Raw genomic sequence first — 144,179 nt, 5'->3', positions numbered from 1 at the left:
GCTCCTTCCTTTGCTTTGAGTCTTTTCTACTGTCTTCAGCAGTACCATTCTCTTGTGCATTGTCTAATCTGCTCTTGATCCCGTCAGTTATGTGATCCATTTCTGAGAACATCTCTTTTACCTCCAAAAGCCACAGTTAAGTATTTCTGATCATTTTATTTCTCACTATCACACTCAGGTTGTCTCTGCATTCTTGAGCATTTGAAGCATATTTTAAGTTTTAAATCTTGTTGCTTATAAATACATCATTTTGTCATTTCTAGGTCATTTTGTCATTTCTAGGTTTGTTTATCTTGAGTCAATTTTCTTCCCACAGTGGTTATGTGTGTGTGTGTGTGTGTGTGTGTGTGTGTGTGTGTGTGTGTGTGTGTTCTTCTGTGTATCGTTTATGATGTTTAAAAATTTGATGCTGAGGACCAGTAAGATGGCTCTGAGAATAAAGGTGCTAATTGCCAAACCTGACGGTCTGAATTAAATCTCTGGGCCCACAGGGTGATAGAAGAGAACCAACTATCACAACTATCTGACCTCTACATGCGTGTTGTGGCACACATGACTCCCCCATCTCACACACACACACACACACACACACACACACACACACACACACACAAAATAAAATAATTTTAAAATTCTAAGCTGGATGCTAAACATTGTGACTTTTATACAAAATACAATTCAGTATAGAATGTAATTTAAATTTGTGGAGATTTACATGTGCATAAAGTAGTATCTAAGATGTGACAAATCTGAAGATCCCTCTTTAGATCTCTAAGTTTGCCCTGTGCAGTTCCCTCCTCTCCAGTATTCTGCCCTGGAAATTCTAGCTGTTTTGGTCTCTCTCAGTAAGTGGAACTACTACTATTCTTTGTACTGTGGCCTGGACGCTGCTTCCTTCTCTCAAAAATCGCACTCCCACACTGCCTGGTGGTCAGCATCTGAATGTTTTAGTTATTTTTGCTTGACTTTCTAGTTAATTTTTGCAGGGGATTATGACAGATTCTGGGATAGCCCCATCCTTATTACCATGCCAATGTATATTTTGTTCCCTTGAAAGTAGACCAAGGAATATGTTAGTGTTTGTCAAACTGGCAGAATGTAGAGTCTGGAAGATGGGCCTCTGGCCATGTCTGTGAGGGATTGTCTTGACAGTGTGGATCCATTCCTCTCTGCTTCCTGATTGTGGATGCCGTGTGGTCAGCTGCTCCAACCTCCTGCTGCTGCCTTGACCTTGGAGTTGTGAGCTGAAATAAGTCTTTTCTCCCTTAAGTTTCTTTTGTCAGAGTACTTTTCACAGCAACAGGATAAGAAAATAAATTATAATGGAATTCAGCAAAAGTTGAAACACTGTTCAAATGATGACACCCATCTTAGGAGGAGGTGCTCTCCCTTCCTGAATGACTTTGGAGAAACAATGTGTCACATGAGCTACCAGAGCAGCCAGACAACACAAGCCAAGTGTTCTCTCCTGTCCTTCTTATACATTATTTAAATGACTGGCCACTTGATATTATTCTGCCATGCACTGAATTTCTAATCAAAATTTGCAAGCAATAGAATCAAGCCAGCAGCTGGCAATAAGCCAGACTCTTCTCATAATTATGCAAGTGTAAAAATGGATTCCACCCCAAACTTCAGATGAGACCACAGGTTGGGTAATATATTGATTGTGGCTCTCCTAACTCATGGAAAATTTTAAATTAAAGGCTGGCTGAGGTGTTCCAAGACATGAGGCTATAGGACATAAGAGACCCAGTTTCAAACACTTTTACCTCTGACATTCTTTTAACCTAAGCAACCCACACTTATTCCTCTATTCATTTTTTCCATTAGGTTCCAAGTTTCTCCTGTGTACATGTCTTTAATAAAGTTACTATTTAGCTTTCTACTTTTCTGTCTATTTTAATTATTAAAAAAAAACCTAATCACGTGTCCACCTCATGGTAAAATGGATTTGCTCTCTGGTACAAAGCTTTAGTTAGAGAAGCCCCAGTGACCTGATGAGCAGTAAAACGAGCACAACCAACAATAATATAACACACATTTCAAGATTGCTGAAAGAGACTATTTTAAGCATTTCATCACAAAAGTAGTGGAAACATGATGGCTCCTGTAGTACAGAGGCACAGGTGCTGACAACTGCTTTTCCTCTGTGTGAGCCTCCAGAAAGAGGAAAAGCAGCAACTTCCGCTTATGTTGAGCCTGCTTGGTTGTAACTGTCAAACCATTACCGAAGCAAGAAAATTCTGAGTGTGAGACTGTGGCTGCCTTTTATTAATTATAGCTGTCTGCAACTGGTTGACTGTCCTTTACAAAACCCACTGCAACCAAATTCCAAGCACCCCTCCACCGCCCCACCCCCCAACACACACACAAGCAATGCACTGAAAGCTCTGGAGTCTGTTTCAGCTGTGCCAGCAACCCCACTGCATCATGCAAAATATCTCAGGTATATTCACCTACTTTCTCCATCCAGTGCTATCTGCAGCAAACCTGCAGCACCGGATCTCACTTTGGTCTGGTTCACAGGTCCTCATCCTGAGGGAGAACTTGGTTCTCTTCCTACTTGTCCAGTAACCACTGTAACCTCCAGTACCTGATTTCTGTGTTCAGGAACAAGTCTAGACCTCTTGCTGGGATTCACTTTGTTTCACACAATCCCTCCATCTTCTTAGCATGAATTCAGTAAGGCAAACAGCTTATGCGCCTGTGCTTTACCTGTAGACCCTTCATTGTGAACAGGCTTGATGTCCCAAGATGCACTGTTGCAGCCTCCATTGATGAGAACAAGGAAAGCATGGATGGTGAGGACCTTTCTAGCCTTTATCGTAGTCAGTGAAGCACTCTGTAGTTTCTGCCTACAGTGATGCAGCCTCAGGGCAGGTAAAACCAAGGCATGGTTGTTTCCTGAAGTCCCCATCAGAGGATCCTGTTACACTTTAAAAATCAAACAAACAAAAAAGTCCTTCAGTTTCCCTTAATCCATGTTTTCTGTATCCTCCTGGAAATCTACCACCAGGGAAATAAATACTCTGTTGTGTCCTGAGCAGCTTAGAGTTTCCAGAATGAATTGGGCACAGGACCCCATGGAGCCCTACAGCAGAGGCACGGGACCCCACGGAGTCTTACAGCACATCTTTACAGATACTGGGGAATCAGGGCTCCTTTTTGAGGATTCTTAGTTTTGTTAATAAAAGAATTTAAAAACAGATTTAGAAGCTTGAGGTCCAGAGAGAAAAACAACAGAGCAAACAAGTTGTAAATTTCAGCAGCTTCTGGGAGGAAGAGTCGGGTTAGAGGAAGAGAGGCAATCATGCCGCTTGCATTAAGGTCTAAGAAAGCATGCAGCTTTAGCAATGGAGGGTGGCAGGCAACTGCATTGGGGAAGGGAGGAGGGACTTCAGAGGAAGAGGAGACTGTCTAAAGCACCAAGGCTACCATGCTTGGGATGTGAGCCTGTATCCAAAGAAGAAACAGAAAGAAGGGAAATGAAAAGTTACAGTGAAAGGCCCGCTGCCTCTCTGTCTCCCCCCGCCTATGCCGATGCTGGGTGTTCTCTCTGGAGCAGCCGGGATGGGCTGGGAAGGATGGGGGCTGGAGAGTGCAGCGCGGGCGATGCTGCTTGTCCGGGAGCTGCGAGCTGCCGCGGAGCCGCCCTGCTTCCCCTTCATCCCGCTGTCCCTGCCCCCGCCGGCCTCCACTTCCCCCGCCGCCGCACGCCCCCAGCTGCCGTTTTCCCTCCCAAGCCGGTTCACCCAGGCGGGGCCAGGGCCGCAACCCAGGCCCACCCGCCTGGCGCCATGCCCCGGGGCTGGGGCCGAGCGGGGAGAGGGCGCCCCCCGCCCCCCTTCGTCCAAAGGTCAGCCACCTGGGCGCGGAGGGAGGAATCAAGTCTGTTGTACCAGACACCAGACCTTGAGAAAATGCTGATTTGATGCTTTTCACTTCTGTACTGTGCCTGTTTTCCCCTATAAAAAGGACCCCCCTTCCGGGGCTCAGGGCTGGGCAAAACAGAAGCTAAGCCCCGGATATCCGTGTTATTAATAAAGCCTCTTGCTCTTGCATCCAAAGTTCGTGGTTTCGCTGATTCCTGGGTGCGGGTCTCCTTCTACGAAAGTACCTCTTCTGAGGTCTTTCAACAGTTTTTAAGTTAGAAGTAAAAAACAACAACAACAACAAAAAACAGACAGTTTTAGCAGTGAAGATGTGTGAGCAACTGTGAAGGAATGCTTCTAGATGTTACAAGCACATTATCTCACTAAGGAGATAGATAAGTGTGCCTCCATCTTCTTAGCGTGAATTCAGATTGAAAAGCTTTCCTGCCGGGTGGTCTCCTGGCCACGAGACTGACAAGCCTAGCTGATCAAATTTTTAAGGGAGAGGACAATGGTATGTAATGTTTTAAACCATTTAGAATGTTCATGCTAATGTTCATTCACCCAGGTCAATGGCAGAACTCAGGTTCTATTGCTTTGACCAGAAGAAGGCAGCTCTCTCTTAATGGTTCTAAACAAAGCCCTCACATATGGCGTTTCAACTCTTCAGAAGGGCCAAAACTGATAATGAGGTAAGGTCTAGTCTCAATGGCATCCAATTCTGCTAAGGCCTGTCTAACATTAAAGGTGGCAAAGACTTTGATCATTCCCTAATATGGACCAAAGCCAGTACCTAAGGGACAGAGCTCAGTACTCTTTTGTGCTTGCATATTAGTAAAATTATTAAGCTGTCTTGCCTGAGAAGTTAGGTAAGACTGAGGTTTACTGGGAGAAAGCAGGATATAGAGATCTAGAGGCAGAAGATGGGAAATGAGTCCGAGCCAAGAATTCTGAGCTGATAGGCATTGAGACCCCTTATGATCATGGTGAAAAACAGGGCTCTGGCCAAGCTTCCCACAGCAGTGGGTTACCAAGCACTGTGCAGCTCACAGCTCTGTGCGGTGACAGGCAATGCAGCAGCAACAGCAGCTCTGGACAATCCTGGAATATACAGAGAGACCAATGGGTTAGTCAGCTTTCTGTTCCCAACAAATAACTGAGATAGCCAGTTAGTAAACAAGAAATTTTTATTTTGCTTAATAATTTCAAAGGGTTCAGACAAGGATTGTATGGCCTAATTGTTTTAGGCTCTATGGCAAGGCAGAACAGTGTGGAAGACAAACTATGGCAGAACAAAGCCACTCTCCTCACAACGGGGAAACAAAATGATGAAGTGAGGGGTACATGCCTTGCAGTCATCTCCAAGGACATATGGACAGTGACCTAATTAATACCTGTCACAAAGCCCCACGTCTTAGAGGCTCCACAGCTCCAACAGCAGTATCCTGAGGACTGTTCATCACATAGGCTTTTGAGGGAGCATTCTTGTAGCACCTGTTGAGAAGACACTTCACTACCTGAGGACACTGCTCCCATGATGCCTATGGTTCCACTCAGAGATGACTCATGTGACAGGAAGCATTTCTTTCTTTTTTGGTCAGTGTACCTAAATGGTACCTGTTTAGGACTTTTTCAGTGTGTCCAGTTATAAATGAACAAAAATTTCAGTATACTTTAGTGGTCAGGAAATATAGCTACAATTTTGAGGGGTTGTTTTTGTTATTAAATAGGGCTGGAAAGATGACTCCCCAGGTAAAGGCTCTTGCCTCTAAGCCTGACAACCTGAGTTTTATTCCTGGTACCCATGTGGTAGAAGAGAACAGTCCCCCAGAAGTTGTCTTCTGACTTGTACACATGCGCTGTGACTTATACAAACCTATACAAATGATAACACCTATTATAAATATGAAAATGCTTTAATAAGTTTTTTGAGATTATAACATGATTACATCATTTCTACCTTCCTTTTCCTCTCCAAACCCTCCTATGTGCCCTTCATGGTAATCCCTTACTCTCTGTCTAAAATCCACATAAGATTGAGTACATACTGTCATGACCCAGCATGTCTCAACTTTAACCCATGACAGCCATGACCGTCTACCTGAGTGGGAATGTGTGGACCTGAAAGCTCCTAGCAACCCAGCGATGATAAAGACCAAACACAGGCATCTTGTCATCTTTAGAGAGCTCTCAGTTCCATGCTGTAGAACTAGAGTCATTTCTTGATTAGCCATCTTTTCTGCTGTTTCTTAACCGTCCTGCCATGACCACGAGGGAACCATCTCTCTTTGTTCTCCTCTCTCCTCTCGTTGCTGGCCCCTAACTCTTAACCTTCTGCCCTCACCAGTTACTCACACACCTTTCACCTCCTCCCAGGTGAGGGCCTATCCAGATGCTTAGGTGCATAGAGATGCAAATAGGAGGCATATTACCCTGAGGCCATGGTAACAATAGTAACCCTACTGGCATTAACAATACAATAGTGGGCCAGAGCTTTCCAGTGCTCCATATTTAGTGAAACCAAAGGCTGGATCTCAAAATATTCCATAGCAGAAATATTTTGGTCCCCCACAACATACCATAATTGTCCTTTTGTGATTGGGTTATCTCACTCAGAATTGTTTCTTCTAGTTTCATCCATTTTCCTGAAAATTTCAATATTCCATTGGTTTTTTTCCGCTGAGTAGTACTCCATTGTGTAAATGTATCACATTTTATCTATCCATTCTTCAGTTGAGGGGCATCTAGGCTGCTTCCAGTTTCTGGATATTACAAATAGTGCTGCTATGAACATCATTGAACAGATGTCCTTGTTGTATGAGTGTGCTTCTTTTGGGAATATGGTGTGGCTAAATTCTTATTAAAAGCTGACTTCCTGAACCAGTAACTGAGATTAAAAATGAAACATATGATTCAGCCTTTGTGATTTAAATGCAAAGGCAGCACTGGAAATATTTGGGAACATTTAGAGAAGAGGGAAAGGCTAGAAGGAGAGAGTATGGGACACCACGGGACTTCAGTAGCCAGTAACAGTTTCTATGTGTCCACAATGAAGGTCAGGAACATCCAGTATATCCCATGCTTTCACAGAGAGTGGGATAGGTTAAGAGAAATTCGTTACACCAAGCTACTCCAGAAAAGTACTTAATGTGATCTCAAATAAAAGTGTCTCTGTGATGAGATAAAAAGGTACATTATCAAATCTACTTCTAAAAAGCAACGACTATTTTTTATTTTACATTAGGTTGGACTTCTGTGAATTGTATACAAATATTGTATATTGATACAAATTTGAAATTGTTTTGTTAAGACATAGTGTGCATACATTTCAAATCTTGTTCAAGGTATTGTACCTATACAGTTTATTTATCAATGTAATGCTAATTTCTAGTCCTTGAAAGTTATTATTACCACCTGTATAAGATAATAAGGAAATGTAGGTTAGTAATTAGTCACCTATTGAAATCGAACTTGTAATCACATTAGGTATGTTTTCAAAGTCAAACAGAGAGATATTTTACATAGACAGGTCATCTTCAAACCCTTCAGAGATCTACAAAATATGGCATTTAAAATGTTTTAATAGCATAGGAATTTTCTTATGACAATGAGACATATCTGCTCCTGGCAGCACCAATTTACTTCAGAGAAGATGATGGGCATTGAAGAAACTCACATGAAGTTTACTTTCCTTGTGGCAAAGGTAAGCTACTGGGCAAGAAAAGTGCCCTTGCCTTGGCTGCTGACACTATGCTGTCCAAAATGGACATACAGGTCACCAAAAAGAGTGACTGCAAACCTTGCCAAGACAAGGTGTGACAATCCTTCAAAATTCTGCTTCACAGAAAAGTGTGTCAGAGATTCTAGACCAATAGGCTGAAAATGGATGCCCCAATGTTGCAGAGGAAACTTGGGTGACTGTCCAGGCAGCCAACTGTTTTTATCACTTCTCACATTTTTTTTGGAAATGGCTTGTTCATACTTGCTGTTTACTCCGTTGATATTATTGCCTTTTTGGGTCTCTGAGGGAGTTAAAGACTAGATAATTATAGTTATAGTTTTCATTGTTTAGCAGACTCAGAAAAGAAACTCACTAAGGATGTGTAAAGTGTAAATTGTTTGAAAGATATTAAAAAATAATTTGACAATGCAAATTAGAATAGAGAATAAATTAGGTACAAGACTTTGGACTCACCAATTTAATAGATAATGAAGCATTTTTTCTGTATTTGTCAAATGAAAATGGACTGGACATTTTCTCTGAATTTGTCAAATAAAGATGGTCTAGACATTGTTGACAAACTTATTGCCTGTATATATTGTATATACTTATTGTACTTATTGTATATAGTTTTTCTTATGTCAGTTGTAGACTTCCTCTTTTTGTATTAGACAAAAAGGGGAATTGTAGTGATATATTATTTATGATTTATTAAAGCTTGACTGAGGATTCAGAAAAGCAAAGTCAGTGACAAGCCATAGAAGCCAGGCACACACCTTTAATCCCAGCAGCCAGAAGCGAGGAGGTGGTGGTACACACCTTTAATCCTAGGACTCAGGATTAAGAGATAGACGGATCTCTGTGAGTCCAAGGCCACCCAGATCTACACAAGACTGAATCAATCTAAAAGAGAATTATGGCTCACATCTTTAATCCCAACATTAGGGAAGTATATAAGAAAAAAGTAAGGTCTCAGAGAGGCATTCATTCCCCAGCCACCCTGAGGCCCCTGGTGAGAGCTTGTAGAGACAGGATCAGCTCAGTTAGCTTGATGTAGAGGTAAGAGTTAGTAGCCAGCTGCTTTGCTTTTCTGATATTCAGCTTGAAGCTTGAACCCCAATATCCATCTCTGGGTCTTTAACTAATTTGTGTTACAATAAGGCCCTATTGCCAAAGACAGTACATACTTGAGTCTTACAGCACACAGCAATCAAGACTGAATTGACCTGGAAGTTTCATCCTTACTAGTTAGTTTTCATAGTTCTGGGAGTTTCTATGTATGCTACCAAAGGAGAAAAGTAATCATTAATTTTATCTAGCTGGGTATCCAGGGAACTACTATAACAACCTGCTTGGGAAGATATACCTACTGGTAGAATAGTGACATGAATATCACAGGAGTAACCAACCACTTTCTGATTGGATTTAAGGAGGTTCCACAAGATGGCACTCATGTCTGACAGTTATCAGGGCCTATATCCTCTACCTAGAAAGATCATATCCACTGGAGGAAAAACTACTAGCATTGCTCTGCTAATGAGACACAGTATTAAGCCAAATCCTATGATGTGTTCTCATACATATGGATTTATGCTTCTCTTAACTTGCATCAGAGAAGCTTCCTTTTGCAGTAAATGGCAACTAACATAGAAACCCACAACAGGTCAAGGTACATAGAGTATGTAATTAGGAGGGAGTATGTAACTGGGGAAGTAACTCGCTGTAAGTGGGACATTTATAACATATTGTCTCCTCTCAAGGCTCAGGGAGCCTTGTGGGAAAATGTGTTGGAAAGACTTTAAGAGCCAGAAGTATCAGACCACTAAAAGGAAGCAGTATTTTTCAGACACAATAGAGCAGTTGCACATATGAAATTATGGAGATTGTGATGATATTCACAAGACCAGCATAAGCTCAAGCCAGACAAAATCCTAGCATGGAGTGAGGAGAGCAAAGAATCCCACCCTAGCTGATTTATAGCTGAGGTGGGAACTATTCAGGCCCAACTCCCCCCCATCCTCTCCTTGGAAATTCCTGGGACAACTCCTAGTGCAGTGGACCCACCCCAGAACATCATCCAAAGCTTGCCCTCCTCTCGGTCTTGGCCCTCCTATGGTCTCTGCTTGAGAACTCCAAGAGAGCTCAGACCATCCAGAGTTGCTGATATCAAAGTCTTGATGCACCTACACCTACCAGGAGACTAGAGGGGAGAGAGAGAGAGAGAGAGAGAGAGAGAGAGAGAGAGAGAGAGAGACCCCATCTGCACCCACTGGAAGAAGGGATGGGAAGATGACAGTATAAGGACAAACTCAACAATAAAAAGATCAATATGACATCACCAGAGTCTAGGGACTCTACACCATCAAGATGTGAACATCTCAACACAGATGAAGCAGAAGAGAAGACTCTTAAAAACAACTTTATAAAGATGATAGAGATCCTCAAAGAGGAAATGAGAAAATGCCTTAAAGAAATGGAAGAAAAAAATAAACAAAAATACAGGAAGTAGAGGAAAAGACAAACCAAAAAATGCAAGAAATCAACAAATCTCATAAAGAAAGCAAGGAAGGCCAAGAAAAAAACAACCAAATAAGCAAAGGAAACAATTCCAACAGTACAAGACTTAAAAGCTGAAATAGAAACAATAAAGAAAACAAAGAATGAGGGAATTCTGGAAATAGAAATAGCTAGGTAAATGATCAAGAACTACAGGTGTAAGGATAAACAATAGAATACAAGAGATGGAAAGGAGAATCTCAAGTGTTGAAGACTCACTAGAGGAAATAGAGTCATCAAACAAAGAAAATCTTAATTCCAACAAATTCCTAACACAAAATACCCAGGAAATATGGAACAATATGAAAAGACCAAACTTAAGAATAATAGGTATAGAAGAAGGTGAAGAAATACAACTCAAGGGTACAGAAAACATATTCAACAAAATCATAGAAGAAAACTTTCTCAATCTAAAGAAGGACATGCCTATAAAAGTACAAGAAGCTTACAGAACACCAAATAGACTGGACCACAAAAAAATCCCTTACCACATAATTATCAAAACCAAACTTATAAAATAAAGAAAAAGTATTAAGAGCAGCAAAGGAAAAAGGCCAAGTAACATATAAAGGCAGACCTATCAGAATTACACCCGACTTATCAATGGAAAAGCGAGAACGCCAGAAGGTCCTGGATAAATGTTCTACAAACTATAAGAGACCATGAATGCCAACACAGACTACTATACCCAGCAAAGCTTTCAATCACTACAGATGGAGAAAACAAGACTTCCATGACAAAACCAGATTTAAACAATACATATCTACAAATCCAGCTCTACAGAAGTTCTGGAAGGAAAACTCCAACTCAAAGAAGTTACCTACACTCACAAAAACATAGGCAATAGATAATCCCACTATACCAAAAGCCAAAAGAAAAAAGGAGGGGAATCCACACACAATACCAACAACAACAACAAACCACAAACAAACAAAAATTAACCCTCAATGGTCATTAATATCCCTCAATAATAATGGTCTTAATTTGCCTGTAAAAAGACACATGCTAACAGAATGGATGCAAAGACAGAATCCTTCCTTCTGCTGCATACATGAAACACACCTCAACTTCAAAGACAGACATTACCTCAGAGTTAAGGGTTAGGAAAAGATTTTCCAACCAAACGGAACCAAGAAACAAGCTGGTGTAGCAATCCTAATATCTTACAAAATAGACTTTAAACTAAAACCAATCAAAAGAGATGAAGAAGATCATTTCATATTCATCACAGGAAAAGTCCATCAAGATGAAGTCTCCATTCTGAAGATCTATGCCCCAAATACAAAGGCACCCACATTTGTAAAAGAAATATTACTAGAGCTCAAATCACACATAAAACCTCACACACTTATTGTGGAAGACTTCAACACCCTTCTCTCACCACTAGACAGGACCACCAGACAGAAACTTAACAAAAGGAACTAACAGAAGTTTTGACACAGTTGGGTTTAACAGACATCTATAGAACATTCCATCTACACACAAAAGTATATACCTTGTTCTCAGTGCCACATGGAACCTTCTCTAAGACCAACACAATATTTGGCAAAATAGCAAACCTCAACAGATGAAAAAAATTGGAATGACCCTCTGTATCTTATCACATCAGCATGGTTTAAAGTTAGAATTCAAAACAACACAAACTGCAGAAAACTGACAAAATCATGGAAATTGACACAATCGCACCATTTCTGGGTCAAGGAAGAAATTAAAAAAAAAAAAAGAAATTAAAGACTTCCTAGAATTCAATGAGAATGAATACACAATACACCCAAACTTGTGGGACACTTTGAAAGCAGTGCTAAGAGGAAAGTTCAAAGCACTAAGTGCACACATGAAGAAACTGGAGAATAGTTACACCAGAGAATTAACAGCACAACTGAAAGGGCTAGAACACAAAGAAGAAAATTCACCCTGGAGGAGTAGATGCCAGTAAATAAAAAATTGAGAGCTGAAATCAATAAAGTAGAAACTAGGAAAACAACACAATCAATGTAACAAGGACTTGATTATGCAAAAAAAAAAAATCAACAAGATACACAAACCTCTATCCAAACTAAGCAAAGGGCAGGGAGAGAGCATGCAGATTAGCAAAATCAGAAATGAAAAGAGGGACATAACAACGGACACTGAGGAAATCCAGAGAAACACCAGATCTTACTTTGAAAACCTGTATTCCATAAAAATTGAAAATTTAAAGGAAATGGACAATTTTCTGGATAGATATCACTTACCAAAATTAAATCAAGAACAGCAATTTAAGTAGACCTATAACCCCTAATGAAATAGAAGCAGTCATCAAAAGTCTCCCAACCAAAAAAAGCCCAGGGTCAGATGGTTTCACTGCAGAATTCTACCAGAAATTCAAACAAGATCTAATACCAATACTCTTCAAAGTGTTCCACACAATAGAAGCAGAAGGGTCATTGCCAAACTCTTTTTAAGAGGCTATAATTACCTTGGTACCCAAGCCACAAAAAGACACAACTAAGAAAGAGAACTACAGACCAATATCTCTCATGAACATTGATGCAAAAATACTCAATAAAATATGGACAAATCAAATCCAAGAACATCACAAAATCATACCCCATATCAAGTAGGCTTCATCCCAGGGATGCAGAGATGATTCAACATATGAAAATCCAATAATGTAATCCACCATATAAACATACTGAAAAAGAAAAATCACATCTCATGAGATAGTGAAAAAGCCTTTGACAAAACCCAGCATCACTTCATGATAAAGGTCTTAGAGAGATTAGGGAATACAGGAACATACCTTAATTTAATAAAAACAATATACAACAAACCAACAACCAAAATCAAACTAAATGGAGAGAAACTCTACGTGATTCCTCTAAAATAAGGAAAAAGACAAGGCTGTCCACTCTCTTCATATCTCTTCAATATCATACTTGAAGTTCTAGCTAGATCACTAAGACAACAAAGGAGATAGATCCAGGGGATACAAATTGGAAAGGAAGAAGTCAAACTTTCATTATTTGCAGATGATATGATAGCTTACAGAAGTGACCTGAAAAATTCTACCAGAGAACTCCTACAGCTGATAAACATCTTCAGCAAAATGGAAGGATACAAGATTAACTAAAAAAGAAATCAGTAGTCCTACTATATACAGACAATGAATGGGCAGAGAAACATCACCCTTTACAATTGCCACAAACAACATAAAACATCTTTGGGTAACACTAACCAAACAAGTGAAAGACCTGTACAACAAGAACTTTGAGACTTTAAAGAAAGAAATTAAAGAATATACCAGAAAATGGAAAGATTCCCCCTTGCTCTTGGGTAGGTAGGATCAACATAGTAAAAATGTTGCCAAAAGCAATCTACAGATTCAATGCAATCCCCATCAAAATATTGGCATAATTCTTTACAGCCTTTTAAAGAACAATACTCAACTTTATATGGAAAAAGAAAAAATTTCAGGATAGTCAAAACAACCCTGTACAATAAAGGAACTTCTGGAGACATCACTATCCCTGATTTCAAGCTCTACTATAGAGCTATAGTCCTGAAAACAACTTGGTATTGGCACAAAAATAGACAGGTATACCCGTGAAATCAAATTGAAGATCCAGATGTTAACGTACACACCCACAAACATCTGATTTTTGACAAAGAAGACAAAATTATACAATGGGAAAAAAGAAAGCATCTTCAACAAATGATGCTGGCATAACTGGATGCTAACATGTAGAAGACTGCAGATAGATCCATATCTATCACCAAATGAAATCCAAATGGGTTAAAGACCTCAACATAAATTCAGCCACACTGAACCTCTTAGAAGAGAAAGTGGGAGGTACCCTTGAACAAATTGGTAGAGGAGATCACAACATGAACATAACTCCAGTTTCACAGACACTGAGATTAACAATTAATAAATGGTACCTCCTGAAACTGGGAAGCTTTTGTAAGGAAACGGACCCAGTCAGCAATACAAAATGGCAGCCCACAGAATGGGAAAAGATCTTCATCAACCCCCTATCTGACAGAGGGCTGATTTCCAAAATTTACAAAGAACTCAAGAAGTTAGTCACCAAAACAACAAATAATCCAATTTAAAAGTGGGGTATAGAACTAAATAGAGCCAGGCTGTGGTGGCGTACACCCTTAGTCCCAGCACTCGGGAGGCAGAAGCAGGCGGATCTCTGTGAGTTCAAGACCAGCCTGGTCTACAAGAGCTAGCTCCAGGACAGCCTCCAAAGCCACAGAGAAACCCTGTCTCGAAAAAAAAAGAAAAGAAAAGAAAAAAGAACTAAAGAGAGAATTCTCAATAGAGGAATCTAAAATGGCTGAAAGATACTTAAGAAAGTGCTCAACATCCTTAGCCAGAATGGCTAAAATTATAACCACAAATGATTATGCTGGAGAGGATGTGGAGAAAAGGGAACACTCCTCCATTGCTGGTGAGAGTGAAAACTTGTAAGACCACTTTGTAAATCACTTTGGTGGTTCTCATGAAAATGGGAATTAGTCCACCTCAAGATCTAGCTATTCCACTTTAGGGCATATACCCAAAGGATGCACATACTGACAATAAGGACATATGTTTAAATATGTTCATAGCATTGTTGTTTGTAATAACCAGAACCTGGAAGCAACCTAGATGCCCCTCAACCAAAGAATGGATGGAGAAAATGTACATTTACATAATGGAGTATTACTCAGTGGGGACAAAAAAACAATGCAATCTTGAAATTCACAGGCAAATGGATGGAACTGGAAGAAATCATCTTTAGTGAGGTAACCCAGTCACAAAAAGACAAGCGTGGTATGTACTCACTCATATATGGATATTATACACAGAGCAAAGGACAACCAGCCTACAATTCATACTTCCAGCAAAAATAGAAAACGAGGAGGACTGTAAGAGAAAAATACATGGTCCCCCAAAAAAACAGAAAGAGGCAAGAACTTCTGTGCAAATTGGGAGCACAGGAGAAGAGGGGAGGGAGGAAGGAAAAAGATAAGGAGAGAAAAGGAGGGTGGAGGAGAACAAAAGGGATCAGGAAGACTGAATCAGGGGAAGAATAGCGGAGAGGAAGTGTTCCACCAAGCTGCCCAAGCCCCACAGCCATGTGGGCACCCAAAATAACACACAGAGTTTTGTATTAATTACAATGCTGCTGGTTAATGACTAGGATATCTTATCTACTATCTCTGTCTTAAGTATCAACCATAATTGTTAGTCTACATATTTTATAAAGAATTATCTGATAGAGGACGTCGACAGCATGTATCCTCTCTTGTCGGGCTCACATGGTAGCTCCCAGAGAAGAGAGGAGGAGAAAGAGAGCTATTTCCTGTTTGTCACTGCTTATATTCTGAGTCTGCCTGCTATGTCACTTCCTGCCTGGAACACAAGACTTCTCTTTACTACATTTCCCAGAATCCTCCTCAACTCGTACTCCCACCTAACTTGATTCCCTATTGGCCAACAGTACTTTATTTATCAACCAATAAGACAAACATATACACAGAAGAACCTCCCCCATCATCTCCTCTTTTCTGTCTAAATATAAAGATGGATTTTACCATTAACACAGTAAAATATATAACAAAACAGTTATCAAGTAAGAACTAGAGTTACAATACTTAGTCCATTAACATTTAGCAAGATATAAAGAAAATATTCTATCATCTATCTTATCTTTGTGAGTCTATGAAGTCTTATATGTAGCTTATCTTTTATAATAACTAAAGAAAACTATAACCATAACTGTCTTTCTTCAACTCTATCAAAGACCACAGAAGGATAATAAATAAACTCTAGAACTGACAGAGACATCTCACTACATGGACAGTCACCCAAAGTTCCTCTGTAACTTTGGGGCATCTATCTTCAGCCTATAGGCCACAGTGTGTCTGGCAGACTCTCCATGAAGCAGGAACCCTTCAGGACTGTTCATCTTGTTTTGTAAGTTCAGCAGTCACTTTCCTGTGGGTCCTGCATGTCCAGTTTATACAGCAACAAGCAGTCTAGGCAAGAGCAGTTTCCTGCCCAAATGGCTAATCTTGCCATGTTGAAGGCAAACTCCATATTGAGTTTCTCCGATGCCCATCCTCCTTTCTGACATTAATTGGTGTGCCAGGAGCAGTTGTGTCTCACTGCCATGAAAAACCCTAAACCATTTAAATGCCATATTAATTCTTTGAAAGGTTTGAAGAATATCTATCCATTTCAAATACATCTCTGTATATTTAGAAAATCTAACTAACCTAATTCTGACTATTATAGGTGACTATATAATCTGCATTTAATTATGCATTACATTTTAAAAGATCTTATAAACACAATGCCTAAACAAGAAGAGAAATATACATATCACAAAATTGACCTTAAATTGTATCAATAAATGAAAATCCATACCAATGCAAAGTATTCATGTCTATATCCTAGTCCCTCTTTTTCCTTTAAAAAGAGACTGTGATCATCACCATTCATAACCAACCCCATTTAAATGAAAACAAACATTATAAACAATATTTGGGAAATTGGGCGTCATTCATTCCAAATTGCTTTCTGCTGGTTGGGGGCGATGTCCATACTATGGGAATCATGATAAAACCCAGAAATACTGGCTGTAGTCATCTATGACTGCAACATCTCGGCTGTTTTGGATGTAGGATCAGTTGGGCCACTTCTTCAGGAGGTCTTGCTTGATCAAACCATATTAGTCTGGAAGGAATCCACAGCTTTTCATTTTCTGTAGAAACACAAATAATCTCTTTTCCAGAGTAACATAGCCTTATACATAAATTTTGAAGTCAAGGAATTTTAAAATATATAAGTTGGATTAATTTAGCAGCACCTATAATCAAATGTATTTTAGCAGCTGTAGCTCTTTACTCGGCAATCAAACAATTTAAAGACAACAATTTGGCACATAGTATCCAGACTCTCTGTATATTTCCCATCTTTACGTGGCTTTTTCATTACTCGATTTCTTTTACTTTCATGTTTTCCTTTTATGAGACAGGGTTTCTCTGTGTAACTTTGGCTGCCCTTGAATTCATTCTGTACACCAGGCTGGCCTTAAAGTCACAGAGATCTGCTTGCCTCTGTCTCCCGAGTGCTGGAATTAAAAAGAGATACCTTAATAGAGGAAGCTAGTATAGGTTTAAAGAGAAATCTGGCACTAGGGAAATGTTCAGAGATCCACAAAGATGACCTCAAGTAAGAATCTAGGCAGTAGTGGAGAGGCTGCCTCTGATGCCCTTCCCATATAATGAGATTGATGACTACCTTAATTGCCATCCTAAAGCCTTCATCAAGTAGCTTATAAAAGTAGAAGCAGATACCCACAGCTAAGCACTGAGCTGGAATACAGTTGTTGAGAGAGCGGGCAGATGAGCAAAGCAGTGAAGACCTTGCTGAAGAAACCTACAGAAACAGCTGACCTGACCTAGTGAGCACATGGACCACAGTCGTAAAGCTGGGGAACCAGCATTGGACCGAAACAAGCCTCTGAATGTGGGTGCCAGTTAGGGGGCCTGGGACCTCTAATAGTGGAACCAGTATTTATCCCTAGTGCACAAATGGACTTTGGAAGCCCATTCCCTATAGAGGAATATTATTTCAGCCCAGATGCATGGAGAAGGACCTAGGCCCTCACCCAGATGATGTGACAGACTTTGATGTTACCCCATGGAAGGCCTCACTATACTGTGAGAGTGGGTGAGGGGTGAGTTGAGGAGTTAGTGGAGGGCATAGGAGGATAGGAGGGAGAGGGATTGAGGGGGATTGATAGGTAAAATAAGATTGTTTCTAAATTAAAAAATAAAATAATAATTTATAGCTGCTAGGAGACAGTTAATTTTCTTTAAGGGTGTGTCCTCTGCTACATCTATCATGCTCCAGGGGATGGACTGATGCCAAAGAGCTTAGAGGCAGTTCCAATGGATTAAGTGTGTTCTTTTTTAAGAATGAGGACTTAATAAAAAAATTTAAGAGAAAGATAAGAAAAGTTATGCTTTTTTGTGTTGGAATTCAGAAAAAGAAGTCGGCTTGGTCATGCTTCCCGGGGCAGGTCCATCTGATAAGTAAGAATACATTATCTTTCCAAGGCAGTGATTATTCCTCCCAGCTCTTTAACTTGTCTTTGTGTGAGTCAAATTTCCTGTGTGGTGGTCTCCTGGACAGGTGGTTGTCAGGCCTGGCTAAACTCAGCCTCACAAGAGACAACAAAAATATGTATTGTTCTAATCTTTGGAGTAGATTAGAATGCCATGCCTCCAAGGGGCCAGAGGGAGAACTCAGTTTCCATTCTTATCATCAGGCTTCAGAAAAGACCTGATGGTTCCACCTTCTTATATGACATTTTAAATCCCAAAGAGCAGTAACAGCTGTTTCTCTTTCTAGTATTGCTGGAGAATATGGGATGAAGCCAAATGTGAGGAAGGGATCATCTTCAATGTCTTCCAAGGCTACTAATCCCTACCTAGCAACCTGAGAACCAAGGTTGAGAAGACAGATAAGAGAACAAGGCAAGCAAAGTAGCCAAACCCCATTCTGCAGCAGAAGGCATAGGGCTCTTATCAGCTAAGCACAGACTCATGAGAAAAGTGCCTCACTCAGAAATTACCTGCAAATTTGGATGGAATAATGCAGTATGTCAATCATACCATATGTAGTTATATGCTGAAACTTTGCTTCTCCTATATTTATGATAAAAGCAAAATAATACAAAGTCAGAATTTTGAATCCTGCTAAAAATTTCCAAATTCAGAATGACCTTATTTAAGGGACTAAATAACAGTGAGCTAGCCTTTGGAGGGTGAGAAGTGGCAAGACACAAGCCTCAAAGCTGTTGCATTGACTCAGTCCTACATGAAAGTGCTAATGGGGGAAGTGGGTTTCACTTGTGGGTATTCGGTACCTGTGTGTAGACTGAGGTGGACTGCTCACTCTGAGTCTTGTGCTATATCCTGGATACAGAGAAAAAGCTAGAAGAGTCTGTTTATGTGGGACATCCCTATCTCTCCCAACACTGCAAAGGGAAAAGGGAAGCCTGGCTGATTGCCTACCTCCTCACAAGTAAACAGCTGCCCTTTGTGTGATCCATGACAGGCCGGGTAGAGCAATTATTCCTTATGATTGGGAGTCCTAGAGACCAAATTTTGGCTGTAACTGCTGCCTCATATTTACCTCATCTATTTCTTTCTCTATCACCTAGTTGTCTGTATCCACTGTTGCCTCTCAACCCCTTCTCTTAGTTCTGTGAGAATCTGTTCTGCCCCAAACTGAATTTGACAAGGACAACCCTGGTTGGCTTTTACTCTAGTTCTGTATATCCCCGAGTCTCCTTCCTAACTGCATCAGAGAAGCCACACCACTACCCTCCTCCAATTCTAGTGTCTAAGACATCCCTGGGGAACACTGCTCAAAGCCTTAACATCCCCTTCACCAAACCATCTGGTCAACCCCAGTTCTGTAGGTCTCCTAAAAGGTGTCTAAACAGTGATTTAAATCAGCAGTTCTCAACCTGTGTATCATGATCCCTTTGGGGGTTCATGTGATCCCTTTCACAGGGGTCACATATCAGATATTTTCATTACTTTTCATAACCAGTAGCAAAATTACAGTTATGAAGTAGCAATGAAATGATTTTATGTTTGGGAGTCACCACAACATGAGGAACTGTATTAAAGGGTTGCAGCATTAGGAAGGGTGAGAACCACTGCTCCAAACCTATCTGTTTACTAAGGACATGACAGTGAACAAGTAATTTAACTGACTGCCTTTCCTGTAAAAGAGATAAAGTTTTATATGCAGGTTTACTGTGGAGAAGAGCTGAGTTACTAAGTGATGATTAATGCCAATGGGCAACTTGATGGATTTATAATCACCAAGGAAATACAGCTCCAGTTGTGTCTGTGAGACTATTTCTAGAGAGTTTTAACTGAGCAGGCAAGACCCAACCTGAATATGGGTGACCCCATCCCATGGAATGAGGTCCTGGACTGAATTAAAAATGAGAAAATGAGCAGAGCTGAGCATTCATCTCAGTGTTTCCTGGCAGTAGATGTGACCATTATCTCCATCTCCTGCCACCATTTTTCCTTCCTATTGTCCAAGGGAACTTCCTATTTAGTTCTCTTAGGAATCTCAACTGCTCTGTGAACTAGTCTTCTTTTTTCGTACAGTAAAATGTGTTTCTGATGCTAAGACCCTATTTCTAGGAATCACTGTGAATGCTGGAGCTAGCATCAAATATCAAAGCAGAGGATAGAGAAAGGGTCTAGTAAGGAGCTGTTCACTACACTCACCCACTTTACCTGTAGGTGACTGGTGTAGGAATCAACATTCCCATCTTTGCTCCAGGGCCAACACTATCTAACTCCGTGAACATACCTGAACAAATCAACTCTGGCAGGAAGCCATCTAAATGGCAGCTGGTGCTCACAAGGGATGACTTTTGTGAGCCTCCTCCTGTACTGTATGTGTGGAGGGAGAAATGACAATCCTCTTTGGCAAAAGCTATAATTTTGTCTCTCCATGAGACCTAAAGGTCATAGTTTCTTGTTTGGGTTTTACAATTCAGGCTCAGTATGGTGTTTAGCAAGTCATAAGCCTTCATTCCTCAATTCCTTGATGATTGCTGTTATTTAGCAGCAACTTGGGGGTCAGAGATAAAGAAAAGCTTAGGAACTTTATTTCTCAGTTTCAGATTGCAAATACTCAAAAAAATGTAGTTAATTGAGTAATTTGAATGTGTAGAATTATTTCAGCCATCTTCCTCTTACAAAGAACAACTTTTATTAAAACAGTATTTGATCTGAACATCTATATTCTGAGAGTATGTTAAAAGACCGTGTTTTATTCATATCATCTGATAGGAAAGGCCAGAACACCTGAAATTAAGAGGATAGAGCCACTTTTGTTCTCATCTGCTGTCCCCTCTCCACTTCTGGACTTACAGTGGCTCAAAGACATCTCAGGTATTGATGATTTCCTATCAATTCCCAGTGTTACTTGTTTTATGTTAATATTTTTCATAAATTTTAAACCAAATCCAATATAATAAACATAAATCTTAAAGTGCCGAATGTTCACATAAACCATGTCTAATTTTTGGGTTCTTCTGCTTTGCATTCTTTTTCCTGTCACAGTGCCAGGTGATTCAACTGACACAGGACATAGAGGAAACTTTTAAATATGTTTGAGTTGATAGAAGGGAGAACCAAAACCCAACTCTAGAGCCAGCTTTCCAATAAGGGAGAACAGCATAAAACAACTTTTTATGTGTCCACACACAAAAGGCATCTGAATACCTGCTAACCCAAATCCAGTGACCAGAGAGCTCAGAGAGAATTCTGAGGCCCAGCTATAAAACTAGCCATGGCAGTGGTGGTGAATGGTGCCTGGCAGCAGCATAGACAGCAAAAATATCTGACCCATTTCTGTCTCAGCTCCATGCTTGCAACATGCAAAAGTTTTGGACACACCAGAAAACACAGACAAAGAAAACTTTCCAACAAAACAGGCAGACAACTTTCTGAGGGAAACAGACAACTTTCCAACCAACCAGAACCAGGAAGGCAGGAGACCTCTTGCTATTTGCCTAGGACAGGAGAATATTGGGGTCCTGTCAGGCACCCTCCATATACCAGGTAGGGATCCTACAAAACAGAACTAGACTATGACTCACCACCAGGCCTCTGTAGATGCTTGCTGTTTTGCTCAGCATGGAAATTCACCCCAATAGTCCTCAAACCAAAGGCAGCCTCAGAACTTTGGGGCTTCTCAAGGCATATGCTTCCTGAACCAGTCCCTCAGCCCTGGAGTTCCTGACTGAAGGTCCAGTTTTAGAATCTGGATGGGGCCTCCAGAAAATGTTAATCCCACAGGTTGAGAATAAGACCACGACTACACTTTAAAACCAAATTTGAAACAAGCTTTAACTAAATGGGCTCTGACCAGGCTTCCCAGGAAATGGCCTTGAGTCATGATTTTCAGGGGCTTAAAAGGCTAACCCCACAATTCACATTTTCCATCAAGTCTACTCAGGGGAAATCATATATTCCTGACATATTTTCTGCCTGTGAACCCTGTGCCCACATGTGATCAAGCACATCCAATGCAGATGGGTCAAACAAACTTGTTTAGGGAGTGAAAACCTGTGGGTTGATATCTCTTATAATCAATAGCCTCCAGCAGTTCAGGAATCATCTGTCCTTGGGCAAGGGGCCCATCAAAGGCATTTTTGTTTCATGGATCTCTTAGGCATAGTAATTAAACTTAAAATTTTAACTTTGGCTCTCACAGGAGACAGTCCATTTGAGGGTTGTGTTAGTTACTTGTCTCATCTTATGATAATATACCTGAAAAGCAGCTTTAATAGGGTTATAGCTTATTTTCAGAATTAGGAGATACACTTTATCACAGCAGCAGGAATAGGGGGTAACTGATCACATTGCATCCTACCAGGAAGGAGACAGCAGCAAAGGCTGGCACTCAACTAGTTTTCTCCTTTTCATGCAGTCTGCAACCCATACCTCATACAATGCTGTCACCTACACTTGGGGTGGGTCTTCACAACTCAGTTAACCTAACCTAGGTAATCCATCACAGATATGCCCAGAATATAGTTTCCATGAAGAATCTATATCCTACGAAGTTGATCATCAAGATTCAACATCACAAAGGGCTGGAAATACATAAGAATGAGAGAACTTCTGTCTCCCTTAGTTCTTATGTGGGATCTTTGGCTGGATTGAGGATCTCAGTAAATACAAAAAGAGAAAGGCATAAAAGCCTTATTGCAGGCGTGGCTACAGCTTACCTTACAGCTTATTAATTTACACGTACATGTGTCTGGTTGGTTTTATGGTTGTTTATTAACTTGACACAAGTGAAGGAAATGTCTCCATCAGATTGGCCAGTAGGCAAGCTGTATATTTCTTGACTAGTGATTGATATGGGACCAAGTCAGCATTAAGAGGTGCCACACCTTGGCAGGTGGTCCTGGGCTGTATAGGAAAGCAGTCTGAGCATGCCAGGGGAATGAGCAAGTAAGCAGCATTCCTCTATGGCCTCTGCATCAGCTCCTGCCTCCAGGTTCCTCTTTTGAGTTCATGCCCTGACTTCCCTTCATAAGTGTACCCAAGTAACTCTGGTAATGGTGTAAAGATGAAGGGACCAGCTCCACATTTCAGCAGCCATAACAGCCTAGTACATGTTGCCTGACCTTGCCTCGGTCACTAGGAGGTCAGATGCCTCCAGGAGTTAGCTGGTAGTGCTATGCTTTATGGCTCTGGGTGTGCTTTACGGACAAGTGCACAGCAATGAAGTGCAGAGCATAGTAATCAGCCTGGGAGGGCCTATGGGCCATAACAACCAGTTGACCAATCAACACCGGGCAAGCCCTCCAAGCCTGGAGGCACGCCAATCCTGAGCCTGTGCACACCCCTAGACACTCCCCTTACACTGCCCTATAAGATCTCTATGTCATGGCTTCTCGGCGTCTTTTCCCCGCCATCCACCATGGTGGATAGATGAAAGGCCCAAGCTAGCATGGGGTTAGCTCATTAAACAACTGCAATAAAAGACTCATTGCTTTTGCATTGAAATGGGCCTCTTGGTGATTTGGGCATTCAGAATTTGGGCACAACACAGAGTGAATTGTATCAGAGGCTGTGGAAGTATACAGCATATGGCAACTGATAATTAGGTGTCTACCCACCAGACTCTGATAGAGGCTAATCTGTCTAGCAGGGCTTACAGGACCACTGACTCTGAAAACCAGTTGCCTGTATCTGTAACTTCTCATGTGCCACTTCATTTCTTCTCTAAGAATAGCCTTGGGTGTATTCCCACAGCTTACATGTTTAGCTCATGAGACTTCCATCTTATGGGTAGATATATCTGTGAGTAGTCAGGAAGATGACTTTTCATTTATTGTATAATTTCGACATAGAAAATATACTAGGACATACTTCATAACTAGATCTATTTGTCAAATGAGGACTGTAGACACTTAAAAGCCTGCTTTGTTCTTTTATACTAATATCAGAAAATAACAAATTTCTCTTCAGTCTAAGGCAAACTGCACACAATTAATTCATTTTTACTTCAAAGCAAGTTCAAACTAGACTAAAGGTTTTTGTATATAGATCATAAGTTTAGGGCTTTACAGCTATGCACAAGGTCAGAGTCACAGGTTCCTAGTCAAGGTTACTATACAAAGCACTGTCAGGAGCCAATAACAATTCCATTAGAGAATTTCTCAGGGTCCAAATGGTTCCAGTAACTCGGGAACTCTAATCTGCATTGTATTGCAGATGCTAGCTGATTTTCTGTTGAATGGCATAGCCTCAGTGGAGAATGTCCTCTAGTTTTGCATCTCTAAAGAACTAAGCATTTAAATAGGCCTGCACCAGGGCAGGGGGCTAGGTTTACATGAGGAATGAGGACAGGTAGTTAGGAGGTATCTGCTGAGAGGTCTACAGGAGTAGAGACTGTTGAGAGAGATCTGCTGATAGGGTCTAGGGAGATGGGAGAGAAATGGTCTCAGTGTCAGGGAAGAATGGTTAGAAAGAAGCCAGGAAGATGCTGAATAAAGGAGAGACATCAGTTTTGCAGCATGGAACTGAGAGCTCTCTAAAGATAACAAGATGCCTGTGTCTGGTCTTTATCACCGTTGGGTTGCTAGGCATTTCCAAGTCCACACTCCCCCACTCAGGCTGGACCTCGTGGCTTCTGTGGTTTGGGACAGAGACATGCCAGACCATGACAAAGCATCCTAAGAAAAGCATGCCAATTCTTGGCTTGCCAAGTCTAGCTGACAAAAAAAAACCAATGCCTTAAAGCATATCTCATTGGGCACTATGCTTCCATTCTCTGGCTGAAATCTTATTCCTGAAACTTTGAAACTCTTTGTTGCCATGATAGTAATAAGGGCTCGGCCCTTATTACTCACACAAAGTAATATACTTTTGACCAATGAGATGTAACTCTTGTAATTTTTTTTTTTTGAAGGGACCAGCTCCCCATTTTGGCAGCCATACAGCTGAACACGTACTTGCCTGATCTTGCCTTGGTCACTAGGAGGTCAGATACCTGCCTCGTGGCAAGGAGTCAATCAGATGTTAGCTGGTGGTGAAGGGACCAGCTTCCCTTTTGGCAGCCATAACGGCCAAACACGTGCTTCTGTGACCTTGTCCTAGACACTAGAAAGTCAGATGCCTGCCTCATGACAAGGAAACAATCAGAAGTTAGTCACTAGAAAGTCAGATGCCTGCCTCATGACAAGGAACCAATTGGAAGTTAGCTGGTGGCACTATGCTTTATGGCTCTGGGTGTGCTTTATGGACAAGCGCACAGCAATGACGTAAGAGCATAGCAACCACCCTGAGAGGGCCTATGGGCCATAACAACCAGTTGACCAATCAACACAGGGCAAACCCTCCAAGCCTGGAGGCACGCCAATCCTGAGTCTGTGCATACCCCTAGACACTCCCCTTATGCTGCCCTATAAAGATCTGTACTCAGCGGCTTCTGTCTTTGCTAGCCATCCGCCATGGTGGGTGGGTCAAAGACCCGAGCTAACATGGAGTTAACTCGTTAAACTACAATAAAGCCTCATGCAATTTGCATCAAGATTTCGACTCCACTCTGTGATTGGGGTGGCCGAGGTCCTGGGCTAAGAGTCTGGAAGCCTCAGCTTTCCGAGGGTCTTACAGTGGTGCTATGCTTTACGGCTCTGGGTGTGCTTTATGGACAAGTGCACAGCAATGAAGTGCAGAGCATAGCAACCACCCTGGGAGGGCCTATGGGCCATAACAACCAGTTGACCAATCAACACAGGGCAAACCCTCCAAGCAGGGAGGCACACCAATCCTGAGCCTGTGCATACCCCTAGACACTCCCCTTACGCTGCCCTATAAGATCTCTATGCAGTGGCTTCACAGGGTCTTTCCTAGCCACCCGACATGGTGGATAGATGAAAGGCCCGAGCTAACATGGGGTTAGCTCGTTAAACAACTACAATAAAGCCTCGTGCTGTTTGCATCAAGTCTCCACCTCCACATGGTGATTGGGGTGGTCGAGGTCCTGGACCGAGATTCTGGAGGCCTGAGCCTCAGGAGGTCTTTCATTTGGGGGCTCATCCAGGGTTTGCAACCACCCCTCACCTGAGTGGAGTTGATCTTGGAGGTAAATGGGTACCTGTATTGTCTGTGTCTTTGTGTTTTTATGCTGGCTGAAATCTGGTTCTGTGCTTTGCAGTCACTCGTGTCTCAGGAAGAGATGAGAGCTCTGGTCTCGGGAGGAGACAGAGTGTGATCAGCAGCTATGCCTGGAGATCACTGAGTGCCACCCTGGAAGACATTCCAGGAAGTCTGGGGGAACCTAAGGGACACTTGGGAGATTCCCGTCCTGGAGCCAGTGAGGGTACGGTAGTTCTCCTGGATTGGGGAAGTTATATGCCCTCCCAGCCGTCTGTATTTCTGGAGTGGTTTTGTCTGTCTAGGTGGAGACAGACATCTGTTAGTTTTTGTCTGTGTCTTGGGTTTCTGTTTTGTCTCATTTGTGACTTTGATGATGGGACCGACCATAACCACTCCCCTTGGTCTGACTTTTGACCACTGGATGGATGTTAAGGACCATAGTCAGTCAGTTAAAGTTACGACACCCCCTTTCATTAAGTCAAGTGGCGCCACACTAGGTGTAACTTTCTTTTTCTGTCTTTGTTTCTGTATGGTTTCTGTAAAGCCTGGAGGGTTGGAACAGGCTGTGTGACTGGTCAGTTGAGCAGGTTTGTTATCTGTGTTATCTGATCTGTTGCAATCCACAACCTGCCCTCTGCTTTTCAGTGCTATGTCAGATTTGTGTTTTCAGGTCTGCTGTTTCTGTTAATTGTGTAAATGTAAAGGTCCTATGTTCTGGTAGCTAGAGAAATCTGTAAGTAGGCCTACAAGAATTAGGAGAGAATTGAGGGGACACCCCAATCCCTTGTTTAGGGCGGAGGTTCGGGCAGCAGCCTTCCGATAATCTGTAGGACAGGGACTTGGTGGGACCAAGGTGCCTGCTCCATCTGTAAGGGGACCCAAACAGGTTCCCAATCTGTAGGACGGGGACTTGGTGGGACCAAGTTGCCTGCTCCATCTGTAAGGGTACCCAGGTGGGTCTCCCATCTGTAGGGGAAGGCTTAGTTGTGGACCAAGTTGTACCCCACGGGGCTAGCCATCTGAAATTCTGAATAGGACCCTAGTCTGTGTTACTGTGCTGTCTGTCCAAGTTTCACATTTGTGCTGTGTGTTTGTTAAGCCTGCCTTTGTCTTTTGTCCTGACACTGGAGGTCTATCAGAACAGCTGCTACTCTCTGGACTCCAGTGGTGTCTCTCTCTCTGTCCTTACTGCCCACGCACATGGCATACATGGGTCAGGGGTCTTTTCTTGCTGCCCTGAGCACGTGGCATTCGGAACAGGAGTTCCTCTGCCATGTACCACAGGTTAGACTGTGCTACGGCGGAGTCTCCTGTCTCCGAGCACATGGTGAGGCTGCTGCTCTGGACTCCATCCACTGCTTCGGCCCTCACAGCTGAGCCTGGCCAGTGCAGGTGAGTTTATCTCTCCATCCTCACCTGCCCATCTGTGAGGCATGCAAAGTGGGGCTCTCTCTGCCCCAACTGTCATCCTGTGGTGGATCCTAGCATGCGGCGGGAGTTTCCCTGCCCTGAGCACATGGCTTACAAGGCCACCATTTGCCTGGCTGCCTGGCCTTCTCTGTGCTCCACACACATGGTATGCAGTATGTTGGGGCAGGGAAGCTGAGGGGAGTCCTCTTTCCTGCCCCTGCATGGGCAGAAGGTCTGGGCTTACCAGCAGCCCACCCCCAGGCCTCTGCCCTGAGCACACAGTACAGGGTGGGTGAGCCAAAAACAGAATGACCTTAAAGTTATTAAAAACTATAAGAAGGACTTTGGTAAGAGTTTTTTATGTTGACTGAGAAATGAGATAAAATATAGGAGACTAAAGTAATAAAGAGGGGAAGGGAAAGAGAAATTTGTCCAAGAATGTCTAAGGAACTTAGAGGAATGAACTGAAGGTATATAGAAAGTTATAGAGCGTCAAAGCAAGTCATAGAAGGTCAGAGGAAAGTTGAAAAAGGTCAGAGGAAAGATTGTTAAAAGTCAGAGAAAATGTAAACTATTTGCTATGGTTTCTCATGTCTACAAATAGTAAATTTTAAAAATTGGTAATATAAGTTAAAATTTTAACCATATTAAGTTAATTCTGTTTTAAAAGTTCTGTTTATTTCTCAAGTAAATTATGTATGCTTGTTTTAAAATGTTCTGTTTCCTAGCATAACCTAAGTTCTGTTACAAGCATACAGCTAAAACAAATGGTGCAGGTCACCGCCATTTTGAAGTCAGCCACGTGGCAAGCTGGCCACATGGCTGGCTAGTAGCCATTTTACTGAAGTTGAAAAAAGATACTTGAACCACCATCTTGACTAAAGGTGACCACATGGAAATTAGGAGGTACCATCTTAACAAGTTTTTCAATTAAGATTTAAAACGTTAATGCTTCTATATATTACAGAAAGACATTAATGTTTGTGCTTTTAAAATATTAATGCTTACATTAAGGAATTTTAAATTTCTTTTCAAACCAGTTTTTTAAATGTTTATTTTTTTAAAGTGTTTTTATTAATATTTGTACTTAAAGAGCTTCAATTTAGAATCATTTTTAAGCAAACCCGGACAATGTAAGTTCTTTATAAAAGCTGTTAATCTATTAGAAGATGTTACAGTTTATGTTTTCAGAAGTTAAGTTTAGGCCATTGGTGGCACATGTCTTTAATCCCAACACACGGGAGGCAGCAGATCTTTGTGAGTTCGAGGCCAGCCTGGCCAAACTCCAAAGCCACAGAGAAACCCTGCCTCAGAAAGAAGTTAAGTTTAAGCAAGCAGCTAAAATATGTACACGTAGCTACCATTTAAAGTATATAAAGTATGCAGTTTTAAATTCAATTGTGCTAAGTTTCAACTATTTTACTAAGTTAAAACCAGTTACAGTCAGACTAAAAATTAATTGCAGAAATAAGGCTTTACCTAGCCATCTTATTGCTTAAGGCAAGTAACTAGAACAGACAGACAGACCTCTAATGCTTCAGAGACCTGCAGAATATGACATTTAAAATGTTATTTTAAAAGTTTATAATATCAGACAGACTGCTAGATCCTGACAGTGACCCAAAGTCTCCAAAGAAGATTATGAGGCACCCCAGTTCCTGCACCTGGATGATGACAATGCTGACCAATGAGTGAGATGCTCAGGTGTGATACCTGCTGCCTGCCAGGACCTGGCCAAGACTATGGACAAAGATGTTGGACACTGGAAAATTGATTGCACCCCCTTTGCCTAGACAAAACAAGTCTTTTCCATGTCCCTCTTCCACAGAGAGAAAAAAACACCTCTCACCTTATAGGCCTGGCGAAGATTGCTGTTCTTTGATACTTCTGCCTCCAACACTAATGGAGAGACTTGGGTATGGTTAACTGTATATGGACTGGCTTCTAACTGGCTTCTGTCACTTTTTAGTAGACTCAGGAAACTGTATAAAATATACCCTTCTCAGATCTCTGAAAGTATTAATGGTTGTCATCTTGAAAGCATCAGGCAGTCAGATCCACTATATACTATAGTCAGCATGTTAGCTGATAAAGTAGTGACTACCTACTGTTCAGTCACAAGCTCAAGGTTTTTAGGTTTATTTTTGTTGTCATCTAAGTACAAACTTAAAGGGCTTTTCATCAGGCCAAAGGCACCTCTGTCTAATCCATACCTGGCTCTCTGGGCAGAAGAAAAATGTACATGCTTCTAGCCCAAATCTGCTAGGACTCAAAGTTATAAATATGTTCCTGCCGTTTGAACAGATATCCAGATATCTTCTTTTTCTGCACTGTGGGCTTCAGTAAATAAGTTTTAACTTCTGTTCCTAGTTTAAGCATGTCTTACACACAGGTTTCTGCTTCTGGCACACACATCTGAGTATCAGTTGCTGACTACAAGCTGTTCCTAAGTAGACTGCGAGCCCTGGACTTGCTCTGGATGTGAACCAGTCTAGCTGATGGCAGATACCCCGTCTCTGCAACAGAGTCTGCCAACCAGAAGCTCCCAATGGATTCCCCTATGCCTAAATTCCCTTTTTTGCTTTTGACTAGCATTTTAGCCTTCTTGGGTCCCTAACTTTGTCCCAAAGTCAGCAGGAAGTAGCATGGGAAAGAATACATCACCCATTTTCCCTGGTTGAAATGCTAAGTCAGTAGGAACTCCCTTGCATGGGGATGCCAATATCTCTCACTCCCTGATGGGACACTGGAGAGACAGCAATTGCATGATTGGAATCTCCAAAAAAAGAAAATTGGGGAATGAAGGGACCAGCTCCCCATTTCAGCAGCCATAACAGCTAAACACGTACTTGCCTGACCTTGCCTTGGTCATTAGGAGGTCAGATGCCTGCCTTGTGGCAAGGAACCAATCAGAAGTTAGCTGGTAGTGCTATGCTTTACGGCCCTGGGTGTGCTTTATGGACAAGTGCATAGCAATGAAGTGCAGAGCATAGCAACCACCCTGGGAGGGCCTATGGGCCATAACAACCAGTTGACCAATCAACACAGGGCAAACCCTCCAAGCATGGAGGCACACCAATCCTGAGCCTGTGCACACCCCTAGACACTCCCCTTATGCTGCCCTATAAGATCTCTATGCAGTGGCTTCGCAGGGTCTTTCCTAGCCACCCGCCATGGTGGATAGATGAAAGGCCCAAGCTGACATGTGGTTAGCTCGTTAAACAACTACAATAAAGCCTCATGCTCTTTGCATCAAGTCTCCACCTCCACATGGTGATTGGGGTGGTTGAGGTCCTGGACTGAGATCCTAGAGGCCTGAGCCTCCAGAGGTCTTTCATTTTATTATTGCTTCAGCCTCCTGAGAGAGAAAATTTTTATGTTTGAAGAGAAGAAGATAGGGAAGGAATCTAGAAGGAATTAAAATTAAGACAGAAGAATTATAATAGAAACAGAAGAATAATGAGACTCATTTGGAACAGCATGGTGTGTGAGAGAATTCATTCACCCTCAGATACAAAAACTTCCTTTTGCTTACTGTAGCATCCTGTCTGAACCTGGAAGGGGGCCTTGGGATTGAACCCTAAAGGGCCTTGATAGGATTGTTGCTATGACAGACCTGGCCATGTTGCTATGGGATTATTGTGAAGAGTTCCGACCTTCAGGTTCCTGCCTTGACCTCCTGCCCTGACTTCTCCTCATGATAGACTGCAACTGTAAGCTGAAATAACCCTTTTTCTCTTCAAATTGCTTTTTGGTGTTTTTCACATAAATAGAAGCACTAGAACTAACAACTTCTCAAGAGAATGAAGTCTGAGAAATGGCAGACATGATGTTTTAATACTTTAGACAAAGAAAGTACATTTGTGAAGGAATAACAGGACATGAGGAGAGAGGCCAAGGATATTTTCACAATGACCAAAATATCTCCCAAGACATTAGCAAGGAAAAACACCATGATAAGGTAACTCAAACATACCTTCAAGGCACATTAATAAGGACAAGTTACCTAGGTGGCCTTAAGGACTGTGAGCTCTTTCTACTCAGACTTTGGTAAGTTCCCTTACTTTCAACACCAGCCTGACCTCCCGTTTGCATGTGGCCTATGTCTGGTATTCCCCAGACAAACTTGCCCTTCTTCCACCTTACAGACTCAGTTTTGGCACTTTCTCATCCAACCAGTGTAGGCCCAGGCCACACAAGGTCAACCTGTGTCTTTCCGAATGATTCAGACTTCTTCAGGTGAGCCGAGTCAGTGAGAACAACCAAAATCAACGGAAGAAGTCAGGAGGACAAGAGAGGGCCTCTCCGGAGACAGCCATCCCTGAGTCAGAGCCCATAAGGCAGTGGTATAATTCTCAACAGCTGTGGTGTTCTGAGACATGCTTCTGGCTTTCCACCAGGCTTGTGACTTGAGTCCTCTGTACCCCTCTACTGTTCCACTCTTTGCTTCTCTCTACCTTGTGGATTGCTGCTTAAGGTTTTAGTGCCTTTCTGTTAATGGACCTCTTGTATCTCCTCTTATATCAGTCTCATTGCCTACTGCTTTCAGCTAACTCTCCCATGCCAATGTCTCTGAAGAGGGGGCTGGTTAAGGTGTGACTGTTCACCGGCAAGGGCCCCTGACAAAATGGTAGTTCTGTCTTGTTGCCTGTGGGTCAGTATCCAACTAGGACCTGTTGAGAGGTACCAGTGCAGAGGGTCATGGGACAGTAAGAACAATGTCTCAGCAGAGTCTTTGCAAGGCCACTCCTAGGCAGTGCAGGGCTTAAAACTTCACATGTGAAATAATTTCAGGCAAGAGCTCAAGAAATAGGGTCGATGCATGGTTTGACTGACAGCACACGACACACAGTTTTGTCTTACCTTAAACTAGTTCGAAAAGTAGAAAAATTTCAAATGACCAAAAAAGAAAGAAAGAAAGAAAGAAAGAAAGAAAGAAAGAAAGAAAGAAAGACTTCAGAATAAATGTTTAAGAGGAAAGCAGATACTTTAGATAGAAACTTTTCTATTTTATTCCACATTGAAACATAAGAAACTGATACAGGCTTATGGAAGTTTGAATGCATTTGGCTCCCATAAACTCATAGAGAGTGGCACTATTAGGAAGTATGGCCTTGTTGGGGGAGGCTGAATGGCATACACCTTTAATCCTGACTTTGAAGTTGGAGGACACATCTTTAATCTGGGCCACACCTTCTGTTGGATTTGTGTCACTGTGAGGGTGGGCTTTGAGGTCTGTTTTCACAAGCTTCACTCAGTGTCAGTCGACTTCCTATTGCCTGCAAGATATAGGACACTTGGCTATTTCTCCAGCACCATGCGTGCCTGCATGTCATCATGCTCCCTGCCATGATGGATTGAACCTCTGAACTGTAAGCAAGTCACCAGCATTAAATGTTTCTTTTATAAGAGTTGCCGTGGCTATGGTGTCTCTTTACAGAAATAAAAACCTAAGACAAGGTTCTAAGCAAAGAGCTTCCTAACCAGAATTGTTGACGATAGAATAAGGTGCCTGCCACTGGCATAGATCAACTAAACAAGGAACATGCTCCCCTGCCACACTGCAGGAAATAATCACTATATCCACATCTTGTACAGATTAAATGTACCTTTTAACACATGCTGACTTTAATTCTTCCAGTTCTAGAAGCTATACATTGATTGAATGTGTAGACTTGGCATCCTTCCATCTCTGCATTGATATACTCTGATACATGTGCCTCCTTGTTCCCAGATGTAAGCTAGGCCTATCCTCACCTGGATCTCATGTGACATTGATCAAAAAGTCCACCTTTGAGACATGAGCTGAACACACATGCTTGTTTCTGCTCCTCAAAAACGTCACTTGAATGACTAGAAAGGGTTAAAAGAATACACATAAAATACTAAGCACAAGAACAAAAATAGCAAAAGTAATAACACATGCTATGAGTCTGAGAGTCCATGGCCAATAGTGACAAACAGGCTTCTGCTCTTCCACTCAGTTAGTAGCCTTCAAAGAAGCAGGTGAGAGTTTAGCAACTCAGTACCCCAGAACAGCTACAACCCAATTCTTGGGAGCTGGAAGGGATGAGTTTTCTGGAGGTGGCCCCACTGTTGTCCTAGGTATGGGTGGCCTGGAGCCCATGTGCTGCTGCCGCCATTGTTATTGTAGGAGTCAGGTCCATATTTGGCTCTGGATTTCCTTTGTGTCACTTCTTTTCTGGTCTTTGCTTTTAGTAGTTTTAGTATTCCTCCCTGTCAATACTAGAGGCTCTTCAGCTTCACTCCCAGGTTCAAGATCATTGTGTTGATGATGGATTCAGCCATTAAGTATGCATCCTGAACTCGGTGCACCCGATAGCAATGCTATCCCACTTCTGATAGAACACAGGCCTGTCCCTTTAAGACAGTGGTCACTCTTTAAAAAAGGTCAGACCTGACAGCCTGAAGAAATCAGGATACACCCCCTGTAGCTCCCTCCCTGGGACAAAGTTCAGAAGCTATGCTGTAGCTAACAGCTCCTAAATACTACCCTAAGCTGTAGCTGGCTGGTCCACATGCTTTGTTATATATGCCATGTTGAACCAAATCACAAACTCTAAATTTTCACTACCTGCTGAAAGGTCAGATGCTGCCTTTGTTGGGGAGACTTACCTGACAGCACTCCTCTGTTGTTGGTTGTTCTATTACTCTTTACTTCTAGGCTCTTTTGGGGGGTGCCACCCAGCTCCCAAATACATATAGAGGCTCATTCTTACATGAATGCCCAACCTTAGCTTAGCTTGTTTCTATCCAGCTTTTCTTAACTTAAATTATCCCAACTATCTTTTGCCTCTGAGCCTTTATCTTTCTCTATTCTATGTGTCTCTCTTTCTTACTTTGTTGCTGGTTGTGTAGCTTGATGGCTGGCCCCTCATATCCTTCTCTCCTTCTCTTCTTGTTCCTTGATCTCCTCTTCCAAGATTTCTACTTCTATTTATTCTCTCTTCCTGCCAGCCCTACCTATCCTTTCTCCTGCTTCACTATTGGCTGTTGGCCTCTTTATTAGACCAATCAGGTGTTTTAGACAGGTAAAGTAACACAGCGTCAAAGAGTTAAGCAAATGCAACATAAAAAAAATTGCAACACATCTTTGCATCATTAAACAAATGTTCCATAGCATAAACAAATGTAACACATCTTTAACACTTTTCTGAGCTCCCCACCCCCACCCCTCACTTGCTGTGCTTCTCTTCATCTTATTCTTACTCTCAGTGAAGCTCCTCTCCAAGTTTTCAAGAGAAGCCTTTCCTTTGCTTTAGGTGCTGTTACCCCAAGGTCCTTCTAATAAACCTCATTCCTGAAGGGTAATTATTGATAAGTGTCCAGCACGATAGTCTTGCCGGCAAGAACCACACAGGACATTCGGATCCTTCTGCAGTAAAGCTTTAATGCGTCTTGAGAGGAGAGCATAAGCTTACCAGAGCGGAGACCCCGAGCCAAGAATCCCGTCCCCTAATAAAGGCTGGCAACCGCCGCCTCGGACGTGTCACCCCATGATTGGCTGCAGCTCATCGGGCCATATGACGCCATGGAATAGGCAGAGATCAAGGAATGGAAAATTACCCAGCGCCTGCGCAATAATCTTGTTTACATTCGGTGCCTGCCGGATGCAGGCGCCATCTTGTAATGGAGAATGCAGGGACGGCTCCCTACATCTCCCCCTTTTTTATTAATTAATGATAAGGCTTTATATTTTTACAAGCAAATAGGTCACCCAAATGTTGAGGGATAGAGGCAGAGGTTGTACCTTCCCAATCAAACATTAAGACTGTGTACAAGAGTCACCATCAGGCTGTTAGCTTGACCCGAAGCGCTCTCGACCTGTCCTCTGCCATTTTTTTTTGGGAAAGGGAGACTAGGGCAGGCAACCCTTATGCAGGACAACATGCCTCCCAGAGAAGCCTGCATACTGGGCAACTCTCTGTGCGATGCCTTGCTCAACATCCCTCATGGGCTGCTCAAACCAGACACTCTACCCTGTGCAATGAGCCTAGGCTCCGGGTGTGCAAGAGCTGTCTGGCCGGCGGCCTATTGCTTAAGCATAGTTAGCCAAATATCAGTGGAAGCCCCTTGTTCCAAAGCTACAAGCGCTTGGGCGATAACCACCTTGTCTCTCTTAGTTTGAGCCCTGAGCCTACAGACCAGCCAGAGAAGCAACACCAATCCGCAGCAAACGGCTGCACCAAACAATCCCATCCCCACCCATTCTTTAAAATAGGAGACAGCTGAAGCGATCTATGATGACAATCTCTCCGTCAAGGACAGGAGTTAATCTGGATAATAGTGGCTCTCAACTCCCGGGGAGAGGGTGGAGTTCCGACTTTTGAAGGTCCGAAGGGGCTCCTCGGGTGAGTCTTTCCGGGATCCACAGGGGATTCTCTTCATCCTGTGGAAAAACACATATAGCTCCCCTGGATCTTATGAGAATAGGATCCGGGCCTCTCCAAAGACCAGTTAAGATATCTTTTACCATTTCCTTTGGCCTTTTAGGTTCTGAGGTGTGACACGTGGCCGCAGTATGGCCCTGAGCGTCAATGTTTAGAAAATTAAGGGTAAAGAGTGCCATGGATATTGCAACTCTTGGCACCGAGGATAAGGATGCTCCCATTCCCTCCTTTTGTTTGGTTTTCCCCTGTCAAAGACTGGGAAAGCCATCTGTAGTTTCCTCCACTCCTCTAATGGTAAAAAGGAGTCAGTACCAAATAATGGGGGTGCTGATGGAAGTATACCCGCTGGATTAACAGGCAATGGCCTCATATTTGCTTTCACTTTTGGCAGCCGATATCTATCAGGGTGGTATCTGTCTTGCTCTAGCTCTGTTTCCTCGCTAGAGTCTAAAATCTCAGAGTCTGAGTTGCTCAGCTCCAAGGCCTCTAGTTTCACCGTAGGGTAGAGGCTAGGTTTTGAGTCTTTATTTCTCTTAAATTTACCGGGGTGTGACCGGTTATTCCCTATTTTCTCTCCCCCTTTTTTTGTATCCTGGGGAGGGCCTTTTTCCTTAGACATGTCCTTCCTTTTTTGAGTTCCTAATCTCTCATCTCGTTCGGTTTCTATTATCCTGTACCTCTTTAAGCGTTTTTTGACTCTCTGCTACCATGGGACGGCAAGCCTCAATCTCTAGACAGTTTTTAATTAGGTCTCTCTGTTTTGAAGAGCCCATTATGCTGGAGGCTACCTGGGGTAAGCTTGGTCGAGAACTGGAACACCAGCCACGGTGGGCACAATATAAGACCAATGTAATAAAGACTAGAATTAAGGCTTTTACTGATCCATCCCATAGTGGTGACAAATTAAAAGCAAAGTCAAAAAAGAAGGTGTCAGAATAAAGCATACCTCTCCGAACTTACCACCCTGCAGTTCTGAATCCGCCCCGTCCGAGGGGTCTCCGCAGTGCCGGCGATGTTAACAAGTTCCCGGGTTTCGGCACCAGATGTCCCGCGCAATCGCCTCGCCAGCAAGAACCACACAGGACATTCGGATCCTTCTGCAGTAAAGCTTTAATGCGTCTTGAGAGGAGAGCATAAGCTTACCAGAGCGGAGACCCCGAGCCAAGAATCCGTGCCCTAATAAAGGCTGGCAACCGCCGCCTCGGACGTGTCACCCCATGATTGGCTGCAGCTCATCGGGCCATATGACGCCATGGAATAGGCAGAGATCAAGGAATGGAAAATTACCCAGCGCCTGCGCAATAATCTTGTTTACCTTCGGTGCCTGCCGGATGCAGGCGCCATCTTGTAATGGAGAATGCAGGGATGGCTCCCTACAGATAAGTATTTTGAAAATTCCACAAACCCATTTGTGGGTTTGTCTGCTGATACAATAAGCCTAATCCAGCTGAATTAATAAGAATAGGTTTAATAAACAGAGCAAAGCAATTCCCAGGTGACTCTTGGGAAAGGCAGGAGAGAAATCACATTTAATAACTTCACATCTATTTTAAGAACCTTATGAGAAAACAAGGCCATGGAAGGCCCTCCTTTCCATCCTCCTCCATCTTCTTTAGCATGCTACAAATATATTAATTCTACAAGTTACTTTTTTGTTTGGTGCTTCTGTACACTGATTCACTCAACCAAGCTACTGAATATTCCTTCTTCCTTTGCAGGACAAGACACACTTGTAAAGTACAGCAGTTTGGCCAGCTATTGCTTCTATTCAAGAAGGGAATCCCTCACCACCACCACCACCACCACCACCACCACCACCACTACCACCACCCCCCACTGTGAGAGGGTGCAGTAAAGAATCTGCCAACAAGACCACTCCATTATTAGGGGGATGTTTTCATTGTAAATAAGAGAGAGAAAATATCCAGAGACATCTGGAAAGGTCCAGAACAGAGGGAAAAAAAAGTAGACTGAACATGGCCAGGGCTAAGGAAATGAGAGAGCTGGAGAAAATCATGGAGATAACGAGGGATAGAGAATAGCAAGAGAAGCTGGGTTATAATGAGGGTTGGGTGGGCATAGACTTTGGACCGAATAGAGACTGAGGAAGCTTGGAAACCAGCATGGGCTTTGATATGCTGATAGGTGCCACAGGTAGCCATATGTCCCTTCTGCCAGAGGTAAGGGAAATAACTCTTTTAGGAGGATGGTAATTGTTTCTCACAAGTTCCTAAGGAATGCTGACTTTCATCTAACTGCCATAAATCCTCTTTCATAGTCCATCTTGAGCTCATTTCTGGATATAGACTGCCTGAGACCTAACACCTCTTTTTTTCTGTTTTTGAAAGAATAATCAACAGTCTTTGAAGAGCTGGAAGACAAGGTGAACCTGTCATGTTTTCATACAATGTTAAGGAGCACAAAGTATTCAGAGTCCTTACATCTTTCCAAATGACTTTGCCACTGGTAGCTAGTTTGGGAAGTTAAAGACCTCTTCATCAGAACAGAACATCTTATGCAGCAAATGAGTGAAATTTCAAACTAAAAAGATTTCATCACACAGTTCAAGCAACTTTGCCACCTACTAACAGTGATTTAAGATTTTAGATCCAAATATCCTCTATTATCAAAGCCAAATGATGAGAGCTGAGAACTTTTAAAGTTTCACAAGATCAAATTCATTAATAATTGGCATTGTGCTTTCCAAGATTTGACAGCTGGGGGTTACAAAATTGTTGAAATTTTAATTATAAGACAGTTCACACCAACAACTCAGAAGCAGATAGACAGGAGGAAAGGAGATGATTTTAAATGGAGACCTTCCTGTGACCTAACCTTTGTGACTGGCCAGGTACAACATGGAATGGAAAGGCCTCTTCGTGTATCTTTTAAAACAGGAAGGTCAAGCAGCTCCACAGGGCCAAGGAAGCAAGACATGATTTCACTTTCCCTTCTATGTGAATGTCTCTCAAATTCTTAAATTCTGATATTTTCTTCCTGGAAATGATCCCTGCTAGGGAAAATTTCATTATAAATCATGGGTGAGTGACATTTTAGAAACTGGTTTGACTTGGGTTTCCTGTCAGACTTTAGAGAACCTATTATACTTTCAACAAGAAACAATAAAATGTCTAAATTCTTGTGTGCATATGGTATATGTGTGCCAAGGCCAGAGGCTGACATTAAGTATCTTCCTCTATCACAATCGATCTTATTTTTTATATCATTTTACTGTAATGCTCTTCAGCTTATTTTTAAGGCAGGATATCTCTTACTGAAATTGAGGCTCACTGTTTCAGATAGACTGTCCCACAAACTCAGAACCACACCCCCCACCCACCTATCCCCCCCCCACCCCTCCCCACCTTCCTCCCCAAGCTGCAGTGAGTATAAGCCAAGCACAGCACTCAGCTGAAGACTCAAACCCTCCTAAAGAGAAAGCACTTCACCCATTCACTCCACCATCTCATCAGCCTCCAAACTCTATACTTGGTTTTGTTTGTTTGCTTTTGGGTTGAGTATCAGACACAAAAGGATTTTAGGATACAAAGGGGAAAAATGTCTCCTAGAAGAAATCTAATCCAGGTCTAAATATAATGGTGATGGATGCCCAATAACTTGAAAAGGCCCTTTATATACTAGGCAGCAAAGGGGGGAAATCTAGGTTCTGACTAGAACCCAACTATAAAGCATGAATTTTAAAATGCAATTTTAAAGAGTCGAAAGTTGGGCAGAACTGGGGTAAAACAGTGTCTTCTGAACATAACATGACCTCTGCACCCATGAACTAAAGGCAGCTGTGGCTGTCTACACAAAACCAAGCCGGCCAACCTGTCAACACTGGGGGCGGTACATAAGCCCCCACTAGCTGAGGAGCTAGTGGCAGCTGATGGCCTCTAGAGGAGACTCAATTTTATTTAGGGTGTGGCCAAAATAGGACTAACCAGAATCAGGTATATGGCCCCCACATTACGCATTTATGAACAGCACTAATTGGACTATTGCTTTTTTGCTTGTTTAAAGAGTTGGGAGGGTGGCATGGTAAATAGAATCCAAAAGTTAGTGGTGGAAATGTTTGGGAAGTAAATATGATCAAAATACATTGTATATATCTAATCCTCAAAGATTAAAAGCAACATTCAAAATAAAAACAAAATCTCATTTACAAACAAAAGAAAAAAGAAAAAAAAGTCTTGCCACAGAAAGAAGCCTGTTGGCGGCAGGATTGTCATCGCCAGTCCAAGACTTTTGAGCTCAGGTTTACTCAGAGGTTGGCCTCAGGCATTCACCAGTTTTGTGATTCTTGAAGAGTGTTCATCTACTGACCTGAGCTAACCTGGAAATACCAGGGACCCAGTTCTCCTGATTAGATGCATGTTCAGGAAATGAGGAGGGAAGGCAGGGATGTTGCAACTGCCCTTGTTTGGGAGATGAGAAACTGCTACAGTCCTTCAAGTTCAGTTTTAGTTCAAGTCCAGTTTAGTTCAACTTTAGGCTCTCCAAAGAGGACCAAAAGAACCAGTATAAACCAGGCAGAACCACTCAGACCCTACTTATTGTAATGCTAAATTCTCTACCTTAGAGGAATATTTTCACTAATTTTTAATTTTTAGTTATATGTATATGGGATGTGCTTGTGAGTACAGTGCCAATCTGGACTTACAGGTGGTTGCACCAATCTGAAGTAAGAGTGCTGGGACCCCAACTTGGTTCCTCTGGATAAAACATCCAGCACTCTTAACTGTTGAGCTAGCCCTCTATCACCCCTAGAGGAGTGTGTGTTTACCAAATTTAAACTTGCAATGAAGTTTATAAGACATGTAATGACAAGTCTCTAGAACAGCAATGTGTGGTAATGCAATGTTATGAAAACATCTGTTACATTCTAAGAGACTGAAACTCCTGCTGGGCTTCACAGCCAGAGTTAATAACACCTTGAGGTCACTTAAGATTGTGATCCTACTGTATACTTAAGCTGTTTGTTTAACCTTCCTTCAAAAACAATGTAACACTAATAACACTATGAAATCAACTTTTACAACCTCAGCTAATGAATAGCTGTCATCTTAAATTACTCTTCCATGCCTATGACTCAGATAATATCTGTGATGTATACCATTTGCTGAAAGCAATGAATACAGAAGTTGAAAACAACTTCATAAAATCTACCATAACAGTGGAAAGCACTTATGAATATTGGTTGATAAATAATGTTTGTTATCTGGGTTATCTTTGATTAGTTGGAGCTAGTGGCTTAATCCCTTGTAAAACTGTTTAAGACTGTAAATATGTAAAGTATTCCATACCTTCCCCATGATGCTTCTGTGCTGTTTAAAAAAAGAGAGTGAAGCTCTTGGTGAGAGACACACAGACACAAGGACACATTCACAGCATGGCCTTCAGGCAGGCACACATTCAGACCCATGTATCAGACAGACAGAGGAAAGAAGACACAGGGAGCAGGAAGTAGAGAAGTCAAATATGAACTCTCTCTTAGTTAAATGACTCCAGGAGGAGTCTTTCCTTAAAGTGACACCAATGCATTACTGGTGACTACTGTAACACCTGCAATCCATGAGGAATATGCATCTATCCTAGTTAAACTCCCTTGTCTCATTTGTGGAGCTCTGAGAGTCAATCCCAAGTAATAAACCTCTTCTTTATGTCTTCATTGTGCTTATAATCTTTACTTTCACGGAAGGGGAAACCTACTGTGTTACACAAGCAAGAGAAAACGAAAGCATTCAGTAATGTTTGCTTTTTGTAAGATGTGCTTATACCAATGAAATAAATTACCCACTCTATAGTATCAGATATAATTTGCTCTGCTACTCAAGCACCTAATTAGGCTTACAAGCATGTACTAAGTGTAGTATATCCAAGTTTAATTGAACATGTAAATATTATATCTTGTAGATTTAATCAATGAATATTAAAAACATTAAACAAGGAAATGAAAGTGTAAGGGTTTGAAGAAGGAAAGGGGTGCCTTGACAGAGTTAATTTTAATTTTTAGGACAATTAGACCATGGTGACCCAAAGGTACTGTTCCCAAATCATCTCCACCTAGGCAACCAGTACTGGTTTCTAGTTCAGAACTCTAAGCTATGCAGAATGAAACTAAAACTTGTGACCAACAGAAGCTCCACTCACATTCTCACTAACTTGCTGCCTAAACATAAGTTGTATAGGAACAATAGAGATGTTAAAGTGGATGGAGAAAAATCAGGAAGCCTCAATCCTACAGAAAGAACTACAGGCAACTAAAAAATACTGAGAGTAGGAGATACAGTGTTCCCCAGGGAAAAGCACACCAGTTGGTTATCCAGTACCAAACGATCATCCTTGAAAACATACATACAAGTAATATTATACAGATTGAACATATTATATATACATGTAATTACAACTAATAAAAAATAGAAACCATGAATTTGAGAAAGAGCAAGGAGGAGTTATATGGGAGGATTGTAAGTGAGCAAAGAGCGTAAGAGAAATTTGTAATTATAATCTCAAAAAAAAAAAAAAAACCAGACTTGTGACAAAGAATCAACATGTTCTTATGCTATTCCAAAGACTTCAGTGTCTCTCATCATCAGAGACATTGTTTCAAAAACCTAGTAAATACATTAACATGAAAGCTGATCTATTGCCAATATAGACTGAATACTACTGAATACTATCTAATATTAAAGCTATATACACCTAAATAATTTTAATAATTTTAAGATTTCAAACATATTGGTTTGATTAGAACACTGATATTCTAGCAAATATAAAATAGAGCCTTTTGAGTAAAATCATGAGTATCACAAGCCCAAAAGATCTTTGTGCTCAAAATGAAACAATTTTTGATTACTAAACAGGAGACATTAATGAATGTCCCTTTATGGGAAACAAAACATAGCTAGAAAATATTATTCTCAGCATATTTTCTCAACAACTCAACATGCAGAGGGAAAATGATGATGAATTAAAAAACAAGACTCAAAGAGATCCACTGATAAGAATAAAAGTTGAAAGGCAGGGAATGGTGAGGCACAACCGAGGCACACAGATTTCTGTGGATTTGACACCAACCTAGTCAAAATAGAAAGTTTCAGGTCAGTCAGAAGTATGTAGTGAGAACCTGTCTCAAAAAAGGCTCAGATTTTAGGCAGAAGATCTCGTGTCTGCCATGTACATACACCTAGAGATGTAGCTCCAGAAATAAAGGAGATGGGAGAAATAAAATACTACTAGCAAAATAGGAAACAAACTGTTTAAATTTGTACTAAAAAGCCAATATAAAAACATTGGAAAACACTAACATAAAGGTAAAAGTTTTTCATTGAGCATGGCAAGAAAATCTTTTTGCATATAAAAATCTTTTTGCTAAAAACCTGTAGTCCAAGTTGGAAAACAGAAATGAATAATTTTTTCAACAGGTACCACTCATTAAACTTAAATCAGATAAGCAATTTAAACAAATATATAACCCCTAGTGAAGCATTGGTCATTAAAAGTCTCCCAAACAAAAAAGCCCAGATCCAGACAGTTTTAGCACAGAATTCTACCAGACTTTCAAAGAGTTAATGCCAATACTCCTAAAATATTCCATTTAAAAAAAAAACACACACACACACATACACAGAAAAAATATTGTCCAATTCAATTTATGAGTACCTAAATCATGATACGTAAATCACATAAAGACCTGAAAAAAGAAAGAGAATTACAGACCAATTTCCCATATGATATAGGTACAAAAATACTCAATAAATACTTGCAAACTGAACTCAAGAACACATAAAAAACATCAACCACCATGACCAAGTAGCTTCATTCCAGAAATACAGGGATGGTTCAATGTATGAAAATCTATAAATTTAATCTACCATATAAACAAACTGAAAGACAAAACCCAAATGATCATCTCATTAGATGCAGAAAAGGCCTTTGACAAATTCAACATCCCTTTATGATAAAAGTCAAGGACATACATAAACATAATAAAGGCAGTTTACAACAATCCCCATAGCCAACATCAATTTAAATGGAGATAAACACAAAGCAATTCCATTAAAATCAGGAACAAGATAAGGTTGTCTACTTTTTCCATATATATTCAATATAATACTTTAAATCTTAGCTAGAGCAATAAGAAAAGTTGAGGAAAACCAAGGGGATACAAATTTAAAAGGAAAAAGTTCACATATCTTTACTTGCAGATGATATGTATTATACACAATTGATCCTAAAATTTCCATTGGGGAACTCCTATAGCTGATAAACACCTTCAGCAAAATGACTGGATATAAAATTAACTCATAAAAATCAGTTGCCCTCCTACATACAAATGACAAATGGACTGAGGAAGAAATCAGGGAAACAACACATTTCACAATATCCTTAAATAATATAAAATATCATAGAGTAATTCTAACCAATCAAGTGAAAGACTTGTGTGGCAAAAACTTCAAGTCCTTGAAGAAAGAAATTGAAGATATCAAAAGATGGAAAACTCTCCCATGTGCACGAATCACTAGAATTAACATAGTAAAATGCCATCTTACAAAAGAAATCTACAGATTCAATGCAATACCCATCAAATTTCCAAAACAATTCTTTACAGACCTCGAAAGATCAATACTCAATTTCATATGAAAAAACAACAAAAACAAAATGGCTAAAAGAATCCTGTACAAAAAAAGAATTTCAAAAGGTATCACCATCCCTGATTTCAAGCTGTACTACAGAGCTATACTAATAAAACCTGTATGGAACAAGTATATGGAACTGTATAAAAAAACAAGACAGGTTGATCAATGGTATCAAATTGAACACCCAGACATAAATCTACACACCTATTGACACTTGGTTTTTGATAAAGAAACCAGAAATATGATGATGGGGGAATATCCTTTTGTGTATATGTTTCTCTTATTAGTTAATGAATAAAACACTGATTGGCTGATTGGCCAGACAGTGACATAGGTGAGCAGAAACTTGCCACTAGCTAACCATAGAGGTCTGGAGGTCTGTACAGACAGACAGGAAGTGACATAGCTTGGTAGAATCAGGATATAAGCAGGGACTAACAGGAAATTGCTGTCTTCTCTGCAGAGACACTTAGCAGTCACCATGTGAGCTGCCAAAGAGTTAGAGGTCCAGACCCTTCTCCAGTAAGAGAAGACCACATGGAAATACTTAGAGTAATAGAAATGGGCTAATAATTAAGACATAGCTAGCCAATAAGAAGCCCTAGCCACTGGCCAAAAGTTTTATAACTAATATGTGTGTTTATTTGGGGCTGAGAAGGGTGGCGGGACCAGGCTAGCTGGACAAAAAGCTTCAGACTAATATCCAAAATATATAAAGAATTCAAAAAAAATAATCCAATTAAAAAATGGGGTACAGATCTAAACAGAGAAATCTCTATAGACGAAACTCAAATGGCTGAGAAACACTTAAAGAAATATCCAACATCCTTAGCCATCAGGGAAATACAAATCAAAACTACTTTGAGAGTTCATCTTACACTAGTCAGAATAAGGGGAACACTTACCCATTGCTGGTGGAAGTGCAAACTTGTACAGCCACTACGGAAATCAGTGTGGTAGCTCCTCAGAAGAATGGTAATCAATCTACCTCAGGATGCAGCCATACCATTCTTAGGTATATATCCAAAGGATACTTTCCCCTACCAAAAGGACACTTGCTCAATCTCTTCTATTCCCAAATAATCAGTAAAAATGTAGTACATTTACACAATGAAGTATTATTCAGCTATTTAAAAAATGACATGATGAAATTTGCAGGCAAATAGGTGGAAGTAGAAAAAAAATCATTCTGAGTGAGGTAACACAGACCCAGAAAGATATGGTATTCACTTGTATGTAGATATCACCTGTTAAGCAAATGATAAGCAAGCTATAACCTGTAGACCCAGAGAGGTTAGGTACAGAAGATGTGATTAGGGGTGAACTATAAATCCCTCTGAGAGGGGGAAATAGGGCTTATGGGTAGATTGGGGGTAGGGAGACTGGAAAAACGGGAGGATCCCATGTGTAATGAAAGGAAATACATGGAGACAGCTGGAATTGAGGAGCATTTGAGGGGTGATATGGAAATCTAGTGCAGTGGTGAAAGACCCCTGGAGGCTCAGGCCCCCAGGATCTTAGACCGGACCACGGTGACCCCAATCACCAGGTGGAGGTGAAGACTTGATGCAAACAGCAAGAGGTTTTATTAAACCAGCACACTGAGGTACGGACTCACGCTCACATAGGAGTCAAAGAGTCAGACCCCGAACAAAGATCTAAGGGCTTCTTAAAGGGAAAAACCACAACAGGTGGGGCTGGGGGAATGCGGGAATGCAAGGGTAAACAGTTCTGATTAGCTAGTTCCAGGAAGCAGACCATAATTTCCGGGCCCATGGGGTAATGGAATGTTCAGGTTGGCGACTTCCCTGTTTGCGAGCAGAACAATTATCAACAATAGAGATGTAATGACTCAACGGTTCATTCCAGTAAAGGTCACAAGTTCTGGTTCCCATACATCTGTAAAGAACACACTTCAGGCCAGGGTAGGGACACATTGGAACACATTTTAGCTCAGGGTCCTTCATGGAACCCTCCTAAAATACATGAAAGCAATAATGAAGTCTTCAAATAATGAGGGAAAGTCCCAATTGGCCATCTCTTATTTCTAAAGGAAGCTTCCAGTACTAGGACTGGGTTACAGTCAATTGAGTTGTTGGCCAAAGAGGTGCCATAGAAATTCCCAAACAACATAGGTTGTTGCCAAGATATGTTGCTTTCCACAAGCTGACAACAAGGCCCCACTGCTGAAGACAACACTACATACTTCATTGAACATGGAGATGTTAAACTGGTTGCCTACATAGAACCTTCACCCCTTCATTCTAGTGTCTTTGGTATGGGAAGGTACTCAGTGGGCTATCAAAAGAGAAACAACCCGGCCACAACTCTTTGATCTACAATGATGTCCTGCCTGCAAAATATGCCAAGGGGTAACATGAAGCTTGTGAGTAACCAATCAACATCTGATTTGACTTAAGGCACACTCCATGAGATGGAACGCATAATCAACACTGCTTGGGTGACCAAGAATAAGTGCATAGATAGTCTAGAGAGCTAGGAAAAAACAAAATACTGCTGGTCTTAAAAAAATATTTAAAAGTAATGATAAAATTACTCCTAACGGAGCCGATCTCTCTAGGCCTGCGCCTGCTTGGGGTAGACACACCCAGGCAGGGAGGAGCTCCCTGAATCAGGAAACACCCCACTCTTCCTTCCCGTTCCACCGACCTGACCCCTACGGAGGCCTAACTCCTTCAGAGTGAGGAGACTACCAGGAGAGGCAAGACCATCCAGAGCTGCGGACCTTGAATCCCTGGCCCACACACACCACTGGGTCACAAGAGGAGATAGATAGACGCCATCTCCACCCACTGAAAGAAGATATGGGAAGAAGATAGAATAAGAACCCACTCAACAACAGAAAGACCAATATGACACCACCAGAATCTAGGGACTCCACACCAGCAAGATCTGAAAAGCCCAACACAGAGCTTGAAGAAGAGATGGACCTCAAAAATTATCTCAGCAAGATGATAGAGATGTTTAAAGAGGAAACAAGAAAATCCCTTAAAGAAATAGAAGAAAAAGCAAGCAAAAAATTACACGAAATGGAGGAAAAGACAAACCAAAAAATTCAAGAAATAAACAAATCTCTTAAAGAATCTAAAGAAACCCAAGAAAAAACAACCAAACAAGTGAAGGAAGCTCTTGAAACAGTTCAAAGCATGAAAGCTGAAATAGACACAATAAAGAAAACACAGAATGAGGCGATGCTGGAAATGGAAAGGCTGGATAAATGATCAGGAACTAAAGATGTGAGTATAACTAATAGAATTCAAGAGATGGAAGACAGAATCTCAGTTACTGAAGACTCGCTAGAGGATATACATTCATCGACCAAAGAAAACGTCAAGTCCAACAAATCCCTAACACAAAATATCCAGGAAATATGGGACACCGTGAAAAGACCAAACCTAAAAATAATAGGTATAGAAGAAGATGAAGAAACACTGCTCAAAGGTGCAGAAAACATATTCAACAGAATCATAGAAGAAAACTTCCCCAACCTACAGACGGATATACCTATGAAAGTACAAGAAGCTTATAGAACACCAAACAGACTAGACCACAAAAAGAAGTGTCCCCCCCCAGTCACATAATAATCAAAACACCAAATCTACAGAATAAAGAGAAAATATTAAGAGCAGCAAAGGAAAAAGGCCAAGTAACATATAAAGGCAAACCAATCAGAATCACACCCGACTTCTCAATGGAAACTCTGAAAGCCAGAAGGTCTTGGATAGATACCCTACAAGCACTAAGGGAGCATGGATGTCAACCCAGACTACTGTACCCAGCAAAACTTTCAATCACTATAGATGGAGAAAACAAGATATTCCATGACAAAAACAGATTTAAACAATACATATCCACAAATCCAGCACTACAGAAGGTTCTGGAAGGAAAACTCCAACCCAACAAACATAACTACACTCACAAAAACACAGGCAATAGATAATCTAATTTTACCAAACACAAAGAGAAACGGGAGGGCAAAATCCACACACAATGACACCACCAACAATAAATCCAAAACAAACAAGAACCAACAAACAATGGACATTAATTTCCCTAAATGTCAATGGTCTTAACTTACCCATGAAAAGATATAGGCTAACAGAATGGATACAAAGACAGAATTCATCCTTCGGCTATTTACAAGAAACACACCTCAACTTCAAAGACAGGAATTACCTCAGAGTAAAAGGATGGGAAAAGATTTTCCAATCAAATGGGCCCAAGAAACAAGCTGGTGTAGCAATCCTAATATCCAACAAATAAGACTTCAAACTAAAATCAATCAAAAGAGATGAAGAAGGGCATTTCATACTCATCACAGGAAAAGTCCATCAAGATGAAGTCTCAATCCTGAACATCTATGCCCCAAATACGAAAGCAACCACATTTGTAAAACAAACATTACTAAAGTTCAAACCACACATAAAACCACACACACTTATAGTAGGAGACTTCAACACCCCCCTTACACCACTAGACAGGACCACCAGACAGAGACTTAACAAAGAAACAAAGGATCTGACAGAAGTTATGACCCAACTGGGTTTAACAGATATCTATAGAACATTCTATCCAAACACAAAAGAATATACCTTCTTCACAGCGCCACATGGAACCTTCTCAAAAATTGACCACATAGTTGGCAGCAAAGCAAACCTCCACAGTTAACAAAAGAATTGAAATAACCCCCTGTATCTTATCAGACCACCATGCATTAAAGCTAGAATTCAACAGCAATACGAATTGCAGAAAACCTACATTCACGTGGAAAATGAATAACACCCAATTGCACCATTCCTGGGTTGAGGAAGAAATAAAAAAAGAAATTAAAGACTTCCTAGAATTTAATGAGAATGTAGACACAACATACCCAAACTTATGGGACACTCTGAAAGCAGTGCTAAGAGGGAAGTTCATAGCACTAAGTGCCCACATGAAGAAACTGGAGGAAAGTCACATTAGAGAATTGACAGAACAACTGAAAGCTTTAGAGCAAAAAGAAGCAAACACACCAAGGAGGAGTAGACACCAGGAAATAATCAACCTGAGAGCCGAAATCAACAAAGTAGAAACTAGGAAAACAGTACAAAGAATCAATGAAACAAAAAGTTGTTTCTTTGAGAAGATCAATAAGATAGACAAACCTCTTGCCAAACTAACCAAAAGGCAGAGAGAGAGCATGCTAATTAACAAAATCAGAAATGAAAAGGGGGATATAACAACGGACTCTGAGGAAATCCAGAGAATCTTCAAGTCATACTTTGAAAACCTGTACTCCACAAAATTGGAAAATCTAAAGGAAATGGACAGCTTTCTGGATAAATATCACTTACCAAAATTAAATCAAGATCAGATAAACAGTTTAAATCGACCTATAACCCCTAATGAAATAGAAGCAGTCATCAAAAGCCTCCCAACCAAAAAAAGCCCAGGGCCAGATGGCTTCACTGCAGAATTCTACCAGAAATTCAAACAAGAGCTAATTCCAGTACTCCTCAAACTGTTCCGCACAATAGAAGCAGATGGGATATTGCCAAACTCTTTCTACGAGGCTACAATCACTTTGATACCTAAGTCACACAAAGATATGACTAAGAAAGAGAACTGTAGACCGATATCCCTCATGAACATCAATGCTAAAACACTCAATAAAATATTGGCGAACCGAATCCAAGAACATATCAGAAAAATCATCCACCATGATCAAGTAGGCTTCATCCCAGGGATGCAAGGATGGTTCAACATGCGAAAATCCATCAATGTAATCCATCATTTAAACAAACTGAAAAAGAAAAACCACATGATCATCTCACTAGATGCTGAAAAAGCCTTTGACAAAATCCAACATCCCTTCATGATAAAAATCTTGGAGAGAACAGGAATAACAGGAACCTATCTAAACATGATAAACGCAATATACACCAAACCAATAGCCAACATCAAACTAAATGGAAACTCAAAGCGTTTCCTCTAAAATCAGGAACAAGACAAGGCTGTCTACTCTCTCTATATCTCGTCAATATTGTACTTGAAGTTCTAGCTAGAGCTATAAGACAAGAAAAGGGGATCAAAGGGATACAAATTGGAAAGGATGAAGTCAAACGTTCACTATTTGCAGACGATATGATAGTCTACATTAGTGACTCGAAAAACTCTACCAGGGAACTCCTACAGCTGATAACAACTTCAGCAAGGTAGCAGGATACAAAATTAAATCAAAAAAAAATCAGTAGCCTACTATATACAGATGATAAATCCATTGAGAAAGAAATCAGGGAAACATCACCTTTCACAATATCCACAAGGAACATAAAATATCTTGGGGTAATACTAACCAAAAAAGTGAAAGACCTGTACAATAAGAACTTTGAGACTTTAAAGAAAGAAATTAAAGAAGATACCAGAAAATGGAAAGATCTCCCATGCTCTTGGATAGTAGAATCAACATAGTAACAATGGCAATCCTGCCAAAACCAATCTACAGATTCAACACAATCCCCATCAAAATCCCAACACAGTTTCTCACAGACATTGAAAGAAATACTCAACTTTATATGGAAAAACAAAAAACCCAGGATAGCCAAAACAACTCTTTACAATAAAGGATATTCTGGAGGCATCACCATCCCTGACTTTAAGCTCTATTACAGAGCCATGGTTCTGAAAACAGCTTGGTATTGGCACAAAAATAGACAGCTAGACCAATGAAATAGAATTGAAAACCCTGATATTAATCCACACAACTACAAACACCTTATTTTTGACAAAGGTGCTAAATCTATACAATGGAAAAAAGATAGCATCTTCAACAAATGGTGCTGGCACAATTGGATTCGGACATGCAGAAGATTGCATAGATCCACACCTGTCACCATGCACAAAACTTAAGTGCAAATGGATCAAAGATCTCACCATAAATCCATCCACACTGAATCTTCTAGAAGAGAAAGTGGGAATTACCCTTGAACAAATTGGCACAGGAGACTGCTTCCTGAACATTACGCCAGTAGCACAGACATTGAGGTCTGCAATTAACAAATGGGACTTCCTGAAACTGAGAAGCTTCTGCAAGGCAAAGGACACAGTAAGACAAAACGACCACCCACAGAATGGGAAAAGATCTTCACCGATCCCACATCTGACAGAGGGCTGATTTCCAAAATATATAAGGAGCTCAAGAAGCTAGCCACCAAAACACCAAACAATGAAATTAAAAAGTGGGGTGCAGAACTAAATAGAGAATTCTCAACAGAGGAATCTGAAATGGCTGAAAGACACTTAAGAAAGTGCTCAAAATCCTTGGCCATCAGAGAAATGCAACTCAAAACAACTCTGAGATACCACCTCACACCTGTCAGAATGGCTAAAATCAAAAATGCTGGAGAGGATGTGGAGAAAAAGGAACACTCCTCCATTGCTGGTGGGAGTGCGAACTTGTAAGACCACTCTGGAAATCAGTATGGCGGTTGCTCAGAAAAATGGGAATCAGTCTACCTCAAGATCCAGCCATTCCTCTCTTGGGTATATACCCAAATAGTGCATGTTCATACAAGGACACATGTTCAACCATGTTCATAGCAGCATTGTTTGTAATAGCCAGAACCTGGAAACAACCTAGATACCCCTCAACTGAAGAATGGATAGAGAAAATGTGGTACATTTATACAATGGAGTACTACTCAGCAAAAAAAAAGCAATGGAATCTTGAAATTCGAAGGCAAATGGATGGAACTAGAAGAAACCATCCTGAGTGAGGTAACCCAGTCACAAAAAGACAAACATAGTATGTACTCACTCATATATGAATTTTAGACATATCCTCTTCACCAAAGAAACTAGGAAACATGAAGACTCTAAGGGATAAATGGACCCCAGAAATGGGAAGTGGCATGAACTCCTGAGCTAATTTCGAAGATGAGGGTAGGGGAGATGGAGCTGCCACAATAAGAGCAGGAAAAAAGGAGTAGAGGAGAGGAAATGGAGGAGCAGAAATATTGAGTCGGGGGAAGAATAGAGGAGAGAGAGCAAGATGAGAGATACCATATTATCCACTATAGGTCCGAGAAGAGATCTGGAACTAGGGAGATCTCCAGAGACCCACAAGGATCTGACAATCCAGGCAATGGTGGAAAGGATAACCTAAAAGCCCTTCCCCTAAAATGAGATTGATGACTACTCTTTATGCCATCCTAGAGCCCTCATCCAGTGGCTGATGGAAGCAGAGACAGACATCCACAGATATACACTGAGCTGAAATCTGGAATTTAGCTGAAGAGAGGCAGGAATGAAGATCGAAGGGGTCTGGACCAGGTTGGAGAAACCCACAGAAACAGTTGGCCTGAACAAGGGGGAGCACATCAACCCCAGATGCTGTCTGGGAGGCCAGTACAAGACTGATCCAGACCCCTGAACATGGATGTCAATAAAGAGGACTGTGCACTCCAGGGAGCCTCTGGTAGTGGATTAGTATTTTTCCCTGGTGTAAGAAGGGACTTTGAAACACCATCCCACGTGAAGGGATACACTCTGGCCCTGGATACATGGGAAAGTGCCCAGGCCCAGCACAGGAAGATTTGGTGGACTTTGCAGAGCCCCTGTTGAGGGCCCTACCCTGCCTGGGGAGTGGAGGGTGAATGGGGTGGGTGGTAGGTTGAGGGTGGGGGAGGAGGGATGGGGGTGAGGGGAGGGAGAGGGAGCAGGGACTTACATGTGTAACAAGCTTGTTCCCTAACTTGAACTAATAAAAAAAATTACACCTAATGATATTCTACTCTGCTATACTCATAGATCAGTGCCTTATTCAGCCATCATCAGAGAAGCTTCCTCCCACAGTAGATGGGAAGAAACACAGAGACCCACAGCTACACATCATACACAAACACACACACACACACACACACACACAGAGAGAGAGAGAGAGAGAGAGAGAGAGAGAGAGAGAGAGAGAGAGAGAGAGAGAGAGAGAGAGAGACTGACAGACACTCACCATGGAACACTCAGTCCTAAATCTTTCCCCTTGGAGCTCAGAGAACCCCAAGGAAGAGAAAGAAAAGAGTGTAAGAGCCAGAGGAGATGGAAGACACCAGGAGAAAAGGGCTGTATGAATCAACTAAGCACAGATCATAGGCACTCATGGAGACTGAAGCAGCAAGCACAGGGCCTGTGTGTCTGGCACCAGGTCTTTTGTGTATATATTATAGCTTTCAGTTTAGTGCTTTTATGGGACTACTCTGTGATGGGGATGTCCTTCTGTATACATGTTTCTCTTATTTGTTGATGAGTAAAACAGTGTTTGGTTAATAGATGCAGGAAGATAGACGGGACTGGGAGATGAGAATTCTGGGAAAGGAAGGCAGAGAGAAATGGTGAAGAGACACCATGTAGAGACATCATGTAGATTCCCGGATGATAGGACACATCAGGTGTTCTCCAGTAAGATAAGGCCATGTAGAAATACATAGATAGTAGTTATGGGTTAATAATTAAGACAGAGCTAGCCAATAAGAAGATGTTTATTTGGGGCTGAGAAAGGCAGCAGAACCTGGCAGGGCAAGAAACTCTAGCAATACCTGAGTATTTGAAAAAGTGGGTCTCTGAGTCTTGTGCTTACTTCTAAGCTCTTTTCTGTCTGTTGGTTTACCTTGTTCAACTTCAATGTGATGGTTTTTACCTTATAGTTTAGCTTGTTAAAAAAAAACCAAATAAACATCTTTTTATTGTCTAAAAGAAGAAATATAAAAAGCCTAACAAAAATTTATCCAGGGTTTTAAAATTTTTCTAATTACATAGTCATTTATTGTGTAACAGACTGCATATACATGATAATCCCATAAAATCACAATGGAGCTTAAATGCCCTACACAAAGGGATGTTATTGCTGTCTTGATTAATACAGCAGCACACGGCCTTGCTCACCTATGATGCCCCACAAGAGTAAAGTGCTGACTCATAGCAGTGTAAACATGAAACACAATTATGTACAGTACACAAAACTAATAGTGGTTACCAAACAATCATGGTACCTATTTATTTGCTACTTTTGTCACTATATTAAAGTGCATTCCTTCTACTTATCACCATCTTCACTGTCTCCATTGCACTAAGAAGACAGGTCAATAGACTGATTTTTGACCATGAAAGTGATAATGTGAGGTTTGCACAATGACTAATTGCCTAAAGATGTAATTCTCAGGACATACATTTTATTACATGATGAAATGCCATATAGGTGGAGAAAGGGAGGTGAGAGAGGGGGAGGAGGGGGGGGAGGGAAGGAGGGAAGAAAAGAGGGGAGAGGGAGGGAGAGAGAATATCAGTGATTATTTCAAAACATTTACTTGCCATCATTACTTGGGAATAATTCTCCTAATTTTGATTTGAAATAGCATAATAAAAAACTTTTATTAAAAGTCCACATAAGAAATAACCAAAATGAAAGAACATGTTTGGAGTGAGAATCCTTTAATTATATTTATTTCCAGAGAACAATAAATACAGAAATTATAAGCAATGTAAGTAACGGTAATATTTCCCTAGATACAGACAGCACCTACTTTTATACAACTTAATAAGCAAACACCTTTATTCCCCCAGGAATTACCACTACAAAAAGCTATACAACAGAAATTATCATTAAATTAAAAACTATTCATTTTTGACCCTAAGGACTGAGGTTCTCACTCCAGTGGTCCATCGGAGGTGCAGAAAAGCTGGAGAGGTCAGCTCAGCTCCGGGCAGCAGCAGTCTGAGGCTGCTCTGACTGGAGCTGTTTGCCAAGATATTCCCTAGAAAACAAGAACATGGTAGTATGGCAAATTAGAACTTCAATACAGAAAATCACTGTCGAGATTCAAAACTTATTAATAAAATAACCCCTGGAACCTATCTATACTTTCCCACATTTCAAAAGCTTATGTGCTACAAGAATGCTACCTAATTTCACATACAAACAAGTTATGGACCACACAGATAGTAGTTCTTCACAAAATGTCATTGGGACAGTAGACTTCCCTGTTTACATGAAGAGCTTACTACTACACCTGCAGTCTGAGTTTAGCAACAAACCTATGATTCCAAGGAGCTTCATACAGGAAAATCAAATTTCTTAGTGTTAGAAAACATATACATATATAACCTAGAGTGAACACAGGGGCAATGAAAATAAACCCTGGCAATAACATCAAGAGTCAGAACTCTTAACAGGAGCGAGCATACTCTACTACACATTAGTACAGCCTTAAACCTACACAAAGACCACAAAGATCCACAGCTATCACAGGGGCTAAGGAACAGTTTTCTCATTCTACAAAGGGGGCAAGTGACTTAGACTGATGGTCTCCAAACTGTTTAGATCCTTTATGAATCTAACAGTTTGGACATGGAGGTACAAGCCTACTATCACAGCACTCAGTAGGCTGAGGCAGAAAAACTAAGTTCAAAGCCAGCTTGAGCTACATGTCATTTTTAAGTTATATGTGAGAAAAGAAACTGAACCTACAATATGTGTATACAGCTTAAAAATCACACATAGAAACCACTGAGACAGAGTGTGTGGGTTTATTCTTTATCCCCCACAAGAACTGCCCCCAACTTTTTTTTTTTTTTTTACAATCAACTAATAAGGAAAAGAAACTATTTTAAAAGACTGCTAGATTTTTATTTCCACCAGTAAAAAAGAAAACAGCTTGCTTGCTTAAGTTTGGAATCAGGAGATGGGTTTGCACTTGAAGTCCCTCCTACCACAATCATTCTGAGACTAGAGGGCACATGTTTCTGCAAGGACTAAAGCAGACACTGTGTGAGGCACTTGGCCCAACAAGGGAGTCCAGGGCCATCCTGCATCAATTGGTTACTCAATTACTTCTTTTGTGAGCATCACCAGGAAACAATCTTTGGGTACCATATAAAAGTGCTTTGTTGTAGGTTTTTGCCCTAAGTTGAGTGTTCTTAAAACTGACTCATTGATTTGGGGTATTAAAGCATGTATTATTCTTATGGTCAAAGAACTACAGAATGCTTACAATGAGGTTATTATTTCCAACAAAGAGTAAGCAATGTCTAATGTACATGAAGGCAGAGTCACAGGCATGACTTTGTAAGAGCTTGTGCTGAGGTCTTCACAATCACAAGTGTCACTGCACCCAGGTCAGAGGGAAAGTACATCCTCTGATGGCCCAGTGGGGTCTATTGTAACTGGGACACACAAAGAACAATGTCACAACAGGTTTGAATAGTCTTTCATTTATTTGCCCAGAAGTCTTCTCTGGTTGATACAAAATATCCTATTTGGTGGCTGTTGGATCACTTTGGGAGCAGCACCATCCTGAGTGACACTGGTAGTGCAATATTAGGCTCAATAATTCTCAAGTGACCTTCTGTCTGCTTTTGATCTCTTCAGTCATGTAAGCTTAGCTACTGATATGACATGAAAGAAGGGAGCTACAGCAGTAGAAGTCCTGCAATATTCTCTAAAATAGCCAGGTAGTGGCCCAGAAGCGGCAGAAACAACTAAGAAAAGCAGAAGTAAAAAGAAGGCAAGAGAGGCTTGAAAACTGAAGTTAAAGAACAAAAGGCTGTTAAGAGTGAAGGACAAGAAACTAAAGGCCCTGGCTGTTGGCAGAATTCTAAAGACCGCCCAGCCATGATGGTCAAGGATCAGGACACTTCCTTGGCTGCACAAGGTTTTAACACCACCATGGGGCTAAAGGGCCCCACAGCCCAATTCAAAGCTGCAACGTGAGGTGTCTGTGCTGTTGCTTGCAGTTATCTGTAGTTGCCACCAACTGCTGCCAGAAACCAAAGATGACAAAAGCTTCTCCTCACCTGCCCCCAATTCCCATGTGGGGAGAGTAAAGGACCCCAGCCAGCTGACTGTAGCAAAGTAAGAGAATACTAAAGTATAGTAAAGGCAAATTATTTTGACAAGCTCACACACAGCTTTCTCTTTGCTCCTTTCCTGTGCCCATTTGCCATCAGGCACAGACCACAAATAAAAAAGACACTCTGTTCCTACTTCTCTCATTTGTTCAAACACATAAGGTGCCTAAGAATCACTCACTGGGTTCATGACCTGGGGGAGTGACACAGAGGTCAACTCCCTGAACATGGTGGTGCATACAGAAACGGGAAGATCTCCAAGCATTTGAGGCAAGTCTTCTCTGCCTAGAGTTACATGCCAGCAAAGGCATGTAACTTCTCAAAAGAAGAAAACTCAATCTATCAATGCTTCCTTTCCTGTCTGCTGAGTTTTTATTGTTCAGGATTTGGGGAAGGATTATAACATGACAGGATCTCATGAAGGCATCTGAGTCTGCCGAGCAATACCCAGTATAGCCACACCCCGTACAAGGGGAATGTTAGTAGGCCTTCCCATGAGGGTCTCCTGCAGGTTGTTCATAGCTACTTTATGTCACAATTAAGTGTCATGTCTTCACAGTATACTTAGTTACTTAAAGGGACATTTTTCTTAAAAAAAAAAAAAAAAACTTGAAGATACTATGACAGTTTTTAAAATGGATTCAAAATTTTAAAATATTTTTAATTTTTTGAGAATATCATACAATGTATTTTGATCATATTCACCCTCCCACTCCTCTCTCAATTCCTCCCAGACCCACCTCTGCCTCCCCACTCCCCCAACTTCCTGTTCTCTTTTCTTCAATAACCCACTGAGTCCAAGATGTTCTGCCTACACACTCCCATGTTGGGGGTTGGGGGAACATCTGACCAGAAGGGTTGGCTGACCTACTAGGGTCCATATCCTGAAAAGATCCCAACACTGCAGAAGCCATCGACTGTCCATGTTTCTCAGTTGGGGTGGAAGGTCAAGGGTGGAGGATCATGAAGAGTCTCACCCTGCCATCATATGCCACAATGTTGACTAGTAAGGAACAGAGTCTTCTGAAGACAACCAGACCTCTGTATTCATGCATTCACAGCATCTGTGGCTGCTTCCACAGAAACTTTTTAAATACAATTTTTAATTTTTAATTACAAGTATGTCTACCCACCATAGGTGCTAGAAACTGAGCTTAAGTCCTTTCAGAGGGCAGCACATATTCTTCACTGTTCAGCTGTCTCTCTAGCCCTGCTATGGCAGTTTTGAACACACTAATTTCACCTATATAATTTGAAACACACAGCAACATCAGCTACACAATTTAATGCCAGGAAAATCAAATTTTCTCTATAACTGAGCCAGAATTATTATGTACTTCTCACCATTTACCTATCCTGTTTGGGGAATGAAGTTGGAATAAATACGTTAACAAAATGTTCTTCTCTGGATGTATAAAAGGAAATTTTGTCTTGGACAACAATCTTTATAGATTGTTGTAATGCAAAAATGTTTTATGGAGTCTTTTTATTGCTAGATTGCTATAATTTAATCATAAATTGTGTGATTTCTCAAGCTTTTATAATGATTTTTATTTGTTTGTTTGTTTGTTTGTTTGTTTGTTTAGATAGAGTATCATAACCTTGGCTGTCCTCAGATTTGCTATATAGACCAGGCTAACATCAAACTCAGAGATTTGCCTGGTTCTTCCCTCTGCTCCCAGCATCCAGGGCTGACATTAAAAAGATGTGTATATAATGATTTTTTTCATAAATATGTGGGTGTTTTGCCTGCACATAAGTCTGTATATCACATGTGTGCCTGGTGCCTGTGGAGGCCAGAAGAAGTTGTTGGATCCCCTGGAACTTAAGTTATAGATATTGTGAGCTACCATGAGGGTGTTGGGAATCAAACTCTGGTCCTCTAGAAGAGCAGGCAGTGCTCTAAACTGCTGAGCTACCTCTCCAGGAATTATACCAATTTTAAACACTAAACATAAAGCACATTTCTAGGACTGTTTAAATTAAAAAAGCTAAGTATGGTATAGTCAAAAAAAATCTACAATATTTTAAAATCTCATCCCAGGAAAAGTAGTTTAAACAACACATCATCACCTGCTATATACTAAATACTGTCCTAACTGCTTAACATAGATTTTTCTCTTCTTCTTTGGATACAGTCTCATCATGTTGCCCAGGCTAACCTCTTGATCCTCCCAGCTGAAGCTAAAGATATTCACCTCATCACCTATCCTGTCATACATTTTCTTTCTCTTCACAGAAATATTCATAAAGGATGCAGGTAAATCCATATTTTTGGAGATGAGTATCTACTAGATGATGGCAATGGTTACTGTCATAAGCTTCAGATAACTAGTTAGTGATGACAAGTGTCTGTACTCGATCCTGTTTCATTTTATTATTCACAGTTCTATTTCATGCTACAGTATTCCAGCTCTCATGGGTAGAGAGAATACTGTAAGCTATGAGAATGAAGGGCTTAAGAACCTCTTAACATGAAGCCTCGATATTTTCTCAAATATATTTTCATAATTCATAGCTATTTCCTTTCCTAGTAGCTCCAACTTCAAAGATTAAAGGATTAGCAGAATCTCTAAAAAGGAGAACTAAAAAGCCAGTGAACTAAAAAGCCAGTGATTCTGAAAAAAGCCTAATTATACCAAAATAGTCTCTAGAAATCCTAATAAACAAAATTGTGTACTTAAAAAGCCAGCAGAAAGGATTTGTAAATGTTTGCACCACTTGTACCACAAAAAAATAATGTTTAAGGTAATAAACTAAATATGCTGATTTTATCATTATATAATATAAACATGAACTGAAAACATATGTAGACCATAAATACACAGATGGCAAGTCAATAAGAAACAAAAATCAATCCTCAGAATATAGTTAAGGCAGTTCTAAGAGGAGAATTAACAGCTATAAAATCTATACTACAAACTCAAAAAGTCCTTAAATAAATAATTTTAATGATGTACCTCAATTTCCTAGAAAAACAAGAACCCAAATCTAAAAGCAGTAGATAGGAAGAACAGGAAGATCAGAGCAGGAATGAATAAAATGGAGAATAAAAGAAATATGTGTGTGTGTGTGTGTGTGTGTGTGTGTGTGTGTGTGTGTGTGTGTGTGTGTGTGTGTGTGAGACTGTTTGGAGAAGAAGAATAAAAAACAATATTGACAAATCCCTGGCCAAACTGGCCAAAGGAAAGAGAAAGTACAAACTAATGAAATTAGAGATAAAGGAGGACATCACTACAGATTTCAGTGAAATAGAAAGAAGCCTTAAGAGAGAATTTTGAAAACAAAGCAAACAATAAAATAAAGCAAAATAGAGTATACAAATGAAATGAATAAAGGCCTAGACACATATAACCTATGAAAATTAAAAAGATGAGCTGGAGAGATGGCTCAGCAGTTAAGAGCACTGACTGCTCTTCCAGATATCCTGAGTTCAATTCCCAGCAACCACACAGTGGCTCACAACCATCCGTTATGAGATCTGGTGCCCTCTTCTGGTGTAGAGATACACATGGAAGCAGAATGTTGTATACATAATAAATAAATAAAATCTTTTTTAAAAAAAGATGAAAACAACCTACATCCACAATGAGAAATGATACTGAAGCAGTTAATAAAAGTACAGGACAAGACAGACTCACTGCTTAGTTCTATCACACATCTAAGAAAGATCTAACATCAAAACTTAAAACATAGAGAAGGAATATCACTAAAGTCATTCTATTAAATTAGCACTGCCCTTCCAGATAAAGATCCTTAAAAAAGTACAAATAGCAATGAAGAATGGCTTAGTGGATAAGAGCAATTGCTTCTCTTCCAGAGGACCCAAGGTGGGTTTCCCAGTACCCATTATCAGATAGCTTACAATACTGTAACTTTAATTCCAGAAGATCTGATGTCCTATTTTGACTTCCAGCATGTACGTGCGTGCGTGTGCATGCGCGCGCGCGCACACACACACACACACACACACACACACACACACACAATGCTCCCTGCAAAATTAATATAAATTAGGATTAGACAGAACATACATCAACATAGTCAAAGCTATGTATTACAGTGCCATTACACTTAGATAGTAAAAAACCTGAAAGCATTTCCTTTAAAATCTGGACAAGACAAGGATGTTTACTCCATTTTTATAGTGCTTGAAGTCTTAGCTAAAGCACTAAGACAAGATAAAAATGTAGAAGGGATACAGACAGGAAAATAAAGTCCAAAATATCCTTATTTCCAGATGAAAGGTCTTACAGACTTCACCAGAAAACTTTTCTATCTGATAAACATTTTCAGTAAAATTCCAGGATACGAAACAGACATACAAATGGGCAACTAATATTTTTAAAATGGTCTACATTTTTACATCCACAAAGAAAATGCAAATTAAAACTATTCTGAGATTCTGTTACCCCAGATACAATGGCTTTCATCAAAACAAACCAACACAAATGACAAATGATAGTGAGAATGGAGGGTTGGTGGAGTGTTAAACAGATATAACCACGAAGAACTCAGTATGAAAGCTTCTCAGAAGCAGAACCACCATATGACTCAGACACATTCCTGAGGATATATTCAAAGTTCTCTATCTCCTACCAGTGATTATTGCTGTTCTACTCACAATAGCAAGGAAAAGAATAATTCAAATGTGATGGATCTATACAACATTATTTAGCAGTAAAGAAATTAAAATTTTCAGAAAAATAGTTGCATCTGAAAAAGTAAAGTAACCCATACTCAGAAAGATAAATACTACATGTGTTCTCTCATATGTGTATCCTAGCTTTCAATTTATGTATGGGTAAAATGTAGGTATGAGCATCATACAGGTCATGAAATTACAAAGGTGCCCAAGACAGGAGACAGAGATGTTTTGGGGAAGAGTTGGGGGTGTGATAGAATACATATGACAAAACAAAGCAGTGTGGGGGTGATAGAACACATATGACAAAACAAAGCAGCTCTACTCAGTATAGAAGCATACAAGAGGGGGAGAAAGGGGAGAAGATGGGGTAAAGAAAATCAACCAAAACAATTATGTATAAAATGCTATCATCAAGGGCACATGCCCTTTTCCACAGCAAAGAAGTAGGTACATGTTTCCTTGTCTACCACAGGGTACACAGCCAAGCTTTCCTCCCCAAACCTAACTACTGACAGCAGTAAGCTTAGCTGCCAGAATACTGGACCCCTGAGTAGTTCTAATTCTGGACTGCCTAACCCCACACTTTTTTGTGTGTGAGAAAGAAAAAGTGAGAAAGTCACTAAGATCTTGATTAAGTTAGGATTAGGCCAGGCATGGTTGTGCACACTCGATCTCAGCACTCAGGAGATAGAAGGCAGGCAGATCTCTATGAGTTAGAGAAGAGCTTTACTTACACACAGTGAGTGCCAGGCCACCAGGGTTACAGCAAGACCCTGACTCAAAATACATAATAAATAATAAATAAATAAATAAATAAATAAATAAATAAATAAATAAAGGTCCTTCTGAGTTTCTGCTATGTCAATAGTTGTCCTATCTTCTTTGAACTACACTTTAAATATTTATGCTAGATATACACTAGAAAGTATACACTTGGGAATAAAATATATTGAGCTAACAGTTTAACTACAAGCAAACAAATCCAGACAGACATAAAAGATTTCTGATTTTTTTCTGATAGTTAAAATCTGAAACTCCACTTGGAGGCCTATTTTAACATGCAACAGATTAGACCTCACTCTCTCCTGGGAAATAGCAATAATCTTTACCCTGGTAAGCAGAAGGGCTACCTTGAGATCTACCAGGCCAGACCAACAAAATAACATTCACTATCAATAATATAGAAAACCTTGTGTTCCCTTGAAAATGGTCAGAAAGGTTAAAATAAATTATGATTTTGTAGATATACTACAGACTCCAAATGATAATATAATATAGTTTATGTGAAGATTAAGGAAAGAGAACAAAGACATACAACTGCAACAACGTTGCCAAAGTGGACAACTTGTTTTCATATCACCTTAAAAAAAGTTGGTTTCTGATAAAATATTTAATGTTTATAAAAGCATAACATATGCACAAATTGTTCTGCAAAGCACTGGTTATTGACAAAAACTTATTTAGGGACATAGATATGGTGGCTCATACCTATGATTCCAACATTAAGTAATCTGAAGCATGAGGGAAGCTAAAAATCTGAGACCATGTAGTAGTCACTAGATAGTAACTTCTAGGACAACCTGAGCTAAAGTGTAAGACCCAGTCCCTAAATAAATAGTTTGATGAAGGGAAAAAGATTTATTTTAAAAAAAATTATTAACTTTATTTATTTCACGTCCCCACTGCAGTCCCTTCCCTCATCTCCTCCCATTCCTTCCTCTACCTCCCTTCCAACTGCCCCCATTCATTCCTCCTCTTTTTCTGTCCAGAAAGGGGGCAGGCCTTTCATGGTATATCAAGTTGCAGTAAGACTAAGCACTTCTCCTTGTATTAAGGCTGGGCAAGACAACTCGGTTATATAAGCAATAGGATCCTAAACCAGCAAAAGAGTAAGAGACAGCCCATGCACCCATTCTTAAGAGTCCTACAAGTAGACCAGGCTACACAACTGTCACATATATGCAGAGGATCTAGGTCAGTCCCACATAGATTCCCTGATTGTCAGTTCTGACTCTGTGAGCTCCTATAACCCAGGTTAGTTGTTTCTGTGGGTTTTCTTGTGATGTACTTGACCCCTGTTGGACATGCCTGTATTTTCCTTTTGCATTTAATAAACAACTTTATTTTGTACCCATAACTTATAACATATGCTCTTATTTAACATGACATAAAGGCAAATAATTCCTATTAACCATTTCAAGTAGATAACTTCTTTTATTCCTACATAAAGGTTCAAACTTAATTTTTATTTTAAGAAAATAATTAGCCCCTTCCCTGCCTATACCCACCCAGCTTAACCCCAAGTGCCTCTCCTCTCCTTGTCATTTTATTTCCTCCTACTACACCAGAGGCCAAGCATTCTGAACTCCAGATTAGTGCCTGTCATCAGAGAGCCTTCATCTAGTAACTGATGGAAACAAATGCAAACATTAGGCATAGTTTGGGGAATCCTACTAAAGAGAGGGAGGAAGGATTGTAGAGGTGAGAGGGGTCAAGGTCATCACAACAAAATTCACAGAATCAGCTAACCTGAGCTTATAGGGGCTCACAGAGACTGAACCAACAACTAGGGAGCCTGCATGGGACTGACTTGGGCCCTTTGCATGTGTATTACAGTTGTGTGGCTTGGTCTGCATTTGGTACTCCTAACAGTGGGAACATGGGCTGTCTGACTCTTCTGCTGGCTTTTGGGAGCCTATTTCTCATATTGGGTTTACCTTGCCCAGCCTTAATACAAGGGGAGGTACTCAGTCTTGCTGCAACTTGGTATGCCATGTTTTGTTGATATCCATGGGGGCCTGCCCTTTTCTGAATAGAAACAGATGGGGGAAGTAGTAGGAGAGGAGGGAGGGGAACTGTGGTCAGGGAACTGTGGTCAGGATGTAAAATAAATAAATTTAAAAGAAAATTAAAGAACTAGTCCCTACATTTATCAGCACAAAACTCCTACTTTTATACAGTAACAATTTTTAAAGTATGTATGTAAGATCTTTTTTTTTTTTGGTCTTTTGAGACAGGATTTCTCTGTGTGGCCCTGGGTGTCCTAGAACTCACTCTGTAGACCAGGCTGGCCTCAAACTCAAAGAGCTCTGCCTGCCTCTGCCTCCTGTGTTCTGGATTAAAGGCATGTGCACCATGCCCAGCAATATTTAAATCTAAAGTACTCAAAAACGAAAACTTTATAATGATAGTAAGCCAGCAATATTAAAGCAAAACCTGGTTACTATTCTGACCACTTTCCACGTAATATCAGGGAAATTTCAAGACAAGATACTATGTAAGGAACAGATTGTATTAACACATTTTTCTGAGAAGATCTCATGCATTCAAAGAGAACAAACTTTTTCCCAACTTTGCCATCTAGTTAATAATATGCCTTGACATCATCTAAGACTATATACTTAACCCCTGTTCTCCTACTATGTACTATGCTTGTTTAAGTTTAACCTGCCCATAAGAGAATAGTGTAACCAAACTTACTATCCCTTGGACTTCTTGTGTAATCAGCTTTTACAACCTAAGCTAAATGCATAGCTTTAACCTTAAGTTATGCATTTTTCCATGCCCCTGATCCAGAGTAATATATGTGTGTATATACATGTTGTGGTGATCATTTGATGAAAGCAGCCAACTGTCTGAAAGCCACCTTATACAACAAATAGCCAAAAGATGTTGGAAGTAACATGGATATAAGTTGACAGTACCTGTTTACAGTTTTAAATGCTGTTCTGGGTCAGGTGAATCAGTCAAATAAGTTCTTCCCTGGTAAAACTGTTAAAATTTTCTGTAAACAATCTCTCGTCCCTTTCCCATACTGTATTTTGTGTGCTGTTCAAAAGCTCTTTGTTAGGGACAGGCACAACAGACTTTGGACATACACACACAAACACACATATCAGAATTATGCACAAATTTATATATCAGACATAGGCATAACTCACAGGCAGCAGGGACAGACAGATAAGACACAAGACAACAGACTATAGACATATAAGACATGAGGAGGGAACCACAGAATTCAAATTTGGGTTCACTGTTGATCAAGTTAATCCAGGAGGAAGTTGCTTTGTTTCCAGACCTTATTGTGTTACTGATGACCCAGAGGCACAAAAAGTAAAATGTTCTACCATCAGCAAAAAACTTTTGCATACAGGGTAATGTGGAGCACAAAAGGGCAAACTATAAGTACACAAACATTACTTCAAAGATATTGTCAATAACAAAAAGATGTTTCCAAAAAATGCATTAATAAATAATGCAAATAATTTCTGCTACGTGGGGAAATTAAAAGCAGGTCTTGAAGTTGCCAAGATAAAAATCACTCCTTACAGGCCTGAGGATAAAGCTTAGTGGTAAGGTGCTTGCCTGGCAAGCTGGAGGCTTGAGAATCCATTCCCAGTGCTACAGATAAATTAATTTACATACAATTCACTGTTTGAATAGACTTTGGGAGCCCATTCCACATAGAGGGATACTCCCTGAGCCACAAGAGGGTGGGCCTACGCCCTATCCCAAAAGATGTGACAGACTCTGAAGACCCCCTATGGAAGGCCTCACCCTCCCTGGGGAGCTGAAAGGGTATGGGAGAGGTAGGGTGTTTGTTGGGGGCGGGGGGAGGCAGAGGGAACTGGGATTGACATGTAAAATAATCTTGTTTCTAATTTAAATAAAAAATGAAAAGAAAAAATAAAATAAAATTCACTATTTGTACAATTTTAGAGAATGGACTGTTAAGATGGGTTTGGTATCATTTTAAAAAGATATTTTAACTATTTTTAATAAAGCTGTATAATTAGTTTTTATAACTCTACAGTTAAATGACATAGCAAAATGATTTAATGAGCAAGAAATCACTCTTACGTTTGAAAAACCCAAGATGTCCCCACAAAGTAAACACTGCTAATTCAATCTGCAAACTTTAAAGACTAGGCTAATAGCTATATTTATCTGACTAATGTACTCACATTTCATATCCTGCTTTACTTCTAAAAATATCTGGGAAGGTACTTAGCTGAAGAGAGTTCTACAGAGTTCAGATTTCCCTAGAAGTCACTTGTTTATCATAGAGATAAAGTTACTTTCCCTTTCAGAGGTTACAGAATCATTTTGCTAAAGGAAACCGGGATGGAAAAGCATCTCTTTCCATTAACAAAGAGCCAGGAACAGCAGATGATGATTAAAAGAGGCAAAAAGAAGAGAAGGCCAGGCAATCAACCCACTGGTGCTGACCCATTAGTCCCCATTAGTTCTCAGGCCTTGGGAAAGCAACTCTTGATTACTGAGCAAGACCTACACTCGGCCAATCTTCTGCACAAAAGCCAGGGTGTGTGAAGAACAAATAGAGGGAGGGGACAGAATAACAACACAATAGTAATAATGGTGGTGATAAAATCACTCAGAAATTGCAGTCATAGTAGATGCAACTGAATTCAAAATGGCAAGGATTTGAGAAAGGGAATAGAGACCCAGGGGTTATCTATCATAGGTGAGTGATGACATGAGAGGGGAAGCAGAAGTGGCCAGCTCCACGGCCACAACACCTTCACAAAAAGCACCTTATCTAGAAAACTTTGGGTAAGGGTGGGTACAAGCAACCATCCACACAATATTCTAGAGGGGGCTTACTAGAGAAGTGACAACACGTCTGGAATTTGGGACACACAGACCTGGGTTCAAACCTACCACCCTAAGTCTAAGAATGTGGTTAATTGGCTAACTGTCCTTATACCCAGGCTTCCTGCCATTGACTGTGAAAAGGAAAGCCTGAGGATAAAGGATGTCCTAGGCAGGTGTGTCTTGTTAATGGTAATCTTGCCCTTCCCAATGCCTGGAATAGGACTGCCACTCCACCCTCACAGTGGCAGGGACTGGGAAATGCTATCATTTCTAACCCTAAAACTGGAAGTTTGAACACAGAAAGTTCAAATATTTAGTTATGAAAAAAACAATACTCAGTGTGAACTGGACAGTCCATCTAACCAAACCCAATTTACAACTACATTTTAATGAATATGTATTTTCTAAAAACTACTACAGACAGCAGATGTTTCATCTGTTAAAATTACTGGGAAAGAATCTGTTCATTTACTGGCAGAGAATCTCCACCTGGTTGCCCTTCCTGTATTAAGAATCTCATCTAGACTTTACTTTTATGAATTATCAACCCCTGAACTCTTCCATTTCTCCCATTCTAAATCACTTCTGCAACACTTAAGCTTCTATCTTAAGACAGATGATAAACCAAGTGCCCATTATCTACCAGAAGATATACTTCCATGAAGCTCTTACGAATAGACACCCACCATGGCTTTCTTGAATTTGGATATTATCCCCAACATGCTGCAATCATGACTGCTAAGGACCCGGGTCTAAGTCACCAGCAGCATTCATGCTTCCATGGCCCGTGTACACCCTGAGACCCCACTCCCATCCCCCACCCTTTCATGTCTTCTCAGCTGTATTTTAACACTGCTGGCTTAAAAGCCCTTCTTCAAACAGACTTTTTTTTTGCTTCCCTAATACCACGTTACTGGTTTTTCTCAAGATTTCTTGTCACTTCTCTTTAGAGTCTACCACTCTTTCAATGTAATACTATCCTCGTTGGTTTGCCAACTTGGCACAAGCTAGATTTATCTGGGAAGAGAAACCTCAATTGAGAAAATGCCTCCATCAGACTGACCTACACATAAGTCTGTAGGGGAATTTTCTTGATTAATGATTGCTATGGGTGGGCCCTGGCCACTGTGGATGGTGCCTCCCCTAGAAAGGTGGTCCTGGATTGTGAAAGAAAGCAGCAAGCCACAAAGAATAAGCCAGCAAGCAACATTCCTCTGTGGTCTCTGGTTTAGTCCTTGCCTCCAGATTCCTGCCCTGACTTCCCTCAGTCAGGGAATATGAACAACCTGAGAGTTGTAAGATTAAATAAACTCTTTCCTCCCCAAGTTGCTGGCTGAACAAGCCGTGAGGAGCAAACCAGTAAGCAGCACACCTCCATGGCCTCTGCATCAGCTCTTGTCTCCAGGCTCCTATCCTGACTTCCTTCTATGAGGAACAGTGATGTGGAAGCTTAAGCCAAACAGACCCTCTTCTCCTCCCCAAGTTACTTTTGGTCGTGGTGTTTAATCACATTAGAAACCCTAAGGCAGCCCTCCCAAACCTGATGGTTCACCAAAGTGGATGGTCATTGGTCTATCACAGGTTCAATTCCTGGAGTAGACGGCCTCGAAGGAGAAACACTGAAATGTCAGCTGGACATTTTTTTTTTTTTCCCCTCTCCCCAACTTCACAGCCCTGCACTTGCTTTCTGGTCCCCATAAGGTAAGTAATTTCCTTTACTGTGAACCGTGTTGACTCACTGTAAGGCCCCAGATAAGAGCCAAATATGTAGACTAAAGGCCTCCAAAAGTGTAATCAAAACAGCCTTTCCTCATTTAAGCTATGTCAGGTGTTCTGTCACAGCAGGGGACAGCTGGCATACACAGACTACCTTTCCATAGGGTAATGTGGATATTAGGCTAAATAAAATAGATTTACTTCACTATTGTTATTTGTTTAAATGTAGTTTCTCAGAAACTGTGAATTCCTCTAGTGGTTTGTACTGGTGGCCCAATTTCATTTCTTCTTTAAATCATACAGTACAAGACATTTTCTTCATTTTTGCTCCTCTCATACCTACACTGCAGACATGGACCACAAGGTGGCAGAAGGCAAGAAAGCAAGGAGTCCCAGCTCAAGCAGTCTTTCCTTGTGGTTTATACACTCTTCACGTGTCAGCCCTGCTTAAAGCTTTGCATAGACATGCCTCCTCAGGAATTTTGTCCCTGTAAAGTGCTGTCTAACACCTAACACTGCAATTTAATTTTTATGCCTGCCAATTCTCCCCCAAGTCTCTAAGGTCTCTCAGGGAAGAAATGTATAGTAATAGTTTAGAGAACCCAAGTTCTTAAACTGTGGGTGGTGTCTTGTTGCAGAATGTGGAGGTCATGAAAAATTGTTTCTTTGTTAACACTAAGAGGATTTTCAATGCCCAAATATCAAACGTGAACTTAAAATCGAAGGCATGATGTGCCAGTGTTTCTGGTCATACTACACTGGTCACTTTATTGCAGACTGGCTCTGCACACAGAGCATCACATTGCACTGTCACCAATGAAATGTGCAACTCAAGGAACAGTGCAACTCAAATTTGAGACTGTTGTACATTATGAACTGTGGGGTTTCACTGTACATACAAAATTTACTGTTCTTACAGAAACATAACAGTTTAGTTATGTAACACAAAGGCTGTTAATATTTTCCTATCATTCCTCAGCATGTAACCATCAAATTAACAATTTTTGAATATACTTTTGGGGCAAAAGACACGAATAAGTGTTTAAGATGCCCTGGTCTAAAACATGGTATGTACTCACTCATGGAACAGGGGATTGCCAGCCTACAATCCCACCGCCAGGGAGTCAGGAAACAGGGAGGACCCTAAGAGAGACATGCATGGTACCCTGGAGAAAGGGAAGGGGACAGGATTCCTTGAGCTGATTGGGAGCATGGGAGAAGGCGAGAGGAAGCTAGAAGAAAGAGAGGGGGAGAAAATGAGGGGAGGACGACGACATGGGGGAGCAGGCTGAGTCAGGGGAAGAATAAAGGAGAGCAGGATGAGAGATACCATAATAGAGGGAGCCATTATAGGTTTGAGGAGAGATCTAGCACTAGGGAGATTTCCAGAGATCTACAACGATGACACTAGCTGGCAATTTAAACAATAGTGGAGAGGCTACCTTAAATGCCCTTCCCTGATGAGACTGATGACTACCTTATATGCCATCCTAGAGCCTTCACCCAGTAGCTGATGGAAGCAGAGGCAGACACCCACAGCTAAACACTGAACTGAACTCCTGGAACCCAGTTGCAGAGAGGAAGGAGTGATGAGCAAAGGGGTCAAGACTGGGCTGGTGAAACCCACAGAAACAGCTAACCTGAACAAGGGGGAGCTCATGGACCATAGACAGATGGCTAAGAGGTCAGCATGGGACTGATCCAGACCCCCTGAACGTGGGTGTCAGTGAAGAGGCCCTGGCAATCTACACGGCCTCTGGTAATAGATCAGTATTTATCCCTGGCATACGAATGGACTTTGGGAGCCCATCCCATGTGGAGGGATGCTTTCTCAGTCTATACACATGGGGGAGAGCCTAGGCCCTGTCCTGGAGGATATGACAGACTTTGGCGATCTCCCATGGAGGGCCTCACCCTCCCTGGGGAGCAGAAGCAGGGATGGGGTGAGGGGTTGGGAGGTCTGGTTGGGGGGTGGGGGAGGAGGAGAGGAAGAGGGAGCTGGATTGACATGTGAAGCAGGCTTGAAAAAACAAAAAACAAACAAACAAACAAAAAAGCAGCAGCAGCAGCCCTGGTCTAGAACAAGGCTTGATACAAAACATCCAGGCCAACATGTCTCAGGAAAGGTACCTGGAGCGGAGTCCCATCTATGTCTGTATAATCCCACCCACAGCTGAGCAAGCCAGATTATAGCCACACTGTTACAATGTTTGATTTTAAAAACAACTATTTGGGTTGCTGACTTGAGTTTCACACAAAAAATAAATAAATAATAATTAAAATGAATTGTGGCTTGTGATTAAAACAGAATTTCCAACAGTTCCTGAAGTGTTTCTAAACATATACCTCTGCCAATTTGTGTATTTATGGGATGTGGTGATCTTAGCACTGATGCTTATAAAATCAAAATACTCATCAATTCTGAAAAATGTTGAACCACCTCCATGTCCCACAGTATCAAATATTCAGCTCAAAATTTAATCATTTTATGTAAAAATTTAAAAGCATATCCATCTCTTTAGTATGCAAATGTTCATCTTTAATTAATGGTAAGACCGTATGCATATGAAAGAATTGTTTTAAAAGAAACGTCTTTATAGTTTATTATCAGTAAATAATTGATGGTACACCTACTTCATAAGCTGCTTGAGCAAAACAGTGCCATCAGTAGGCAGTTTAAGAAGCTGTGGTCTATAGAAGGAAGCTGACATAACAAGTGTTCAATGCACTGTTAGTTAACAATTCACAATTCTTTTGTTAGTAGTTATGGTTCTACTTTCATTATGAACAACTAGAACTTTGAGAGTAGGGGCAGAGAAGGTGTCTCCATCAATCCTCTCCCCACACAGAGGCAGGCACAGACAATCAAGTTTATAATTTGTATCTTTACTATGATTACAAGTGGAGAAGCACAGGGATGTTTCAGGAAGAAGGAACTTGTGAGCCAGTGGTTACTAGGGGCTGACTTAGTTGAGGGAAGTGGGAACTTCCCCATTTTCAGAATTACATGAAGTAGGGTTATTACTCACAGACAAGAAGAGGGAACAAGAGAAGCCTAGAATTTGCAACAAACATCCCCAAGGCTCAGGAAGGCAGCCAGGGCAGTCTCAACTGCATGTGACTATGGGCCTTATTTGTACATAGCTGAAGGAGTCAGCATACAACCGCCCTCTATCTGATACTGACCAATGGCCAGCCCAGGCTGGAAGGAATGGTGCTTCTCCAGGAATTTTGAGAGGTACACACAAATGGAGCCAATTTAATGTGAAAAGCTAAACTAGAAAATAATAAAGACACTGGGGCCTGTTAGCTTGCTACTCTGTAGGAACTAAGTAGGTCTGCAGTAGAAAAGCCAGTCTACATATACAGAAAGGAAGAAAGCTGATGGCTATAAACAGGAGAAATCTGTGGCCCAGAGGGAAGAGAAAGCAGAAGTTGTTGCTTTGCTTTCTGCTAGCTTTCTGGTACCCTGTTAAGTGAGTGTCATGACTTCTCCTAACAGCTAAGAGATCCTATAAGCTACCTGATACCCTGATAATGCATTTCCTTATATTTAAGCTATCTTGCTAAGTGATTTCCAAACATTACTATTGGTCATGAACATGAACCTTTCCAAAGAATTTATCATTTGCTTCTAAAAGTTAAAGAAAGCAAAGACCTGTGGGGAGAGCTGAATCCAGGAGCCTAAAGCACTGGATTTCAACTTCAAAACTACCAAGCCAAAAACCATCCATTTCAAAGAACAACAAAAAAAAGGGGGTGGTGTACACACTAATCTATATTACTCATAACTTATTTTCATTAAACTGTATTCTCATGGGAAAATAATCTCTAACTTCTGTTGAAAAAGTTGAGAACTTTTCTAATCGCTTTATAATGCCCAACACACGAACAGCCTGTAAAGATCAACAGAATTTTAGAAAAATCATAACTGTGATAGAAAGCTGACATTACACCACATTTTTCTCACTATAACTATCAGAAATGAACAAAACAAGAATTTCACCTTATTTCTATTCCTCCCTTTCTTCTAACATGGATACTCCATTTACTAGGCAAAAGAAAGGCAAGTAAGATAAAAATTCTCCCTAGCTATGGATGTCTATTGCCTGGCCATTCTTGCTGCCTTCACAGTCGAGATTCTTACTGAGCCATCACACTGTCTCTGGCTAGAATTCAGTTTCCTGTGTGCTGAATACAAACTGCTGACTATATCAATAAAAACTAAAGTCCCAATGGATATTTCCAACCTTTAAAGAAAAAATTCACTCAGGTAAAAATAAAATATCAATGTATGCCAAAATAAATGAGCAAGAGCCCATTGCTGTCAATCTTAAAGCAGCTTCTAAAAGGTCACTTCCTCATTACAAGGGGGCAAATCTAACAGATACCACCATTAACACATGACTAAAGTAAACATTCCCAGCAACAGGGCAAAGTGAGGCAGGTGCTTCTTCCTTCAAAGCCCTCCAATGGGGTACATGTCAAAAGGTCAAAACCAGAATCCAGTAGAGAAGAAACCTCAAAGAACTCACATTGGGAGCCCTCAGCAAAGTGGTTACTTTCAGTCTTTGCTTCAACGTGAAGAATGTCTAAGAACTTAGGCTATGGGAACAGCTCAGTTGGCAGAGGACTAACCTAGCACACATCAAGTCCTGCTTTCAATGCCCATGGCTCTATAAATTAGGCCAAAGGTACACAACTCTAATCCTAACACCTGAGTGTTACAGATAGGAGGATCAGGAGTTCAAAGCCATCCTTGCAGTATAGTAAGCTCAAGGCCAGCCTGGGATATATGAGACTCTGTCTCAGAACACAAAGAAAAAGGAACAAAGGAAACCAAGTAAGAAACATGCCAACAAAATGCAATGTATGATTCTGAACTACATAAAAAAAACATACTTGCCAGTACATAGCAGACAAGGGAATTATAGTCTACATGGTACATCATTATGTCACAGTATTAAAGAGAATATCGAGTATTCTAACCTTAAAAGTTTAGGGTTGGCAGATCATACTGAGGTGTGCTACTCTCAAAAATACTTCCCAAAAGAGAACACACAAATATAGTCAAATTGTTACAACTGATGGCTTTAGATGAAAGGTATTTTAGTTCACTGGACCATTCCTGATGAAATTATTTCCAATTCAAAAGACATGGTCTCACAAGGAAACTTTTCTCTTTCACACTTCCCTTGCCACTGTAATCAAGAACATGGAAGCTCCACCTTGCTTGCAAGCTTCTTTCTTACTTACTTTCAGCTTGCAAAAAGTTGAGAGCAGGCACAATGAAGGACCCTGGTTCTTTCAAGAGCTCACTGAACTGTAGGAGCTCAAGATTTGACATACCAAGCTCATTATACAAAAAAGAGAAATCTCTCACTTATTAAACAGTGACATTCATATGACTGTAATTGTATTTAATCATTCTGACCTAAGGCAATGTCCATGATGTCATAGGTGGCCCTTAGCTGGTAGTCAGCTATTCCCATTCTCCAAGTTTTGCTGTGGTGACATTCCTGTGACTTCTCATGTACAGCAGACTCAGAGTGTCTCTACCTGATATCCTCCCTATACTCCCCTCCCACCCCTCCCACTCATGTCCTAACCCACAGGACTTGGCCCAAGTACTGCCTCTGCCAGCATGGTTCCAATATTCCTGTGACACCTGGACATCTGTCACAGAAATCATGGCATTGTCTTGTGTGACTTTTTATTTTCTACTGGGTATTTCTCTGCATAGTCTGCATTACCTAAGAAACATTTCTGCCCCTGTCTAAAATAAAGAACCTGTTAGAGGCAAACGTAAATTCTCCCTCAGTTCTTTAAGAAAGGAACTGAATACAAATGGGCAGAATGGCATGCAAACTAAACACTAAAATATTTCATAAGACATTTATAGGATACTTAGCAAAGCGAAGGGGAAGGGGATCGTTCAACAGCTGGTGTTTCTGACATGCACCTTCTCTTTGTGTACGCCTATACAGAAAGTAAGACTAGTGTGATTTCCAGTGGGCCAAGCAGAAACTGCAAGCAACTACCTTTTCTACCCAAATGTACTTTCTTTTTCCAGTTCTCAGTATGGAACTCGGGAGTCTGTTCATGCTCAACAAGTACACTGCTCCTGCACTACGTCCCCAGCTCAGGTTACAGTTTATACAATCTGGGTCATAGAAACCTATCTCTCATAAAAATCTCTGACCCTTATGGTAACATTTGCATCATTTTACTAAATTTATCATCTCGACTATAAGGGCCGATATTAAACTATTTCAAATAAATAAAGCAAGTTGTTTCTCTCTCCTTCATACTAGACGAGCTTTTTCCTTTGTCTAACTTTTACTGATTCCTCCAAACACAGATCCAAATCTACTGGCTAATACGTTGATCTTAATCAAAACACAAGCCAGACCTTATTCCTTAGCTGTAAGGACCCATGTGTAAAAATCTGTACTCAAATTTATGTTTAATTATAAAATGCACAGAGGCTCCTATCCTTCAGGACTTTGTGTCTGTCACAATGCTCCCTATTTATTTCTTCCATTACAGGAGCTGGTATTTCGGGGGGAAAAAACTAAGATATATGCTATATTGGGCTGATAATCATAATTTGTCATACGCAGGGTTATAGAAACTGAAGAAAAACTTCTGACTAGCAAAGAAGAAATAATTTAACAAGATTTGATTGTAATAGAAACAAAAAGGCCCTGGTTACTTGCAAATGGGTAGATCATTCACATAGCAGTGCTGGGAATCAAACTTAGGACCTTGTGCATGCTAGAAAAATACTCCATTCTTGAACTACATCCTTAGTCCTCACTTATTTTATTTCACTTTATTTTTTTTAAAGATTGTACTTATTTATTATGTATACAGTCTATACAGTCTTCTGCCTGCAGGCCAGCAAAGGGCACCAGATCTCATTCAAGATGGTTGTGAGCCACTATGTGGTTGCTAGGAATTAAACTCAGGACCTCTGGAAGAACAGTCAGTGCTCTTAATCACTGAGCCATCTCTCCAGCCCCATTATTTCATTTTATTTTTGATTCATGTTTGTATGAGAGAGTGTGTGGTCTATTGTCATAACTCCCAGGTGTAGCAGGTAGGCGTAAGTTTACTTCAGCTGTTATTCATATGCTTGTATGGAAAAAACATGTCCTTGCCATATATGGCTTGTCCTTGTGATTGTACACACTATTTATGTGATTCTTCTTAACTTTCAAGAGTATAAATTATTAAATAAATAATAAATAATAGCCCTGGATAAAATTGGCTATTGCATGAAACTAGACCATCTCATTTTTAGACCCCTCTCTCCCAGATTCATGCCACCAACTAGAGCAATGAATAGTCTATGTGTTTTTATGTATCTGTGTCTGCAGATATAAGCATATAAGATATAAGGACACATGCAAGTGCAGGCGGAAGGTTTAATGGTTGTCTTCCTCAATCACTTCTGCATCTCAATTTCTGAGACAGGATCTTTCATTGAACCTGGAAGTCACCAATTTGGTTAGGCTAGCAGGCTACCAAAACCTAGGATCTACTACCTCAGCCCCAGAATTACAGGTTGCCATTCCCAGATTTTACCTGAGTTCTGGGAATCCAAACTTAGGTCCTTATGCTTATGTGACAGCATTATCAAGTAAGCCATCTCTCTAGTCCTGTATTTTTAAAATCACAAAATACATGATATTGAAGACATTTCAAGGTTCCACCCCTGAAAATGTCATAAAGATAATATAGAAAAGTCTGTGTACCCATAAAGAGACCATAGTTTCTAAATAAATTCTAAAAAATAAGTAGTTCAATAAATCATATGGATGTGTTGGGAAAAAGAAAAGTTCCAGAAGTGGGAGGGAGATAAGAAAGGAGAATGCAAAGATGAATATGATCAAAAGGTGTTAAATACATGTATCAGATAGTCAAAAAATAAAAATGTATTTCTAAAAATATCCTATGGAATCCTTTGTTAATGTGATTACTAATGTTTAAATATCCAAGGGCTTTTCCCTTTTCAGTTCATAACCATTTTAACCACTGTCTTTATGGCTATCCACTTATATAATAACCTAAATGTTTTATGCCAATATAATTATAGAACAAAGCCCTTAGCTTGGTAAATTTGTTATATTAATTTTCCTATATATAAAAGATCTAAAGAGGAAAATGCTCAGAATTTATTCTGCTTGAGGAAAGGCTAGAAGATAATCTAGAAACACAAACAGAATTCTACAGGAGATCCTCTACCTACAAAATTCAGTGTTTCTTTCCTGAAGTCCTGAGCTGTCCATATGCACACACTGTTGCTTCTGAATTAGAAGATTACATTTAAAATCATTCTGTAGGAGAAAAATGGTGACATTTTATGATGTTAAACTGGAAGTATGAACAACAGTACATACTAAAGTACTCTAGAATCAATGTTCATTCTTATATATTTTTGGCAATGTAACTCACCACTACTGAAAAGAACCAAGTATGCATCAAGAGAGTGTCTGTGGAGAAGGATTCTGAGGTGCTGGTGTCATATAAGGACTGCCTGCACCAAGCCTCCTGAGCTGAGGGGCTCCCTATGTATCAACTATCTTCTTAGCCTCAGCCAAGGGCATATTCCTCCTTATCCCCATGTACACTTGGGGATCTTGTAATCCATGGCTCCAGTCCATATTGATGTCAAATGGAAGGGGGGAAATTAGCTTTTCTAAGACTCTCAAAGAAGTAATTTCAAAATCAATCAAAACACTGAAAAAAGTTAAGTTTTTTCACATGATACATATTCTAAATACCATGTTATATAAACTCAAATCTAAATCTACATTATTAAGAAACTTAAAATAGACTCTAAATCAAGATTCGTGGCTGGTCTATCCCATGATTTTATAAATATCTAATTTATACTTTAAATGCAAGTTTGAAATTATACTTAAAATATTTTTATTTATTACAGAAGCAAAGTTTTTACTTGGTATAAATATAAACAATTTCAAGAGAACTTCTTCACAATTTAAAATTAATAAACATATGTTAAACACCAGAGCCTAGTTTAGTTTTAAAAATAAAAGGAAGACAAACAGATATACAGATAGACAAAACACCCCCCCACCCCCACCCCCTCCACCCCTCCACCCCCCCCACCCCCACCCCCCACCCTCCACCCCCCCATCCCCCACCCCCCCCACCCCCCACCCAAAAAAAAAAAACCCTACCAGGCAAAAGATTGTGCCTACAATCCCAGCACTTGGGAGTGGAACAAGAATTACACTAAGTTCATGGCCAGCCAGTCTGGACTACACACTAAGTTCCACACTATCCTAGGTTATAGAACAAAATCCTGTCTCAAAAAGCAAAGCAAAGCAACCCCCAGCCTCTTCTAGGTAAACAGAAAGGCAGCCTATACCAGCAGTTATAACCATGATGCATATGGGCACTAAACCAAACATGCATCCAGTCTGCTCTTCCACTGGAGAAAGCCTTTGCAGAGGCTTACTTTCCATGTGACCCTCTAGTCTACATTAATCTGACAAATAAACTGTCATTACTTGAGTAATTTTAATTTTCGGATACAGACATCCATGAAAATGTAAAAGCTCAGCTAGGTGGTATTAGCACATGCCTTTGATCCCAGCATTTGGGAAGCAGAGGCAGGTGAGTTCAAGGCCAACCTGGTATATATAGTGAATTCCAGAACAGCCAGGACTGTTTTTACACAAGTTTTTACATGGAAAAACCCAACAACAAAACAAAACAAAACAACAACAAAAAAAAGTAAAAGTTGCATAAAAATGTAAAGGTCATAACTGAATTCTAAACTTCCTATACAAATCTTTTTATAAAGTACAGAAAATACTAACACTAAGCTCCAAGTCATCAGCATAAAAACAGAATGTCACATGCTGGAGAAGGAGGAAAAAAGGATATTCTCATCAGCTGGTTGATAAGATACAAACCAGTGTCTAGAGTCACAAACATAATTCAATCATGAACAATATACCATACACAAGGGGAAAAAAATCTTCTCAATGTATGGTCATTTAACAAAAATCCTCAACCAAAAGATAAAGTCAGCATTCTGTTGTATATGTTGTATATATTTTTTATTTAATGTCAATAGAGAACATTTAAACAAACAGCAAGCACCCCTCCCCCAAAGAAAAACAAGAAAAGAAAAACACTATGCCTGAGGACATTAAATAGGAGGACAAATAAAAGTAATTTTTTAATTACTACAACAAGAATTCCACTATGGCATTTATGTTTTTTTAAGGTGGGAAATTGAACTTATTTTTACAGACACTTCATAAAAAATATCTAGGAAATATATAAGTTCATAGTCACAATAGCCTCCAACTGTATTAAATGTGAACATTCGTCAAACTAATTCCTTAAGACATATAAAATGGCCACAAGATATTAAATTCCCAATGTTGAAAACCCTAACTCAGAAAACAGTGACAAAGGAGAGGAACCCAATGAAACACAGTCATGTTTTAGTGACCCCAAAGGTTTTATCTACCCACTGAGTTGATCCGAGGCTGTTCTGGAGGGCCTCTACTTTGCTCATGCTCTCCTTGCACAAAAGACAGGAAAGAGTAGAAGCATTTCAGTCCACTATATACTAATAGCACCAGCTCTAGTATCTAAAGTAACCCAAACAACCTTCTTGTTTTCACACTTAATCCAGCAAGATCTATTTTCCACAAAAGAGTCAATGAGATGATTTTTTTTTTTAAATATAAACCCAGTGTTGCCATTCACCAATTAAAACACACACACACACACATACACACACACATTTCAATGGGGTCAGGTGTGGTAACACATCCCATTAATCCCAACACTTGTGAGCAAGAGGTAGGGAGAGCTCTCTAAATTCAAAGCCAGCCTGGTTTACAAAAAGAATGTCAGGCCAGCCAGGGCTACTTAATGAAGCCTATCTCAAAAAAACCAAACAGGCTGGAGAGATGGCTTGATTCCCAGGATACACATGGCAGCTTACAACCCACAGAAACTCCAGTTCGAGGGATTTGATACTCTCTTCTGACCTCTGTGGTTACTGCATGTACATACATGCTGGTAAAACTCAAACACATAAAATAAAAATGAATAAATCTTTAAAGAGAAAACAAACAAACAAACAAAAAACCCTTTTCAATGGTTTTCAATTCTAAGACTCAAACATCACAAACAAGACACACTGCAATTGTCCCCCAAATGGTGCTTACTCTGTACCTTCAAGTTATATTCTTAGTCTTAGTAAAAACACTAGCACTCCAGTTTTCTATTGGGGGAGCTGTCTGTGCCCTGAAGAGTATTTCCAGCACCCAGTCTCTCCCTGCAATACCCCAGCACCACCCAGGTACTGAAACCTTTCTCCATACATTGCCTTAAACAAGCATGCTCAGTGCTGCTTCCTGCATTTCCTGTCTTGTTCCTTACACCTGAAATACTAATTAACCCCAATAATTAGGCTTCACAGCTGGCTCCTTACCACTGTCACCTCAGCATAACTTGACCTGTCCAAAGAAGCTCACCTAACTGCCCTGTGTAAAGTTGCACCCACTTCCAGTCTATCTTCAAAAAGACACTGTTGTATGCATGCACAGATGCCAGTGTTTATGGGGAAGCTGCTTATTGGTAGGATTGTCGAATTTAATACACGAGGTCACACCAGCACAATTAACTAGATATTCTCCTGTACTATATATGACTGACCTGTTCTAATGTACCATTAGTTCTTTCCGTTGGAAACACTGATCACATTTCTGTCAGTTATAGACATTTACATTTGTTCCCTGTACTTTTAACAGAAAAAGTCTCAATCTAGAATACTCTTCAGTGTGATACAACTACATGATCTATTCCAAGTGTCTAACAGCCAACAAACAGCTAAAACTAGCTGTTCCAAAAAGGAATCACCACTTGCTCTATCTAGTACACCAAGGGCTCACCATTATGTTCACTCTTTAGAGGGAATATAAAAAGATAATAATCTCAGTTTTAAAAATAAAAGTACAGGAAAAACATATGACTCTGGATACTTCAAAAGGCAAACACTATAATGAATGAACTTGACCATGGAATTTGGGTCAATCAATATGCTTCCAGTGTCTTCCTGTGAATACATACAATGAAGTCTGGTTAACTTTACACTTTAGACATCACACAGAACTGGAGAGGAATCTGCAGTCCAGCTGTGTCCAAACAACTCCAAGGAACCTACATTTGTTTTTGTCACAGGGACCTTTTCAGTTACAGCTGAAGCAATTTTTGATATCAGTAGTTTGAACCTTCTTTAAGACCATTAATGCAGCTCATCTCTGTAACATTATTGAGTCTCTGCTGTATATGGAGCAATGTGTGTGTAGACCTATGTCTAAAATCACCAATAACTCACTGGAATATTTGCATAAGAGCCCTTAGAATAAACATGTGAGAGCTAGCAGAGCAATGCCCAGGTGAGAGATTCCAAGGCATACCAGTTGTGCACCATGAGCTTCTGCACGGCCAGCAGAGCATTGTAGCGGACCTGCTGGTCTTCATGATGCATGTGGTTCATCACCAGCTGCTTTCCACCAAGCTGCTCTATAACCCTGCAGAACAGAAAAGACTTGTGAGGATGTTATTTCTTTCAAATTGATGCTAGTCACAAGTGAAAAGTCCAAGTACCAAATGCCCAAATGATTTCCAAAACCAAAGTTACAACTAACTGAAGTAACCTAGCATTACATCTCACGTCACTCTTAGTGAATTGCAGACTGTGCTGGCTGAATGTGAACAGTCTGTAAAGGTTTATGAATCTGCAGCTGATGAAACTATGGGTAAGAATAATAAGTATATCCAGAGCTATTTCTATTCACTCTAGCTCTGAGCAACAGCAGGATGTCCAAGATGGAAAACTTCATTTTTTGATTTGGACCTCCTTGAAAATTCCCAGGACCAGCAGAGTAGTGAGCAGCAACTTGGAGGTTGTGCGGGCCCTGCTCCAGAATGCAATGCCCAGACCTGGCTCTGAGTAATGGCAGGATGTCTGAGATGGAGAAAGGTTCATTTTCTGGATTGGGCCTCCTCGAAAAATATTTATGGTCCATGCTGCTTCCAGAAGCCATGTTAGTATATGTGGTCTATATTACAGCTGGGGCCAAGCTAGTGTCCATGGTCCACTTCAGGTTGTATTGATGCCCATGGACCATGTTGCTTCCAAAAGTCTATTGTTGGCACTGCACACTGGAGGATATGTTAAGAGTCCATGATCCATGCTGCCAACAGAGGCCAGGTCAATGTCCATGATCTCCATTTTCCCTCCAGGGGCCATATTAATATTCATGGTCCAGGTTGATGTCTGTGCTTTGTGTTCCTCCTGGAGGCCATGTTAATGTCTGAGGCCATATTGGTGTCCCTTGTCCGGGGACCAAACTTCTGTCTGTGATTCTTGTTTTGAAGCTATACTAACCCCTTGTAAAGAGCTTGAAAGAGTGCTCAAATTGCTGGCACACTTTTCCATTGAACGAACAATACTCACTGATTATGAGTGGAGGACTAGTTATGTGCAATGGTTACTGCTGAATGGATGAAGGGATTCCTAGTATTGAAACTGTCACAAGTGTAAATATGACCAATCTACTATCTGAGGACATTGTGTAGGGGGTGGGAGCTAGAGATGGAAACCGGGGCTCTACTAAGCACATGCTCTACCACTAAACCCCACAGCCCAATTACAATTATTAAATTTGTAATTTGAGAGCAGTAACTGCCTGTTATGCTTTCTATATAAATTCACAAAACAGGCTACTGATTTAGAAGTATACATCTTAACCTCAAAAGCAGCTTTGAAAATAATAAACATATACCAAGAACACCAAGAAAACAAGGCCCTCTAAATCAGTATGACCAAAGTTCGTATGAACTCACAGAGACCAAAGCAGCATGCATGCACTCTAGTGTTTTCATGGGATTCCTGAGTGTGCCAAAGAGTGAGTCTCTGTTTCTGTGCTTTGTCTTGGGCTCTCTTCCTTCTGTTTGCTTGTGCTGTCCAATTCCAGTTGTTAGTTTCTGTTGTATCTTACTATATTTATTATTATCTTTTAGAAGCCTGCTAGTTTGGGTTTTTTTTTTTTCTTTTTTTTGGTTTTTCGAGACAGGGTTTCTCTGTGGCTTTACAGGCTGTCCTGAAACTAGCTCTTGTAGACCAGGCTGGTCTTGAACTCACAGAAATCTGCCTGCCTCTGCCTCCCAAGTGCTGGGATTAAACACATGAGCTACCACCACCCAGCACCTGCTAGATTTCTAGTGAGAGAAAAGGAGTGGATCCAGGTGGTAGGAAAGTGAGGAAGAACAGGGAGGAATACAGGGACAGGAAACTGTCATCAGGATATATTGTGTGAGAATATAATCTATTTTCAATAAAAGGGAAAAATTCTTAAAGAAAATATCAATCATATAAAACAGGAGAAAACAGCACTCCATGCTGGCACCTGTTAGGAACAGTGAAGGCTGCTTGAAGGGTTAGAAAGCATGAAGCTGGATCTTTCCAACCAGACATGTGACTGAGTCCCTCCCTCTCTCCTTTTATTTTTTCTGAATTGGGACTCTCAAAAATTCAAAATCTTTCCTGGGATTCTTTTCACTGAACCAGCAGAAAATGTCCACTGCTTGTTTTTTATGGGTATCTAATAGCATGTGATAGCATTATTTTTGGTAATGACTCCTGTCATTTTATGGTATGACATATTTTAGCTGTTGTAATTACCTTAAAAAGTTAAGCCTATCATACAAAATACCATCATCAAATGTGAGATACCAAAGCAATTTTCTAAGATTGCAGTGAAATGGAAATAATAAGAAAAGATTATTCTACATCTTAAAGGATTATTTGTGAGGAAAAGAATGAGGACAAGAGAAAAAAATACAGAGGCTTCGTCTGACATAAGGAAGTGATCTGCATTGCTGAATGAAAATAGAAAGCTAGAGAACTTTCTGCTGACATTCTACACCAGGGGACACTGGGCACATGCTAGTCCACTGTGTGCCTAATAAGGTACTGAAATCCTTCAGATGCTACTTTGCCAAATAATCATATCCACTGTCCTGTTGTCTACATACATTTATTGTATAACCACACCTCAATATTTTGAAATGTGAATTGTATTAGTACATATCTACTATAACTTTTCCTTACAGACTCTGTATTTACTTCTATGCTTTAAAACTTGCCAGTGTCAACCTCTAATTCATTTCCATAATTATGAGTAGTAGGGAAAACAACAGTGTTCACTAAATGGCTACAGAATTAAAGTTTGCAAACAAAGGAAACTTTCAAAGAGAAATTTCTAATACTCTCACTGACAATTACATCAAAGTATTAATGCAAGTGTATTTATATTTTTATAGTATTCATTTTTAAATGAGTTTATTTACTTTATTAGTTTCTCTACCAAACTACTCTGATTTGGAAAAGAACTTTGGATTGTTTCAAGAAACCAAATGAAACAGATTTGTCTTTCTCTTTTACCGTTTACCCCGAGGATAATGCCGAACATATTCTCCAACATCATGAGCAGCAACAGCTAAGACTTGTGGATCATCTGATACCTCTAGAAGTTTTGTCAAGATTCTGAAATAAATTTAATCCAGAAATATCAAGCTGTGTATTTTTCTACAGAGTACAATATAACATAGGTATAATACAGATATCTCACCCAAAGCAGATTCTAGGGATTTCACCAATATGTCAACATTAGCACTTTTCAAACCTTTGTATACACAGGTTACCCACAGCTTCATAAGCAATGTCATTTACATACAAGTCCCCAAACATAACCTGAGACTAGATACGCCATGGGCCTAGGGGAAAGCCTACTACTATTACTCTAAGGGAACATGGCAATAAAATGAGTCCTAGTAACACACTGCTATACTAATAAACCAGTGCCTCACACAACCTGCATCAGAGAAGCTCCTTTCAGCAGTAGATGGAAATTAATACAGAGACCCACAACTGGACAGTGTGCAGAGAGTGAGAGACTTTGGAGTACACAGCCCTAAGTGGGATGTCTTCATCAAACCCCTCTCCTCAAGGCTCAGGAATCTATGGGGAAGAGGAGGCGGAAAGATTGAAAGAAACAGAGGTGATGTGACTCCAAAGAAAATGGTGTCATCAAGACACAGCAGGACTAATGTCCATGAGAACTCAGAGACTGTAGCAACTTAAGACTTATACAGGTATAAGCCAGACAGGGTACCAGCAATGAGAGGTAGGAGTAGGCAAGGAGTCCCACCCCTAACCAAGAAGCTCTCTGCAACTGTTACTCCTGGCAAAGGGAAAAATTAGTTTTCTCCCCAACACATTCTAGGTCTTTACCACAGCAATAGAACCTAGACAGACAGACAGACAGACAGACAGACAGACAGACAGACACACACACACACACACACACACACATACACACACACTTTTAAAGTCTTCTATTTAAATTATATTATAATATATGTATAGTATAATAAAGAGGCCATTGAAGGAGAGTGGGAGTTGTATATAGGATGATTTGGAGGGAAGAATAGAGGGATGTAATTGTACCATAATCTTAAAAAAAAAAAAAAAAGAAAACCATGTTTTTTAAAGAGATGGCTCAGTGATTAAAAGCACTTACTGCTCTTACAGAGGACTGAGGTTTGGTTCCCAGCACCCACAAGTGTCTACAACTCTAGCTTCAGGGGATCTGATACCTAACCTCCACAGGTTCCTGCATGCACATGGTCACATAAGCATATACTCAGGCACACCAACAATCAAATAAAATAAAACAAATAAATATTTTTAAAAATAAAATATTTAATAGAAAACAGTTAAAACCATTTAGTTTTTTTGATTGCATATAAACCACTTGCTCACAAAATATAAGCCTTCTGAAAATTACTAAATCCATTCTTTGAAAAATAGTACGTATGGGACAAAACTGCCAGCAAGCAGTTAACCATGGCAGTTGCACAGCTGCTGCTGTGTCTAATAAAACATGCAACTGAAGATGGTGTGAAGGAATTACAATGGGGAAAACATATATGTTATCATCCTCCACTTCAGCCTCTGATTTAGTAGGTAAAATGGATAAATGAGGATGAGATAGAGGTACCAGCTTACCTAGAGCTGAAGACTACTAGAGGACCAAAAAAGAAAGGGTACCCATTATATCTGTGTTCAAGAACTCCCGGCTAGAATCCAAAAAGCATGGAACCCACTGAAGAATTGAATAGAGAAGGGGAAAAAACAAAGTAGAAGTGACAGAAGATAGCCTTCAGGTATAACTTTTAATACAGAAAGGAAAACCCACGATCCTTGCAGATGAAGGCTTTAACAATGGCCCAGTGCAGGAAACCATGATAGAGAAAATGTTAGCCTCTAAAGTACTTGATTTGGCAAAGTCTGTGAAGCAAGAATGGATGGAACCTGAGGCTAGCTAGTGAGACTGTGGACAGGGGAAGAAATGATAGCTTTCATCTGTGCACTGTGAAAGCAGAGAAAATAAGCATTGAAACCATTCATCCTTTCCTGAGACCAACGTTCACTGACCATAATAAATGTACCACACTGATGTAAATAGGAAATTAGCTGGGTGAGGTGACATATACCTGTATCCTAGCACTTGTGAGGCTAAAAGAGGCTCTCAAGTTCAAGACTAGTCAGAACTATACAAGACCCTGTATTAAAAATACAGAACATGCTAGCATAAGATGTGAGCTGAGAGTGAAGAGACTATATGAGGGCACTCTCATAAAAAAAAAAAAAAGGTTACAAAAAAATTAAGCACAAAGAGTGTCCTCATATACTCTCTTTCACCTTCAGCACACATCTTACACTAGAAGGGGAAGGGAGAAGAAGGAAAGAGAGGGAAATTCTTGGGTACATCTTCAGAACCTGGGTTTGACAATAAATTCTTTGTTATAAAACCAAAAGTAGAAGGAACTGAAGAAAAGTTAAAAGTGGATTTGACCTTAAAATCAGAAGGCAGTATACAAAAAATTAGACAAGTATTTTCAATCCAATATGATGCAGATCTGCGTCCACAGAATACAGACGGCCCCAACTCACAAGGACCAACTCATCATTTGAGCTTTCAATTACAGCCTTTGTCAGGCCATCAACTTGCACTATGGTGTTCTCATGTGAAACTGGGCAGACAGGGCCACAGCATTCAGATCATCACAAGGGTAAACATCTGACAGTCAACAGTGAATTGTGTAACTAAGCTATGTTGCCTGGTAGGTTAAGTGTATTAAATGAATTTTCAGCATTCAATCCATTTGTCAATATATAATCCCAATGTTAAGTTAAGGAGGACCTGTATAAAGAACCCTTACAACTAAATACCAAAAAGGCAACTCAAACAAGCAAATAACAACCAAAAACAAAGAAACAAACAAAAAAAACCCCCAAGAGCCAAGATCAAAACAGGTGTATTTCCTTAAAAGATAGACAAAAGATCAGTAAGAATAAGAAAAGGTATTTGAGATAATTAGCCATAAGGAAATACAACAACAACAACAAAACCCAGCGGGTGGGGGTGGGGTGGCAGTGGAATATCATTACCTACCCTAAGATAACTAAAGTCAAAAGGCACAAATCCCAGTAATTATGTCTTGACCTAGTGCACAGTAGTACAGAGTTTGTCTAGTATGGATGAAGCCATGGTTCAATCCCCAATCTTGCCTAAAAGGCACAGAAATCAGAATCATACAAACTGAACAGCCACTTTGAAAACTAGTTTGGCAAAGAGTTAAACACAGTTACAACATGACTCAGCATTCCAATAGTAGACTAGAATGCTGATCACATAAGGAGAGAGTGGGCTGAACACAGCATTCATGCCTCTACTTCTCTGCCTGTTTTGTCAACATGCATGCCTGGTGCCTATAGAGGCCAGAAGAGGGCAGTCAGTACCCCTGAACTGGAGTTACAGATGGTGCTTCCATGTGGGTGCTGGGAATCAAATTGTGTCCTCTGGAAGAGCAGCAGGTACTCTTAACCACTGAGCCATCTCCAAACTCCCAATCCTCTCTCTTACTTCTAGACAACAGATGCAGTATGACTAACTACCTCAAGCAAAAGATAAAAATAAGATGCTCCCACATCAACTTATACAGTAAGCATTATTGGTGGGATCACTGTTCATAATCGAAGGTGGAAAGAACTCAACTGTCCATGAACTTGTGAGTCATAACAGCACATGGTCTTATATGCACACTAGAGTACTAGTCATCCATAAGAAGCAATACAAGACTCATGGACACTGCAATATGGATGAACTATGGATACATGGTAAGTGGAAGACACCAGTTCAAGGGGACAAAAACAATGTGAATGTGGGAAAGAGACCTGTACAAAGGAGGTGGGTGAGGTAAAGATGAGAGGGGAAAAAAGAAAGGTGAGGGTGACAGCAATCACAATGCACTATCTATGTACAAAATTTGTCATAAATTAATAAGTGATTTTCTTTTTGTTTGCTTCTTTGACACAGGCTCTATGTAGCTCTAGCTATCCTGAACTTCCTTCAGAGATCAAGCTGGTCTCAAACTCACAAGTGCTGGGATTAAAGGTATGTACCACTACCACCGGACTAATAAAACATTTTTAAGACAAGTAGATTATTAATTTTTATAGAAAATTTCTGTAATGGGAAAATTCATAGAAACATAAAGCAGATGAAAGATTGTCTAAGGTCAAATAAATGAGTTGGGATTTCTTTTTGAAATGATGAAAATATTGATATTGATAGTTGTACACAATTTTAAAAACACTAAAAATCACTGTATGTTTTAAATAGATTAAGTATATGGTACATAAATATCTCACTACAAAAGGAAAGTGCACACATTTAGTCATCTTATCATGACAAGAAAGAGCTGCAGAACCCAAAAGGAAATGCTATTTTTGTTTTTTAATTTCATGTGCATATATGCACAGAGGCCAGAGAAGGTTGTTAGGTGTCTTTCTCTACCACTCTCTGTCTTAGGCCCTTGAGACACAGTCTCTCACTGAACATGGAACTTGCCAATTTTTTTTTGATTATGCTGGCTGGTGATAAGCCCTGGGGATCCTCCCCTCTCTGTCGAACTACACGGGAGGTTACAGGTGCATACGACCACACCCAGCTTTTTATGTAAGGGTTAGGGATCCTAATGATTGTGCAGCAGGCATCACTCTTACCCATTGAGCCATATTCCGAACCTAGGAAGTACTATTTTCAATTAGATACCCTGTAAAGAGGGGAAGAATAAATTTTGACTCCTACTTCACAACCACAATTCAACCCCAGATACAGATCTAAATATAAGGTTAAACAAGAAAGTTTCTATAAATAGAATAAAAAGATAATTTCATACTGTATATAGCATCTAATAAGTTGTTTCAATGTAGAAACTGTTACATATTTGAGATTTATTCATTGCCATAACAGACTTAGAAACACTATTTAGTAAGGCTCTTCCAAAAAAGAAAGGAAGGGCAGGCAGGCAGAGAACAATATCATACACCTGTAATCCCAGCATGTGGGAGGTCAAGTCAGGAGGATTGCCAGGAGTTCCAGGTCAAGTCTGGGCTACAAAGTGAGTCCTCACATCAATATCAATATATATGAATATATATATATATATATATATATATATATATATATATATATATATGAAGAAATAAAACCTTAAGGAAAAATATGGAATACAGCCTAGCGAGTACAGCATTTGCCTGGTATGTCTGTGATCTAGGTTTAATCCCCATACCACAGAAAAATGATCAAAATAAAAAATACGAGGATATCCTTGCTTAGGCAAAATCTTAACCAAGACATAGAAAAGCACTAGCCATAAATAGAAATATTAGTAGCTTGAGTCTCCCAAAGTTAAAAAGCTTATGTTATCAAGGACACAAATAAAGAGTAAAATAGCATCAAACAAAATGGGACAGAATAGTCTTAATGAATACATAACAAAAAATCATGTTCAAAATATCAAATTCCCATAAAAGAACTCACCAAATTGAATATGCCCTTTCCAAGAGAAGATGACATCTAATTGATCAAAAGGCATTCAAAACATAATTCAGCAAGAAAACAGACTAAAACCACAGAATACCTAATTCTTGGGGAGTAACAAAGCCAAATGTTGACCAGAAACTGAATAATTAAAGAGCAAAACATGCAATCCAAACTTACTTCAAGAGTTCATAGTTCTTCTCATTCAACCTCACAGCATTCTCTCTCCAAAATTTCTCAGATTTGTGTACAGGACTCCATTCCAACCTTCCAGATTTAAGCTCTGAACTATATTCATCAAATGAGCTATAAAATTATAAGAATAAATTCCAGTTATAAGAATCTGAGAGTTACTCCAAAATTAAACAAATTAAAATATGACTTATTGTCAAAGACTGAAGCTGGCTTGATGACACACCTCTAAGCCCAGTATTCAGGAGGCAGAGGAAGACAGATCTCTGTTAGTTCAAGACCAGCCTGATCTACATATCCAATTCTAGGCCAACCAAAACTACATAGTGAGACTGTCTCAAAAAATAATGAAAATAACAACTATAAAGAGTGACTGTCCTCTATATATTAACCACTACTATAAGTTTAAGCAGTTTAATTTCCAACAAATCATAGGAACTAAGGCCCAATACTGCCAAAATTGAATGATGTGAAGTATTAAAATTATTTGTTCCCAAAATCTTTACTCCCAATAAATATATGAATATGTATTAGATTAGTGGGAAAATGGCAATTTCTACCGTGATAGTCAAAGCAATATAACTTGCCAAGTCAGTAGATATTATTGTGAACATAAATAAAAATCAGACTCTTAAAATAAAACAGCATACCCCACTAGATCACAAAAACAAAACTTATGTATATCTATATAAATGTTAAGTATGACTACTAACAATATAGACATGATTTGTTAAAATAATCTCTTTCAAAATTAAGAGCAAAAAAAATCTATATATATATTAGCAAACTCAATACAATATATTTCAACAATCAATAACTGTATGTACATTAGCTTGGTTGTTTTAAATGTGGTTTAGTTACTATGAGTTGATCTGTCAACTTGATGAAATCTAGAATATAAACTGAGAAATGCCTCTGGCCACAGCTTATCTTCACTGGGTTAAATGAAGTCTGTGGTTTGAATGTAAAATGGCCCATGGAGGCTCATCTTTGAAAACTTGGTTCCTAGATGATGGTGCTGTTTGAGATGACTGTGGAAAGTTTAGGAGGTGAGTTTTGTTGGAGGAAGTGGGTTACTAAGGGTGACAGACTCAATTTCCTGTTCACTCTCTGCTTTCTGAGTGCAGATGTAATGTGACAAGCCAGACTCCTGCTGCAGCCACCACACCTTCTCTATCTGTCTTCTCATTATAGACTACATCCCTCAACAGCTGTAAGCTAACATAAATACTTTTTCCCTTAAGCTGCTTTCTTGTCAGGCTATTTAATTTTACCATAGTAACAAGAAAGCAATGAAGCCAGGGCACAAAGACTCGCCCATTTTAAATGGCTCTAATACCTAGGGTGGGATCCTGGACTGTGTAAGAAGGTGACCTGAGCACAAGCACCCATCCTTCCTATTTCCTGACTGCAGATGCAGTATGACAGCTGTCACAACTCCTGTCACTGTGCCCCACCCCATCTCCCGAATAGAAGGCACACACTCTGAAAGTGAATCAACATAAACCTTTCTCCCTTAAGTTACTTGTTGAGGGGACTCTTATCACAGGAACCAGCCTGACTCCATCTCAAGGATAGAAGCCATTTTGTTAAAAGGTCAGAGTAAGTTCAGTCTGTTTGCTGCAAAATTCAAGTTGACCATGCTTTACCCTCTTTCTAAAATTTGACATGCTCCCTACCATATGGAGTTTGATTCACACCTTCAACATACCCTGATAAGATGTTCTGCCAAATAATTTTGAAATGTTCAGACAACTTCATATATAATCAAAATTCCTCTGAAAATCCCCCAGACCTTGAAAATCCCTAGCATTGCAGGTTTGTTTCTGTTTGTTTGTTTGTTTGTTTTTGTTTTCTATAAGCCCCACTTTTTTCCCATGTTCAAAGCTATTTTTTTCAAACCCTGCTTTAGGGAGATAGCCCTGTCTGACAGAAAATAAGCTTGCTTCATTTGACCAAACAATGTGGTTTATGGTCTCTACTCTCATTTGGTGGGATTCGCTTTACTTTCATTCAGTGTGATTAACAGAATGAGAAAAAAAATAGTAGAGCCACTGAACAGACAGTATCAATACATGCTTGGACTTACTTTCAAGTACAGTTTTAAAAGATGTGAACATTAATGTTGACTAACAATTCAGCATAATCAGGATATACGGGGTAAGTTGACCAGAATGTCCTGCTTGAAGTTACTTAATGTAGACAATGAGTATAAGTAAACTAGCATTTTTCATATTCATCCTAAACCTAATAATAAAAACAAATATAAGCCATTTATATCCACCACCCAACTAGTGTTACATAAAGAAAATGATGAGAATCTCTACAAATGCTCTAACCTATGGTTAACAATGTAGAATGTTTCATCAGAAAACACAGCCTATTGTCAGGAATTATGATTTCCATACTTTGCAATCAATTCAAATTTACTTTAAAAGTAATAGAATACACTGCGCACATCTATAAATCCAGCCACTCAGGAGACTAAGGCAGGATCCCTTTATCCAAGGTCAAACAAATCTCAACAAGATTCAGTCCATAGCAAGTTTTAAATGAATATTAATGACAGACGTGGTGGTACACACCTTTAATCCCAGCAGAGATGGTTAGATCTCTGTGAGTTTGAAGCCAGTCTGGTCTACACAGTGAGTTCCAGGACAGTCAGGGCTACATATGAGACCCTATCTCAAATAATAATAATGATAATGATGATAACACACCTAAGGTCCTGGACACTCTCACCAAGTTTTTCTAAAAGAAATTTGATGTCTTCACTGATGTCTTCATCATCATACTTCTGCTGCTCCAAGTTCTCCAACTGTTTCAGGACTTTGCACTGAATCATAGCCAGAGCATATTCTTGGCGAGTTTCTCTTTCAGTTGATTTTTCTAGGAAATTCTGGATTGGACAGAGACATAGAGAAAGTACATGATGTTTGCAGACATCCACAGCTCTTTACACCTTCCAATACTTTTAAGAGGTGACTCTGTCTAGAATCCTTCTTTCCTGAGTTCTAATTAGAAGCCTATTTCTGAGTATGAAATACCTCTAGTTTAAATCTGAAATGCCCCCCCCCAAAGGTCAGCATTATAAAAGCTTAGCTGCTAGCCTACAGCATTTCTGTGATGTAGTGGAACTTTTAAGAGATGTAATCTCCTTGAAGATGTCAGATCAGTCACTGTCTCCACTACCACACACTTCCCATGTCCTCTTCCAGGTCTACCCTGGTGAGTCTCCTTGACCTCCCCATACATGCCTTTTCTTCAACCAAATAGATCTACCCAAGTCTAACAACTTGTGTACCAGGCTAGTCTGATGTCCCTACCCTGTACCACAGCCAGTCAGTAGGCTTCCACCACAATACATCCTATCTGAACCCACCCATAGATTCCTTCAGCATTACCTTACCTCCAACCACCACACTCAGTAGCTAGATTTCTCATGTCTTCCTTCCTTGCCTGCACAGCAAAGAAGCTCTAGGTTTCAGCCAGGATCATCCCATCCCCCACCTCCCAAGCCAGACTTTCCCATACTATATCCAGTATTTCTATCCATCAAGCTACCCCTCCACATTCCAAGCTTGGAACAGGAAGCACATCCTGTATACCAGCCCAGTCTCCCCTGTCACCTGATTCCATTCTACCCAATCCATTTCCAGCCTCCTGACACAACCCACCAGAATATTCTCTCTTCTGCCCCACCCAACCTGCTGTGTCCATAAGAAATTCAGAACTAACAAAAGAGGTCCACATGCATAGAGTCAAACTCTAAAACTATAAACAATATAAAAGAGTAAGCAAATATCTTCTCTCCAAAGCCTACCTGTAGAAATGTTTGCCAATGGTAATTATCTGGATGAATTCCAGAACACATAATTAAAAGAACAATCATAAATCTCCCCCAAAGTATTAAAGGAGTTTAAAGGCATCACAAAGGAACAGTTCAATGAACTCAATGAGAAAAAACTTAAGGAGACTAAATGCCAGAGCAATGCCCAAGAAAACACAAACATAAGTCTGACAAAAATAACAAAGACTAATCAAAGACTTGAGAATGGAATTCAATTGAGAGATAGAAACACTAAAGATGACTCCAGCTGAAATGAAGATGGAATTGAAAAACCCAACAGTTCAACCAGAAAGCTCAAAGGAAAGCATTAAAAGTAGAATCAATCATGAGAATATGGAATATCAGGACTAGAAGATAAAGTAGAGGATCTAAAACAAATAGGTAAGAAATATAAAAGATGTCTAAAAACACAGGAAAGGACAAACAGGAAATGTGGGGCACCATGAGAAAAGCAAACTTTTGAATTACAGACACAGATAAAGGAGAAGAATCCCACATTAGTGGCATAAATCTTCAAGAAGATCAGAGAAGAAAACTTTCCAAAAGTAAGGAAAAGCACACCTACACAAATAAAAGAAGCACAGAGAACACCGAATAGATAAGACCAGAAAAGAAAATCTCCAGAGCATATCACAGTTAAAACACTAAGTATACTTAATAAAGAATGTGCATTGAAAACTACAAGAGAAAAAATGCAAGTTATATATAAAGGAAAACCCATCAGAATTAAGAGCTGATTTTTCAGTGGAAACTGAAATCCAGAAGATCCTGGAACAATACATTCCAAGTCCCAAAAGACTATGATGGCTAACCTAGACTAATAGAGCCAGCAAAATTATCTGCCATGATTGAAGGAGAAAGGAAAACTTCCCAAAAAAATAAACAGCCTTTAAAAATTGTATCTAACAAACCAAACCTAAAGAAAATAGAGAAAGTATTATTTCAGGCTGTAGAGAGGAATGAGCACAGCAGAGACACTGTGCAAAGAAATACAAAGCCATACTATCATTAAAATACAAAATACTACTGAGAACACAAACAGCACCAAAAAATGAATACAATGACCACAATTAATACACACATTTCATCAATAACTTGAAATATCAATGGCCTCAATTCTTCGATCAAAAGTCATGGACTACCTGAAAAGATCAAGAAACAAAATCCATCTATCTATCTATCTATCTATCTATCTACCTACCTACCTACCTACCTACCAACCATCTACAGGAAACACAGCTTTAAAGGCAAGCACCACCTTAAGAGTAGAAGGATAAACAAAACTATTACAATCAAATGGGACAAGAAACATGTAGATATCACTATCCTAATATTTGACAAAATACACTGCAAACTAAAACTGCTCAAAAGAGATAAAGAGGGACACTTCATTCTAACCATGGGAACAGTAAACAAAAAACATTACTATCCTAAACATATATGCACCATAATCCAGAGCACCCAATTTAATTGGATTAACACAGATTAACATCAACGAATTAATAGTAGGTATCTTAAATACCCCACTTTCTCTAATAGATAGGCAATCTGAAAAAGAAAATAGACCAAGAAACATCCGAATAAATTGACATCATAATCAAATGGACTAAACAGATATCTATGGAATATTCTGCACAAAACTAAAGAATATACATCATTTCAGCAGCACACAAAAGCTTCTCTAAAATCAACCATGTGCTGGGACACAAAGCAAATCTTCATGAATTCACAGAGACTGAAATAACTCCTTGTATCATATTTGACTAGAATACAGTAAAACTTAAAATTCACAGCAAATAACTTCTGGAAAACACACAAACTCATGGAGATTAACAACTTTTATTGAATGGTGAATGGGCCATATAAGAAATCAAGAAAGAAATAAGAAAAAAAAAAAACTTCCCAGAACTAAATAAAAATGAAAACACAAGAAACTCTCTGGGACATGTCATGAACAGTCCTACAGGGAAAATTTATAATTCTAAGTGTCTACATTAAAAAAAAAAAAAACAGAAAAAGCACAAATAAATGGCTTAATGATATAACTCAAAAAGTTGGAGGAAAAAAAACAAACCCTAATTCCAAACCTAGTCAATGGCAAGAAATAATAAAATCAGAGGGAAAAAAATAAAAAACTCTTAAGAACTGGTTGAGAAGATAAACAAGACAGACTCTTTGCCTGACCAAAAGAAGAAAGGGCCCCAAATTAACAGAATCAGAAATGAACAAGAAAACATTACAACAAACCAAAGAAATTCAGACTATTATAAAGGAATGTGTTCAAAACCTTTACTTCATTAATCTGGAAAACATAAAAGAAATGGATAAGATTAAACTAAGAACAAGTTAAAAACTAAAAAAAAAGACCTATAAAATAGGAGACTGAAATAGTAATAAAAGCCTTCCATCTTAAAAAATAAAAAGTCCCAGATTAGATGAGTTCACAGTGTACTTCTATCAGACAGTTAAAGAAGACCAACAAGAAATCCTTCTTAAACTATTCAAAAAACATTAGAAACAGAAGTTGTTGTCCAAACTCCTTCTACAAAGTCAGTAACACTGTAACACTCAAACCAGATACAAGATATAACAAGAAAGAAAGTTACAGGCCAATACCCCTAAATGAACAAACACTGTGAAAATGACCATGCTACCAAAAGTTATTTACAATCTCAACCAAAAACCCATTTCATACTTCATTAAAAAAAAAAAAAAAAAAAAAAAGCCATCCTAAAACTCATAAGGAACCACAAAAGACCTCGGATAGCCATACAAGCCTGAACAAAAAGAACATTTTGGAGAAATTAGCAGTCCAGACCTTAGCATATAAATAGTAATTAAAAACAGGCAACCTGGCATATTTTTAAGTGGCTGACAGTGGCATAAAGGTAATCTAACTGTGATAGTTATTTTTGTCAACTCAAACCTAGACATTTCTGAGAAGAGGAAATCTCACCTGGAAAAAAAAAATGCCTCCATAAGACTGGCCTATAGGCAAGTCTGTAGGTTATTTTCTTGATTGATGATTGCTACGGAGGGTCCCACCCATTGTGGGTGGTGCCATCCCTGGGCAGGTAGTCCTGAGTGGTATAAAAAAGAAAGCTGAACCTAGCAAGGCAGTATACTCTGTAATTCCAGCACTTGAAAGGCAGAGGCAGGTAGATTTCTGTGAGCTCAAGACCATCCCGGTCTACTTATTGAGTTCCAGACCAGCCAGAGCTACACAGAGAAACCCTGTCTCAACTTGTCCCCTAAAATAAGTTGAGAAGGCCATGAGGAGCAGGCCATTAAGCAGCCTTCCCTCCACGGCCTCTGCTTCAGCTCCTGCTTCCAGGTTCCTGCCTTAGTTGAGTTCCTGCCTTGACTTCTCTCAGTGCTGGAGTGTGACCTGAGAACTGAAGCTGAAATAAACCCTTTCCTCCCCATATTCAGTCTGGTGTTTTTATCACAGTAATAGAAACCTTGACCAAGACATAGGCTGACTATTAAACTCAATCCTTTTGTTCAAGGCAATTTAGGTGTAAGAGCTCAGGACTGCTACACAGGGAGTCACACTGCCCTACCTCCAATGTCTTTGCTTATTTACAGGCCAATGAATATCAGAAGGGATGCTTCCAATAAGAACTTGATAACTTAACATTCACACTAACAGCAACTTTAACAGGCTTAACACCTTCCCAGTGCCCAGGAGAGCAGGTACAATTACCTGCCTAACATTTGGAATTTTGAAATTTACTAATGAGCTCAAAAATAGTACAGAGATAGGTAAGTCGGTAAAGATGATGATAAAACAGCAGAATTTATGCAATTCCATACAATTCCCCCCCCAAATAAAAACTGACAACCTTTATTTTACATTTAAGTACAGAACACTACTCAAACTTTAAAAGTATGCATTATTTTTAAAGTATATATAACACAATCTCCATGATACATTACAAAATGAAAACAAGTTTCAAATTTCAAAGGGTTAAAATTTTACTGATTAAGTTCTCTATAGTATGATTTGGTTAAAGAGCATTAATTAAATTTTTTATTTATATTTGGAAATATAACATTGCATTGCAATCTGTAGTTCATCATGACAGTTAACATTTTTATGTGTGTGTGTCTCCTTACTCGGCTAAGATCCTCATCAAGGTCTCACACTAGACTTCATAGAACATGTTTAACTGCTCCCTCCCCTCAATTTCTGTTAGGACTACTCCAAACTATTCTCCTTCCTGAACTACCATGATTTCCTTTCACAAATTCTTTTTGAGACCCTGAACTGCCAAGTCCTAAGTCTGAACCTTAATGAAACTCTTCCCTTCTTTCCTTTTGTGAAATTTATTTGTGCTTCTAGTAAATATTTACCCCTTCCTGTGACTTTTCCTACTATCTTCTCTTCTAGCTTCAGAAACTTATTAAAGTTCTTTTGTTCTTATAGTTAATTCCCTTGCCTACTTGTATAAGTGCTAATAATTATAATTACTGGTGTCTACTATAACGATGACACATCCAGTGTAACTAAGATGGCCTAACTCAACTCTCAATTCTCAATATAATGAACACCTAGAAGTTGTGCCATCTCTCTGATTCATCCTTTTTCTTCAAATCAGTCATTAGGCTTTATCTAGCTTTCTTGAAAAGCTAGTTACACTTAATGTCTCCACCTAATAAACAACAAAAAGGAAGAATGAGTTTTGGGTATGGCAATGCAGGGATGAGCACTGGGCTGCATAATGAGACCCAGTAAAAAGAAGGGAAAGTCATGGGGATATGAAAAATAAAATTTAAGAAACTGAGTCTACCAGGAATAACTTAGATAGCAATAAATTTTTGTTTTGGTTTGGTTTTTTTGTTTGTTTGTTTTGGGGTTCTTTTTGTTTGTTTTTGTTTTAAACAGGGTTTCTCTGTGTAACAGCTCAGGCCATCCTGAAAATCACAGAGATCTACCTGCCTCTGCCTCCCAAGTGCTGGGATTAAAGTTATGTGCCACCAGCAATAAAATTTTATAAGCCAACAAAATGGCTCAGCAAGTAGGGTTTATCACACAAATCTGCCAACATGAGTTTGATTCCTGCAATCTATATAAAAGTAGGAGGGAAGCAACTCCACTAAATTGTGTTCTGATCACCATACTCACACAAAGACACAATAACAATAAATAAGTGATCCTAAAACCAAATAGCATCTAAACAAAATTAAAGTGGCTAAACCCATTCTTCACTGCTGTGATGAAACACCATAACCAAAAGCAACTAGGGGAAGAAAGGGATTATTTGGCTTAACATATCATTCCATATCACTGTTCATCATGGAAGGAAGTCAGGAGCTGATGAAGAGGCCATAAAGGAGTGCTGCTTACTGGCTTGCTCCTCATGGCTTAATCAACCTGCTCTCTTATAGACCCAAGAACCAATAAGTCCAGGGACAGCACTACCCACAATAGGCTGGGCCATTCCCCATCAATCACTAATTAATACAATGCCATACAGGCTTGCCAGCAGCCTGATCTTAATGGAGGCATTTTCTCAATTGAGGCTCCCTCATCCCAGGTGACTGTAACTTGTATTGAATTAACATAAAACTAGCGAGCACACTCTTATAGCTATCACTTCAGCATTTGAAAATATGTTGCGATACTGACCTTAACTTCACTAAGAACAAAATGAAACAAATCCCTATGGACAAAACTACAGTGTAAGCAATATAAAATATAGATTTTTAGGTTAAAGCAAATCAAGAGTTAGGATCAGTTCTGCCTTTTAATCTTAAATCAGCCACAAATTAACATATTTACTTCTTAAAAATTAATGGATTTTGGAGCAGGTATCATGTGCACACATTTAATTCCAGCACTCAGAAGGCAGAAGCAGACAGATAGTTGTGAGTTTGAATCCGCTCTGATCTACATAAGTGTGAGTTCCAAGCCAAAGAACCTGTCTTTAAAAATATATAATAATGATAGAAATAAAGAATTTTGGAAACATGAAATATCAACATTTGTATTATAAAATTTAATAGAATTTGTCTGTCAAATTCTTGATGTTTCTCCATGCTCATTTTTGCTTTCTGTCTACATCCACTGCTGGTGTGGAGGCAGACAATTTTTAGACGCACTAATCAAAGGACTCACCCCCAAATTAAAATGCCTCAAGTCTTTCCTAGACCTCTTTCACACCTGGTATCCTAATAAGAAAGCCAAAAATTTCATGAGAGGAATAGGGAGAGTTTCTAAAAGAAAAAAAAAAAAAAGAAAGAAAGAAAGAAAAAAGGGGGGGGGAGTTAGACCTGAAAATTTCATTTAAAAATTTGGTATTTTTTGTTATGCTTTCCTGATGAAAACCATACAGTTGTAAAAAATATAATTTGCTTTATTATTATCTAACATTAAATGCAGGCTCCTAACTAAGCAAATCCAAAGGGGAAATAAAACAACAGACAGAAAAACTCTAGACAACAAAGCAAATAGTATCTGCTTTAATCACAGCCTTCAAACATGCTAATTAATTTTTGGAACTGAAAATTGAAAATGCAATTAAAAGTCCAGCACTTATTACAAATTAAGTAGAAATGACATTTTCAAATATAAAATTCATTCAGCTAAACAGAAGAAAAAATTGACTGGCAATGGGTACACTTGTTCAGTTTGTAACAGTTCAGCAAGCTTCCTTAGGCGTACGTTCATTACAAAAGCTTTCTTCTGAGTTTAAAGACATGGGAGAAAACATGACTAGATCATGATCAGACTACCTCTTCAGTTAAATGTTTCTGAAGGTAACTGAGGATGATTTGTATATGTTCCCAACTATCTGAGGCTATAAATCGATGGGTTTACCATACCCTTATGTATGGCTCTACCAGAGAAATGTAGGCAAAATTTCTGAATAGACAGACAGACCTGAAAACATGGATGTATAAAGATATTGCTTTGAGGTTTGGCCCTCAGTTTATTCACAGAAATTATTGCATTAACCCAAGTTTAGCAAAGAGACCAAAGAAATAGTATGTCTTTCAATAGTCTGGTTATACTTTAAATAATCTGATACCCAAAATTACATATATTAACACCAAAAAAATAGAATAAATTACATGCATTAAGGGTAAAAGTGAAACTATAAATATACTATAAGTATAATTTTGATTTGTTTTGTTTTGTTTGATACAGGGTATCTCCTTCTCTAGTCTTGCTTTCTATGGTATGTTCAAGTAGACTATTATAATAAACCTCCAATATACTAGCAGTATTAACATAACTGTGAAAACAATCATGGAGATATGGTAGCAGGTCGATTATAATTTGAGCAGGAGCTTCAAACAACAGACAAAACACACAATTTTATCCCCACAATTTTAAATCACAAAAAATGAATTTAAAAAAAATATATCTAGCCAAGTGTTAAAAGGAATTAAAATTGGTCAATAATTGGTTTTTAAAGATTAATAACGTCTAGCTGGAGAGATGGCTCAGAGGTTAAGAGCACTGGATACTCTTCCAGAAGTCCTGAGTTCAATTCCCAGAAACTACATGGTGGCTCACAACCATCTATAAGGAGATCTGGGGCCCTCTTCTGGAGGGCAGGCATACATGCAGACAGAACACTGTATACATTATAAATAAATACATCTTTAAAAAATGAATAAAGTCAACTCCTGTAGAAAGCTTTTCTACTTTATTTTTTCTAGACTTTGTTGAGTCCTTCATACAGTCACAAACAGATATGGGGCCTATGATGTGGTAGGGATTCAACATAGTTACAAATTTAAGAAATGATAATTCTCTTACTAGATACATCAAACAGTTGGAACATTGAGAGGCCAAGCAAATGAGAGGTATGGAGGTCATCCCCAGAACCAAGGAACTTCTTCCTCTGTCCACAAAGCTGCACTCAGCACCAACCTTCATGGACTCTGCTGTCATCAATACTAACAACATCCTAAGAGTTGATAACCCAGACTCTGCCAGCTATGGAATCCTCTACTTTCCAGTAGCCACTGTGATATATCCAGACTAGATGCCATCAATCTTACCCAGGTATGAACCCTATGAGCTAAAATCAGCATCCCATGGCATGCTCTCAGGCACAATAGTGGCATAAATATCAGAGTAACCAATAGCTTTCTGCTTGGATTTAAGACCTATCCCACAAGATGAAACCCATAGTTGGCACCAAGCCAAGAACCTCTGGCTAGACAGAACATGGGACTTAGGGGAGAACATACTACTATTATTCTGCTAAATAGACATAGCATCAAACCAGCTACTAATGACCTATCATTATTCTGCTAAATGGACATAATATCAAACCAATTCCTAATGACCTATCATTATGCCCATAGATTATGACATCTCTTAATCCTCTGCTTACAGCAGATGATAATCAACATAGAGACTCACAACTACCCGAGGTACAGAGAGGACTGCAGAAGGCTCAAGCCTAAATCAAACAGATGTCCTGTACTCCCTCTCCCAAAGGGAAAGGAAAAGAGCATTGTGGAACAGAGAACAAATCCCACTAGCTAAGGAGCTATTAACACTGTGAGCTACTGGGGAAAGAAAGAATCAGTTTCCTTAGCAGTGTAGCCCCTGATAAGCTGATCATGCTCCAGTGGAAAGCCACACATCTAAGAGTATTTGGTCAACACAAATTGACCTTCATGGGAAAAGAAAACCCAAAAACGGACACAAAATTGGTTGGGAAGGGAAGAGTAGGTGGATCTTGGAAGAGTTGAAGGAGGATAAATATGATCGAAACACTTGTATGTAATTCTCAAAGAACTAATAAAAGAAAATGAACAAAAAAAGAGGCTTCACATCCAGCATCTGACACCATCACCATCCCAGTCTTGGACCGGCACACACAGGAAGAGGTAAGTGCCCAGCCGTTTCCTGCCCAGCTTTCCCTGTTTGAGTCCCCTGAAACTCAACCCCAGTCCCATCCCTCCAATGAACCCCCAGAGACCTGGAGGCAGACCCAGCCATCCAGCATTTGCCACCATTGCCATGCCAGTCTTGGACCAGAATACACAGGAAGAGCCATCTAACATCTGCTGCCATTGGAGTCTTGGACCCACCTGCACCCACCTGGAGAGCGCCTTGGACCCATACCCACCAGAAGAGGGAGAGACCCCACCAGCACTCACTGGAAGAAGCAAAGGGAAGACAACAGTATAAAAACACATTCAACAACAGAAAGACTAATATAACACCACCAGAGTCTAGGGATTCTACACCAGCAAGACTTGAACATCCCAATGCATATGAAGAGTGAGGAAGGGGGGAAGGGGAGGAAGGTAGGAGAAAGAAGAGGAGAGAGGAGACCATGAGGGATCAAGAAGATTGGGTCAGGGGATGAACAGAAGAAAGCAAAAAAGAGAGATACCTCAATAGAGGGAGCCATTATAGCTTAAAGAGAAATCTGGCACTAGGGAAATGTCCAGAAATCTACAAGGATGACCCCAACTAAGAATCTAAGCAATAGTGGAGGGGCTACCTTAAATGCCCTTCCCTACAATGAGATTGATGACTACCTTAAAATGCCATCCTAGAGCCTTCATCCAGTACCTGATGGAAACAGAAGCAGAGATCTACAGCTAGGCACTCAGCTGAACTCCTGGAATCCAGTTGGAGAGATGGAGGAGTAATGAGCAAAGGGGTTAAGACCATGCTGAGGAAACCCAGAGAAACAGCTGACCTGTGGGGGATCATGTACCTCAGCAGACAGCTGGGGAACCAGCATAGGACTTGGGTGACAGTTAGGAGGCCTGGGCAGTCTATGGGGCCTCTTGTAGTGGAACCAGTATTTATTCCTAGTGCACAAATGGACTTTGGGAGCCCATTCCTCCATGAAGGGATACTCTCTCAGCCTAAATACATGGGGGAGGGACTAGGCCCTGTCCCAAATGATGTGACAGGCTTTGAAGATCCCCCATGGAAGGCCTCACTCTCCCTGGGGAGTGGATAGGGAGTGGGATTGGGGTAGGGGGGGCGTTGGTGGGAGGCATGGGAGGATGGGAGGGAGAGGGAACTGAAATTGATATGTAAATTAAGATCGTTTCTAATTTAAATTTAAAAAATATCAAATGGAAAACAAAAACAAAAAATGAAATAATATGCATTTATAAGTGGGAAAAAAAGATGATTTACTTTATTACTAACAAAAGGAAAATTTAAAACAATGATTTCACTCTTCACAGAAGATTCTATAAAAACCAAGAGTTACAATGTTAATTATTAGTAAGACAAAAGAATAACAAACTCAATACACAGCAGATGGAAATGTAATCTGGTACATTTCTGAAAGATCATTTGGTATTAACTATAAAAAAAGTTTTTAAAATAAGTGTATTCCTTTGGTTTACCAATTAGATACCCAGAATCATATATAAAATTATTCAGGGAAGTATAAAATAAGCTACAAATACCTCATGCTCCCACCCATAGGACAATGGTTAACACTTATAATGGTTAATACTCTACAGTAGAATGCAACATGACTAAAGGAATATAAGATCTACATAGAAAGAAATTAAAGCATACATATTATATACTGTTGAGAATAAAGTTATAAAGGCTACAGAGATGGCTAACAATTGTATGGTGTGTACGAGCAGCTGGCAGTGGCAGTGACCACATCTCCAAGCCAGCAGCCTGCTGCTTGATGGCAGCATGGACCAAGGCAGTGAGCACAGCTCTCAATGCTGGTGGTAAACATGCCTCCACCATCTTGAAAAGATAGTGGCTAAAGCAAGCTGCTGCTTTAATTTTAGCAATGCTGTTTAGCAGATAAAAGATCACATGGCCAGAAAAAGGTAAAGATTTACAATAAAGATAGATTCAGATGAAGAAAAACCTCTAAAGGTTTATGCTATGTTTGGAAGGAAGGAAGGAAGGAAGGAAGGAAGGAAGGAAGGAAGGAAGGAAGGAAGGAAGGAAGGAAGGAGGGAATGGAGGGAGGGAGGGAGGAAGGAAGGAGCCAGTGGTGGTGGTGGTGGTGGCGGTGCACGCCGGTAGGATTTGCTGAAGAAAGCAGAGGAAGGCCGATTAACACAGAGAAACCCTGTCTCAGAAAAAAAAGGAAGTAAAAGAAATAGAATAATAAAAATCCACGTAAAGATGGAAAATACTCAGAGTCTGGATACTATATGCTATATTGTTGTCTTTAAATTGTTTTGACTGCCAAGTTAAGAGTTACAGCTGCTACAATACATTTGATTATAGATGCTGCTAAATTAATCTAACTTATATATATTAAAAATGCTTTGACTTCCAAATTTGAATATAAGGACAGGTTACTTGGGAAAGGAGTTTTTGCTTGTGTTTCCACAGAAAATGAAAAGCTATGAATTCCTTCCAGACGAATAGGGTTTGATGAAGCAAGATGCCCTGAAGCAGTTGCCCAACTGATCCTACATCCAAAACAGCTGAGATGATGCAGTCATAGATGACTACAGCCAGGATTTCTGTGTTTTATCATGATCCCCATGGTATGGACATTGCCCCCAACCAGCAGGAAGCAGTTTGGAATGAACAACTCCCAAATTCCCAAATATTGTTTATAAATGTTTGTTTTCATTTAAATGGGGTTGGTTATGAATGGTAATGATCACAGTCTCTTTTTAAAGGAAAAAAAGGGGAATAGGATATAGAAATGAATACTTTGCATTGGTATGGATTTTCATATATTGATATAATTTAAGGTCAATTTTGTGATATGTATATTTCTCTTCTTGTTTAGGCATTGTGTTTATACAGATCTTTTAAAATGTAATGCATAATTAGATACAGATTATATAGTCACCTATAATAGTCAGAACTTACAATTGGTTAGTTAGGTTTTCTAAATATACAGAGATGTATTTGAAATGGATAGATATTCTTCAAACCTTTCAAAGACCTACAGAATATATGGCATTTAAATGGTTTAGGGTTTATCGTGACAGTGAGACACAACTGCTCCTGGCACACCAATTACGTCTGAGAGGAGGATGGGCATCGAAGAAACTCGTTATGGAGTTTACTTTCAACATGGCAAGCTTAGCCATTTGGGCAAGAAACTGCTCTTGCCTAGACTGTTTGTTGCTGTATAAACTGGACATGCAGGACCCACAAGAAAGTGACTGCTTAACTTACAAAACAAGATGAACAGTCCTGAAGGGTTCCTGCTGAAATGGAGAAGTCTGCCAGACACACTGTGGCCTATGGGCTGAAGATGGATGCCCACAACGTTACAGAGGAACTGTGGGTGACTGTCCAGGTAGTGAGATGTCTCTGTCAATTCTAGAGTTTATATATTATTCTTCTGTGGTCTTTGATGGAGTTGAAGACACATAGTTATGGTTATAGTTGTCTTTAGTTATTATAAAAGATAAGTTACATGTCAGACTTTAGACTCACAAAGATAAGATAGATGATACATCTTCTTTAAATCTTGTTAAACGTTAATGGTAAAACCCTACTTTTTATTTAGACAGAAAAGAGAAAATGATGGAGAAAGTCCTTCTGTGTATGTATTTGTCTTATTGGTTGCTGAATAAAGCACTATTAGCCAATGAGGAAGCACAATAGGTGGGACTAGGAGTCCAGGAGGATTCTGGGAAATGTAGTAAAGGGAATCACCATGTGAGCCCAGGAAGACAGGATGCTTGCTGCCCGGCATCCTCAATAAGATAAGTTTATAAAATACATAGATTAATAGTTATGAGTGATACTTAAGATAGAGCTAGCAAATAAGAAATCTTAGTCATTAGCTAACAGCTTTGTACCTAATATAAGTCTGTGTGTTATTTCAGGTGCCACATGGCAGCCAGGCTCGGGCAGCTTGGTGGAAAGATTCATCCTTATACCTGGGACCTTAATTGGAGGCAGGCAGAACTTGGGTGGCTGGTGCAAAGACTTATCGTTACAGACACCTGCCACAGAGTAATAAGCATCACATGAAACATGTTCAGTTATATCACCTGGGTAGACATCTCCCAGAAACATATCTGAATCCTTAGGCAACAAACAAAATGACCAAGCGGACAACTGATTCACGAAGACAATGGCTTTGAGGAAACACTCAACAATGCTTTGTGTGATATAACAAAGCTACTTTCTTGTCCTCAACCTTCATCATCTTTAAGTTCATCTTTATAACAGACAAAATTCTAATATCCTGACAACATAATTGTAATGTTTATAAATTGAAGTCTTTACAGTTGACTAGCATACTGCTAGTCAGGAGACCCAGAATCTGAAACACAACTCCAGACTAAACTACAGGCCCTGAGAGAAAAACTCCTTTAATAGTCCTGCAGCAGGCACTGAAACAAAAAGGGACTTTTGCTGTCTGAATATAATCAAAGTACAAGTCACACATTCCATTCAGTTACATAGCTTACTTCTCACCTTTCAAAGACGCATCACGGCAAAATAATGTTATACCCATACACACAACAACTTTCCCTCTTTGAGTACTTACACGGAATGCTGCAAGAATGATTCTTGTTACTTTCTCTTTGACAGATTCTTGAAGGATGTCTGAGAGAACAGGAATGATATTGTAGCGGCGAAGGTGTTCACACATTTGAGGACTAAATGCCAGGAGCCATATTGAAAAAATCATTTGATATTGGAGTTGAAAGCCACACTTGTTACTCAAAACGCCCATTATACTGAAAAAGAACAGAGGGAGGGGACATTTTATATGACAGCACAACAAAAAGCAAAATGTGTTTACACTGAAAGAGCAAGTCTCTGAACTGTCTTTGACTTCCTTTCTAGCAGCTATAACACTCACATAGCATTCAACTAACTCATAACTAGAATACAACTCATTAGGACTATCATACGGGAAGCAGGAGTACTGCTGCAGGGAAACAATGAGAAAGGGAACCAAGATTTGGAAAGAATGCTACAAGGAAGTATCAGACAATTAAAATCAACAAGGAGTGTTGACAAAAAGAATGTACACCTTTCAAGTAATTTTTATTGAATTTAGACAACTAAGAGAATAATTTTTAAATAGGTAAGAAACCCAGAAAAATGAGGCAATGAGTTTGGGGATAGAAATACAACCTGTTACAGAATTTGGTAATCTGAAAATGTCAGAAGCTTCTAGAAAACTAGGAAACTGCAAACATTCTCTTGAAATGAAAGGGGTTTTCTCATTGTCCTGAAGGAGAGAATATATAAAAGAAAAAACCCAAAGATGTATCTCTGAGGAATATCCACATTCAACAGAGGGCAAAAATTACCAAATAAGGCAAGTGAAATGACCAGTTGAACTTAGGAGGCACAAAATCCACAGAAAGTCCAACAAAGTGTCTACAAATACATCAATATTGATTCATCAATTTGAAAAAGCATTATCATACTAACCCAAGTTGCTAAAAAAAAAAAAAAAAAAGGAAAATGGTAAGGAGGGGAAGCCATCTTTCTGTTAAAGTTGTTCTAATAAAATTCTCAAGTCTTTAAATAACTTAATAGGAGGTGCGTATCTGTATCAACTCCACATTTTTGTGATTTGTATATACTTCTGAGTTTATTGGACTACTCCTAATTTTCTTGTGCATTATTTCTTCTGCCTAGAGGAGTTCTTTTCAGGTTAGGCTGTTATATAAAACTTGCTTTTAATAAATACTATCAGTATCTCAACTGCTACAAAATTATGTGTTTTTACAGTATCAACATCTTAATGATTGATTCATTTGCTCTCTTCCAGCAACTAAGTCAAGCCTTCTATACTTTGCTTTGCTGATGCCCTAGACACCAGCTGGGTTAGATGCCAGGTCCCAGTATGGGGAGCTAGAGGTTGACTAGAAAGGCAGACAAAAGGTAACTGCTATGAGCATCACCTAGGCAAATACTTCCTCACAGGGTAGCACATCCTTCCAATGGCAGTAGCCAATTGTTCCAGGCCTAAAAGAATAAGCCTCATTGCACAGCCTCAGAGACACCACCACCAGCCACTGGTGCTCCCACCCAAGAAGCCTGGGCCCTGCATAAAGATCTTCCTCAGAAATCACTGACACCAACGGCAGAGGACAGTCTCCTCCTCAAAAGTCTAAATTTCAGCTTTACCCCGTCCTCCAGCATGTTAATTTCTGTAATCCTAACCCCAAACCTAGAGGTAGTATCATCCTTTGCTTTAGTTTCAGGGAAAGTTAGCAAATACATATCTAGTTAACTCTTCATATCCAATTAGTCTCCTCTTTTTTTTTTTTTAATTGTCACCACAGAACTTGTGGGAAGCACAGAAAAAAGGACACAGCTATTGAAACCAAAGTACCAAAGTTTCCAAGGAGGTAGGCATCAACAATGATAGCTCCTTCTGAGGAGCTGGAGAGAGGTTAAAATTAATAGATTAAAAAAAAAATCAGTGCTAACCAACAGATAGCTAGTATAGTCAATACAATACACAGCACAATGAAAAGGATAGTTCTCCTATATAAATATTGGAAAACACTGTATCTTGTATATAATAGGTTCCTAACCAAACAAGTCAATATGCTGATTAAAATATAGAATAGTTTTTAGTAATCAGTGACTAGACCAGCTCTTTAAATAGACAACACTTGAAATTCTTTCTCCTCACATCCTTCCTGGTTATAATTTGAAAAGCATCAAAAAATAAATAAAAACTTTCATTGCAAAAGAAAAATTAAAAAGTATATTTCCTTTCTGAGAAAAGGAAAGCTACCAGATACTTAACATTGTCAACTGTCCTTTAAAGTTGTTTAACACTAATAATGACAATAGCAAGATCTGATCTACCTCTATATGCCAAGAGGATCCAAAGCAACAAGTTTTAGCATTTAACTTTTTGGAATTAAAAAATATATCAACTGTAGACAGGTTGTTATTTTGTAACTTTAATTCATTCTTACAGGTTCCTTGATTTGGGATAAAGGGTATCTGCTTTCAGCTTAGTAAAATAAAATTCATTGTATCCTTCAATAACCATCTGGGCTAACTAGATCTTTTATAAACCTACAACATTTCTATGACAACAACTTCTCCACTGCTGTACTGAAGAAGCTTGTGCAAGGCATGGCCAATCTAAACAACTTGACTGCAGAGTTCTACCCTGCCCCTCTAGAGTGCTATCACCTCCTGGGTTCTGTCTGTGTGGAGGAATTTTCCCAACTCTGTCTTGAGCTCTGGAATATAGTCTTTGCCAAAAGGCAGCCTAAGATAATAATCTTTGGTACAGGCATCTGCCTTGAATGCCATAGGCACTGTGTTTATAACACAGAGATCAGATTTTGCCAGTGTTGGCAATAAATGGGAAAGGACTGCATATGGATACTGAGAATTGAAAGTCTAGGGGTTGGACTTTCATTATGGAGTCCCAGAACACATGGCTTCAGACATTGTGTGATGCATTGGAAACCAGAGTGTTCAGGGTATGCACAACATAGGGACTAACATGACTAGAAGTATAAATGGAGCACAGTATAGTTGTTTTCTGGAATCAGAAAGGCAATTTTGCATTTCTAACTGTGCCTCTGTCAAACAGGGTTACCACTGGCTTGCCAGTATGTGACAGTTTAAAACATGGTCAGTCTAGGAACCTGTATGTTCTTCCCTTGTGTCCTCAGTCATTAGTCTCAGTTTTAGGTTCACAGTCAAGGTGTCCTGTGACCCCCATGTATTAACATCAAGGACATTAAGTCCCAAGGTTTGTCAGCATCAAAATGAACTGAAGTCATTCATGGCATTGTCTTCCTAATTAACAGCTCAGTGGATTATATGTACAGAATTGTTAAACTGGAATCAGCAGTATAGACCTGATCTCCTTTGAAGACATTATTGGAGATACACAGGAGATTGCATCCCAAGATGCTCATATAGGAGGTGCTGGGCACCCCTTGAAGATGACTGAAGCCCAAGTCCTTGCCTAGAGACTTGACTGACCCGAGACCAGGTAGTTAACTTTTTGGTTGTAAGCTCTGTCCTTATTTGCTAAGAGAATAGCCATATCAGCTATTTCATTGTATCAGGTAGCATTAAGAAAATTTTTATTAGTCTGTATTTCATTGGTCTTTATTAATAGACCAAGTCCCCCTTTTCTCACACACAAAAAAAACCTGTAACACACTATGGTATTATAGTGATTTTGTGCTATTTCACCTTAATAAATATTATTGCACTAATTATATTACTATTTTATTAATTAGAACTAATTTGCCATTATAATAAAAACTGTAGTCATATGAAATTCCTTAGGAAGATATAATGAAATCATTATTCTAATTACACTGCCCCAGATACTGCAGCATCTTTTAGGAAAGTAAAAGATGGAATGACATCTATCTTTGGGTTTCTGCACAGAAAAGAATGTCAGATCCATGAAACTGCTAGTCTTAAATAAAGGAAGTTCACAGTACCTATCCAGTTTGCACAAACCATGTAGTTTATGCTAGGTGGCTACAGCTTTGGTTTGAAAGTCTGTGTCCCTCCAAATTCATAGGTTAAAATCATAAGCCCCAAATTGACAATGTAGCCACAAAGAGCTTTGGGGAAATCAGGTCACACGGGGAGAGCCTTCGTAAGTATCAAATAAAAGAGCCTAAGAAGGACCCTCTGCCCTTCTGTTATCTGAGATTACATCTCACCATACATCTAACCTCCCAGTGCCTTGGTCTTAGACTTCCCAGCCCCCAGAATTGTGAGAACCAAATTTCCATTGTTTATAAGCCATTCAGCCCTCAGCATTTTGGTTTAGGTAATGACTTTTCTGTTATAAGTCTGGGATATCCATTTCCAGTGCTGTTTGAATGAACTCTCCTCAGTAGGTCTCCTGCATTTGAATACTTGGTTCTAGTCAGTGGATATTTGTGAAGGATTAAGAGGTGTGGCCCTGTTGGAGGAGGTCTATCACTTGGGACAGGTTTTAAGATTTTAAAAGTCTCTTGACATGCCCAGTGCATTCTCCCTGTTTCCGGTTTGCAGTTCCAGATGTGTGTTCTTAATTGTTGCTATAGCCCCCTGCCTGCTGCCATGCTCCCTACCTTGATGGTAACAAGACTCATCCCTCTGGAAATGTAAGCCCCAAATAAACCATTTCTTGGTCATGGTAGTTTATCACTGCAGTAGAAGTAACTATGAAATATGCTATCAGCACAGAGTGCCTATGTAGCTAACCTCTAGTGAAACTCTTAGGAGCTGGTCTGAAATAGTCTTCCTGAACAGAAACACAAATGTTTAACTGCTGAGGAAGATGCAATCTAAATGGTCTCATGGAAGAGGGAGAACACAGGAAAGACTACACATAGATTCCTCAAAACTCAGCCATGTCTTTGTGCTTCATGATCCAGCTGTGTATCTTTAGCAATCTCTATAATAAATCTTATCTATAAGTACCAATATCATTCTAATGAATCCTCCAACACAGTGTGAACATACCTGAGAACTCAGACTCGTTTATTTTCCATCCACAATAGCAACTAACAGGAGAAGGCATTTCAATCAGTGAACAGAAGAAGAAAGCAAAGAGAAAAATAATTCTATCTTATTCTCTAGCAATGATGGAACTGACTTTATAAGCACACTCTCAAAACTATGAGAATGTAGATGTTTTCATCATAAATAAATTTTCCCAAACTCAAGAACAAAGAAGAGTTTAAATAGAGCTACCCTATAATAGAGAACACAAAGAAGGCTAACAAATAAAAACCCAGTGCAGAAATGGGTTTGTTTTGAGTTGTTAGCCAGTGACGTCCCTTGGGCCCTCAAACATTACAGAATACTGTCAATAATCTTGTTAACCCTCCAAAACTTGACAGTAAGAGCGTATTAATGAAGACACCACATACCTGAATCATACAACATGGTAACATCAAGCCTGTACAAACCTGGAAGTTTCATCCATATTGGCTAGTTTTCATAGTGCTGAAAGGTGCTCTGCAGGCTACCAGAAAATCATCAACCATACCAAGTTGTGAACACTGGAAGCTACAACAATGACTGGCCTTGCAAGATATGCCCACTGGTGGCATGAATGTCATGGGAGTAAACAATCACTTTCTAATTGGACTTATCTAAATCCCACTCCACAAAATGAAATCCATACCTAGCACCAACATGAGACTAGACAGGACATAGGTCCTAGAGAAAAAAAACCTACTACTATTATTCTGCAAAATGGACATATTATTATTAAACTACTCCTAATGATTTGCTACATCCACAGACAATACATCTCTCAACCCTCATCTGAGAAGCTTCTACTTGCAATATATACATACATACAGACCCCACAATTGGCCAAAGTGAAATTAATAAGAGACTACAGAATGCTCAGAAACACACTCTCTCTCTCCCATAAATTAAACAAATAAAACTAATCTAAGGAAAAAAGGAACCACAGAATCTCAACCCAGTCGACGGCTGGCATGAAAGACTTCCAGGTAACATTATTCAGCAAGAACCTAGGGCCAGCAACATGGGGTAAAACACTGGTTTCAAGCCCAATCCCCTGAGTTCAATCGCCAGAAAGAAAGAGAACCAACTCCCATAGGTTATCCTCTGACCTCTTTTATATGTTGTGATGTTGTGATGCATTGAACACATACAATAAATAAGTTTAAATGTGATAAAAATCATAAATAGTATTTTATTAATTCTTTGAAACTCACACAATGGGACTTAGCTTTTTTTTTTTTTTTTTTTTTTTTTTTTTTTTTTGCTTTGCCCAACTATTCTTAGGAGTAGGCCTGCCCTGGAGTGTGGTCAATCTATCTGGGGTCACACCATTGAAGAAAGCTGACTCTGTCTCTCCCACTAACTATCAAATACCAATAGTGCCTCAGTTAGTGATGGGACTTCACACCCACCTCCCCACTCCATGCTGAGATTGTAGCTGTCTTGAGCTGGTACAAGTCTTTGTACATGTTGTCACAACTACTGTGTGTTAGTAGTACAACCACCCTATTGTGTCTAGAAAACACTGTTTCCTTGAAGTCATTCACCACCTCAAGTCTCAGAAGACAAAGGGCTAAATAAAAATAAATAGTAAGAAAAAGACTGAAACAGGGTCTGTGGCTGGCCTTGAACTCATAGAAATCTGCCTACCTCTTCCCATTAAGTACTGAGATCAGTGTTTGCCACCATGCCAGCTCAACAGATTAAAATTTTGTGAATTAATACAGGAATAACTATTCTAACTGATTCAGTCAATCAATGAAGATTAAATAATGTGTGAAAGCAATGCTCTACGAAACTGCATGCACCTGTCTGCTGTGAGGATTGAGAATAAGTATCTTATAATACATCGTTCAATCAAGTTCACTTTAAATCATCCCTTACCAACTCTGTTGTTGATTTTGAGCATCCCATATAAACTTTACAGGAGAAGCAATGCTCCTCTCATAGCTGAAGAGTAACTGTTTTAAATGTACCTAGATCCTCATTAGGTATTAAATTAATTGGCTTCCTAATGGTGACAAAGATTTGTTATTCTTTGGAGATCTTATTTTCCTTATTGATTTCTGCCTGCATTTGCCACAAAATACTTTTATAATTATCTTATATTCTCAGTGCCAGGGTTTGTTTTGTCCAGAATTAGGGTTTCTGTTTTCATTTTAATACTGGCCAGTTTCCCGTTCCTCCTCTCCTCACAGTCCCTTCCCTTAACCCCTTTGTTTCCACTCCCCAATCCACTCCTCCACTTCTGTTCAGGAACAGGTAGTCCTCCCATGAATATCAGCAAAACATGGCATATCAAGTTGTAGTCTTGAGCTTGCCTTGTATTAAGGCTGGGCAAGGCAACCCAGTATGAGGAGTAGGGTCCCAAAAGACAGCAAAAGAGTCAGAGACACTACTCCCACTTTTAGGAATCCTACAAGAAGACCAGCATTGGGTTCTTAAGAGGCCTTAACCTCTTATAAAACATAGGCCAAGCAAGAGAAGGGGAGAAATGTTCAGTTTAATAGATACTGATTTCTAAGAAGGTTAATACATCCATTGTTAAGCATGCATGAAAGTAATAAAAATGCTTCTTTTAAATGATTAAATGTATTAATTTACTTTAAAATGTCAAGGAGAAATGTTTTTGAATGTCATAATACAAGTAAAGGACATTCACTCACCAGTTCACCCCATCTGCTTCCACCCAGGCAAAACGGTACTCATTGACCCGGAGCATCAGTTGCAGACAGCCAGCAACACACTGCACATACTGAGAACTCTACAAAGGAAAAGTGTACAGTGTTAGGCTAAAAAGCAATCTAAGTCATGAGACCAAGCACATACATTTCTATAGGGAAAGTCTCCCTTTTTACTATAATTTGTTAGCTTTAGAGTATCCAAAGTCTCCTAATATCCTTTCAAAAGTCTATCCTCATGTCTGTTTTTAACTTTGCCTCTTAGAAATTAAGGTGATTACTGTCTCCCAAATTAAATCTACACAATTCAGGATGGCATAATACATTTAGAAAAGTTAATTAAGAAGTCTTTGATACAGTTTAATAAATAAGTAGTTCCCCTTGTCATTTATGTATCCTGGAGAGAGGCTCTATAAACATAATTACACAAATCTGAAAAAACTTAAAACAAAGAAATAGGCCTATACTGGAGTAATTTTCATCACACTATAAACCTTTACTGTAGTCCTTGATTTCCTCACTCCTGGTGAGGACAATACTATCAAAGAGAACACCTACAGGCGCACTGCGGTGGTTGAAGGTTGAAGGCAGTAATCCACTCAGCACACAACTACAACTATGCAGAAACTCTGCCAATGGTTGGTTTATGAAATACCTAATTAAAGCTGGGAAAGGTAGAGCATGCCTTTAATCTCAGCACTTAGGAATCAGAGGCTAGCCTGGTTTATAGAGCAAGATTCGGGACACCCACAGCTACACAGAAAAACCCTATCTTAAAAAAAAAAATCTAATTAATATTTGTTAAAGACAACCCAGATTTTTAAAACTTAGTTGAATAGCTGCATGTCATAAAACTGTATAAAATCCTTAACTTGAAATAAATGAAAATCCTATCTCTTAGAAGTTATAAACCCCTCCACTTTACCATAGCTAGTAAAAACTTCAGCTGCAAGCTCTTGCCTAAATATTTACCATGAGAGATATGTCTTTAAAACGTGGAAAAACAAAAGGAAGAGTTGAGCTCTAGCCTTCATAATGAACAAATAAAAAAGTAAAAGGAAACAAAAATGTCATAAAATTGGTAAAATCTAAAATTTGATACTATTAAGCTTAGTATTTTAATTTAAATAACACATATGAGCTGGAATACTTCAAAGAAATTTACAGCACTCAAATAAAAAAACACATAAGTGAGTATGTATGGTACAAACAGACAAATGCTACAAAGAAAAGGGACCTTATTTCTACCTAGATAGTAGTGACCATACAATGTGCACACAGGCATAATTTAACACCTCACATTAGCAAAAACTAAACATGATGGCTTATGCCCATTAAGTCTAGCACCTGGAAGGCTGAAGCAAGAATTGCCACAAGTCTAAGATCAGGTCAACCTGGGCTATAGAGTGACTCCTTGTCACAAAAGCCAAACACAAGCAAAATTATATTAGCAGAAGTTAATAACAAAATCATGAATTTTCATCTCGAACTTTCCTGCAATGGAAAAAACATGAATTTTTCCAATTAATTCAGAAGTTAGAAGCTTCTACTGAAGAATACAAATCCCATCTTTCTTGTTTAGAGAAAACCTAAGAGAGATTTCTATATACAAATGAGTAAAGGGTCAATAAAAGCATCTTTACTCTTCTACTGTCACATTTTCTCTCAATACAAAAATGTCTTGGTGCACCTAAGTCTCTTTTGTGTTCATTAGTCATGCTATGCTAAAATAGTACACACAGCACAATACAGGCATGGGCTCAGCACAGTACCTTACAACTTCAGTGTAAACAGCACAGGCATAGCTAAAGCACTGGTCCTACAGCTCACAGGGATCTTTCCTACTGAGTGCTACACACAGGGTTCATTCCATGCCAGTGATGACAGAAAGTACAGCAAATGGCTAAACTTTTTGTTTTGTTTTGTTTTGAGACAGTGTCTCTGTGCAGTTCTTGCTATTCTAGGACTCGCTATGTAGACTAGTCTGGCCTCAATCCACCTGCCTCTGCTTCCTAAATGCTGAGATTAAAGGTGTACACTACTACACCCAGCTGAACTCTTACCTTCAATTAAAATGGACAGCATCTGTTTCTTTATTTTCCCTTAAATTGCTTATTAGTGTCCTGTATAAATAATTTAATGATTGTTTAAAAGAAGATAATTAGCCTTAGTTAAATCAACCCAACAACTCTTACCTTTAATCCTACAGAAAGACAATTCAATAAATACTACTAAAGAAAACTCACACAACCATGAAAACCCATAGGCAATCTAATCTGCTCTGTCATTCTCCACAGGAGTTCTCCTCCTGTCCTACTCTTCCTCTCAACAGGTCAAAGAAAAATAGAAACTACTCCTTAGAGATGCATTCCACTACAAATACTTCACCCCCTAAGCTGATCCACATTTGTAGCCATTCTTCCCTGTCCTTTACCTCAGAGAACAGGTCATAGCTTCAGCAGATCTGTCACATATGTGTGTATGCGCACCTTTTTGCCCCATTATGCTCCACCACTCAGAATCCTTTCCTACAAGCTTACCCTCATCTTTCTTATACTGTTGTAGGGCAACTTAAGTAAACTAAGCCTCTGCAAGTGATTGTTTATTGTACCCTGGCAAAGGGCCTATTCTTGTCCCTTATGGCAGGGCTATAAGTTTACTGAAATAATTAACTGTAAAATTCCTGTTTAATGCTGACCTTATCAAATACAATATAATCCTCTGAAGCAAAAAAAACACACCATCTTGCTGAGAGGAATTTTCAGAATTGATGTGGGGGGGTGTCCTTTTCTATATGTTTCTCTTATTGGTTGATGAATAAAACACTGTTGGGCCAATGGCCAATGAGGCAGTAAGCTAGGAGGGACGAGGAGATGAGGAGAATTCTGGGAAAGGTAGGGAGGAGTCTACCAGAGTCCTGATGCTGCCGGAGGAATAACACCATGCCGGCATTATTGGGTAAGCCACAGCCTTGTGGCAATACATAGATTGATAGAAATGGGTTAATAATTAAGACAGAGCTAGCCAATAAGAAGCCCAAGATATTGGTTAACAGGCTCATACTAATATAGTGTCCATGTGTTTATTTGGTGTTCAAGGGCCATGGAACCTGCCAGGACAAAGAACCTTTCATAACACAGAATCATCCTGCAAAGGTACTCAATAAATAAACAAACATAAGGTGATGCAAATCTCAGGCATTAATTCCAAATAAATGGTGTCATAGCAGAGATGTTTCAATAGTCTAAAATTTTAATCAAGGATATAGGATATATAATCCACACAAATAGATGGTAAAGACCTAAAAAAGCCTGTCATAGCTCCTTTGACTGCAGTTTCTAATCTTTGAAGGGAAGACTTCTAATGCTCACTGTTGAACCATTTCCAATTACCTCCACTGTGCTGCATGCGACCTCACACTTCTGTGACATCAAGATTATTCATGCTAGAAATACATTTCCTACATGTAGACACAGGTTTTATAGAAATAGACATTTTTCTAAGAAACACTTTGCAAGTTTTAAAAATTAAGGAATCTTCAATAACCCTATGGATGCAGTAGTGGCAGGCATAGTTTGGCAGTAACCAACAACTCTCTAATTGTCTTATGACCCACTTAACAAGAAGGGAATCATTGCCAACTACCCAGGAGCTAGTGAAGTCATGGGTCTTGGAAGAAAACCTACAACTGTCACTTTACTAAACCAGTATAACCCTTAGCCACATTCTAAACATTTGTTGTCAAGCCCACAGATAAATAGTAGTCCTTATCCCTCATCATGGAAACTTCTCTTTCCAACACATGGAAACCATTACAGAAAACCACAACCAACCAGAATTTTAGAGCCCAGTCCCAACTGATACATCTACAAAATACTCCTGCACCTAAGGCTCAGGGAACATTGCCCAAGAGGGTATGTAAAAAGATTTTATGAGCAAGAGGAACAGAAATTTGTTGTAAGATTGTGACCCCCAGAAATGTCACAAGCTATATCCATGAAGTCTCACTAACAAGGCTGCCCAAACATGAGCTGAACAGCAAGAGACATCCCAAAGTACAAGAGAGAAAGACCATGAGACATCAGTCCTACACAAAGAAGTACGCTGAGAGAGGGAGAAACAGTCTTCCCCAGGGAAGAGCTCACCAACTGGTTATCCAATACCAAATGGCCAGCTCTGAAACCATACAAATAAGTTATATGGAGTGAGAGGCTATATTCAATAAATATACGTGTACATTCATATACATGCATGTATATTATAACAATAAATGAAAAAAAGATGCCATGGATTTAAAAGAGAACAAGGAAGAGTATATAGGAATTTTTGGAAAGAGAAAATGATGCAATTATATTCTTAAAAGATGAAACAATTGAAAAAAATTAAGGTATCTTTACCTTTCCTTTTTTAATCCTGTCTTTTAAAATATAGCTTGTCTTGCTTATGCCTATTTTTCATGTGAAACTTCAAAGTTAGTAATTATTTATTATTCTTGTTAAACAGCAAAAGACACTGAGTCTGTCTTCAGTTGGCATTGGAGGGCAACTCCTCAATGTTCTTTGTCCTACACACACAGAAGGCTGAGAATCTGCCACACCTTGCATATGCTATAAGGAAAACATCAGGGGTAAAATATTTTTTTAAAAATGCCTTTTTTCCTTCTCAACATATTTAGGGTGACATCACTAAAATAAATTTCCAATAGTCCTAAAAACATAAACTCTTGCATTACAATAGAATCATCACAGTCTAGGGAAACAACTGCTGACAGAATTCATCTTCCTGGTAAATATGGGTTCAGAGATTCACTTTCTGAAAGCCTTTGAAGTAATTCAAGAAATTAAGGAACAAATATACAAATATATAAATACAAGTATATAAATACAGATATACTTATTATTGGGATAAACATTAATGCTTCAAAATCATAGACAATGTCCAATATTCACTTTGATAATGCTATGACTTATGTGCAAGCCACTCTTTAAAGGAGTCAAAGATGATGGCATTCACCTACACTTTAGTGCTGTAACCTCTAGAGAAAACAAATCTGCACTGCAGTACAAGCCTCCCAAGAATTCAGCACAAAAATGTTCTGTACACTGTTATCAGTGAAGCACAAAGGTGGATTTTAGAAACATAACTAAAATAAGCCCCAGAAACTAGTTTTGTAAGAAACAGAATGCCATTAAAAGGCTCAGAAGTTGTTTGTTTAGCATACATGAGACTATGGTTTCATCCCCAACACCAAAATGGGAGAGGGAGATAAATACTGGAACAGGAATGAGAGGCTTTATCTCAGTATCTTGAGGAATCACTTAATTTCTTCAAAACTATTTTATTATCAATGAAGGAAAACAGTGGCAGCTGTACCAAAATTAAAAATTAAAAATCTATCAACTGCAGTCAGTTTCTGTAAAACACTAGTTAATTTTAAGGTACACTGTTATTGTCACTAGATATTCACAAACTAAAATGAATATACCCAAGAATTTCTTAAAACAGTGTTAGGGAAAAAAAATCCCTTAGTCAATATCCAAAAAAAATATCAGTTAAGATACAGATTTCCATATTCATATACACAGAAAAAAGTATTGAAAAGAGAGAGAGAGAGAGAGAGAGAGAGAGAGAGAGAGAGAGAGAGAGACTTCCAAAAGTAATATAATTTCACTATTACAATTTAAGGTCTTCAAAAAATGTTTTCAATATAATTTGCTTAATCATACAGTGTGCTTACATGAGCATTAGGGATCTCTATTACAAGGAAAAAGTATTGTTGTTGCAGCTAAGAAATCATAATTTGCTTTATAAATTAATGCTTTACATACAATTCCAAAAGCATATTTAACACATAGTAATAGTTTACCTTATTATTGTTACTGGTGCTACACTTTCAGAGACACATGAGAAGTAGTCTTGTACTACTCAAATACCTTATTTCATTTTCTTTTATATTGCCACAATATTTTGGAAGACAACCCTTCCAAAAACCTGATCAGATAAACAAATCTGAATACTGTATCTGTATTCAATACATACACACACACACATACATACATACATACATACATACACACACACACATACATGCACTCACACATGCATATGCATATATATCAACAATCCTAATACTTAAAGTGTTAAAAGAATGAAAAGCCATTGATAACTGCCCTGGATAAAAACAATGGTCTTTCAGCAAGGCAAGTATGTGGTTCCTATTCCACCACACTCCCAGACCCCTGAGAGATCCTAAAACTACACAGTACCTAACACTGAAACCCATGGATATGAGTTTTATTTCTTCCTATATACAGATGCCTATGATAACTTCATTTACAATTCAGGCATAGAAAGCCATTAACACAAATGGAAAAGAACGATTATAACAATAAAGTGAAGTTATTTAAAACATGTAAGTTATTTATATCTGAATTTTCTATTTAATGTTTAGGCTACAGTCATCTAATAATTACTGGCTGTAAATAGCTCTGGGTTCCAGAGGGCCACCAGCCAAGGCAGCCTACAATTAAGAGGAGGCCTATGCTGTGTAAATAACTGAAGCAGCCCACTCATCTGCCACATGGGCAGAACCTCTGATAAGAACTACATCAAAGCACCCTCCACCTCCCTGCAAGACTTCGGGGACCATAGCATTCAATTAAAAACAAAGCCAAAGCAGAAAAATTGGTCTCCAGGAGCAAGGACATTAGAACTACCGTAGAAACCACTGAAGAAATCAACTTTCTGGGTTTTTCTGTTTCTCATTCTAAAATGCTGCATGCTCAAACATACTGCACTAGATAAAGGGGGTCTGTCACATAAGAAACAAGTCATAGAGCTATACTCCCATCACAACCCAAAAGATGTGAGTGCAGAACCAGAACGTGGATTAGTGGCTGCCAGGGGTTGAACAAAGAGAGTGGGGATGGAGAAAACAGTTCTTATGTACAGGGTAGCTCTTGGTTTCTGGAGTACTGAAAACACTATAAACTTAGATTGTAGTAATGGCTGCACAGTCCATAAATATAAACCACTGAACTGTAAATACATGATTTTTATAGCACATGGAGTATATTTCAGGAATGATTCTTCATTTTCCCTAGTCATACATGGCTAGTGGCAACCTCCACGGGCAGGCTAGATACACAGAAGGCCTACATTACAAGAAGTCCTGCTAGACAGAACAGCTCCAGCCATTCTTGTGAGAAAAGAAAATTCTCACAAGAATCAAGTGAGAACAAGCAGGAAGAAAAACCTAGCAACTCTACCCAAGAAACAATGTATATCTTGGAACTAATAGTGGTTTGGGTCCACAACACACACAGATGTGAGGAGCCATCTTCTCCTACACTCAGGTATCAGTGAAAGGGCAAGGAAAAAGGAAAATGAGAAGGAATCAAACAGAAATCCCCAGTCTTTCTCAGTCTTCCAAAGCTTGGAGAGATCACAACCCTCCTTGGTCAGGGCTTCAGCCCAGGCATCCATTTCCAAGACAATGGTGCTCCTCAGAAAAGATGATCTATCATTTGCATTAAAACCAACAAAGAACTTAACAGACAAGGTAAAGAAACATAATCAGATTTTCATGACTGTGAAAACAATGTCACACATTTTTAAGTAAAGTGAAAATGTCTGTAACAATCAACCCCTTACTTATTGATGATGATGGTTCTGTGAGGCCTCTGAAACTAAGACTTGAGTTCTCCATTTTGCAATGTCAACTGCTGCTTTATACTACCCTCAAGTGGCAACATTACATACTGCAGCTTAACTGCTTTTCCCACTTTCAATTTGAAACCTATTCAAAGGCATAATATGGATATAACAAGTCATTGTGGGGAATGGGTTTGAGCAAAGCCTAAATAATCAGTTCCAGTTCAGGTGCCTCTAGAAACACTCCCTCAATAAACAATCTACTGCATTAGTGTTTCTGATACTTATCAGCTACATAACCTTTGACAAGACTTTTTTTCAGTCTAACTACTTTTGTAGAAGATGTGACTAACATAACCTACACCAAAAATACTCACGCACGCACGCACGCACGCACGCACGCACGCACCACGCAAAGCAATGCAAATGTAAAACATTTGCCCATTAGAATAGGATCAAAGAACAGGTTGGCAACGTTCTCAACCTGAGGTCTGCTTTTGAAATCAGTATCTAACTGAAAAAGAAAATCCCTCAGAAATAGTCTGCCTGAGAGTATGCCCATGGCTGAGGGCACTAAAAACAAGGTGTGAGATCTAACAATTACTATTTAGGGTATGTGTGTACACATCTACCAGATAAATCATTTACACTAATCCAGTACTAGCTCAACCAATTCTACCTTTCTAATACAATGGACAAAAAGAGAAAAATGGAATCTTACACAGCTCAGCCTCCTCTCATATAGGGTTTAAAGAACTGCAAACACTAAAACAAGTTTACAAATTATTCTAAAAATACAACATAATAAACTTTTCCAAACTTCATACTAGCAGAAACTCAACAAGAAATAAAGATGCCAGGGAAGGATGGTGGTGATAAATGACTCAGTAGTTAAGAGCACTGGCTACTCTTCCAGAATATTGGGCTTCAATTCTCAGCACCCACATGGTAGCTAAAAAGGATCTGAGTGACGCCAGTCCCAGGAGAGCTGATGCCCTCTTCTGGCCACCATTGCATAGACAGGGTTATATAACCACACATTCAGGCAAAGTTGTCATATACATAATAAAATAAAATTTTAAAGAAGAACTAAAGATGCCAATTTGTATATTTGTTTAATTTAACAACTAAACCTAGCTAGAGAGATGGCTCAGGGGTTAAGAGTACTGGCTGCTCTTTCAGAGGCAGAGAACACAGGTTCAATTCCCAGCTCACAGTTATTTGTAACACCAGTTCCAAGGGATCCAATGCCCTCTATTTGACTCAGTGGGCACCAGGTCTGAATACATGCACACATGTAAGTAAAATACCTACATATATAAAATAAAGATAAACAACTAAACTTTTGATGTCGGATGTCCTTCTGTATGCTGCAAATATGTGTTGCTTTTATTGGCTGATGAATAAAGCTGTTTCAACCAACGGCCAGGAAAAATATAGCAAGGTGGGAAATCCAAACAAAGATACAGAGAGAAAGAAAACAAAGTCAGGGAGACATCATGTAGCCATCTGTGGTGATATATTGTTTATGATCTAATAAAGCTTGCCTGGAGATCAGAATGCAAAGCTAGCCACAGTCATAGAAGCTAGGCACTGCTGGCACAAACCTTTAATGCCAGGACTCAGGAGACAGAGGCAGATGGATCTCTGTGAGTTCAAGGCCACCCTAGGCTACTTGAGAGTAAATCAGTCTAAAAGAGAAACAGAGCTCATGCCTTTAATCCCAACACTAGAGAGCATATAAGGAGCCCAGTGCAGTCTCAGGAGCAGTCTGAGATTTGGTGAGGAGCAATGCAGTCTGGAGATGCAATCAGAGGTTTGGTGGATCACTCCTTTTGTCTGAGCATTGGCAGAGGTGAGAGCTCTCTAGCGGAAGCTGCTTTGCTTCTCTGATCTTCAGCTTGAACCTCAATATCTGTCTCTGGGTTTTTATTATTGGTGTTATAGCTGCCAAAGGAGTAACATCCTAGAGCATTACTGGTAAACCACAGCCTTACGGCAGTACCCAGATTAACAGAAATGGGTTTATTTATAAGACAGAGCTAGCCAGTAAAAAGCCTGAGCCATTGGCCAAATAATTATATCTAATATTAAGCCTCAGAGTGTTATTTTGTAAGTGGCTGCAGGGACCGGAGTGGGAAAAAACTGGTCCAGCAGGACCAAACAAAACAGAAAAACATTCAACTTTCTACCTGTTTTCTCTCCTCACTCTGGTCCCAAGAGTGCTCATCTAACTCTATACCTCGTTCTGATTACTGAACTCCCTTTTCTGCTTCACACAATATCTACCACATTTTTCATTCCATGCCCCAAATGGAAGATTGTCTACTAGCTTTCCTGTAGATTCTAAGGCTATTTCCACTCTTAGACAAGCATAATGGTATATTCCATTCAGATTATGGAAGTTACAATGATCAATACAGCTGTTACATGGTTTAGATAAAGCTTCATTTACATCTACCTTTGTCAGCCTTCCAGCATCCCATAAGCATTTCCATCACAGGAAGCTGCATACACCTCCTGCTTCTCTCCTTTGTCCTGATGTTTCTGTCCCCTGGCTCCAACCACACCCAGCCTTATTTGTACTCAAATACAGCAAAGTTAAACCATTCCCAAAAAGAGAAGATGATGCTAGCTAAGAACCTAAGGCCCATAGTTACAATTGACCTTTAACCACTTAGAAGTGGGAAGAGACTGGTTGAAGAATGAGTGAGGAGGTCCATACTGGACCACCACACAGTCCACAGAGGCTTGAGCAGCACAGCACAAGCATTTTGTGCCATCAAATGATGCATTGTTTACACCTAGGTTAGACAGACATCAGACAGTTCACATACTACTGATTTGTGACAAAAAGGACATGATTAGTCTCTCGTGCTGTGTACTGCAATTCCAACCTTTGCATTGATTTGAAGATCTCAAGTAGAATGTCCTACAAGTCAGCAACAAAGAAGGGCAGGATTTATATCTCCCATTAAAAAGGCAAAAAAAAAAAATTAGCCTCACTGTGGGTGGGTGACACTTCAGATCCAAGGATTTACATTTAGGGAACTAGTAAGCACCTCACATGTGAGTCTAAACAATTTTCAGAGTGTTAAGAAGCCAGTTAATTAGGAAGGAACATACTTACATCACTTGAAGAGATTGTTCCTGTTTCAACAGCAACACCGCTACCACGAAGTTTCTATTACAAAATAAATGACTTATTACTTAGTTTTGTTTTTTATTTTATCCTAACTTTCCAGCTTACAAAAGCAACTGGATGAATTTTATCATCATTTTCCCTATTCCTACTTTAAAAAGAACATCAAGATGATTTGGAAGTTACTATCCTCCAGATAATCAACAGACTACTAAGAGCTAAACAGCAGGCCTCTAAGCACAAGACAAGTTTCACAGGTGAAGCTAGCAAAAATTTCTGCTTCAATATTTACTAACAGGATGGTGTTTTCAATCAATGACAGCTTGCACTACCACTCCAATAGTTTTGGCACAGCTTTTTAAAACGGGTGCTTAGCAATAAGAAGAGCAATGCCATCAAGTGATCTCAATATAAACATCACAAATGTTACATGGAAATTAACAAACAAAATGTAATGCAAGAAATCAAGAGAAAACTGGTAACGAACTGGGGGGAGAGGTATCCATCCCTATTAAGTATGAAGCAAAAATTGCCATTGTAAAGTCAAAAAACAAAATATACTACGTAGCAACTGACTTGGGCATTTGAAATTTATTTTCACTAGAAGCATGAAATTATGAACCTTTTATGAAGGAGAAAACACTTTCAGTGGGGAAAAGACTTTTCACAGATAGTACTATTCAAGACATTTGAGAAAGATAGCACATAAAATTTCAAATATTCCTACCTTTCTTTAAACAAGAGATTTACAATTTAATCCTGGTAAAAGGCTATGGAAGAATTTTCTGCCTATAGCAAGAAAGCCAAGAGTGATCAGAATCAAGCAGAGGCAATACCCAGAATCTGAGAAGCAAGGCCAGGCTGTGCTTGGGACCTTCAATAGGTGCCCTATAGCAGAAGGAAAAGCAGGGGATAGGTATCAGGCCACATCCACAGAGACAGCATACTGGAAAGATACAGAAAGGTCTTAAAGAACATCCACTCAACACTGAGAAATACAACTCCAATGAAAACTAGTCTCTGAAATACTTCATCTACTAGTGAGGAGTGACAATCTTCCCCCAGTTGTAGGACACAGTTACAATTGTGTAAGCATTAAATAGATGTTAATCACTTCAGGAGTGGCAATTCATCTCTGAGACGCAAAATAAATGGTACTGCCCAAGTAGTTAAGAAACTGCAGTAGTATGCAGTTCTTCCCTATCAGGTTCCAGTTCACGAAATCAGTTACAGCTGCACCTTACAAGAAAGCTAGCATTATAAGACAGAGACCCACAGCCAAACATTAGATGGAGCTTGGGAATTCTGCAGAAGGGGAAGAACTGGAGGAGGCAGAGGGGTCAAGGACACAGCCCACAGAATCAACTATCCAGGGCTCACAGGGGATGACAGAGAGTGAACTGACAATCAGGGAGCCCATATGGGTCTGACCTAGGTCTTCTACATATACATCATGATTGTGTAGCTTGGTGTTTTTGTAGGACTCCTAACCATGGGAGCAGGAGCTATTTCTAACTCTTTTGCCTGTTTTGGTGACTCTTTTCCTCCTACTGGGTTGCCTTGTCCAGCCTTGATATGAGGCGATGTGCCTAGTCTTGTAACTTGTTATGCCAGGGTTAATTGATATCCATGGAAGGCCTGTTCTCTTCTGAAGGGAAAAGGAGGAATGGGTTTGGAGATGTGAGGATGATGGCGCAAGGGGGAGGGGAGACAAGGGGGGTGGGACAAGGAGGTAGGAGGAGGGACTAGGGGGAATGGAGGAAGGGAAAACTGTGGTCAAGATATAAAAATATATGAGAGAAGAATAAATAGAAAAAGAAAAAGTTAGCATTAACATATAATGAGGTTCATTTAAAAGGATGCTTAATTTTCAAACGTAAAAAAGAAAAATGGAAAAGTATTTCCTATCTACTAAAGTATTCTGATTGCAAGTTAGAAACTTAAAGCTTCATCTCCACATACTCATTTTCATTCATGTTTTAAATACTTTTTAAGTATCTTACAAACTCAATAAAACATACAGCTAATGCTAACATAAATAATTTCATTTAAAACATTCTCTATAGAACTATAAATGGCAATTAGCCGCCCCCAAAAGCAGGCAGTAAGACAAAAAAGTAAATCTAAGCAAAATTTCAGGTGTCTCTCACACCTTAATGTAAAATCTATTAAATTTTTTGTTTTATAGCTCACGATGACACAGTTTTACCTGGTTTAGTTCCTCCATGTCACCCACCCTTACACCAAGTTCTACCTTTTCCTCTTCAGAATACTCTCCCCAGCCAATCTCTACTTCCTCCCTTTAATGAACATCAGTCCTGTCAAACTTCCAACTGGCCACCTAGAAGTCACTAGAAGTCTGAAAGAAACTTTCAAAGAGCCATGCTGAATGTCCTATTTTTGCCCCTTTCTAAAGATACAAAAAGATAACTGACATTTTCCCAGATATTACATCAGTAAGCTCTCTTCTCCCTGGAGATACAGAGCTAGAGAACGTGAAAGCAACTCAGATGACCAGTAAGCAGGATGTCTTAAATTGTACCTAAATGCTTAATCCCCCAGTTTTGTATGAGCCACTGCATAAGGCAGGACTGTATGATAGTTGGATTGAGCAGTCCCAAACTTGCCCAAGGACAAATGGAACCCTGGTACAAACTCTTGGCCAAGAAAAGAATAGGCAGTATATAATGCATTGCTTGCAGTCTGAAACTTCCCAGGCAGCACCCAAGACCAGTTTGTTTATTGTATAATCAGTTTGTTGTAATTTCAAAAAGCAGCTCCAGGGAGAAATACAACTTGCAACAGAGTTCAAGCAGAGGGTTTTTTTATTAAAGGAAAAGAACCTTAAACGGGAGAAAAGGGAGAGGGGAGACTGGCTTCCAAGGACAGAAGTAGCAGGAAAGAGAGGCAGAGAGAGAGAGGGAGGGGGGAGAAAAGGGGGAAAGGGGAAGAAGAGGGGGGAGGGGGGAGAGAGATGGGAGGTGGGCAAGGTTCTCTGAAAAGGGAACACAGTGAATAGGCACAGGAGGTGCTCTTCGTGGCAGCAGCTGAGGGAATGTGCTGTCAGAACTTCAAAGGTGGGCCAGCACAAATGCCTAAATACTAACACAGTTAAACAAGCTAGTCTAGTTATACAACCAAAAGGGAATAAAAAATCCCACTAAAAAATCTCCAAAGATCTCTTCCTCCAAACCTGTATTTCTCATACAAATGTTGATGGTTCAAATAAACAGGCCAAGGCAGACGTGGAAGTCTCTGACCCCAGAGCCTGTGCACATGTTGTCTCCCTCATGTCCCACGTTTTCCTGTATGGATGCTTTCTGTGAACACTCACTGATTGCTTCCTGCAGGTCCTTTCAGCTCTCCAAGCTGTGTAATCCTGGTAGCTGCCTAGAAGGAAGGTAAGTACCTGACTATTCATAAGCAGGAGCAGAAAAGCACAAATGGCAGGGAAGACAAGAGATTTGAGTTGTAGCCAGTTAAAGAACAAACAGTGAAGCATGCCATCACATCAGCAGTAGCTAGGCCTACTTAACAAGTACAAAGTGGAGTTACTTTAATAAAAATCTTTCGTAATTTAACATGTTTACATTAAATAACATATGAGAACATAGATACTAATACATTTCTTTTAGAAACTAAAAGAAATTTTAATTACCTGTGAACTCAGCTGAGTTTTAATCCAATTAAAATAGTAATTTAAGTCACTGCCTTCCATCAATTCTTTCCCCCAAGCTGCTAACTTGGCAATAATTCTTGCTGCCTGAAAATGAATAAGAAACATATCTGAATGCCAATCACATCCCATACATTAAGAGCCCCCCAGCTCCCCATCACTTTGCTGAGTGGTTTTCATAACACTCCATTCCCGGGGGCGAGGGTAGACAGGGGACTCATTTCTTAAAACTTATTTTAAAAAACATTCAGACTGTATTTTAAAATATTTCTTTTAAAACGAACAAAAATTAACTGTGCTTTAAGAAACTACATAGCAGATTATTTTGCATTTCAAAACAAGATTTGGAGCCAAGCAGGTGATATGCATCTATAATCCCTGCACTTTAGTACTAGAGAGTCTGAGACAGGGGAATCAAACATTTGAGATCAGTGTGAGCTACACAGTTAAGAACCTGTCATTTAAAAGAAAAAATAAAGTAAGATTGGGGATTCATTTTAATCCCAGCACAACTTTCCTAAAACACAGCTGAAGGGTGGCAAGCTATCTCAGAAGGTAATAGTGCTTACTAACAAGCCTTACAATCTGAACCCAATCCCCAGGACTCATAACTGCCAGAAGTTCTCCCCTGATCTTCATGTGCACTGTGGCACAGGAGCCACACAACAAATAAAGTCACAGTCAATTGACTTAAAAGGATTCCCATTTGGAACCCAGGAACTGAAAATGTATTAGCAGCACATGCATAAGCAAAATGGAAATGGCCGGGTCTGATACCTGACATTTATACCTCAGCATAAACTGGGGGTAACCACAACAATGAATAATCCAACAGCCTGACTCTCCATTTGAAAACTTAACCAAAAACAATTTAAGAAGACATTAGGGACCCCAGAAATATAGTTCAATTCCTAAGAGTACTTGCCTAGTATTCAGGAAGCCCTGTGTCATGCATCATAAAATGGGTATGGGAGCAGACTCCTGGTTTGGGTTATGGGGGCAGGAGGATTAATTGCTCAAGATCATTTGCAGCTATTTAGATAGTTGGAGGCCAGCCTGGGCTACATAAGACTGGCTCTTTAAAAAATAAGTTATCTGGGGTCTGGGAACATAGCTCAGTAGTAGAGCACTTGACTAATGTGTGCAAGGTCCCAAAATTACAACGTGAAAAAAATTGATCTGGCTATATCTTTATCATTAATAATGATGCTTTAGTTATATATACATCCATTTATAACATTATGAGGAACTAGGCAAGACAATGGAAACAAGCCTCTCCAACTGGAAAGAGGAAAATATATTAATTGGTTTTTTTAAACATTATTCCTAAAAATTGTAGCTTTCTTGTGACTCCGCTTTTTGGAACTTTTTGTTCTGTTTTATTTTGTTTTTTGTTTTTCGAGACATGGTTTCTCTGTGTAACCATGCTGCCCTGGAACTCACTTTGTAGACCAGGCTGGCCTCAAACTTACAGAGATCCACCTGCCTCTGCCTCCCAAGTGTTGAAATTAAAGTCCTGTGCCACCACCACCTGGTGGAACTATTTTTTAAAATGTCTATAACATATAAGGTATGAGTAGAAAAACATATAAATCTAGTTGCACATAGAAGTGGAAAGGAAAAATCACACTTGCACGGAAACATTTCACTGACAGTGGTCCTTCACTTTAGAATAGAAGATGTTTACTAAGGCTCCAGCAGCCTACTATACACTGAAAACAGGAAGTTTGCTTGTATAGAGTTCCATTCTCTCAGCCTCTTTCTCATCTTTTCAATGACACCATGAAAGATTCTTCAGTTGTGGTTCCAACTATACCTCTTAAAGCTAAGTTTAAAGCAAGAGTTTCAAGATAATAAGAATAATCAATTAAAATAAAACACAGTAGTTATTTCAAAACAAAACTGAAGTTCTACATAGTAAAATTCGATTTTCTTGCTGTAGGAAATCTTGAGCTGTTTGCACATGTACACTCACCATGTACACTGAAGCTAATGAACACATTCATCTATAAAATTTTATAACTGCATCAGACCAACACGGGCTCCATCACGCCAACAGCTTCTTTACTCAGCACCAGTAAAGAAAGTAGCCATTCCTCTGGGAAAAGGCAAGTTAGCAAGTCACAACCAACCCAGGTTTATTTCTTGTGTACACCAGTGTAAAGGAATAAACTCCCTTCTTAGATATTGCATGTGCACTATGGATTGATTATGAAATGTCCCCCACTGGCTCATGTGTTGAGCCTGTCCCAACTGACTGAAACATCTGGACAAGTTCTAAAACCTTAGGAGTCTCACTGGGAGGGAGTGGAAAGTCACTGAGGGTGGGCTTCAAGTTTTATGACCTGGCCCTACTTTCTCTCCTGCTCCCATAGAGCCACTTGCCTTGACCACTATGACGGGTTACAATTCCTTAGACCTCTAGGCTGAAATAACCTCTTCTCTCTGACGCTGTTTCTTGTCAGTTATTTTGTCACAGGAACAAGAAGAGTGAAATATACATAAAACAATGTGATAAACTCAAAATTTACCATATGAACAGTAAAGGGATCCTGGCGATTCAACATTGGCAGAAAGTATGGCCAGGCAGTGCTCTTGCTTCGTTTTGCATAGTCAAAGAAAATGCTGACACGCTGGTGATTTTCCTAGAAGAAAAACAAGAACATAATTGTATACTGCTTCTCACCTGCTTATTGTGTATCACATTAATATGTATATTCAGTCAAACTCCTACATAACCAAAATTCCTCTAGTCTTGCAGTTTTGGGGGCTATACTGTATAGGACTGGATGTGGCACAGGAGGCATGTGGTGTGTAAACTGTACTGTTAGGTACATGTATACATATGAAACACCTATGTCCTTAGTTGTTAGACAAATGCCAGTGTGAACTCACAGTTTATCATTTATAGATACCTAAGTGAAACCTTCCAGAACTGCTGTTACTGTAAAGTATAAAATATCAAAGTCCCAAAAAGTATTAGGAATATACCTACCTGTGGTAGAATATTATTTTATGTGTTTATGCTGCATTTGTTCAACTCTGTGAAGCTATGATTCTTTACCCCTAAAACACTCAATGGTCTAACAAAGTGATGAACACAATAGTGAGGCAGTAGCAAGGATAGGCGGGGATAGCAGGCAGAGTATAAACAGAAGGAGAAAAAAGGGAGGAGGAGCAACGAGAGAATGAGGAGAGGGAGGACATCAAGGGCCAGCTACCCTCCAGCCAGCTATGAGGTAAGAAGAAAAGTAATTAAAACAGAAGCAAAAAAAAAAAAAAAAAAAAAAAAAAAAAAGCCGAGAGGGAAAAGGTAGATGGGTTAATTTAAGATAAGAAAAGCTGGCTAGAAACCAGCCAAGCTAAGGCAGGGCATTCATAACTAAGAATGAGCTTCTTTATATGATTTATTTGGGTGTTGGGTGGAGCCCCCCCAAAAAACAAATACTCAAAAGAGCAAACACATAACACCACACCTACCTGCAGCATATCATCAACCATGGTTAGTATGTACTGCACTGTCTGTTCTTTGGAGATGTGTGTCATCAGATTTATAAATGTTTTAGCACACTGCAAGACACAAATTTAATGTTATTGTTCTTTTTTTTAAATTTTGAAACTGGGTCTTACCGTGTAGCCCTTGCTATCCTGGTACTCACTCTATAGGTCAGACTGGCCACAAGCTCACAGAGATTCCCCTGCCTCTGCCTCCCAAGTACTGGAATTAAAGGTGTGTACCACCACACCAGCACATTATTTTTATTTGTTCAAAATTTAAGTGGAACTTCTATAAGTTATTATTTCTCTTTCATAGAACAAGATAGAAATGCTATTTATTAGATAACAAATTATAGAAAATGTATACTTTTTACAAATATCATTATGATAATAAGGCCTAAAATCTTTACCTTGACTTGTATCAGATTTCTGACTGTTTCTAGAGATAAGCTTTAAAATAGTTACTATTTTTAAATACACACACCTAGCAATTATTACTCTTGATTACTCAGGACAGCATAACACCTTATAGACAATTAAAAAGTAAAAATAATTTTTAAGTTTACTTTATTATTTTTTAGACTAGCTTGGATATAGCTCACTGGTAGAGCACTTGCCTAGCAAGCAAAAAATCCATAGGTTCTACCCTTAACCATGGCAAAAAGTGCTACTATAATATTAATGTGAATAACATTTGTAGTCATTAAAGGTTTTCTACCATTTTAATTTTTATGTTGCAGTCTGAGGCTGGAGGTTGAATCCATGGTCTTCCTTATGAATGCTCACTAGGTACTCTACAACTTGAGCTACACCCCAGTCCTTTCCAGACTCTGTGCCCATAGGGAAATAAGTGTTCCTTATACAATAAATGTAAGGGTCACCTGGCTGCCTTCAGTCTGAAGCATCTCTTGCTTCTCCTCACTACTTCTTTTCATTTCAAACCTTTGGATAAATTCGCAATCTTCAGCAGAAATCATCTGCCCCCTACAAAGCAAGAACAAATTATTCTGTTTAATAAGCAGTGAGCATCCAGTGAGTGACACAGAAATTCCTAATACTTTTCCCTTCTCCTTAACAAGTTCAAGAAAATTACAGGCCACTGTTTTGTACTAGGTTCCTGCATGTGGGCCCAAAGAACTAGCTAAAGGGTCTAACATAACCAGAAAAGATAGCAGACTAATTTCCCCAACAGTGTAATTTTAATGGACATAATATGGAGCATCCTGTGCTGAAATCCTAACCAAAAAGCAAACCTGACCTAACCTAACCATAACCAAATCTGCTATTCTGGCTCTCCATCCCCACCTTAGGACAGTAACCCAGAATGAGGACTGAACTTTCTAACCTTCCTTTCTGCTTTCCTTGCCTTTCTATCAACTAGCCTCCTCTGGTCAGCCATGAGAAAATACTCCATTTTGTGGAAACTGACTGTAGAAACACAAAGGGAACTAATTAACAGCTTTAAATTTGTTGAAAATTGTCTTTTGATAGTTATAAACAACAGTGCTACGAACTTGTCGTCATTCAATAGTTTAGCTCTACCACTATTTTACCTAAGCAAAATAGGAACAATAACAACATGACTTTCAAAGGGCTTATATAAAGGACAGAGCTACATAATCCAAGACACAGTTAATACAGCACCTTACCCACTATAAGGATTCAATAAAATGCCACCTCTTACTTTTACTCAAAGTCTCCTTAATTTCTTCCTACCCCAAGACTAACATATTTACTTGGCCTTCAAATTCATTATACCCAAGGCCACTTAACAGTGACATTCTACAGTCATTTCCTGACATATTTTGTCTTCCAATTGAGAATACAGTCATCTTCCCTCTCTTTGAAAAGTAACCTCTCCTTAGCCAGGCATAGTGAAACATGCCTTCAATCCCAGCACTGGGAGACAAGAGGCAGAGCCAGCCTGGTCTATATAGTGAGTGAGTTTCAGGACAGCCAGAACTGCACAGTGAGACCCGTTTTGAAAAAAGGAGGAGGAGGAGGAGGAGGAGGAGGAGGAGGAGGAGGAGGAGGAGGAGGAGGAGGAGGAGGAAGAGGAAGGGAGGCAGGCGGGAGGGAGGGAAGGAAGGAAGGAAGGCAGGAAGGAAGGAAGGAAGGAAGGAAGGAAGGAAGGAAGGAAGGAAGGAAGGAGAAAGAAAGATAACCTCTCCACTCTGATCTCTATCCTCCCCAAAGTCATCCCACTTCCTGTTTTCCTCCCAGGAATCCTTCACCACTGGCTTTTTGTTCTTCACAGTTTGTACCCAAGGATTAATCCTTGAAATTTTGCTTTTCTTCCACAACAACTTTCTTCTACAGACTCAAGTCAACCAATCTTCCTCTCTCCACCAAGTCATCTCCAGCTATCTCTTATTTCCAAGCAGAAACAAATTCAGCATCGTCACCACTGGACCTGTCATCTGCAATTCCAAGCTGGCATAACCTTCCAGCTGCTCCATTCATCAAGGACTCAGGTATGTCACAATAACCAGACCCACCCTCCAAACCTAAGGTCTAAATCCAGACCCTCCTTGATAGGACATGACAACAGAACAGCCCTCAAGTGTTCACATGACTTATTTCAGGATACATTCATTCCCTAAAAGAAACTGAAGCACAACAAGCTACTTTAAGCCTTCAAGCACTGTGCATTCAATCCTGAGCTCCCTGCACTGCGGTCCCCATTCCTTCTGCTTAGGTAACTGCTATGAGACTCTTCATTGCTCTGTGAAGACTTCCCCATGCTTAGACAGCTGCTTCTTCCTTCTTTGTTTCTTTCTTTAATACTTACCACAGTTTATTGTTTAGTTCATCAAAAGTCTGTTTCTTCATTAGAAGTTCAAAAGCAAGGTTAGAATATTGTGATTCTTGTATTCTCAACATATACTTTTGCTGGATTCTTGTTTGACTAGCACACAAAGCCATTCCCCCTTGTCCTTTTTTGTACTGCCTAGTTAAGTAAAAGCTTAATCAAATACAAATATATTTTTGAGTATTGTATTTTCATAGCATGTTAATTCATGAGGGCAAGTGCACACTGATTGACCTTTTGGTACAAGGTTAACTCTTCCACAGATTTCTATGTCATCGTAGAAGTCTGATTCACTGGAGAGATCCACTGATTATGTATGTCACTGCTATGATAAAGCACGAGGGAAACCTTGGTGGATCCCAGGGGCAGGCGAGAGTGACCAAGATGGGGGACAAGCATACCAGGCAGACAGAGCTTAAGTGAGAGTTTTATTAGGAAGGGAAGGGGTGGGGGAGAGGAAAGAGAAAAGAAGTAAAGAGACAAAGGGACACAGAGACAGAGAGAGGACAGAAGAGAAGAGGGAGCCAGGAAAAGTCCTGTCTGCCTGAAGGGAACAGTAGGACAGAGAACAGAAAGAGAGCATAAGTGGGTGGGGGTCTTTCTTTTAAAGGGGCCCTTTGCACCTTCCTGCAGACTATGTAGTCATGTAACCCTGGGCTAACCAGAGTACTATCTGAGTACATTCTGCCAGGTGACAGAGGCAGGCCAGCATAATGCCTAAATCCTTAACAGTCATGCCCCTCCTGTAACTGTTCTCTCAGGAAAGGCGTTTTATACTCACCAGTGTCCTACATCAGAAGGCTCAAGAACAGATATTTGGTTATATATAGTGAGCATTTTCACATAAACATGCAGAGCGGAGGGGACTTATAAAAGGAATTTATAATACAGACAACAAAATAAAGGTCAGAACTAGAAAAAAGGAAAGTAAGATATAGCACAAGGCCTGAAGACTGGAAAAGTATACAACTGAAAAACTCCACATAACTAAACACTCCAAACACCAAGCCAGGGAAAGCTCTGCTGCTCCCCTAGTGTTTTATCAACACACTTCTGTTTGCATTACAAACAGTCAGGCTCTGAAAACATGCAAACTCAGTCCTCTAACCTAAAGACTTTCTGAACTAAAGAAGTCAGGAGATCAGAGGTTTTAAATAATTACACATCAACAGGGAAACACCAGTAAGTCTTTCCTCCACCAGTCCTTTGGAGACTGGCCCCACAATATCCAGGTCCTTAAAAGAGTAATCTAGAGTTCAGCCTAGACATCTTTCACCCACACACATTAAACTGAGCACTCACTTTCTCAAACGTGTCCAGGTCTGACCACTCCAACAGCCTTACATTACCCACTACAGACTCTCCCTGTGTCTAAGGTACTCCCCCACCAAGTAGTCCTGGGACCTCTCCTGTAGGCCAAGAACCTCAGCAGCCTTAGCAGTGACCTGCAGAATGGGCACTGGGTTCTTGTGGTAGTATGGTGAGTGCATCCCACATTCACACTCACTGTACAGCTGATTATCTCCAGCTCCAAGAGTAAATGTTAAACTCTGTTCCCTGTGCCCCCACAAGGATAGTGACTGTTTTGAAAAAGGTAACTCTGGAACCCAAACTGCCAACTACAATCAACTATCACTTTCATGAGTTGTACATATTAACCTTCTTAGACTTCAAATATATTGTAGGTTCATGACTTAAGAATCATCTTGAAAAGCACCAAGTGGAAGGAACAGGCTGACTCCTTCCAAGGGCAAATGGGTAGCCCTGCTTTGCTGTGAACTTCAGCTCCTCGTCACTGCTTGCCTCCAAACTATAACTTCCAGCACAATCATTGCCTTTATGACAGTGTCTGTTATATCTGGACAGATCCTCTTTTTGCCACACAGTCAAATAGCATTCACCCTTGAAAACTAAGTTGAGGGATCATTGCTTCAGTAACTTCTAATGGTAGAATTAGCTATCCTTTTTTGTACATTCACAAGCTAAAGGTCTGTTCTGATTCTGAGTTCCTTTTGAGATGCTATTCTGTACAACCTTTGTGTAGGCAAGAGAAATAGATTTGGATTTTGTCATGTGCATATCCAAATCTGATCCTCAGAAATTCAGTTATAAATGCCTAAATAAACCCACATGACATAAAAGGCGATGACAAAATATTAAGAATAAATGAGGACCAGTAAGATGGCGCAGGTAGGTAAAAGCACCTGCCACTCAAGCCTAGGAACCTGAGTTTGATCCCCAGTACCAAATCACAGACAAGGAGCTCTCCCACAGTTATTCTCTGACCTGCAAAGGTCAGCACACACATGGTGCTGTATAACCATCTGTAACTCCAGTTCCTTCTCCTAAGCTCTCAGGGCACAGCATGCACCTGCTACACATATGTACATGCAGACAAAACAGTCACGCACACAAAACAAAATAACCACCATCAACTTCTCTACTGCCCCAAGTTGTTCCTACCATACCCAGTCTCCCTAAGACAGCCATCTGTGGAGAGGAGGAATTGTTTCTTCCACAATTATTAGTATTTTTCCAGTACTTCTCTCATAGAAGCATGACCACGAGAAAGCCTGATGTAAAAACACATGACACTCATGATTCACAGCAAACCAGTACTTACTGAAGGTAAGACTGCCAGTTTACTTTGTTGGCCCGAACTTCGGCAGCCTTAGCTGCAATGATGTTAGTTGGGACTGCAGCATCCACAGCACCTCGAATGTCCATTTTGGTCATCTAATATGATAGCGAATGTTTCTCCACAGACCTTCAAGTTAGGGTCAAGATAAAAACACAATAGCAGGCACTGTATTTTTAAACTACTAATATTAATATAACCATATTAATTTCATTTAACTTCAATATTAAATATACCAAGACTACACAGCATTAACATATTTCAGATCTTGTCTACAGCCCCATAAAAGGGTTCTACTAGCTTTTTCTTTTCCAGGGAAGAGCTTTTAATTATTAGCCTTAATATACAATGACCATTTAAGAAACTGACAGCAAAATTGGAATTAAATTTTATATTAAGTAGGGCGCTTTGACCACCTCTGGTGCAATCATACCCAGTGCTTTGAATATGCCAACAACCCAAAAGTTCACTACTTTAAATCTATTAAATCACCTTCCAATCTCTTCTACAGAAAAGAATATCAAATACAGGAAAAGGCCAATTATGGTATTTTATTGGCATCTATTATACTTTAATTTGAAGAGCCACGTTAATTCCTTTCTTTAAAATTACCGGTTCAAAAAAATCAAATATACCAAGTGGCATGGTAAATTTTCAGAAACCAGTGTCTTCCTTTCCAACAAAAATTGACAACATTTTCAAAATCAATACCGAGAGAAATTTCTCGAACAAATTGGATACAGCCAACAGCAGGAGTCTAGACTAACAAGAAAAGTGTACCATAATGAGCTTCTAAAAACATCCTCAGTCGTCAACTAACAGATAAAGGCCTCATTTTACCACGATACAAAAACCTAGCTTCTCATTCCCCAAAATCTATGTTCTTGCCCACGACCCTAAGGACGTAAAAATCATACCCCCAATTCTATTCCGCGTTCCCACTGTGCTTACTCAGTGAGGAACCGAATTTCTCTATGCGGGAACTTGCTGCCTAAACAAGCAAGGTCGGCGCAGACTGTCGGTCCCGGGCAGAACTGGCTTCGTCTAGGAGCGGCTGGCACCCCGGGAACGGTGCGGCCTTCCCGGCTCGCCCCCGAGCCTGCTCGCCCGCCCCGCCCCGCCCCTCCCCCGAGCGCTCCCCCGTCCCTTCTGCAGGGAAGGCCCTGTGGTTCCGCAGACCTACGGAGCCCCCGGGAAAAGCGGCCCGCCCTAGGGAGCAGAGGGCCCGGCCAGCCTCACCTGGACTGCCGCGGGGACGCGAGGGCCGCACGGGCGGGCAGACGCCGGTCGAGCTCCGCGGCTCGGCGGTCACGGGAGACCCGGAGCAAAGCGAAGACGACTCCGCGGGATACGTTACCAGCCTCACACGGAGGAAGCCGGAACAGCTGCAAAGTGACAGCAGCGCCTGGCCCGTGACCGCAGGCACGTGACCGCAGCGGAAGGCGGAAGCCGAGAGGGCCCAAAACAGTTGGGCAAGCGCGCTGAGGCTACCTTGCCGGGGGGCCACCTCCCTGGGTGTTCTCGAGCTCGAAAACCTGCAGGCCACCAGTGCCAAAGAGGCCAAAACTCCGAATGTTAGTCTTCGGAAAAGTTTAACTTACAACCTTTGAACGTTTTGGCTGAGAAATGAGTCATAGATCCGGGGTTCCAGACTAAGCACATAATATATTTATTGTTTCAGAAAAACATTATTCATTTATCTAACTTCAGTTTCTCTCGGCTTGTGGTGTTTTATCCCACAACCTGTCCTAAGCCCAAATTTTCTCCTAGGAAGGCCTGGGCTGCCCTTGATCTTCGGTTACACCGTAGTCTTTATGTTATGTTTTTATTTTTAAAAAAGGAAAAGAGAAAGATGCGAGATGAGACATGTTGACTAGTTTATTATATGGGCCCGGCAGAGTAGGGAGACTAAGAGAGAAGAGGAACAGAGGTAATGGCTGACCGCCATGGCCAGTAGAGCGCATAGGTGAGAGACAGAGTAGAGAGGAAGCAGAGAGCAGAATAGAGAGGAAGAGAGAGCATAAATGGGTAGGGATCTGTCTTTTAAAGGGGTCCCCTGCACCTGCATGCAGACTTAGTTCCCATGGAACCTGGGGCTGACCATGGTACTGCCTGTTCTACCAGGTAACAGGGGCAGGCCAGCATAATGCCTGAACCTTTCACTTTGAGACTTGGTGAAGAACTCATGTGTGGAACAGTCCTTTCAGCCTGAGGTAGAGGTAAGAGCTAGTGCCCAGCTGCTTTGCTTCCCTGATCTTCAGCTTGAACCCCAATATCTCTCTCTGGTCCTTTTATTTTTTGTGTTACACTGGGTCTTTTTATTAATTTATATTACAAGAGTGCTTCTGATATTTGATACCCAGGAACCACTGATGATAAGTGGAAAGCATGTCAATAGTATACCACGTAGAAAATGATTTCTGGCCTCAGATGTCAGCAGAAAGCCTCGGGGTAAAGCAAGTCAGTAACTTCTTTTCATCTATCACTACACATAGGAAAGCAAATTTTAAGCTGTGCAGGGGACACTGTCTTGTTATTGCAAATAAGATAATTGTGAATCAAGCCTAGTACTTCCAAATGTATCTACCCAGATTTTCAGTGTATGTGGTCCACAGCCCAACAGTCAGACCGTGAGGATTCATTTCTATGGAAACATTTAGAATCAGTGGGTGAAGATGAATGTATAGGAATTTCAGTACAATTTCTCCTTTTGTTTTGTTGAAAATAGATTGTTTTCATAAAAATTTGTTCTGATTCAGATTCCCCCTCTCCCAAATCCTCCCCACTCAAACAAATCCACACCCTTTCTTTCTCTATCTAATTAGGAAACAAAAGGAGTCTAAAAATAATATGCTAACAATAAAGTAAGATAAAATAAAAACAAACCTGACAGGAAAAAAACAAATAAACCAACAGAGAAAAAAGAAAGGAGCCAAGGAAAAAGCACAAGAAACAAAAGATGCAGACACACACATGGAAATCCATTTTACAAAATCAGAGATCATAATATATATAAGCAAAAACCCTGTAGGGGAAAAAAATACCCAGACAAAGCATTATGAGAGAAAAAGTCCAAAAATACCATTGCGTTCATTTGTGTTGGCCATCTACTGCTAGGCATGGGGCTCTATTGAAGAAAATTAAATTTTCCTTTGTGAATAGTAATGAAATGGAGATGGTTTCTGGGTTGGGGATGAGGCCTTGTGTCCATTTCCCCTCTCATCACTGGGAGCCCATTGGCTTGACCTGTGCAAGCCGCCACAGCCTCTGTGAGTTCATATGTGCATCGTCCTGCTGAGTCTAGAAGGCCTTGTTTATTTGGTGTCTTCCATCCACACTAGGTCTTACAATATTTCTGCCTTCTTTTCTGCAGAGTTCCCTGAGCCCTGAGGGGAGGGATTAGATGTAGGACTGAATGTTCCAAGGTTTCTCAATCTCTGTACTTTGTGCAGGTTTTGTTTTTGGTTTTGGTTTTTGGTTTTTGTTTTTGCCTCTGTCTTAGTTAGGGTTTCTAGTGCTGTGACAAAACACCCTGACCAAAAAGCAGGTTGGGAGGAAAGGGTTTGTTCAGCTTACACTTCCACATTGCTGTTCATCACCAAAAGAAGTCAGGACAGGCACTCAAACAGGCCAGGAACCTAGAGGCAGGAGCTGATGCAGAAGTCATGGGAGAGTGCTGCTTACTGGCTTGCTCAGCCTGCTTTCTTATAGAACCCAGGAACACCAGCCCAGAAATAGAACTACCGACTATAGGCCCTCCACCACTGGTCACTAATTGAGAAAATGCCTTACAGCTTGATCTCAGAAGGCACTTCCTCAACTGAGGCTCCTTCCTCTCTGATGACTCTAGCTTGTGTCAAGTTGACACAAAACCAGTCAGCACAGTCTCTGAAGCTTCTCTGAGCAAGACACTGGTCTATGAGTATAGATGACTGTCATTAGGGGTAAATTTATTGCTAGGTTACTTTAGCAAAACAGTAGTAATTGTTTTTCCCCAGGTCCATGGCCTATCAAGTCTCAGGTGCTTTTGAGTCTAGAAAGACATTCAGATAGTGTCAGGCATGGGTCCCCCCTTATGGAGTGGACCTTGAATCCAGTCAGAGGGGTTGATTACTACTACAACTTTTGTGCCGCAATTGTAGCAACATATCTTGCAGATAGCTTTTGTGTAACAAAACTTTTGGACAGAAGACACTTCATGCATGTCTTACTTATGCCAGATATGGAGCCCATGACAGACCAAAGCATGGATATCACCAAAGTCCAATTTAGTGAACCAATGGGTTTTACTGGAGTTACTTCAGGAATGTGGGTAAAGGGTTACTTATAGGAGCAGAAATGGCTCACAAACAGCTGTAACATGAAAGCCCACCCCAGCATAGATGACAGCTCACAAAAACTGAGACCCTAGAGCACACTGCACCACCTACAGGCAGCTCAACAGATTAGAGAGTGTCCTTTTCAAGTGACTCTGATCTAAATCTGTTTTTGGCAGCATGGCTGGTTTTTGCTTCTTTCCAAGGTCGGTGCTAACCTCAGTCTTCTCTGAGCTTAGCGATCTTGAGTTTACCTTCTTGTTTAAGGAGCTTTTCCTACAGGATGAAATATTTCAATCTCAGAAAATTGTTACACATCAGGTCACCACTGTAGATCAAAGGGTTTGTAGCTGTGTTGGTGTTTGCCTTTCTCATCTGGTAGCATGTATAGTACCTTCTAGCACCATAAACTATTGCTGTCTGAGGCCTCCAGCAGCCCAGGGCTTTGACAGAAATCCATAGAGTCTGTGAGGCTAAACTTTCCTCTCTGAGGTGGTTTAGGGAAAAAGACACTCACAAACTCTCTTGATGATTTTCTTCTTTATTCTCTTGTTTCTTTATTCTCTCCCCCCCTTTTTTTTTATTCTTGCTCTCATGTTTTTTTCACAGCTT

At 39.8% G+C, this 144,179-nt stretch overlaps 1 protein-coding gene across 4 annotated transcripts; it reads right to left on the bottom strand.

Annotated features, from left to right (window-relative positions):
- Positions 1-55,283: 55,283 nt before the first annotated feature.
- On the bottom strand, positions 55,284-140,657 carry Atp6v1h (ATPase H+ transporting V1 subunit H). 4 transcript variants are annotated; one of them, XM_027398937.2, is made up of 14 exons: positions 140,491-140,656; positions 139,237-139,380; positions 134,683-134,785; positions 133,784-133,873; positions 132,835-132,948; positions 130,286-130,390; positions 126,616-126,669; positions 115,818-115,915; positions 108,206-108,398; positions 93,628-93,806; positions 90,896-91,021; positions 85,207-85,308; positions 82,175-82,288; positions 55,284-55,623 (listed from the first exon to the last, which is right to left on the bottom strand). In XM_027398937.2, exons 2-14 carry the CDS (start codon positions 139,347-139,349, stop codon positions 55,563-55,565), a joined length of 1,452 nt encoding a protein of 483 aa, XP_027254738.1. In that variant the 5' UTR covers positions 139,350-139,380; positions 140,491-140,656; the 3' UTR covers positions 55,284-55,562. The 4 variants fall into 4 exon arrangements, with proteins under 4 accessions (XP_027254738.1, XP_035295923.1, XP_027254739.1 ...); XM_035440032.1 differs by lacking the exon at positions 140,491-140,656 and adding an exon at positions 140,203-140,327; XM_027398938.2 differs by lacking the exon at positions 126,616-126,669.
- Positions 140,658-144,179: the final 3,522 nt, after the last annotated feature.

The sequence above is a fragment of the Cricetulus griseus genome, chromosome 2 (genome assembly GCF_003668045.3).
Source record: "Cricetulus griseus strain 17A/GY chromosome 2, alternate assembly CriGri-PICRH-1.0, whole genome shotgun sequence".
Classification (NCBI taxonomy): domain Eukaryota; kingdom Metazoa; phylum Chordata; class Mammalia; order Rodentia; family Cricetidae; genus Cricetulus; species Cricetulus griseus.
Note: the sequence above shows the minus strand (reverse complement) of the source record. Positions and strands in the feature narration are given on the sequence as shown.

Bases quoted from the DNA above. Each gene is read 5' to 3' on its own strand.
- Atp6v1h (XM_027398937.2), bottom strand. From the start codon at position 139,349: ATGACCAAAATGGACATTCGAGGTGCTGTGGATGCTGCAGTCCCAACT. The intron at 134,786-139,236 runs GTAAGTACTGGT...CTTGCTTTGTAG, and splicing joins AACTGGCAGTCTTACCTTCA to GGGGCAGATGATTTCTGCTG. The intron at 133,874-134,682 runs GTGACCCTTACA...TGTGTCTTGCAG, and splicing joins TTCAGACTGAAGGCAGCCAG to TGTGCTAAAACATTTATAAA.